The sequence below is a fragment of the Myodes glareolus genome, chromosome 3 (genome assembly GCF_982192425.1).
Source record: "Myodes glareolus chromosome 3, mMyoGla1.1, whole genome shotgun sequence".
Taxonomy (NCBI): domain Eukaryota; kingdom Metazoa; phylum Chordata; class Mammalia; order Rodentia; family Cricetidae; genus Myodes; species Myodes glareolus.
In genome coordinates this window covers 117,133,763-117,277,941 of record NC_142028.1, presented here as the reverse complement: position 1 = coordinate 117,277,941, position 144,179 = coordinate 117,133,763, and the positions used below count along the sequence as shown (strand labels likewise).

At 38.2% G+C, this 144,179-nt stretch overlaps 1 protein-coding gene across 2 annotated transcripts; it reads right to left on the bottom strand.

Moving 5' to 3' along the window:
- Nucleotides 1-29,965: 29,965 nt before the first annotated feature.
- On the bottom strand, nt 29,966-105,459 carry Rasef (RAS and EF-hand domain containing). Of its 2 annotated transcripts, XM_048452968.3 has the most exons (17): nt 104,973-105,459; nt 86,785-86,931; nt 85,792-85,882; nt 79,581-79,676; nt 75,577-75,654; nt 71,991-72,106; nt 70,650-70,718; nt 69,057-69,141; nt 68,108-68,196; nt 65,250-65,484; nt 64,844-64,981; nt 64,609-64,753; nt 43,277-43,358; nt 41,938-42,052; nt 38,818-38,937; nt 35,602-35,678; nt 29,966-33,357 (listed from the first exon to the last, which is right to left on the bottom strand). In XM_048452968.3, exons 1-17 carry the CDS (start codon nt 105,311-105,313, stop codon nt 33,252-33,254), a joined length of 2,130 nt encoding a protein of 709 aa, XP_048308925.3. In that variant the 5' UTR covers nt 105,314-105,459; the 3' UTR covers nt 29,966-33,251. The 2 variants fall into 2 exon arrangements, with proteins under 2 accessions (XP_048308925.3, XP_085542262.2); XM_085686136.2 differs by lacking the exon at nt 70,650-70,718 and having other exon boundaries at nt 104,973-105,394.
- Nucleotides 105,460-144,179: the final 38,720 nt, after the last annotated feature.

Sequence of the window (144,179 nt, the reverse complement as noted above, 5' to 3'; positions counted from 1 at the left end):
GGTGAGTAGCTTTGTGTTCTTGTGTGACCTCCTAACATCAATAGTGTGTGTTCGTGGTGGTATCTATGACTCTTTTGCCTGAGATTAGAATCCTTTTCCTCCTTCTGGGTTACCTCATCCACCCTTGATATGAGGGTTTGTGATTAGTCTTACTGCAAATTGTTATGCTATGCTTGGTTGATATTCCTGTATGGTCTGCTCTTTTTATTTATTTATTTTTATTTTTAGGGATGTGGAGCAGGAGTGGATCTAGGGCAGAAGAAAGCTCCGGGTAGGAGTTACGTAAGAGAAATTATAGTAATGTATATAAAGAATAAAAATAAAAAATAATATAAAAAAGTTTGTAAATGTTGGTGATTGTATATTTCTCTTTAATAATAAACCAATATACATAAATGCATATGCTATTGAATAAATTAATATAGTACAACACACCTCATAGTCAGACCAATGATAACACATAGAATACAAAGTCATGTTAGGCTAAACTTTGCTCTCTGCCTCAAAATGATAACATCACTTTTTAAATGTCTGCTCTTTTGTGTGCTATAAATATTCATTTAAAAACATAAAGTATACTAAGCAGCACTTTGCCTGCATTCCATTAAGCAAATTCACTGATGTGTGAGGGCTGTATAAACAGTGGAGAGAAGGCCACTATGACATGGATAAACACTCCAGAGTCACCAAAGCATGACAAAAGCAGTCATAAGAACATGGATTTCAGAATGCACTGCAGCATATGTGGTGGGTTAGGGAAAAAAGTGGGTTGTTCACAACTGGGAAAACCAGATATTATGGCATTTCAGAAATTCATTTTAATATTTGGGGGTTATCCCTATAAATGGAGAGTTATTATGTTCTTTACCTTTAAAGTATTTTAAAACTATCAGAAAGCCATTTAATGTGCATGTGTAACTGAACCTTTTATAGGGTGGTTTCCTTTTTATTGCACAAATATTTAATGGTGTAGTTTGTCCGCTATATTAATAAAATTTAAATAGCTTTTGTTACAGGTGAAAGTGAAGTCTTTTGTCCTAAAAACAATTCTTCTGTGACATGCATAATCACTTTGAAGTCTCAAGTGGCAATTTGTAATTACTGCTTCTGTCAGGACAACAAATAAGGAATCAGATAAGGAATCAGATACGGACATGACAGGAATTGGGAGGAAGAGTGGGTAAAAGCATTTTCCAAATCATAACCAATATCAAATTTTCTTTCATGTCTCTGTCTTGTGAAGGCTTGTCTGGATAGTTTAGATTCCTATATCCTCTTGGATATATATGACACCTTGTGACTACATCCTCAACTGCTACAGAGTCCTGAATTGCCATGAAAAAGAGACCTCAAGTCACCACCCAGCAGTTGAAGGATGCTTGGTAGATCCCATTCTTGCCCTTCAAGTTCTCAGTCTGTGACCTTTGATCTATAATGTGATTATGGAGTTTTCTTCCAATTTAAACCTCTGAGCTACTTCAAAGTTTCTACTTGACCTTTAGTGATGGCCCTCACCTGAAATGCTGACATGAGTTTTCATTTCTTTCTATTATCCAGTGTTATTCATAGGTTCTAGGTCTCAAGGCACTTAGCACACAATTAAATTGATTAATCATACTCAAACACATGTACAAACAAAAACACATACATATCTGTTGTCTGAGTTTTCTATCCTGCCTTGGTCCCATAGTCATTAAGTCCCAAAGAAATCACACAAAGGTCTACATTAACTATAAACTGGTTGGCCCATTAGTTCAGGCTTCTTATTAACTCTTATAATTTATTATTACCCATTATTCTTATCTGTCTTAGCCATGTGGCTCAGTACCTTATTTGGTGGGGCAGTCACATCTTGCTTCTTCTGTGGCCTGGCCAGGACTACAGAGGAATGGGCTTCCTCCTTCTCAGAACTCTCCTGCTCTCCTTGAACTGCCTCTACTTCTTATCTGATTGTCTTGCCTATACTTCCTGCCTAGCTACTGGGCAATCTGCATTTATTTAAAATAAAATTGACAGAATACAGACCATTCTCCCATACTATTTTCCCCTCTTAAAAAAAAAGGAAAATATCCATAGTCTATTTTGGGGGGAATGTGGGCATAGTTTTCCAGGCTACTTCCTGCTGGTTGGGGCACTGATAATCTTATGGAGACCTAAGGAAAAGTTAAAATTATGATCAAGTCCTGACTAGAGTATCCTGTGAGACTTGATCATCTCAGGCATCAGTCTTGAATCTGTTCTGGATGTTGAACTCAGACATCTGGGCCATCTGTTCCTACTGGATATTCCTCAGGTGGTATTCCTGGATCAAACCTGATTTTTCTTAATTCAGAATGAATTTACAGTCTCAAAATTTCATATGAAAACAAAAGCAAATCTTCTTCTCCAAAGTAACATACTTTTTTTTTTAAAATATTTATTTATTTATTATGTATACAATATTCTGTCTGTGTGTACGCCTGCATGCCAGAAGAGGGCACCAGACCCCATTACAGATGGTTGTGAGCCACCATGTGGTTGCTGGGAATTGAACTCAGGACCTTTGGAAGAGCAGGCAATGCTCTTAACCTCTGAGCCATCTCTCCAGCCCCAAAGTAACATACATTTTGATATCAATTTTGAAGTCAAGGTATTTTCAAAATACCTATCTTGGATTAATTCAGCAGCATTTATAAAGAAATATCTTTGATGAGCTGTTGCTTTTTCCTCAGCATTCAAACAATTCAAAGAGAACATAATAACATACATTATCCAGACACTCTGTGTATTTTTCATCTTTACGTGGATTTATTTTAACCTCTATTTCTTTTATTTTTACTTTTAATTTTTGGCTTTTTGAGACAGATTCTCTGTGTATCTTTGGCTGCTCTCTTGGAACTCCACCTGTAAGCCAGGCTGTCCTTGAATTTACAGATCTTCCTGCCTCTGCCTCCCAAGTGCTGTGATTAAAGGTATGTGCCACCACACCTTGAATTCACAGAGGTCTGCCTGACTCTTTCTCCCAAGTGTTGGGATTAAAAGTGTATACCACCATACCAACTATTCTTTTTCTTTTTTATTTTAAGAACTTTAACCTTTTTCTTTACTCTCCCAAGCCTGCACATATTTTAACACACTGTAAAACATTTAGAGGTTTTCTTCATTTTTGAATCTCTCTTTACTGAATATCTCTCTTTTTCTGACCACGTGAGTCTTTAATTTGCTAAGCAATATGGAGAGGATTAAAGCTGTGGCTTTTATGGCTAGATCCAGCCCATTTTTTAGCTTTCTGAGATTCCAGCCTCGTGGTGGAGCTACCAACTGTAGCTACATTTATTGTCACAACTCTATGTCATTTCAAGGTCCCTGCCACCACCAGAAAGCATGCAGTCAGCTTTTCATCAACATCATTCAAGTGTTTTGTGGCAGGACTTCTTAAATCAGCTGAAAGGTTTTGCAGCTAGAGCCTCTTAAAAGGGCTGCAAAGTTTTTGCAGCTAAAGCTGAATCAGGAAGCCTCTCTTAAATGAGAGCACTTATGTCTAGCAAGAAGAACATAGCTGAGAAAATGCCGTTATTAATAAACTGTACCCTTAAACTCAAAGACGTTTCTCCAGATCTATGTTTGCATCTATCTGTCTGTTTGTCTGTCTGTCTATCTATCTATCTATCTATCTATCTATATATATATATATATATATATATCTTTATTTTATTTTTTTCAAGATTAGATTATTCTGCTTAGCAGCCTGTCTGTCCCGGAATACACTTTGTGGAACAAACTGACGCCAAACCCAGAGACCCACCTGACTTTGCCTCTGGAATGTTGGGATAAAGGTATGCATCACCATACCCAGCTCCCATATTTTTATTTTAAATTATGTTTTCCTTGTAAAAAAAATCTTCCAATGAGGATTTATGGCACTGCAGGATATCAGTTCACATAAACAACTCTTCAAAGATGAATGAAAGAAGATCTCAAGAATTTGGGAAATGATATGGACCCCAGGCATATAATGTGACCATAGTTGTGTGGATGCTATTGAATTAGGACCATGAGTTCATGATCAGTCTGGGCTATATAAGGAAACACTGTTTAAAAATAAAATTGAAACAATGGCAAAAAAAAATAGAAAGTTATTTGATTCCTGTTCAAAACAACCCTCCTCTAACTGCCTTACAGAATTACTATAGGAATCAAAAGTCACAAGGTGCTAAGTATCTGATATATGCCAAAAATTTTCTTTTACTTTTATATCATTATTGGTTTAGAGTTCAGGATACAACCCAATATATATATATATTTATATATATATAAATATATTATTTATATCAGTGTTTTTAAATATCAACTTTTCTATCCATTTATTATTTTACTCTATATGTACTCTCAGTGGCAGCAGGGTCAGAAACAGTTTTGTGGTTTCACTAACATAACCTAGATAATTTTCTCTCTTCTTAGAAAGCTCCACTCAGGAAAAAACAGGACTTTTGTTGCCTCAGAAAATAGAGTCATTACCAGAAGAGATAAAATAGAATTCAAACTCATTAAAAGACATTTTAAACACAGATCTTAATCATGGGACTTAAGATGCTTAATAAGAGAATAAGACACATCCAAGTGTGACTGTGGGCTTCTTAAAAAGGGAGCTGCCCTTTGCTGCCTTTACAATAGGCATATATAGGATTTTCCTGGGTCTCTAGATACATCTCTAATGGTTGCTAAGAGCTGCTTGCCCTTTTTCACAATGTTCAAACAGTGTACTTTACAAGGGTAAAGTGTTCTGAAGAGCTTGTCAAAACTGACAAGGAAAGAGAAGGGTCAAAATGGGTGGTTGCAAGTTATTCTGGGACTAGGCCAATAGAGATGGCTTTAGGAATCTAAGTGAAGAGCTATAAGTCAATATTTCTTATTTTTATGGCCCCAAGTGGACACAGATGGCTTTAGGAGGCAGTACATAGTCTCTGTAGGCAATTTTCCCTATCAGTCATTTTCCATGTTTACCGGTTCTGTGACTGTCTGAAGAAAAATTTGACTGCTAAGCCAAATATTCCCATTGTTTCCTCAGTTTTCTTTTTATATATTCTGCCTCACATACTGTTTTGGACTTCATCAAAAAACTCAAAGATGGATAAAAACAAGCTTGTTCTGTATGAAAGTAAGTAAAAAAGCAACAAATCTCTGATTCACACAAAACTGCCAATGTGAGAAGAGTTCATCCAAAGTAGAGATGAGGATCAACTTTAACCATAATAAAAGAGAAATGATTCAAAGGAAAAAATATACAAGGTTCTGTTTTGATGGGGGTCTGGCAGTCATAAAACTGCCTGATCGATTTAATCCCTGAGGAGTTAATATGAATTTGATGCTATCAGTGAGGTCATTCAAAAGGAAAAAAGATTGCATTCATCTCCAACCACAGAATGTTATAATGCAGAGCAATAGCTTGAGAGGTTGTGATGTCTGCCTTCAGTCCTCCCACATCTTTGCAAAGAACAACATGGTGATGAACAAGGTTGGCAGGTGGGAGTGATTGTGTGAGGTGAGAAGGAGCAAAATTAATAACTCAGTTAGGCTATTTCTTCTAGATTTTCCAGTTTGATGGGGTATAAGATGTTAAAATAAGTCCTTTTGATTCTCTGTATTTTCTTCCTACCTGTTGTTATGTCTCCTGTTTTGTTTCTGATTTTGCTAATTTGAACATGATCACTCCATATTTTAGTTAGTTTGAATAAAGGTTTGTCTATGTTGTTGATTGTCTCAAAGGACTAACTCCTTTTGTTTCACTGATTTTTTTAAATATTGTTCTCTGTTTCTATTTTATTGCTTTTAGGCCTTGGTTTGATTACTTTTTTGCTGACTTTGTTTTCCCAGGATGGTGTGGAAATCTAGTGTAGTGGAAACTTACTGGAATCTATGAAAGTGATTCTAATGAGGACTTATATTGAAGGGGGAGGCAGAGTTTCAACTGGCCATCTCTTGTTGCCAAGCAGGTCTTCCTGTGAAGGAACTGGGTTGTATTTAATTGAGCTGTTGGTCAAGTACGTTCCATGAAAATCTACAAACTACTAAGACAAAGGGTGGCTTGTGTAAAACTGACAGTGGAGGTCCCACTGCTGTGGACAATATTCATACAATTCATTGAACAAGGAGAAGCTGAGTTAGTGTCTACATGGAGCCTTCACCTCCACATTCTAATCTCTTTGGCACTGGGAAGTACTGGGAAGGCTTCTGAAAATGAAATGTGGACAGCAGCCCAGCCACAAAATGTTTGGCCTATGTCTCCAGTTTTGGCACGGAACTTGTGGGGTTAGCCAACCACTATCTGATTTGACTTAAGGCCCACTTCACAAGAAGAAATCCATTACTAACAGTGTTTGCATAACCAAGAACTAGAAACTGGTAAAACCAAACATGACTGATCTAAATAAATAAATAAACAAATAGATTCCTAATGATATTTAGCTATAATAGTAGACCAGTGACCACTCGTTATCAGAGATGCTTCCTCGACCAGCAGATGCAGTGGCCCACAGTCAGATGTTATGGGGAAAGAGTCTAAATTGAAGGTCTCCATAAAATCTCTCCCCTCAGAGCTCAGGGAATCTCATGGTAGGGGAGGAAGAAAGATTGTCAGAGACAGAGGATATGGAGTACACAAGGAAAACATAGCCCTCTGAATCAACTAAGTAAAGGGCATATGAGTTCACAAAGACTTAAGCAGCAAGCACAAGTCCTATGTGGTTCTTCAACAGTTCCTCTGCACATGTAATCATTAGTTTAGTATTTTTATGAGACTATGAAACTGACTATGAGAACAAGTGGATCTCTGACTCTACTGCTTTCTACTGTGACTCTTTTCCTCCTGGTAAGTTGCCACGTCAAATTTCAATATGAAAATTTTTCATTCATTGTTATATATATATATATATATATATATATATATATATATATATATAATATATTAGTCAAGTTTGGTTGTCATTTCTTATTTAGAAGCCCATTCTTTTCTAATGAGAGACAGAAAGGGATTGGATTCAGAAGGTAATGGAAGAAAGGTGTAACTGGGAGGAGTAGAGGGAGGAGAAATTATAATCAGTATAATCAGAATATACTGTATGAGGAAAGAAAATATTTTTTTCAATTTTTAAAAAAAAGAAGAAGATGTGGTCAATTAAGTTGCAGTTTGTCACTCGGTCATAGTGCATTTCAGTATGACAAAAATAGTTATAAATCAACTGGAACAAAACAAATCCATCTTTCTTTACATGCTACATCAAAGATACCCTAAATCTAAAATCAAATTTAGTAGGTAAAAAGCAGACTATAAAGCTGAATTTTTAACCTCTAGCAAATGTTTGCAGCCTAACAGCAAACTCTGCCCAATCAACATTTAAGGGGAAATTTATATATTTCTAACTAAAGCAGTTCCAGTGCACCACTATAATAACCTTCTTCTTTTTATTGCATTTATTTTTAATGATTATCTTTTCCATGCCAATCTAGCCTCTCCTGCAGTGAGAGGAATGGGAAACCAATAGTCTCAAGGAACATCATCTTTATGCTGTACTGCCACCTAGCGATGCTAGTGAAAACCTTGCGTGGTGCTTTCATAGGAGATGTAGCCTTGAGTTACATGAAATGAAAGCAGGACCTTCCACCTAGAAAGAACATTTTCATTCACTCTTTACTTTCTCACAAACGTAAAGGATTTGAGTAAACTCAGGAAATTTTAGTAAACACTAGTAACATGCATTTTATGATAAATTCTTCTTTTTAGAGCTGTTAATACAATGAATATTGGTCTGGGAAAGATCATTTGGGCAGTATTTGAGAAGACAATTATTAACTATATCTGAAACAAGAAATGGAAAAAATTGTGAGACAAATTTTTAAGATGACTAAAGTGTAGAAACCTTGTCACATTATAAGTCATTAATGATGGACTCCTGTTTGAATCTGGGAGCACATATAGACAAAGTGTATGACTGACAAACATGGAGTTTCCTTAGTTTGAACTGTTTTTTTTTCTTTAGAAATTAAAAAAATATGGAAATAATAACAGAAAAGGCTAAGTTACTCAATATTATGGAAAACAAAAATCTTACTTCACAAACAATTACAGAAATCAAAATTAAGCAAGTTAACAGTCATATTCCTGGGAAATGTGGACCCTTGAGGATGAGCAAAACTTCACCACCACTTCAGACTTATAATATTCACTATACTTCTAGGTTATTCAAGGGTTTGACACAGTTTTAACCTATCTCATGTGATGGATACTGTTATGTCACCACTTTACAGATGGGATTGTGAGGCACAGAGGAACACAGTCTAGGTTCAGATCTAGAGTATCTGTCTCTTATAAATTCCAAGTTTAACTGAGCCTGAGAAAAGAATACTTTTCATGGAACAGTACAAGTAACAAATAATTTATTTAGTGCCCTGTTTAATATGGCATCACTACCATCACCACCTGCCCTTTCTTTACCTTCTGAATTATCAGTCAAATTAGATTGCATAGCTTTTGATGATGGTCATAAACCATAATTACTGTTCTGGGGCCCAGAAGCTTTCTCTCCTTGATTGTTCTTTATCTGGAACTGACTATCAGCCAAATCTGTCACTTCAAAAGATATTTCCTTTTCTCTTCATCTTTAAATGCTCTTCTCTTTGCCATGCATTAGACAAAAGTAAGTTTTTTTAAGTCAATTAGTATCTCATGTCTCAGGTATATATTCAATAAATATTTGAATAGAATAATTGAAAGCATTTCTGAGACATAATTAGAAAACAAGTCTTTTTATATTGATGCGGTTCTCTATAGAATTTGAGAGAAGGGTTGAGACACAGTTTCTCTGTGTAACAGCCCTAGCTGTCCTGGAACAAGCTCTATAGACCAGAATGGTCTAGAACTCAAAGAGTTCTACTTCAGGACAGAATTTATTACCTCACCCAAGGTATCTAGTGTGAGTTAATGATGGACTCTCTCTTTTATTCCATAAGATATCTTCTGAGAAGATAAGAAGTCTGAAATACTTCAATAATGAGAATCTTACTGATAAAATAGAAAAACCCCACAGCCAGGGGAAGCAAAGGTCATCCTCAATGGTTATTAAGCTAGGTATCTAGTGTGGGAGAATTATCTGTATTCTGTCAATCGTGTATTTTAATAAAATGCTGATTGGCTAGGCAGGAAGCATAGGTGGGTCAACCAGACAGGAAGTAGAGGTGGGGCAAAGAGAACAGGAATATTATGGGAAGCAGAAAGCTCCCTCTGCCACTCCTGCCCAGATCACTGAGGAAGCAACATGTGAGCTGTCACACTGAGAAAGATACTGAGCCGTATGGCTAACATAAATAATGATAATGGGTTAAGATAAGTCATAAGAACTAATAAGTAGCCTGACCTAATGGGCCAATCATCTTTATGACTTATAGAGATCTCTATGTGATTGATTCTCTGGAACTTGCCAGCTGTGGGGTACTGGGCGGGACAGAAACCCCAACAAGCTGGCCGTCATGTTACATATGGCGCCCAGACATGGATAACTGAATCCACAGAAAGTTTGAAAAAGCTTGGGAAAGAATAGAGTAAATCATGTTTTCTTGGTAGCAGCAATTTATCAGGTCTATTTTGTTTGCTAGAGGCAAGCAAGGCTCTCATCTAAGAGAGGCTTCCTGACTCAGCTTTAGCTGCAAAACCCTGCAGCTCTTAAAGAGGTCCTGCCACAAAACACTTAAACGGTGTTGATGAAAAGCTGAATGCATGCTTTTCGGGTTTTCAGCTGTAGCAGGAGAAAAGCTGTGCTGTTTTAAAATGCCGACTTTCTGGGCTGTCCTGCCAGGACAAACTCTGACTCTTGCAGGCAGGCAGTCCAACTGTGTGTGGTCTGTGAGCAGAATGCTGCAACTTGCTTGCTGGCAGGGACCTTGAAACGTAGAGTTGTGACATGGCTCTGGCGGTACCGCTGCCATGAGGCTGGAAAGCTAAGGAATGGGCTGGATCCAGCCGTCAAAGCCACAGTTTTAGACTCATGTGGTCAGAAAAAGAGAGACATACAGTAAAGAGAGATTCAAAGACAAAGAAAACCTTTTAATGGTTTACAGTGTGTTAAAAATATATTCAGGATAAAAGTTAAAGTTCTTAAAGTAAAGAGAAAGAAAGAGAGTAGTTAGTTGGGTGTGGTAGTACACACCTTTAATCCCATTGCCTGGGAGGCAGAGGTAGATTGACCTCTGTGACTTCAAGGTGTGGTGGTACATGCCTTTAATCCCAGCACTGGGGAGGCAGAGAGAGAAGGATCTCTGTGAGTTCAAGGACAGCCTGGTCTACAGAGTTATTCCAGGACAAAGATATACAGAGAACCTGTCTCAAAAAGTAAAAGTAAAAATAAAAGAAATAGAGGTTAAAATAAAGATGGAAAATACACAGAGAATCTTGATACTGTATGCTATTATGCTCTCTTTAAATTGTTTGAATGCTGAGCAAGGAGCAACACCTGCTAAAAGACTTTTGTTTATAAATGCTGCTGAATTAATCCAAGATAGGTATTTTGAAAATACCTTGGCTTTAAAACTGAAGTCAAAATGTATGTTACTTTGGAGAAGAGATTTTTGCTTTTGTTTCCACAGAAAATGAGAGGCTGTGGATTCATTCTGAGTTAAGAAAAATCCAGTTTGACCAAGGGAGACCACCTGAGAAATCTCCAGAAGGAACAGATGGCCCAAATGTCTGAGCTCTACATCCAGAACAAGTTCAAGACTGCTGCCTGAGATGATCAAGACTCACAGGATACTCCAGTCAGAACTTGATTATAACTCTAAATTTTTTTAGGCCCCCATAACATCATCAGCGCCCCCAACCAGCAGGAAGTAGCCTGGAATACTATGCCCACATTCTCAAAAAGATGGACTATGGATATTTTCCTTTGTTTTTTTTTTTTTTTAAAAGAAGGGGAAGTGGTGTGGGAGAATTATCTGTATTCTGTCAATTATGTATTTTAATAAAATGCTGATTGGCCAGGCAGGAAGTATAGGTGGGTCAACCAGACAGGAAGGAGAGGTGGGGCAATGAGAACAGGAATATTCTGGGAAGCAGAAAGCTCCCTCTGCCACTCCTGCCCAGATCACCGAGGAAGCAACATGTGAGCTGTCACACTGAGAAAGATACTGAGCCGTATGGCTAACATAAATAATGATAATGGGCTAAGATAAGTCATAAGAACTAATAAGTAGCCTGACTTAATGGGCCAATCAGCTTTATAACTTATAGAGATCTCTTTGTGATTGATTCTCTGGGACTTGCCGGTTGTGGGGTACAGGGTGGGACAGAAACCCCAACAAGCCGGCTATTGTGTTACAGGTATCTGTTTGTTGTACCTGGCAAATGTTCTCGAAGGTGAATATGAAGAAGAAATCACTGTAAACCGTGGCCAAAACTGTCACAGTTTATGCTACATATTTACCTGGAAATATTAATTATTAAACCTCAGGCTATTCAGATATAACAATAAGCTAAACTATCTAGAAACATGGAAAAAGGGAAGAAATATGAAACTTCTAGGTCTATTCTTATTACTAAAGTCTATTAAATTATAGGGTTTGTTTCTCTTGTTCAGATGAATTGAAAATTGAACCAAAGAATCAAGAAATCACTGAATGAAGAAAAAGAATCTATTAAGAAAACAAGTCCTCCAAAGCCAACAAAAGTAAAAAGCTGCTACTGACATTCCTGTTTATGTACTATGCTATAAGAAAATAGGTATAACATTCTTCCTGATATCCAGGTAGTTTCTGAAGCTGTGAGGTACATGATTATGTTAACCTGACAGGCCTGGCCACAAGATAGAGGACTCTAGACAGCTAAGGTGCTAAGTAAGAGATGGGCAGTCACTCATAGCATTACCTCAAGCAACGGATTTTGGAAGAGCAAATTTCAAAAGAGTTCTAAGACAACAGAGAACTAATGATTAATAGAGGGAGAACTCCAGGTTCAGGACCAACAAGGACTCACATGAGCTAATGATAAGCCAAGTAAACTGGAGTAGACAGGCAGGAGTAAAGTCAGGCAGGCTTAGAGACCAATGTGCTTTATTTGACTGGGCTTTATTTTGTCTTTGTCTTGATTGTTTACTTAATACTCATTCCCAGAGAAAATATTTAAGGGTTCAGAGAATATCTAAATACAGCAATATCTAAAAATGGCAAAAATGAAGTTGGTAGCAAGTCTGTGCTATACAAATAATCTCTGTCATAAATCCAGGATTTCCCAGTTCACTTCCTATATATAATATAAATTATCAGCAAGAGCTAAATGGACTCCAAGGGGCAAAACATCTTTGTGGGGAGGTGGAAGAGGACAGGGAGTCTATTTTAATGTAGAAGGCACAGATGTATCCATTATGTAAAGGACGTGAAATATAACTGTGGCATTAAAATCCTAAGGGAGTAGAATGATTAGAAAATTATGCTTTAAAAAATCCCTAGTGGAATAGTGAAGGGGGCTCCCAAAACACAAATGCAGATACCCCTGATAGGGGTGCCTTCTGCTGTGTTACCTTTACTTCTTCCTATTCACTTCTCTCTGACATAGAAACATCTTTAAAATTAAGAGTTTATTGTTAACACGTTGTTAATTTTCGATCATCCCAATATGTAAGAGCTTTCTAAAGCTCAGGTTGAAATTCATTCAATTAACGGTTTATTGAGATATAATCTGATCTCCAACTATCCCCTTCCCTGATTAAAGCAAGGTAATCCCCATTTGATTATGGCCAAGCATCTCACTATTATCTCCCTGTTGCTCTTTACTGATTTTGCATTCTTTAGTTCATCTTTCAAAGATGATATAAAGGAATGAAGATTATTTCCCATAGCAATCAATTCAGATAGAACTTACTTACCTTATTCTCTTTGATTTCTTCAAGCCTAATCATCTTGGACAAAGATTCCAATAAAAGTCAAAGCACAACACTAAATAATACTATCATGCTTTTGGTAATTCAGATGTTGACCTTTAGTTTTCTGAGAGCAAGTTCAATTACTATTTGAGTTTAAAGATTAATAATGTCTTTGGGTACATCAGTATGTCATTCGGAGTCATTTTATTGCTATGCTCTTTTAACATAATAATAGTCTTATTTTTTGCCTAATTCATTGTACTATCTATCCTCAGGTTGTTGGACACTTCAGCAATGTAAAGCCTAGGTTCCATCTCATGGAGTCAGTCTTAAATTTAATTAGAAAGTGGTTGGTTACACCTATAACATTATTGCACCTGTATATCTTGCAGGCTGGTCACTGGGCATGGGGTTCATAGCTGGGAGATATTGATGATTATCCTTCAGTAAGGTGCAGTACCTTTCAATACAATGAACACTAATCAGTAGGAATGAAGTTTCTAGTTAGGCACTAGCTTGATTTCTCCATGTTCTATAACATATATGTTGTCTCCACCAGTAGATTTGTGGCTTGCTCAATCCTGATCAGAGAACCTTCTTGCAGTAAGTGAGATCTGACTCACAGACCCAGAAACCAGGGAACAAGTAGAAGAAGAAGAAGAAGAAGAAGAAGAAGAAGAAGAAGAAGAAGAAGAAGAAGAAGAAGAAGAAGAAGAAGAAGAAGAAGAAGAAGAAGAAGAAGGGAGGGAGAAGGGGGGAGGAGGAAGAGGAGGAAGAGACATAGAGAAAGAGAGAGAGGGAGAGAAAGAGAGAGAGAGAGAGAGAGAGAGAGAGAGAGAGAGAGAGAGAGAGAGATTTTGGAACACTCAGTCCTAAGTAGGATTTCTTTACCAAACCTCTCCCCCTCAAGCTTAGTGAACTGGATAGAATAGGATATAGAAAAGTTGTAAAATCAAAGGTAATGGATGGTTCCAAGGAAACAAATGCTTTTCAGTTGCCATAGGGCTGATACACATATGAACTCACAGAGACACTGGCAGTATGTACAAGGCCTGAACAGGTTCAATTCAGATGAGGTCACAACACTGAGAAGTGGAAGAAGGCATGCATAGAGTCCCACTCTTACCTGGGAGTTACTTGAAACTGTTATCTATTGGCAAAGAAAAAAAATCAGCTTCCTGAAATGGACCCTCATTGGATATATTAACCAAACTTCAAGGAAGGCCTTGTGTCCAGGAGCAGTTTGTTAACATAAAACTAATTGTTTTCCATGACTGTGATAAAACATAACTGAACGTGGAGTCAGAAACTGATGCAAAGCTTATAGTGTAATGCTGCTAACTGGCTTGTTGTACATTGTTTGCTCACCCTGTTTTGTTACAGCACCCAGGGCCAATAGCCCATGGGTGTCACCACCAATAATAGCCTAGTTCCTCCCATATCAATCTTCAGGCGTGAAGGCAGTGCTCCCCAGGCTTGCCCATAGGCCAATCTAGTAGAGGTATTTTCTCAATTTAGATTATTGCTTTACAAATAATTCTAGTTTAAGCCATTAGCATAAAATTAATCAGCATGAAGAGTAGGTTATGTATCAGTCTATGACCTGTGGGTGGTGATAGACAGATTATGCTGTTTAAATGTCCACCAAGGTGCAACTTCATTCTCCATCCTCAAAATGAAGTCAACTATTGCTTGTAAAATGGTGTCTCTCGTGGCAAGGAACAATGTAAAAATGTTTTACACAATATGGAGTAACTTATGACCAGTCAATATGACAGCAATTTCTCATGTCTACTGGTGATTGATATTTAAGTCCTTCCTGTTTTTACTGCTGAGGGAGGTATGCTGGCTATAACATGATTATCGCTGCTTCAATGTCCAGAATATGTCTTAGAGGTAGGTATTTCATCTAAGCAAAGACTTTCTCTGGGAGTTTTTATTCTCTCTGGAAAGCACGGTGACTGCAGGTATAAAGCAATGGAAATGTAACTTTCCTGGCAGACGTTTTACAGAGACATTTTGTTCTCTTCCCTGGCTATCAGATTAATGAATCAATGAACCTCCATAACCTGGAATTTAGCCCATCTTGTTCTCTATGTAAAAATTTTAGAGTCAGAGTATTCCTCGGGTCTCCATCTGTATTGTAGAATAAGTCATATTAGAGAGCTATTGATTACCACCAACATATGTGTCTTAGATGCTGTACTATTACTGTGAAGAGTCAGCAATTCAAGAAGATGGAAGATTAACACCCTAAAGATCTGTCTTCCACCTTATCTTCATTCAGAAAATAATCTTGGGAACAGAGATAAGGCATTCAAGCACTGCAGAGTATGGTCCTTTCGTCTAGCTATGTAATCAGTCTGGTCTTAGATTCATGGTGATGATGCTTCCCTCTTATATATAGTTCTATCGACTTTTCAGTGGACCTGTGAGGATATTGTCTGCTAGACCTGCGATCTGAAAGAAGGAGACAGACTACAGTCTAATGCTATAAACAACCTCACTCCAGTGTCCGTGTACTTTTACACATGAATGAAACAAAGGAAATAATGATTTGAGGAATATTGCTTGAGTTCAGAACAACCTGGTCAGAAAAGCATATAAATAATTGTCAATAAGCATATACTAAATATTAACAAAATGTCCCTTTCCCAGGACTTTCTCAAGACAGACCAAGTTAGACACAATTTCCTGGTGTGTGCTATAGATTGTATCTGGGAAAGAATGAAAACTAGGCAGAAGATCATATCCATATTCAGGGTACACTGTCCAGATTGGAGCCCATGGCTGTGTTTTGAAATCCAAAATAAATAAACAAACATATCCCATAAATTAAATGTGAATGTCACAGGAGGTGTGGAATCACATGCAAGAGAAATTCAGGGAATAAAACACCTGAGATAAAAGACCCTCTGCCTTTCCCTGGAGCCTCTCCCACACTTCACCAAGGCATTGCTCACCATGTATCACTGTTTTGACCATGTTCCAACACACTGCTTGTCATTTTCTTCATTACTGTTTCTCTCTTTGTAGCAGAAACTTCACATAACTAAGGCCATGGTTGGTAAGACTTGCATTCTTCTTCACTTGTTAAAACTTAACTCTGAACGGGCTCATCATTAGCAACATGTAGGTTCCTTTCTACAACATGAAGTGCAAATGGGGTGTTATAAAACAGAAAGTGCCCTTCATCTGTCCTTCTTGTTCTCACCAATGTTACTAATGAACTGTCATAGAAATCACAAGCTACTAGATTTTTACCTAAATTCTTTTGCTATAGAAAATTATGAGATAAATTCATAAAAGGACACATAAATGGAAAACTGCAAAAATATAAAAAAATGCTATTCATAGAAATTTGCTCTTGAAAGATTTTTTAACCTTATAATTGCAATTATTTTGTTACACCCTTTTTTAAATTTTCAGATGTGAAAATATAGCTTAAAATTAAAATCTGAAAAAAATTATTACAAACTTTGTAAATGATATACTTCTTTGGGGACTTTACTCCTTTGTGAATTTTTGTCTACTTGATGTAGTATAAACATAACGGTTATACCACTGACTCTGGAGAGCCAGCTCCTAGACTGTATCTAGGTATGGAAGACATCCATAGAGTTGGCCTAAAGCTAGAGCTTTTCTGTCTAAGGGGGGTTAGGGAAAAGAAAAGCACTCCCACACTTTCCTGATGGTCTCTCTCTTTAATCTCTCAGGTTGAATTCTACTACCATTCACAGCTTTTAAAGACTCACAAAATTTTTCAGGCATTATATTTAAATGTCAAATTACATTTTTTAAAAAAAATTTACTAAGGGAGTGTGTAAGGCCTGGGCCTTCCCTTGCTCCCTGGAATGCAAATCAAGGACTGTTTTGGCAACCAGCTAAAGCTTCCTGCTAAGTTCCTTGCTTATTCTGCTCTCGCCTGGTATAATAGCCTAGGGCTCTATATCACTTTAAAATGGTAATTTCTCAACCTGCCTGAAAGAGCCCAGGCGCCAAGGTACCTCCAACCTGTCTGACACTGCCCTGCACCCCTCGCCCACCTGCCTGCGGAGAAGCTCACTCGGTACCAGCTTCCCCATCCCCCTCTAGCTGGGAGGGCGTTCTCCACTTCTGGGGCCAAAATATTTAACCCTGGATTAAGTTTGAATAAATGGGCATTCTCCTCTTGAGAATGACTCGAACTCTCTATTTGTGTTGTGTGTCTTGTGTTTAACCCCTAGGACTTTATCCAGCTCATATAACATATGGAGTTGTGGTCCATACCAGGTGGGTGGTGATGCAGACTCGGGTGTGGAATGATTGCCACAGGAGTGAAAATCCCCTTAATTGTTTTTATTGATTTTTATTGAGCTCTACATTTTTCTCTGCTCCCCTCCCTGTCTCTTCCCTCCCCTTTAACCCTCCCCCAACATTCCCATGCTTCCAGTTTACTCAGGAGATCTTGTCATTTTCTACTTCCCATGTAGACGAGATCGATGTATGTCTCTCTTAGTGTCCTAATTGTTGTCTAAATTCTCTGGGATTGTGATTTGTAGGCTGGTTTTCTTGGCTTTATGATTTAAAACTACCTGTGAGTGAGTACATGTGCTAATTGTCTTTCTGTGTCTGGGTTACCTCACTCAAAATGATGTTTTCTAGCTCCATCCATTTTACAGCATAATTCAAGATGCCATTTTTTCTGCTGTGTAGTATTCCATTGTATTACATTTTCCTTATCAATTCTTCAGTCGAGGGACATTTAGGTTGTTTCCAAGTTCTGTCTATGACAAACAAAGCTGCTATGAACATAGTTGAGCACATGTCCTTGTAGCACGATTGAGCAACATTTAGATATAGACCCAAAAGTAGTATTACTGGGTCTTGAGGAAAGTTGCTTCCTAATTTTCTGAGAAATCACCACACTGACATCAAATGGGGCTCTAACAGCTTGCATTCCCGCCAGCAATGCAGAAGTATTCCCTTTACCCTACAACCTCTCCAGCATAAGTTGTCATCAGTGCTTTTAATCTTGACTGTTCTTATAGGTGTAAGATGGAATCTCAGAGTTGCTTTGATTTGCATTTCTCTGATGACTAAGGATGTTGAACATTTCCTTAAGTGTCTTTCAGTCATTTTAGATTCTTCTGTTGAGAGTTCTCTGTTTAGGTCTGTACTTCATTTTTTTTATTGGATTATGTGTTCTTTTGATGATCAATTCCTTGAGTTCTTTGTATTTTTTGGAGATTAGAACTCTGATATGCGGTTAGTGAAGATCTTTTCCCATTCTGTAGGCTGTTGTTTTGTCTTGTTGACCATGTCTTTTGCTTTACAGAAGCTTTTCAGTTTCAGGAGGTCCCATTTACTAATTGTTTCTCTCAGTGTCTGTGCTGCTAAGGTTATATTTAGGAAGTGGTCTCCTGTGCCAATGCGTTCAAGTGTACTTCCCACTTTCTCTTCTATAAGGTTCAGTGAGGCTGACATTATGTTGAGGTCTTTGATCCATTTGGACTTGAATTTTGTGCATGGTGAGAGATATGATGTTTTCATTCTTCTACATGTTGATATCTGGTTATGCCAACACCATTTGTTAATATGCTTTCTTTTTTCCATTTGATATCTTTTGCTTCTTTGTCAAAAATCAGGTATTCAAAGGTGTATGGATTAATATACAGGTCTTTGATTTGGTTCCACTGGTCCTCTTTTCTGTTATTGTGCCAAAACAGACTGTTTTCAGTACTGTTACTCTGTAATAAAGTTTGAAGTCAGGGATTGTGATGCCTCCAGAAGTTCTTTTATTATACAGGATTGTTTTGACTATCCTGGGTTTTTTGCTTTTCCATATGTAGGTGAGTACCATTCCTTTGAGGTCTATGAATAATTTTACTGGTATTAGATGGGAATTGTATTAAATCTGTAGATTGCTTTTGGTAATATTGCCACTTTTACTATGTCAATTTTGCCTACCCAAGAGCATGGGAGATCTTTCCACTTTCTGGTGTCTTCTTCAATTTCTTTTTTCAAAGATTTAAAGTTCTTGTTCTACAAGTCTTCCACTTGTTTGGTTAGAGTTACTTCACAATATTTATGCTATTTGTGGCTATTGTGAAGAGTGTTGTTTCTCTGATTTCTTTCCCAGCCCTTTTATCATCTTTGTACAGAAGGACTACTGATTATTTTGAGTTAATCTTGTATCCTGCTACATTACTGAAAGGGGTTGTGAGTTGTAGAAGTTCCTTGGTGGAATTTTTGGGATAGTTTATGTAAACTACCATGTCATCAGCAAACAGTGAGAGTGACTTCTTTTCTGATTTGCATCCCCTTGATCTCCTTTTAGTGTCTTATTTTCTACCTAGGACCTCAAGAACTATATTGAATAGATATGGAGAGAGTCGAAAACCTTGTCTTGTTCCTGATTTCAGTGGAATCGTTGAGAGTTTAGTTTCCATTTAGTTTGATGTTGGCTGTTGGCTTGCTGTATATTGCCTTTATTAGGCTTCGATATGTTCCTTGTATCTCTGAACTCTCCATCACCTTTATCATGAAGGGTTGTTGTATTTTGTTAAAAGCTTCTTCGACATTTAATGAAATGATCATGTGGTTTTTATATTTCAGTTTGTTTACATGGTGGATTACTTTGACAGATTTTCCTATGTTGAATCATCCCTGCATCTCTGGGATGAAGCTGATTTGATCATGGTGGATGATGGTTCTTGGATTTGATTTTCCAGTATTTTATTTAATATTTTTGCATCAGTATTCATAAGTGAGATTGGTCTGTAAGTCTCTTACTGAGTAATATCTTTCTGTGATCTGGGTATCAGGATAAATGTAACCTTATAAAAAGAGTTTGGCAATGTTCTTTCTTTTATATTGTGTGGAATAATTTGAGGAGTATTGGTATTAGTTCTTTGAAAGTCTTATAGAGGCCTGCCATCCCAGCTTCCATTCAGGTACACCTTCCTATATTTCTGTCTTCCCCCTGGGGCCATAAAATTTCCCCAGCTCAGCTGCCTTGCGCGCTGGGCCTGGGCTGTAGGCACATCCCTGCAGGAGGCAGTTCCTGTGTTTTAAAAGCCTGCCTGAGGACAGGTGGGCCCTGTGTCAGCTCAGCGACATTTCTGACCAGCAAGGGGCACTGACTTCTAGCAGACCGTCATTGGAAGGGTAAGTTTGCTTCTGGCCGATGGCAGGAGCCAGCCGAGGAAGAGTTCAGACTTTCCCCGAGCCCCTTGACTCCCAGGTCACCCTGCAGTGGTGGCTCCACCCTGCTAAGCTCTCCCGCCTGCCATCCCAGCTTCCATCCAGGTACACCTTCCTATATTTCTCCCTTCCCCCTGGGGCCATAAAATTTCCCCAGCTCAGCTGCCTTGCACACTGGGCCTGGGCAGTAGGCACAACCCGGAAGGAGGGAGTGCCTGTGTTTCAATAGCCTACCTGAGGAAAGGTAGGCCTTCTGTCAGTGAAGTCCCTGCCCAACAAAGGAACCTGACCCAGTACCAGAAGATCCAACAGAGAGCATTTGAAGGAAGAGATGGGCAGACGCCAAGGCAAGACCTCATCCAACAATCTGAAAAACAACATGAAAACACCAGATCCCAACGACCCTACAATAGAAGGACTTGAACACCTTAATCCAGAAGAAGTGGAAAAAAGTGCCATTATGAAAGCAATAGAGTCCCTTAAACAGGATATGAATAACTCCCTTAAAGAATTGGATGAGAAGTATAACAAAAAGTTTGAAGAAATGAGTATAGAAATGGATGAGAAGTATAACAAAAAATTTGAAGAAATAAGTAAATCCATGAATGATACCCTAAGAAACCAAGAAAAAACAATCAAACAAGTAAAGGAAACAGTCCAAGAATTGAAAACTGAAATGGAGGCAATGAAGAAAACACAAACCGAGAAACCGGCTGGATATGGAAAACCTAGGTAAATGAACGGAGACTACAGAAACAAGCATAACCAATAGAAAACAAGAGATAGAAGAACGAATCTCAGATTCTGAAGATACCATAGAGAAAATAAACGCTCTGGTCAAAGAAAACGGCAAATCAAAAATTCTCTTTACAAAACATTCAAGAAATCTGGGACACAATAAAAAAACCAAATCTAAGAATAATAGGGATTGAAGAAGGAGAAGAACTGCAGATCAAAGGTCCAGAAAATATATTCAACAAAATTATAGAAGAAAACTTTCCCAATCTAAAGAACGATATTACTATGAATGTTCAAGAAGTATACAGAACACCAAATAGACTGGATCAAAAAAAAAATCCCCTCGCCATATAATAATCAAAACACAAAACATACAGATTAAAGAAAGGATATTAAGAGCTGCAAAGGAAAAAGGTCAAGGTTCTTATAAAAGTAAACCTATCAGACTTACACCAGACTTCTCTATGGAAACCATGAAAGCCAGATGATCCTGGATAGAGGTACTGCAGAAACTAAGAGACCATGGATGCAAACCCAGACTACTATACCCAGCCAAGCTATCATTCACTATCAATGGAGAAAACAAAATATTCTAGGATAAAAATAAATTTAAACAATTCGTAGCCACAAATGCAGCCTTACAGAAAGTAATAGAAGGAAAATCGCAACCCAAGGAATCCAACATTGCCATCACTGCCTACAATAACCCAGATATCTAGCAACCCTTCACAACCACAACTTGAAGAGAAACACACAAACTCTACTACACACAAAAAAATAATAACCGAAATCAACAACCACTGGTCATTAATATCACTTAATATTAATGGACTCAACTCACCTATAAAAAGGCACAGACTAAGAGATTGGATACGAAAACAGGATCCAACATTCTGCTGTTTACAAGAAACACACCTCAACCACAAAGATAGACATCTACTCAGAGTAAAGGGTTGGGGAAAGGTTTTCCAAGCAAACGGACCTAAGAAACAAGCGAGTGTGGCCATTCTATTATCTAACAAAATTGACTTCAAACTAAAATTAATCAGAAGAGATGGAGATGGACATTTCATACTCATAACAGGAACAATTCATCAGAAGGAAGTCTCAATCCTGAATATCTATGCCCCTAATGTAAAAGCACCCACTTATGTAAAAGAAAAACTTTTAGAACTCAAGGCAGTCATCAAACCACACACACTAATAGTAGGAGACTTCAACACACCTCTCTCACCAATGGACAGGTCAATCAAACAGAAACTCAACAGAGAAATAAGAGAATTACTAGAGGTAATGAATCAAATGGACTTAACAGATATCTATAGAACATTCTACCCCAATAGGAAAGAATATACCTTCTTCTCTGCAGCTCATGGAACCTTCTCGAAAATTGACCACATACTCAGTAACAAAGCAAACTTCCACAGATACGAAAAAATATTAGTAACCACCTGTGTCTTCTCAGATCACCACAGAATAAAGTTAGAATTCAATAACAATTCTAACACCAGAAAGCCTACAAACGTGTGGAAGTTGAGCAGTCAACTATTGAATCATCCCTGGGTCAAGGAAGAAATAAAAAAAGAAATTAAAGTTTTCCTTGAATTTAGTGAAAATAAAGACACAACATACTCAAACCTATGGGACACTATGAAAGCAGTGTAAGAGGAAAGTTCATAGCACTAAGTGCCCAATTAAAGAAAATAAAGAAAGCACATATTGGAGACTTAACAGCACACCTGAACTCTCTGGAAAAAAAAAGAAGCAGACTCTCCCAGGAGGAGTAGAAGACTGGAAATAATCAAACTGAGGGCTGAAATCAATAAAATAGAAACACAGAAAACAATCCAAAAAATCAACGAAACAAAAAGTTGGTTCTTGGAGAAAATCAACAAGATTGACAAACCCGTAGCCAAACTAATCAAATGGCAGAGAGAGAACACGCGAATTAATAAGATCAGAAATGAAAAGGGGGACATAACAACAGACACAGAGGAAATTCAGAGAATCATTAGATCTTACAAAGAAAGTTTATATGAAACAAAGTTGGAAAATGTACAAGAAATCGATTGGTTTTTTGATAAATACCATTTACCAAAGTTAAATCAAGACCAGGTGAACAATCTAAATAGACCTGTTAGTCGCTAAGAATTAGAAGCTGTTATCAAAAACCTCCCGACCAAAAAAAGCCCAGGACAAGATGGTTTCAATGCAGAATTCTACCAGAACTTCCAAGAAGAGCTGATACCTATACTCCTTAAGGTATTTCACAATATAGAAACAGAAGAGTCATTGCCAAACCCTTTTTATGAAGTTACAGTTACCCTGATACCAAAACCACAGAAAGACACAACCAAGAAAGAGAATTACAGGCCAATCTCACTCATGAACATTGACGCAAAAATTCTCAACAAAATCCTGGCAAACCGATTCCAAGAGCACATTAGAAAAATTATCCATTATGATCAAGTAGGCTTCATTCCAGAGATGCAGGGCTGGTTCAACATTCGCAAATCTATCAATGTAATCCATCATATAAATAAACTGAAAGAAAAAACCATATGATCATTTCTTTAGATGCTGAAAAAGCATTTTACAAAATTCAACATCCCTTTATGATAAAGGTGTTGAAGAGATTGGGGATACAAGGATCATACCTAAATGTAATAAAAGCAATATACAGCAAGACGACAGCTAACATCAAACTGAATGAAGAGAAACTCAAAGCCATTCCATTGAAATCAGGAACATGACAAGGCTGTCCACTCTCCCCATACCTCTTCAATATAGTGCTTGAAGTTCGAGCAATAGCAATATGACAACATAAGGGAATCAAAGGGATTCGAATTGGAAAGGAAGAAGTTAAACTCTCGTTATTTGCAGACGATACGATAGTATACATGAGGTACCCCAAAAACTCTACCAAAGAACTCCTACAGCTGATAAACACCTTTAGTAATGTGGCAGGATACAAGATCAACTCCAAAAAATTAGTTGCCCTCCTATACACTAAGGATAAAGAAGCAGGGAGGGACATCAGAGAAACTTCACCTTTCACGATAGCCACAAATAGCATAAAATATCTTGGGATAAATCTAACCAAGGAAGTGAAAGACCTATTTGACAAGAACTTTAAGTCTTTGAAGAAAGAAATTGAGGAGGATACCAGAAAATGGAGAGATCTCCCCTGCTCTTGGATAGGGAGGATCCACACAGTAAAAATGGCAATTCTATCAAAAGCAATCTATAGATTCAATGCAATCCCCATCATAATACCATCAAACTTCTTCACAGACCTTGAGAGAATAATAATCAATTTTATATGGAAAAACAAAAAACCCAGGACAGCCAAAACAATCTTATATAATAAAGGAACTTCTGGAGGTATAACCATCCCTGACTTCAAACTCTATTACACAGCTACAGTATTGAAAACAGCTTGGTACTGGCATAGGAACAGAGAAGTCGACCTATGGAATCGAATAGAAGACCCAGATATTAACCCACAAACCTATGAACACTTGATTTTCGACAAGGGAGCTAAAGGTATCCAATGGAAGAAGGAAAGCATCTTTAACAAATGGTGCTGGCATAACTGGATGTCAACCTGTAGAAGAATGAAAGTAGATCCATATCTATCACCATGCACAAAAATCAAGTCCAAATAGATTAAAGACATCAACATTAATCTGACCACTTTGAACCAGATAGAAGAGAAAGTGGGAAGTAGTCTACAAGACATAGGCACAGGAGACCACTTCCTAGGTAGAACCCCAGTAGCACAGACAATAAGAGCAACAATTGAATAAATGGGACCTACTGAAACTGAGAAGCTTCTGTAAAGCAAAGGACACCGTCAGTATGACAAAAAGGCCACCTTCGGACTGGGAGAAGATCTTCACCAACCCCTCATCAGACAAAGGCCGGATCTCCAAAATATACAAAGAACTCAAGAAACTAGACACTAAAACTCTAATTAACCCAATTCAAAAATGGGGTACTGATCTGAACAGAGAAATCTCAACAGAAGAACTTCGAATGGCCAAAAGATACTTAAGGTCATGCTCAACATCCTTAGCGATCAGGGAAATGCAAATCAAAACAACTATGAGATACCATTTTACACAGGTCAGATTAGCTAAAGTCAAAAACACCAATGATAGCCTATGCTGGAGAGGATGTGGAGAGAGGGGAACTCTCATCCATTGTTGGTGGGAATGCAAACTTGTGCAGCCACTGTGGAAATCAGTGTGGCGTTTTCTCAGCAAACTGGGAGTCAACCTCCCTCAGGGCCCAGCAATTCCACTCTTGGGAATATACCCAAGATATGCCCTATCATACCACAAAAGCATTTGTTCAACTATGTTCATAGCAGCGCTATTTGTAATAGCCAGAATCTGGAAACAATCTAGGTGCCCCTCAATAGAAGAATGGTTAAAGAAGATGTGGAACATATATACATTAGAGTTTTACTCAGCGGTAAAAAACAACGACATCTTGAATTTTGCATGCAAATGGATGGACATAGAAAACGCTTTACTGAGTGAGGTAAGCCAGACCCAAAAAGAGGAACACGCTATGTATTCACTCATAAGTGGATTCTAGCCATAATTAAAGGTCTTTGAGCCTATTATTCATGATCCTAGAGAAGCTAAATAAGAAGGTGAATCTGAAGAAAATCATGTAGCTATCCACATGGAGATTGGAAGTAGACAAGAGTGCCAGGTAACCTCGGGTGCATGTGGGGTGGTGGCTTGTTGGAAGGGGAGAGGGTTAGAGAGAAGGGAGTAGGGGAGGAATGGGGAAAGCTCGGGGGATTGGGATGGGGGGGCGGGAGGAAGGATGGATATGGGATCAGGGAAGTATATCTCTCAACTAAGAGAGTCATTTTAGGGTTTACAAGAGACTTGATTATAAAGGGGATCCCAGGTCCAAGGAGAGATCCCCAGATTGTTCTCTGGACTGAGGAGAGGGTGCCTTAACCGGCCTTGGCCCATAACCATACTGATGAATATATTGCATATCACCATAGAACCTTCATCTGGCGATGGATGGAGATAGAGACAGAGACCCACATTGGAAAACTGGACTTAACTCCCTAGGTCCAAACGAGAAGCAGAAGGAAAGAGAACATGAGCAAAGAAGGCAAGACCAGAGGGAACCTTCACCCATTGAAGGATGGAGATTGAGACAGAGATCCACACTGGAGCACTGGACTGAGCCCCCAAGGTCTAAATGAGGAGCAGAAGGAGGGAGAACATGAACAAGAAAGGCAGGACCGTGAGGAGTGCATTCACCCACTGATACAAGGGAACTGATCTAATGAGAGTTTACCAAGGCCAATTGGACTGGAACGGAACGAGCACGTGATTCAACCAGATTCTCTGAATGTGACTGGCACGGGGTCTTTCTGAAAAGCCATTGACAATGACACTGGGACTTATTTCCTCTGCATATACTGGATTTTTGGGATCCAGTCTGTTTGGATGCTCACCTTCCTGGACCTGGAGGAAGAGGGGAGGAACTTGAACTTCCTACAAGGCAGGAAACCCTGACTGCTCTTAGAGATGGAGAGGGAGGAGAAGAGGGAGTGGGGGCAGTGGGAGGGTGTTGGGAGGAGGGGCGGAAATGGAAACTTTTATATATTAATAAACTTAAAAAAAAAGAAAACCAGTTCAGTGTAACAAATCCATACTGAGTTTCTGGTATGCCCTGGAAACTCAGAAGTTAATAAAGCACACACTTTGGCCTATGTAATATAATTTCTTGTGTGGAAATCTAAAAAAAAAAAAAAAAGAAAGAAAGAAAGAAAGAAAGTCTAATAGAATTCTGAGCTGAAACCATCCAGTTCTCGGTTGTTTTTTGTTTCCGGGGTGGGGGAGACTTTTGATGAATGTTTCTATTTCTTCAGTAGTTATAGCTCTGTTTATTATGCGTATCTGGTCTTGTTTTAATTTTGGTAAGTGATATTTATCCAGAAAGTTGTGCATTTCCTTTAAGTTTTCCAATTTTGTGGAGTACAGATTTTCAAAATAAGTCACATTACATTTTGAAGTGTAGATAAAGAGCAGAGTCCTCTTGACAGCTCTTAAACAATAATATAGATGACTAGTTACAGAGCAAGGAAGGAGCACTTTCACTCAGTCAACTCCCTAATAGGTGCACTGCAACATGAAGCTGCAAAAGAAGTCTTTTTGCTGTCTTATTTATAGAGGTAGCCTTATAGAGCTAAACTACTAAGGACTGTAAGAGAAATAAGAAAATTGTGTCCTACATTTGATACTTCCTACATGTATAAACATTTTCAACATTTTATAGTTAGTGGTTGTAAAAGCCTGACTTTCTCAGACTGGTGACTGCCTGTTTACAAAAAGCAGTGTGTCCTCAGGGAGAGTGCAGTGCTGAGCCAATGGCAAGGTTTAGAGGCTCCTAGCAGCAAGTTGCAGAGCAAAATGGTACATAAGCAAAGATGAGCTTATACAGCACTCTCCAGGGCACACTGATATTAAAAACATTTTAAATCTTAAAATATACTACAGTGTGAATTCTGATAAGTCTTAATAATAAAATCCCTATTCAGATATTAGGGGGTGAAAACTGAAACCTTAGAGAAACAGAACAGCCAGACACTAGTTCTTACCTCTATAAAATCCTCAGACTGAATGGGGTATCTTATCTCTACAAGTCATCAGACTGAATGCATAAGGATCATGTCTCCTTCTGCCCTATATTCCTCTCTCCACCTAGCCATATCATTTCCTGTCTCCACCTCCCTAGTGCTGAGATTAAAGGCATGTGATGCCCAAGCACTGGGATTAAAGGTGTAAGACATCACTCCATGGCTCTTTTTCTCTTTTAGATTGCATCAATCTCACATAGCGAAGGGTGGCCTTGAACTCACAGAGATCAATTTGCTCTGCACCCCAAGTTCTGGGATTAAAAGTTTCTGCCACCACTGCTTAAATTCTATGGTCAACTAATAGCTAGCTACCTCTGTACTCTGATCTTCAGGCAAGCTTTATTTGTTATATCACAAGCAAATTTTCACCACAATATATTTTTCTGTCCTGCATGTAACTTTTGGTCATAAAAGGGGAAACCTGCAACTTTTTCTTGGTGCTGTGAAGGTAGCTTGTTTTTTGTACCTCTGGGAATAAGAAGATTTTTTCTTGTGGTTTGTCTGAATAATGATCAGAAAACTGAGGTTAACAATCTGTGCAGAGAGTTAATCATTGTCCTCAGTAATCAGCCAGATCTGTCACAGAAATTAAGCTGCTTCACACTTTTTATCTTGGCTCAACAAACCAGACAGCTGGCTATATGTGCCGTTCTGGTGAATCTATGTAGACCTAGCCTATTCACACAAAAAAATAACTTCAAAATCAAGTCTAAATAACACACTCTGGACTTCAGTCCAGTCGTGTGCATTTCCTGAATGTTGTAGAATACTTAACTACGTAAAGATGTGCTACATAGCTCATGCTGCGGAATACTATTTTAAGCATGTAAAGGTATGTTACATTTGTTTCTGCTGCACTTTTTTAAATGATGTAAGGATGTGTTACATTTATTTCACCTTGGCTGCCTAAGGCCTCTGGTTGATCTAATAAAAAGTTGAATAGCCAATAACTAGACAGGAGAGGGATAGGTGGGGTTGGAAGGCAGAGAGAGTAAATAGAAGGACATATCTGAACTGAAGAAGAATGAGAGAATTGAATAAAATAAGAAAAGAGAATGAGGGAGAGAGAGAGAGATGCCCATGGCCAGCCAGCTGTCAGACAGATAGACATGAGAAACTAAAAGTAAAATAGACAGAAGGAAAGAAAAAAATAAAAATCCCAGAGGCAAAGGTAAATAAAGAGAAACAGCCTAATTTAAGTTAAAAGAGCTAGCCAGAAAGAAGCCTAAGGGAGGCTGAGCATTTATAAGTAGCACAAAATCTCTGTGTCATGTGGCCCAAAAGAAAAATCCCGGTACACTTGGATGTTAGCCCTCCTGAACCCTCGCCAGTCCTTCGACATAGCTTGACTTATACACACTATATACTATCCTGGTTTTATGAATTTCTCTTGCCTCATTCTTAACCTCCATGGTCTTTCCCATTTGTTCTGTATTCTAGTAGAGACGATTAAGTTCACCCAACCCTAGCTTCCATGTGACATTTGTAAACTCTAAGTTTAACCAAAGTTATACAAATGTGCACTGTCCTAGCCCAGTGAACACTGTGGAGCTAACCTGCCTGCATTTTTTCCAAATCCCAGGCTTGGTCTTAGTCACATATCTGGTACACCAGCCTAGTTTGCACAGTCAATCAGAATGTGGCCCATGTGCACTATATCCCACATCCAAGCTTAGTTACATAGATGAAAAGCAGGACACAAAACGTAAATATTGATGGAGTCCACACAATGATGCAGTAGATTAGAGCTGATATTTAGAAGAAATACACACATCTGTTGGAGGAAACTCATGTGGCACAACCGATGAGAAGTATTGTCTTTTGAAAAGCTGACTGTCTCTAACTGCAATTCTCTTGTGTGATAACATGCTACCTCTCTACTTCAGCTTTGGGACTTGTTTCACAACCTTATCAGTGTATTCTTCATTTGTCAGATACAATTGTTCCTGTGTAGTAATAGTAGAATGACAAGGCCCCACCCACAGATTAAAATTTATAAACAATAACTCCTGGAATTGGGAGATTCCGTCGTCTTAAGCATTGTTCACCCCTAAAAATGTGTATACAGACAAGAAACACTGCACAAACTCAGCAGGAGTGTATGTGTGTAAAAATAAAGTAAAAGAATCCATGAAAGTGGCCACGAAGTGTAGAGGACATGGTGGGATGGAGCAGAGGGAAGAGATGTGGACTAGAACTGCAAATACAGTGTAAATCTATGAAATTTTCTAACTTATGTTTTTTAAAAAAAGAGAGAATAGATATATCTCATCCAGTAACACTATTCCCAAAGTCCAGCTAGTCTTCTTATGTCCTCAGTGACCTCCCTGTTGCCCTCTACTGAGCTACCAACTGCTACATATTTATTCATTTTGTTTCTTCCACTGTAGGAATGGTATTGTTCAAAAGAGAAGGACTGTCTCCTACAGACACTGTGGAATCAGCCTCTTTAGAATACCCACAAAAAGCTCAGGAAACTGTCCAAGGACCAAAATAAGTACACTTTATTGCATTTACACGGCATGACTTTTATAACTCCTTAGATATTTGCATAGGTATGCAATTATACTTTGTGGTATCATTATTGATGGTTTGAAAAGATATAAACAGTTTAAATGAAGCACAACTCAAACTATGAAAAAATGTAAACCATATACATTAAAATCATATAACAGTGACTCATTTCTCAGTTGCTTACCTGCCATATACATACATTATTTCTTACATGAATAAACAGCAAAAACCTAAAAAACTAATATTCTGAGGCTAATCCCTATATAAATATGAAAATAAATCCTTAACCTCAACTTTATCTTCAGAAGAGGGAGGACAGTCTGTATTTATTCAAATTACAGTTAGTATTAAATAATCAAATATTATACAATATTGAATAGAACAGCAAGTAGAAAAATAAATTCTGAAAATGAATAGGCCTAGAAGGTAACAGTGAAAATATACCTACTTTTCCAACATTATTTTCCATAATAAGATTAAAATATTATCTAGTATGATAAAGTGCATTTAAACGTGGATATAGCATCACTGTGATTTTAAAAGTTGTCTAAGGAAAAATGGATGCAAAATAAGACACTTGAAAAAATGTGTGAATATATTAAAGTAAGCTTAAATTGAAAGCATTATTTTGTCCTTAAATATACTTTAAACTTGGGAAGACTTTCGAGAAATCAAAATACAGTCTCCCAGAAAGTCACCTAAAAAGAGTTCTGAATTTCCTTTCCTTAAACAAGTTTGTTAAGCAGAGATAGAAACCTCTACTTTGAATATTTTAAATTCGGATCACTGAAGATGTTGACTTGTTCAAGTTACCTAGACAACTTTCTAGTCAACATAGCTGTTCTGAATCCACAACTACAGGCAAAACCCCACACAGAACTTCTGCATTAACAATCTCTCTCTCTCTCTCTCTCTCTTTTTGCAAAGTATGGAAGAAAAAAAGCAACATATGAGGTAAACAACATGAGAATAAAGAGAACATGGTAACATGCATGCGACCAGAGTGTGTTCAGCCAGTGGCACACATGTACCATCTATTAATACATAAGATTCACCCTTGTCTAGGAACCTCACTCTGTAAGGGAAACAACTATGTTACAAAATAACAAAAATAATGTTACAAAAATAATCACTATTCTCACCTGACATTGGTATCAATTGCTCACCAAATATTATTTTTTTGTCAGAAATGTAACCTGTTAACTGGGGTTCCAAACCATGAAACATAGAATAGCCATTTGTGTGTAGTTACTGAACATTCAAAAGATGTGGCTTTTGTGTATAATGGTACCTAATCAATTCCCCATTAGGAAAAAGAAACGAAGTTGAAAGTATTTAAAGTTCGATAACAAAAATCAAAAGCACAAAAGTGTTTGCCAAAATGGAATGTTATTTAAAAATCATTATTTATTGCTCTATGTGTGCGCATGTATCATTTGGCCACTATGATGGCACACATTTGTAAACGTCAGAAAACAATTTCAGAAATTCATTCTCCCCTTCCATTGTGAGTTCAGGCACAAATTTTGGGTTGGCAAGCTTGGGCAACAAGTACTTTTACTTCCTGAGACACATTGCTAACCCAGTGATTTTTTTAAGTTCATTGAAAAGAAATGTTTGAACATACATAATGCAATTCACATAAGTAACCAGTATTATTTATGTTCTGGGTAACCTATTCAAAGCCTAGTCCTGTATGAACCAAAATATCTCTCGTTAAGAATTATTTAACTGGTTCTGACTACTGGTAATGCTATTTTACCTTGCCCATTCTGGGTATCTGACCAAAGATATTTGGGTCAGAAGGAGTGGGACGTACTCCAAGTTCCAGACGAAAGCAAGACTAACCATGTCCTGGGTGATAAACAGTCACAAGTCACATTATTCAAAGGACAGACTAACATTTAAATGTAATTCTCTTTTCAATATGGTACTTTCCAAAGTCATGCCTAATAACAATCTCCCATTGTTCATTAAAAAGAAAGGAAATGCTTGAAGATAGGGGCTGAGGAAATGTCATTATGCTACAGATAAAGTTCTAGATCACAGGTCAATGTAAAATAGCAACAATATATTCATTTGGTAAAATGTTGATACTTTAGGTACCACTGTATTTGTCTATAAAACACATTTACATTCATAAAACTTATCCTTTCCAAATACAAAGTTTGGTAATTTTCTTAGCATATTCCAATTTATGCCACTACTACTACCTAATTTCAGAAGACTGTGGCCATCCTCCTAAGAAGGCACATGCCCATTGGCCATTAGTGCCAACTACCCTCAGCATCTAGCAGTCAGTAGGTAAAATACATTTCTGTAGCATTTTTCTTTAGGTAGGATGTGTTATAAATATCTTCACTAAAATTTTCACATACAATTTAAGGCTTATACTTCACAAGTACTCTTGAAATTGCATTTTTATTACATACATTTTTAAACATTTTTTTCTTTTTTCACCAAAAAAATCCAGTATTTTTATTTACATTGATGTCTAAAATATTTCCAATTTCTCAAATAAATTCTTTCTTACTTCAGAAATTTGAAAAATCAATACCTCTATATCAAAATGTATGCTTCACAGGGTCATTAGTAACTGTGAACCATGTGTGCTTCTCGCTTCTTAAAATACTAGAGAATCCAAGATACACTGGTGACTAAGATACACTGGTGACTAACTTCCTTATTTTACAGAGTGGAAGATGTCTAATGTGGCCTGGACATGCCCAGTATTATAAGACTAGGTAACAGCAAAACTGATTGGCCAAATGAAAATATTCATGCTATCTTATAGCAACCATGGTTTAAAGCAATAATATACAATAGCCTGCCAGTTTCCTTGTTCTTTGTATTCAACACTGAATTCCATAAAACAAAGTATTAAGCTCTTGTGTCCAAATTTTTAACCAAACACTGTCACAGGTTAACTACAAAGTCAATTTTCTTATGAAGAAATTTTATCAGTAGGTTCTTAATAGTTTTGATCTGAGAATGTAATTTTATTTTACCATATTATATTAAAATCATTAACACATTTTCTCTTAGTGATCTACAGGTGTCAGGCAACCCAAGGAGCTCACTGAGATAGAACAAAGAAAGCCTGAGGTTCCTGATAACAGACAAGAATGGCTCAATTTGTCAGGTTGAAATTCTTCATTGGCCGGTGTTGTATGACGCACCACTCCATTGGGAAACAGGGTCCCATGATCAGTATTTTGGGATCAAGGACTTTATGAACTGAAGATAGCTGCGATTTAGCCATTGCAACAGTTCTTCATCTGCAGTGACTTTCTGGAAGTGGATCCAACTAGACTCGTAATGGATTTGCTGTCATCATCCTCTGTCCTTTTCTTCACTTCTCTGTGAGAAGGGAGAAAGGGATTACAACAAAAGTGAGATATGTGCTTACTTACCTGTGAAGATTAATTACAGGAAAAGAAAATTAGCACAGTTTGCAAATACAAAGCCTTGATAATTCCACCATTAAACAAATGTCTCATCTATTTCAAATTACAGGCCGTTAGCTACAAAACTCAGAGGGCGCAACAGATATCTAGATAAATAATTTCAGGGTCACCAGTTTCTACTTAAACCACCTGGGTACACCTGGGTAGTGTCTTATAGGGACCATGGTGCTTCTAGAAGATGCCGGCATTGGAATTGATTGAATCGTGGTTGTTTAAATTAAATGTCGCCCACATTCTCAAGCACGTGAATACTTGATCTTCAGATGGTAGTGCTGCTTAGGTAGGTTTAAGAGGTGTGACCTTACTGAAGACTTTGAGGTTTCAAAACCTGGGTGCTATTCATGTTTGCTCTCTGATTTCTGTTTAGATTTGACATGACAACCCTCAGCTCTGTTTCTTTCTCCAGTCACTATGCCTTTCTACTGCCAACCATCCCTGCTGTGATGATGGTAATGAATTCTAAAGCCTCAGTAACCATAAGCTCCCTAAAAGTCTTCCTTCGACAAGTTGCCTTTATCATGGTGCTTTCTCAAAGCAATAGAAAATTAAGACAGCCTCTTAAAAGAACAGAGAGATCCCTCTTTCAGAAGCCACAATTGCCTATAGCATTTCATTAGAGGTGGGACAAGCTCCATGATAGGTTATCCAACCCCAAGTCATTGATCCCAAATATATCTACATATAATCAACATTAAAAGGGCTCAGTAGTGATGTGTGTGTGTGTGTGTGTGTGTATGTATGTATGTGTGTGTGTGTGTGTGTGTGTGTGTGTAGAAAAACTAAAGACATGAATTTGAGAGGGAGTCAGGAGGACAATGAAGGAGTGGGAGCAGGGAGAAGGAATCGTAGAAATAAGATAAAACAGTATTCAAGTATAAAATTCTCTAAAAATATTAAATATTCAGTCCTCTTTCTCATTGTACAGATTAGAGATGTCTACAATGAAGCAGAGATATGTGGATGACTTGAGTTAAATAAACCTCCATTTAAGAATGGACTTGAGAACTAGTGAGATAACTCAGGAGTACAGCACCTTCCATACCAGCCTGAGAACTTAAGTTTGATCCCCAGAGCCCATGTAAAGGTGGTGTCAATATTAACTTCTTGGTAGAAATTTCTATCTTAGTTAGGACTACTATTACTGTGACAAATCAGCATGGTTAGAAGGAACCTGGGGAGGAATGACTTTTCTTGAGCTTCCAGTTCCACACCACAGACCACAGAAGACAGGAGAGTGACCTGGAGGCAGGAACTGAAGCAGATACCATGAAGAAATGTTGCTTAATGGTTTTCCCCTCATGCCTTGCTCAGCTTGTTTCCTTATATAATCCAGTACCACACAGCCAGAGGACCAAATGTCTAGGGGTGGTAGTATGCAGAGTGGTATCAAATCAATCGTTAATAAAGAAAATGCCCTAGACATTTTCCCATAGACCAATATGGTGGGAATACTGTCTAAGTTGAGACTTCTCCTTTACAAATGTCAATAGCTTGTGCCAAGTTGACAAAAACCTAACTAAAAAACACACCAAACAGAAAATATAAATCAGGGAGAGAGTACTGTTATGTCTTGCAATACTTGAAGAACTGCCATGCACATTTTTATGCAAGTCTTCTAATGATAAGTTTTGTTATAATCCACATGCAAAATGTTAATGATTTTCCACAACACTGCTTTCCTTTAGTAATTATAAACTGAGAAATTCGGACAGTGATTCCAACTGTTATGATATGCAATTTCCTTTTTTGTTCTATATATCCCATTTGATTAGCGAAATTTTATAAGAGATATACTAATAACATATATTGTGTTACTACAACATATGGTTGTGTTTAAGTTTTGGTTTCAGGAGATGATTCTATAAGTCAATTGTTATCATTCCTGGTGATATTTTACAAATTCTTCAAAAATACTGCAGCTACATCTCTTGTTAAGTAGTAAAAATATCTAGTCAATGTTGACAATGAACATGAATTACTAGATTTTATAATAAATACATGTAGTGTTTTTCTTACCATGAAAGACAGAACTATGTTCTACAGCAGATATTTTAACTGAAAGCTATAATGAAGAAATTCATCATATCCATTAGGTAAGTGAAAAATTTGATTTTTCTAAACACAAGGCTAACTTTACCGAGCAAGATGTAGAACAGCTTCAACGACATTGGATCCGTCTTTGGCACTTGTTTCACAGAATAATGCCCCATACGTCTGTAGAAAGGAAGTATACACAGTTCAATGAAGGCTTTGATTAGATTTCCTGAAATTTAAATTATTGAATTAAAAACATTTCTTCCTAGCCAAGTATGATAGCACACACCTTTAATCCCATCACTTTGGAGTCAGAAGCAGACTGATCTCAAAGTTTGAGGGCAGCTTGGTATTCTGAATGAATTCTAGGGCAGTCAGTACTACAAAGAGAAACACTGCCTAGTAAAACAACTATACATGTATATGTATATAGAGAATGCTGAGTAATAACTACGAAAAGTAAAATCAGAGTCTCAGGACTTATAAACAACAACAACAACAACAAAATAGATTTGATTGTCCCGGTGTAGTGGAGTGTTCCTGGAATATCAGCACGAAACAGGTGTAAGCAAACTTTCAAATCCAGCCTGTTACATGAGACCTTGCGCCAAACAAGCAAACAAAACAAACCAGTCTAAACAGTAATACTAGAAATAGTTCTTAATCAGAAGTCTTTTATATTATATTTTTTAAAAATTCAAAATTGCCTTTCAATAATCAAGTACATAATTCTGCATATTCTCTTCAAAGAATTTGAGGCAGATAAAAATGACAGCGTAAGGTAGCTAGCTAGGAATTATACCTCTATCAAAAGGATGTTTGCAGTATCAGGTCAGTTGTAAGTACTAGATAGCCTAGACTAGATAGTAAGACCCTGTCTCCATGAAGGGAAAAGAACATGTTTGCCTGGTCCAATGGCTAATGCTTCCTCCATCTTACTCTCAGCTTCTCCCATCAGCACACAGAGCTCCTGTATTGCAGAAGTAAAATGTTCTAGTCCATAGACAACTCCACTGGTTGCCCTTGCATAGTTCCTTGTATTGCTCCTCTATTTCTAACCTTTAAATGACTCTCATCCTTTCTGAGATAATGTTCAAATGCTTTTTCACAGCCAACCATAACCTGCTTAATGTCAAGTTGAGGTAATCTTCCAGTTTTACCTTACATTACATCTTTACCCCATAAATCCCCAGATACCTGACTCTTCTCTGTATTTCCCCGGTTACCTAAATTCCAACTAGTCTCAGGATGTCTAGGCTTGTTCTTCGTAAGAACTAGATTGCCTGTCTAACTCCAAATTCTATTTCTGTTTTGGATGCTTTGGTAATTTAGAAACATTAAGTTGTTTCTAATTCTGAAAAGTATCCATCAGGTCTTCCTGTAATAATACCTCAGAGTTTTTTGTTTGTTTGTTTTTCTTTTTCGTTGTTTGTTTGTTTGTTTGTACTTACCAAAAATCTAACAGTTATGCTTGCATGTCATTGTAAAATAAGGTGGAGACAGATTCTTTTAATAAAAGACCATTACAGATGCATAAGCCTTGGGTGAGGATTAGCTATTACCATATCGTTTAAGCGAAGAATTTGATGGCTACTAGGTAGCACTGAGAGAATAAAGATTCCACGAGGTTTACATAAGCAAACTGACAAAAAGAAATCTATACAATTCACAAATACACATGTGTAGTAGAATCAGTACACTTGATGATTATTTATGACAGAAATGACAGGAAGAAGTAAAGTAAATCTTGAGGATTTCAAGAGTAAGTCAAAAGATGTTTGAGGGAGCAACTTGAGAACTCAGATTGGTGCTAAGAGATGCCAGGTCTAGATTCTAGGTATGAAAGAGGTTAAGTGAAAAACTCCTGGCATTTGAATGAAAAAGATAAGTATTGTATTGGAGATGAAAACGAGTAAGCTGTGTAGACGAAAGGCTGTGCTCCTGAGAGCAAAGTATACAGGCAAAAGATTGTCTCCAACAAGAAGTGCACTGTTCCTAAGTTAGAAAAAAGGTGTAACTACTGTGCTAACAAAGTGAATGATACAAAAGAAAAAGAATGACCCTGCCTCCTGAAGAATAAACTGCACGTGAGTGAAGATTGTTTCCAACAGAGGCAAAACCACACATGGTGAAGACTCTTCCCAACACAGCCAGACATAGGAGTTATGACTTACAATTCAGTAAACTATGCAGGCATGAGGACTGTCTCCAACACAAAGAAGACTGTCCTAGAAACAGTCAACTACACAGGATGAAGACAGTGTCCAGCACTATCAACCACATGTTCAGATGTCTTTTACACAGTGTATTATACAGTGGTGAGGAATACAACATAGCAAACTACAAGGGGTAAGGTAAGAAATAGACAGGTATGAATTGTCCCTGAAACAGCCAACCACACAATATAAAGACTATGTGAAACACAGGAAACTACTCAAGGTGAAAACCATCTCTAACAAAGTGTAAGAAAAAGGATAAGACATTGGGTCCAACACAATGTGTTGGACAGTCTTCCACTACTGTATATTAGTACATAGGATGAGGGCCATATCTAACACAGCCTGTTATAAAAAGTAAGGACTAGTTCAACACAAGGTGAGTATAGTTTATAACACGGTCCTCTATACAGGATGAGGACTGCATTCAACACACCGAAATAAATAGGGGTGAAGATTGTCTTCAACACAGAACAACACAAGTTGAAGAAGGTCTACATCACAGTCACCTACGCAGAAATGTGAATTGTGTCTAGCATGGTGAACTACACAGCATGCGTGAGGACTGTTTCCAACAGGTGCAATATATAGGGTGAGAAATGTCTCCAATATAGTGAACTACATAGTGATAAGATCTGTGTCTAAAATTGGTAACAACACAGGATTAAAAGCATCCCCAACACAATGAACTCCACAGCGGGAAATTACTTTCTCAAACAAAAGGAACTAGGGGAAAGAATGACTCTCTCAACTCAGTGAAGTCAACAGATATGAACTGTCCCTAAAGCAGTCAACAACATGAGGACTGTGTGTAATACAGTGTACTATTAAAGGTGATAATTATCTAAAAAAGTATAAGACAAAGAGGTGAAGATTGTGTCCAGCACAGTAAAGAATACAGGAGTAAGGGTTGTGTCCAAAACAATAAACTGCACAGGCAGGATGACTATCTCCAGCACAGTGTACAATATAAGATGAGGTACAGCACATGATAAGGACCATCTCAGCACAGTGAACCACACAGGGTAACAACTGCCTCCAATTCTGAGAACAATGACCTATCATGATGTTGTCTCATTTTGGATGCCACCGCATACACTTACCATGGCCAGTTTTTCTCCAAGGTACGCTGAGATACATTTTTGTTTCTCTGCACTAGCAGAATCACGAAGATCAGCCTTGTTTCCTACTAACATGATAGGAACACTTCTTTGGGCTCCATCCTATGAAGAAGGAAAAGAAGTGGACATACATCAAACACTGAAACAAATATAGAGCTGTGACCATGGTACTAATAGCTGTCATTGTCCAGTTTTCTAAAGGTGCCAATTTAGTATTCATAATCATTTACAGTTGTAGGACAGAATACAAAACTATTTTCATTGTCTCTGTCAACTAATTGCAATAATTAAATTGCTTACATTTAAGATAAAGTTTTTGAAACTCAACATGCCTTGAAGCACACTTACGCTTCTTCCTCTTTTGCCAGTGAGAACACTGAAATTCAGAGAAATGAAATAAGAATATGTAAAACTGAAAGTTGAAACCCAAAGTGACTGCACTGCCCCACTTAGGTAATGTTCCACTCTTTGATAATAAAAAAGTAAAGGGTATGAGACTAGTTATACACAGAGTGCATAGTGCACTACAATCATGACAGAATCTAGTGACCATGACCACAGAATTCTATTCAGTTGGAATATCCACAGGATGCTAGGTAACACCTTCTCCTTAAAACATTGTTCATTCTACATCAACTGTTTTATCCCAGGTGCAAAGTATGAATCATTCTTCATCTATCCTAGTACAAAAGTTGGGTGAAAAGCTTACACTCACTACTCTAGTTTACAACAAAAGAAAATAGTCAAGGTCTAAATATCAATCTTATATCATAGATTTCAAAACCACCCAAACAGTGTGCACAGATTTCCACAGAATCTCACACCTAGTAAGGCAAGCAGTCCATGTCTGGTGGTAAGGGTATATTTCACCTTGTAAGACTGTGATGTAAATAAAAGATGTGATAATCCTGACAAAACAGAAACATAGGTTTCTCGTCTCTAGATAGGATAAGCAGCCATCCCACACCAAACACTTGGAAATTAAACTTTGAAGTGCTTAAATGGCATGCTCATCCACTTTGGTATGTTCCTCATATAGGATCAAGACATAAGGACAAAGACTAGATTTGACACTTGTCTTTGATTTGAGGCATAAAAGTGCATTTAATGTGGAGAATAATGTGCATTTAAAGGGAAGCATGGAGCACATGGCCCTCCTCCATGCTTGCTTTACCACATATTCAGATGCTCATAAACTATGTTCTTTGGAGATCTCTTCAGGATACATAATGAATACAAAAAAGCAATTACTCACACTAGCCAAGGAGCTGAGTGTCTAAATAATTTCCTAAAGTCTTATAAATAGAGTGTAGCATCTCTTCCAGTACAGACTTAAACATTACTTTCTCTGAGATGGCCCTTTGCTCCTACTGCCTCATCCGGCCTGGGCTCCATCTACTTTACTCTTCTGAAATAACTGACCCTTCTGGTAATACAATTTCCTTTAGCCAGCTGTCTTCTCCATGTCTGCAATTAGCAATGGTGTCACTCTTTTTAAGTCCATTAGTAGGGACTGTATAATTTTAGTTCCTCATGTTAGAAAAAGACATGGGAAAGTCTCTTTCTGGCCATTCTTTTTCTATAGTGAAATTCAAATGCAAAGTGACACCTACCTTCTCTAATGTAAGAACTCCAAGAATTCATCTTGAATACAATTTTCTTCCTTTTCTGATCTCAAGGGAAAGTGGCAAGGGTGGCTGAAGAGCTCACTTGTAATATGAATCTGCAGTGCCTCACTTAATGTAAGGACATTTTCCTCTTAGATTGACCTTGCCTTTTGAATTGCCATTTTCTGAGCATTTTCTTCAACATATACAAGCAAGAAAATGGAGGGCTAAGCCCCAAATATTAATGATAAGATGTCTGGCACAGGACTCAGTGTATAGCCCACTGAGATCGATTACACAGTAGAAGGCACTCTTGAAGAGACAAGCTCCTTTGGGTTTCTTTAGTTTCAAGGCAACTGCTATTTATTTGTAGCTAACTCTTGTACTTTGCCAAAGTAATGACCAATATTGATCAAAAGGTTATGCCTCCGTTCCATTCCTACATACTAGTATTATGAACTCAAACAAATGCCATATATTTTCTATGCCTCAGTGCTCTCACAATATGTAAAAAATTGCTTGTTTCTTTCTTATTTTTTCAGATGTTAGAGAAATAAATGCAATATATGGATAATTTTATCAAGTAAAATTTTACAGAAATGTAAATAATTTTAAATAATTTTAATTGCATTTATAGTAAATTTAAGATATGGTGTTTTGGTGAAACAAGGCAAATTTATATTTCATCATCAAAGAATTATTCCAATCACACAGTATCTTTTCCATAAATTCTGTAGTCAGGAAGCAAACATTAATCCACAGGCACACCTGAGATCAGAAAACACTGGATTTCAGCCATGTCTGTATCTTAGTATGTTTAAAAAACAAAAGATATTATTTACTTGGGAAGTTGTATTTACCTGTAGTTCACAATTTCTAGAGAGTACCCTATTATTTTTATGCTTGTTAGTAACACCTGGCAGTAAACTAGTACTTTTACCAATTTTGACTGTAAAACCAAATGATATGAAAGGTCCTTAAGTGGAGACAGTCACTTTGATATAGATTTCACGCATGCTACATGTTAAAATGCCAATTCATAGTTCCATGGCATCTTGGTATATATAAATGCTCCCACATCACAACTAGAATAAGCTTAACTTTGGATCTTAGTTCTACTAGCTTCCCAGTGGTGTCTCAGCTTTTTCTAAAATTTCTGCCACACTGTACATCCAGTACAACTACTTTCATGTTTGTAAAAAGTTGCTTTCTGGCTACCCGTGTTTCCACTCCATTACACAGGGTTCCTATATTATATTGAAGAATAAAGATGTTCCCAGAATCTACTTGCAGAAGTTTCTTCCATTTGAGAAATGATCCTGGGAAGAGACAAGTCTGTCAGTTGCCACTGGAAAATGTCAGTCTTCCTGACGGCACAGACCAGTTGATCCTAATCCTGTTTACTCCAGCAAAAGCAAACAAAAAGCAATGGTATTTCTTAAGACGGTCCATGACTCCCCTGTATAATTTTCTATTTCTTCCATATAATCCTTACCTCAACCATATCCACCCATTCTCGTACGTTAAGAAAGCTTTTTTCACAAGTAACATCATAGAGCAATAAGACGCCGTCTGCTTTTCTGAAATAAGACTTGGCAATACTTCTGAACCTGGTGAAGATAAAGCAAAAGCTCATCAGCAACCTGTCATCTGGTCCTTGTCTTGTACTTCATCTCTATTATGCCACTTAGTTCTTACTTTCTATAACCAATTCCAACAAATAAAAGCCTTAATAATAAATACTAGTGATAAACTTCTTTAGCAGAGGCCTAGTAATCACTGAGAAAGCCCATTCTTTCCTCCAGCAGATAATTCCAAGAATGTTACCTAATCATAAACTTTAGCCTCAACAATAGTGAAAGCAGAATAAAACAAACAGTTCAACCCCAGGAACCAGCAAATGGACAGAAGGGAAACCAAATACCTGTCTCAAAAACAAGGTATTTGTAATTGTAATTTGTATTTGTAATTGTAATGAGGGACAGAAAAGATATTCAATATTGATGTATGCCCTCCACATGCACACGTGTATTTTTACATATACATACATGCAAAGTCACAAATGGTGAGACTGCAAGTCTGCTCAGGAACTATGTTCTGAAAAAAGGCAGGCGTAGATTTTTATGTCTGTTTTGTTCTTTAAGTGAAAGGAGACAATATAATAAGGAGCAGGTACAGAGGAACCTGGATGTATTATGTTTTTTTGCCTGCGGCCTAATCTCCAAGAGGCCAAAAAGGGGAAAGCAGTGAGGTAAGATCTGCAGTGACCATGGGCATATTGTGTCTCCATGGTCATCACTGAATCTTTGCACAAAGAATAGTAGAGATGCAGGCCCTCAAACATACTCATTGCACAAATGAGTAAAATTTGACCCGCAGAGAGTTAGATAAAATTAGAATTTATGCTTCATACTTCTGGTCATTGTCAAGAAATCGAAGATATGGAATCACCAGAAGTGTATCTGTCACTTATCGCTTGCTGTTGCCCTTCAAACAAGAATAGTCGATAGGGTCTCTTTGCCCATCATGCATTGCTTCAAAACTAAGAACCCCTAACAGTGACACTGCATTCAGCAATGTTGCCTCCTCTCCACAGAACAGCATGCTGCCACAACCAAACATCAGTTCAAAAGGGGCTCAGAGACCCTCTTCTCATACAAATGATACAAACATATGGGAGGAAATGGTGGAAAAATGATCTTTATTGGTATTTCATGAATGTTACAATTACAAATGCAATATCTTAAAGCACAGTCATATATTATAAATATAAATAGTATACTCAACCCTATGAGTCTTGTATTTGTATTCTTTAATCCAAAGAAAGCACTTGCCTCTCTTGCCCAGCTGTATCCCAGAGCTGAAGAACTGTTCGTTCACCATCTACAATTAAAGTTTTCATCTGGAAATCAACTCCTGAAATAGAAATACCACAGGAAATTCTGTAAGTTTTGGCTAAATCCAAAGCTAAATAGAAGGAAATGCACTTGACTTTCAATGAGAAAATTTCAAATAAGTCAGTTCACACATGTATATATGGATTCACTGTCTGCAGCCTGCAGGTACAACTGAATCTCTGGATTAGAGAAAGCTCAGTTCTTTTTCCTGTGTGATTGAACTTAGACCTATATGTATGCTAGCAAAACTGTAAGAATGTATGTGTATGTGCATTCATATATGTTATGTGCATGCCCTTTATATAAGTATATGCATGCATATAACATTATACATATATAAATGGATGCTCACATATAAAATTTGCGCCTACATACACATGTTTTTCACACACATAGATACACAAACACACATATATATGTATGTCATGGTCTCTAGCAACCAGACTACTACTTCAGTTATTTCATGAAATAAATTGATGTTTACTTTCAGTTTTATTTTTAGAAGTGTTTATCAGAGAACTATAAATTCACAGATTTGCTCAATGTGGTGAAAGCAACCAATTTGCTTTATCATTTCTTACTATCTAAATAACTCTTTAGATGAAGAAGAAAAGTAAATGATAATTACTGTTTCAGAACCCTTCACTAATTATTATGTAAATTCAAAAACCATGACACTAAATTTTTATCTATTTTTGTTTATTCCTTGTGTATTTTTGTTATCAGGTTAACAGTGGTAAGAAGAATTATGAAATGTTCCCTCAGTTTCTATTTTGTGGAATAATTTAAGGAGTATTGCTGTTAGTTTTATTTCTTTTTAAGATTTGGTAGAATTCTATACAGAATCCACCTGATCCTGGACTCTTCGTGATTGGGAGATTGTAATTACTGTTACTATTTCACTAAGGATACTAAACTTCTTTAAATTGTTTAATTCATTGTGCTTTAACTTTGGTAGTTTGTATATATGAATATGTTCATCCATTTCTTTTAGGTTTTCCAATTGGATGGAATAAAGATTTTTTTTTAATTTAATGATACTTATATTTTATTATTTTGTTTGCATGTTATGTGGTCATGTGTGTGAACATCTACAGAAGTCAAGAAGCAATGTAGGATACCCTGGAGCAGGAGTTAACAAGGAAATGTGAGCTGCCTTGTTAGGATGTGGGTGTTAGGAAAAGAACTTGAGCCCTCTGCAAGAGCAGTACATGCTTCTAAACAATGAAACATCTCCCCAGTCCTGGAATACAGATTTTTAAGTTTTATGATTCCCTGAATTATCTTTGTGTCTAATGTAATGTCTGCCTTTTTCTCTCTTATTTTAATTTTGATCATCTCATCTTTCATCTTTGGTTGATTTGGCTATGTCAGTCTTCATGATTTTCTCAAAGAATCATCTCTTCATTCACAGAATTTATATTTGTTACTGTTGCTTCTACTTCATTGATTTCAGCCCTGAATTCAATTATTTTCTCCCCTATAATATTTTGGATATTCTTTATCGTTGTCCTTGTATAGTTTTCAGGTCTGCTGTTAAGTTACAATTCTGAGATCTCTCCTACTATATAATGTAGGCACTTAGTGCTGTGAAATTGCCTCCTAGAACTGCCTTCACTGTATTCAGAGATTTAGGTATGTTGTGTTTTTATTTTCATTCAATTCTGAAATGTGTTTCTTTCTTGATTTACCCAATTTCATTCAGTATGGATTTGTCTAGTTTCCCTAAGATTGTATATGTTCTGCTGTTACTCTTGTCAGTATCCTTAAGCCATGATAGTTACAGAAGATGCAAGACACTATTTCAATTTTCCTGTATCTATTGATAATTGTTTTGTGTCCCAACCACGATTTGACAAATTGTTCAGGGATCATTTATTCAGTTTGTGTATAGTTAGTCTCTCTAGCCTGAAATACTACAATATCTATTATGAAGCTAAATGTGAAACTTCTCAAGAAAATGCTTGCAGACTGAATTCAAGAACACATAACAAAGATTAACTATCCATCCATAACAAGCTGGCTTCATCTCAAAGATTCTAGATGATTCACAAATATATAAATCAGTCGGGCAGTGTTGGTGCATGTCTTTAATCTCAGCACCCAGGAAGCTGAGGTAGGCAGATCTCTGTGAGTTCAAGGCCAGCCTGGTCTACAAGAGCTAGTTCCAGGATAGGCTTGAAAACTACAGTGAAATCCTGTGTCAAAAGATGTGTGTGTGTGTGTGTGTGTGTGTGTGTGTGTGTATAAACATAATCTACTACATGATTACCTCATTTGGTGCAGAAAAAGACCTTTGATATAAGACCTACAATAAATGTCTTGGAAAGGTTAGGAATACAAGGGACTTTTAACAACATAATAAAAGAAATTTACATCAAATCCTCATCCTCAATAGTGAAAAACCCAAAGCATTTCCACTGAAATCAAGAACAAGACAAGGATGTCCAGTCTTTTTATACATATTTAATATAGGACTTGAAATCTTACCTGGAACAAAAAGAAAACCTAAGGAGATCAAGGGGATTCAAATAACAAAAATGTCAAAGTACATTTATTTGCAACTGTTCTGATAGTGTATGTAAGTTACCCTAAAAATTTCACTAGGAAACTCATACAGCTAAGAAGCAAAGAAGCAAGACACAAAATTAACATATGCATGCATGCACACACACACACACACAATCAGCAGCCTATACCCAAATGAAAAACAGACTAGGAGAGAAATCAGGGAAACAGTACCTTTTATCATAACCTTAAAAAAAGAATCTTAGGATAACTTTAAGTTAAAAAAGTGAAAGACAATAAATCTTTTAAGTATTAAATAAAGTGCAATAAATCTTTAAGCATTGAAGAAACAAATTGAAAAAGATATCAGAAAATAAAAATACCTTTGACATTTATGTATGGTTGAGAGTAATATTGTGAGAAATGTCATTCTACCAAAAGCAGTCTACAGATGAAATGTAATCCCTAACAATATTTCCACACAGTTCTTCACAGAAATTAAATATAATCTTCAACTTCATTAAAACACAAAAACACAGGATATCTAAGATAATTATGAATAATAAAAGAACTGCTGAAGGTAACACAATCCCCAATCTCAAACAGTGCTAGAGCTACAGAATTGAAAAATAGCATCTCTACACAGAGAAACAAACTAACAACAACAACAAGGAAAAATAACATGCTATCAGCATAAAAAAATAGATCAGTGGAATTGAAGGCCAAGACATAAATCCACAAACCTATGGATATCTGATTTTTGATAAAGAAACCAAAAAAATACACACTAGGGAACAGACAAAATCTTCAACAAATGATGGTAGTCAAACTGAAAAACTATATGTAGAAGAATGAAAATAGATCCATACTATCACCTTGTACAAAATGCACTCCAAATAGATTACAGAGCTTAGCATAAGATCAACAGTTCAAATTCATAGAAGAGTAGATGCAGAATAGACATGAACTCAATGGCACAGGAAAGGACGTTCTGAACAAGTTATCAGTAACATTGTCATTAAGATGAACAATTAATAATTAGGATATCATGAAAAGGTTCTGTACTATAAGATCACTCCCATTTTCCCACATAATGAGAAAAAAAATCCTTAACAATTACATATTACAGACATTAATATTTATAATACATAAAGAAGTAAAAAATCTGTTTATCAAGAAAACAACTAAATTAAACTATGGGATACAGAATGAAGCAGAGAGTTTTCAAAAGGCAAAACACAAATGGCTGGGAAACATTTAAGGACAGGTTCAAGCCCTTTGTTCCAAAAGCCGGCCTGCAGCAAGCCAAGACTGCAGGCAGGGGCACCTCGTTTCTGATCCTGTGGAGGGGTAAGTGTATTGTTCCTGACCGCCACACAAGGCCGGTTAGGGAACACACAATACTCCCGCCACCCTTATCTCCCTGACTACTCCAAAGGGGCAGCTTCCCCAGCTAATCCCTCTCTCCTGCATAGCCATCCCAGCTTTCTGCCTGGAACCCATACCCTCCCCTCTCCTTTTTTCGGGGCTTAAATTCCTCCATCTCAGCCGGGGTGGGCACCGCGGGCCAGGTTAGGCGGTGAGTGCAAAGGGACTGGAGCCCCTTTGTTCCAAAAGCCGGCCTGCAGCAAGCCAAGACTGCAGGCAGGGGCACCTCGTTTCTGATCCTGTGGAGGGGTAAGTGTATTGTTCCTGACCGCCACACAAGGCCGGTTAGGGAACACACAATACTCCCGCCACCCTTATCTCCCTGACTACTCCAAAGCGGCAGCTTCCCCAGCTATTCCCTCTCTCCTGCATAGCCATCCCAGCTTTCTGCCTGGAACCCATACCCTCCCCTCTCCTTTTTTCGGGGCTTAAACTCCTCCATCTCAGCCGGGGTGGGCACCGCGGGCCAGGATAGGCGGTGAGTGCAAAGGGACTGGAGTCCCTTTGTTCCAAAAGCCGGCCTGCAGCAAGCCAAGACTGCAGGCAGGGGCACCTCTGACCAGCGAGGGGCTCTGATCCTGTGGAGGGGTAAGTGTATTGTTCCTGACCACCACACAAGGCCGGTTAGGGAACACACAATACTCCCGCCACCCTTATCTCCATGACTACTCCAAAGGGGCAGCTTCCCCAGCTAATCCCTCTCTCCTGCAACGCCATCCCAGCTTTCTGCCTGGAACCCATACCCTCCCCTCTCCTTTTTTCGGGGCTTAAATTCCTCCATCTCAGCCGGGGTGGGTACCGCGGGACGTACACGCAGTGAGTGCAAAGGGACGGAAATCCCTTTGTTCTAATTGCCTGCCTGCAGCAACCTAAGGCTGCAGGCAAAGTGATTCCTGGATAGCAAGGGGCATTAATCCAGTAGCAAAAGACCCAGCGGAGGGAAGAGCCATTGGAGAGCATCTGAAGGAAGAGATGGGCAGGCGCCAAGGCAAGAATTCCTCCAACAATCTGAAAAACAACACGAAAACACCAGATCCCAGCGATCTTATGACAGAAGGACTTGAACACCCTATACCGGAAGAAGTGGAAAACAGTGTCATTATAAAAGCAATAGAGTCTCTTAAACAGGGTATGAATAACTCACTTAAAGAAATAGAAGAGAAATATAACAAAAAGATGGAAGAAATGAGTAAAGAAATGGAAGACAAATATAACAAAAAGTTTGAAGAAATAAGTAAATTCGTAAATGATACCCTGGGAAACCAAGAAAAAACAATCAAACAGGTAATGGAATCAGATCAAGAATTGAAAACTGAAATTGAGGCAGTGAAGAAAACACAAACCGAGGACCGGCTGGATATGGAAAATCTAGGTAAACAAACAGAGACTTCAGGAACAAGCATAACCAATAGAATACAAGAGATAGAAGAACGAAACTCAGATTATGAAGACACCATAGAGAAAATAAATGCCCTGACCAAAGAAAACAGCAAATCCAACAAATTCTCATCACAAAACATTCAGGAAATATGGAACATAATAAAAAAACCAAATCTAAGAATAATAGGAGTAGAAGAAGGAGAAGAATTGCAGACCAAAGGTCCAGAAAATATATTCAACAAAATTATAGAAGAAAACTTTCCCATCCTAAAGAGTGATATTCCTATGAAGGTGCAAGAAGCATACAGAACACCGAATAGACTGGATCAGAAAAAAACATCCCCTCGCCATATAATAATCAAAACACAAAGCATTCAGATTAAAGAAAGGATATTAAGAGCTGCAAAGGAAAAAGGTCAAGTAACCTATAAAGGTAAACCTATCAGACTTACACCAGACTTCTCTATAGAAACCATGAAAGCCAGAAGGTCCTGGATAGAGGTACTGCAGAAACTAAGGGACCATGAATGCAAGCCCAGATTAATATACCCAGCCAAGCTTTCATTCACTATCAACGGAGAAAACAAAATATTCCAGGATAAGAACAAATTTAAACAATACGTAACTACTAATCCAGCCTTACAGAGAATATTAGAAGGAAAATTACATCCCAAGGAATCCAACATTGCCAACACTGCCTACAATAACTCAGACATCTAGCGACCCTTCACTAGCACAACCCAAAGAAGGAAAACACATACACTCTACTACCCAAAAAAAAAAAAAATGACTCGAGTCAACAAACACTGGTCATTAATATCTCTTAATATCAATGGACTCAATTCACCTATAAAGAGGCACAGACTTAGAGATTGGATACGAAAACAGGATCCAACATTCTGCTGTTTACAAGAAACACACCTCAACCACAAAGACAGACACCTACTCAGAGTAAAGGGTTGGGAAAAGGTCTTCCAAGCAAATGGACCTAAGAAACAAGCGGGTGTGGCCATTCTAATATCTAACAAAATCGACTTCAAACTAAAATCAATCAGAAGAGATGGAGATGGACATTTCATACTCATAACAGGAACAACTCATCAGGAAGAAGTCTCAATCCTGAATATCTATGCCCCTAATATAAAGGCACCCACTTATGTAAAAGAAACTCTTCTAGAACTCAAGGCAGTCATCAAACCACACACGCTAATAGTAGGAGACTTCAACACTCCTCTCTCACCAATGGACAGGTCAATCAGACAGAAACCAAACAGAGAATTAAGAGATTTATTGGAGGTATTGAATCAAATGAACTTAACAGACATCTATAGAACACTCCACCCAAATAGGAAAGAATATACCTTCTTCTCTGCAGTTCATGGAACCTTCTCGAAGATTGACCACATACTCGGTAACAACGCAAACTTCCACAGATACAAAAAAATATTAGTAACCACCTGTGTCTTGTCAGATCACCATGGATTAAAATTAGAATTCAACAACAATGCTAACCCCAGGAAGTCAACAAACTCATGGAAGTTGAACAGTCAACTACTAAATCACCCCTGGGTCAAGGACGAAATTAAGAAAGAAATTAAAGACTTCCTTGAATTTAATGAAAACAAAGACACAACATACTCAAACCTATGGGACACTATGAAAGCAGTGCTAAGAGGAAAGTTCATAGCAATAGGCGCCCAAATAAAGAAAACGGAGAAAGCACACATTGGAGACCTAACAGCACACTTGAAAGCTCTAGAAAGAAAAGAAGCTGATTCACCCAGGAGGAGTAGAAGACTGGAAATAATCAAACTGAGGGCTGAAATCAACAAAATAGAAACAGAGAAAACAATCCAAAGAATCAATGAATCAAAAAGCTGGTTCTTGGAGAAAATCAACAAGATTGACAAACCCCTATCCAAACTAATCAAACGGCAGAGAGAGAACGTGCAAATTAATAGGATCAGAAATGAAAAGGGGGACATAACCACAGACACAGAGGAAATTCAGAGAATCATTAGATCTTACTACGAAAGTTTATATGCCACAAAGTTGGAAAATGTAAAAGAAATGGACATTTTTTTAGATAAGTACCATATGCCAAAGTTGAACCAAGAACAGGTGAACAATCTAAATAGACCTGTTAGTCGCGAAGAATTAGAAGCTGCTATCAAAAATCTCCCTACCAAAAAAAGTCCAGGACCAGATGGTTTCAATGCAGAATTCTACCAGAACTTCCAGGAAGAGCTAATACCTATACTCCTTAACGTATTCCACAATATAGAAACAGAAGAGTCATTGCCTAACTCCTTTTATGAAGCTACAGTTACCCTAATACCAAAACCACACAAAGACACAACCAAGAAAGAGAATTACAGGCCAATCTCACTCATGAACATTGACGCGAAAATACTCAATAAAATACTGGCAAACCGTATCCAAGAGCACATTAGAAAAATTATCCATTATGATCAAGTCGGCTTCATTCCAGAGATGCAGGGCTGGTTCAACATTCGCAAATCTATCAATGTAATCCATCATATAAATAAACTGAAAGAAAAAAACCATATGATCATCTCACTAGATGCTGAAAAAGCATTTGACAAAATTCAACACCCATTTATGATAAAGGTGTTGGAGAGACTGGGGATACAAGGATCATACCTAAATATAATAAAAGCAATATACAGCAAGCCGACAGCTAACATCAAACTGAATGGAGAGAAACTCAAAGCCTTTCCACTAAAATCAGGAACGCGACAAGGCTGTCCACTCTCTCCATACCTCTTCAATATAGTGCTTGAAGTTCTAGCAATAGCAATAAGACAACATAAGGAGATCAAGGGGATTCGTATTGGAAAGGATGAAGTCAAACTTTCGTTATTTGCTGACGATATGATAGTGTACATAAGTGACCCCAAAAACTCTACCAAATGTTGTGGGAGTAACTTCCGCTGCCTCAACCAATAATCACTGAAGCAGGAGCCCACAGTGCAGCGGGGAGCGACTTCCGCTCCGTCAGCCAATAGCTGCTGAAATACCAGCCCACTGGGGCGTGGTATATTTTTCTCTTAAAAAGAGAAGCAGTTCCGGATAAGGCCCTCTTGGTTCCGGCTCTTGGTTCCGGTGCTCGGTCTCAGCTGCTGCTCCCGGCTCCTGCTCCAGCGACTAGGCTCCCTTCCTGACGGTTTATGGTGTATGTAAGTTTTACCCCCCGCCAAATAAATAACCCCTTAAAACATAACTGGTGTGGGATTGATTCGTTAATAACCAAAGAACTCCTACAGCTGATAAACACCTTTAGTAACGTGGCAGGATACAAGATCAACTCCAAAAAATCAGTGGCCTTCCTATACACAAAGGATAAAGAAGCAGAGAGGGAAATCAGAGAAACATCACCTTTCATGATAGCCACAAATAGCATAAAATATCTTGGGGTTACTCTAACCAAGGAAGTGAAAGACCTATTTGACAAAAACTTTAAGTCTTTGAAGAAAGAAATTGAGGAGGATACCAGAAAATGGAAAGACCTCCCCTGCTCTTGGATTGGGAGAATCAACATAGTAAAAATGGCAATTCTACCAAAAGCAATCTATAGATTCAATGCAATCCCTATCAAAATCCCATCAAACTTCTTAACAGACCTTGAGAGAACAATAATCAAGTTTATATGGCAAAACAAAAAACCCAGGATAGCCAAAACAATCTTATACAATAAAGGAACTTCAGGAGGCATTACCATCCCTGACTTCAAACTCTATTATAGAGCTACAGTATTGAAAACAGCTTGGTATTGGCATAAGAACAGAGAAATCGACCTTTGGAATCGAATAGAAGACCCGGATATTAACCCACAAACCTATGAGCACCTAATTTTTGACAAGGGAGCTAAAGGTATACAATGGAAGAAGGAAAGCATCTTTAACAAATGGTGCTGGCATAACTGGATGTCATCCTGTAAAAAAATGAAAGTAGATCCATATCTATCACCATGCACAAAAATCAAGTCCAAATGGATTAAAGACATCAACATTAATCCGTCCACTTTGAACCTGATAGAAGAGAAAGTGGGAAGTAGTCTACAAGATATAGGCACAGGAGCCCTCTTCCTAAGTAGGACCCCAGCAGCACAGACAATAAGAGAAACAATGAATAAATGGGATCTACTGAAACTGAGAAGCTTCTGTAAAGCAAAGGACACTGTCAGTAAGACAAAAAGGCTGCCTTCTGACTGGGAGAAGATCTTCACCAACCCCTCATCAGACAAAGGTCTGATCTCCAGAATATACAAAGAACTCAAGAAACTAGACACTAAAACTCTAATTAACCCAATTAAAAAATGGGGGTACTGATCTGAACAGAGAATTCACAACAGATGAACTTCGAATGGCCAGAAGACACTTAAGGTCATGCTCAACCTCCTTAGCGATCAGGGAAATGCAAATCAAAACCACTTTGAGATACCATCTTACACCTGTCACAATAGCTAAAGTTAAAAACACCAATGATAGCCTATGCTGGAGGGGATGTGGAATGAGGGGAACACTCATCCATTGTTGGTGGGAATGCAAACTTGTGCAGCCACTTTGGAAATCAGTGTGGCAGTTTCTCAGGAAACTGGGAGTCAACCTCCCTCAGGACCCAGCAATTCCTCTCTTGGGAATATACCCTAGAGATGCCCAAACATACTACAAAAGCGTTTGTTCAACTATGTTCATAGCAGCAATATTTGTAATAGCCAGAACCTGGAAACAGCCTAGGTGCCCCTCAATAGAAGAATGGTTAAAAAAGGTGTGGAACATATACACATTAGAGTTTTACTCAGCGGTAAAAAATAATGACATCTTGAATTTTGCATGCAAATGGATGGACATAGAAAACGCTTTACTGAGTGAGGTAAGCCAGACCCAAAAGGAGGAACACGGTATGTATTCACTCATAAGTGGATTCTAACCATAATTAAAGGTCTTTGAGCCTATTATTCGTGATCCTAGAGAAGCTAAATAAGAAGACGAACCTGATGAAGATTATTTACCTATCCGCCAGGAGGTAGGAAATAGTCAAGAGTCCCAGGTAACCTTGGGTGCATGGGGGGGGGTGGGAGGGTTGTTGGAAGGGGAGAGGGTTAGAGAGAAGGGAGTAGGGGAGGAATGGAGAAAGCTCGGTTGACCGGGATGGGGGGAAGGGAGGAAGGATGAATGTGGGATCAGGGAAGAATATATTTCAACTAAGGGAGTCATATTAGAGTTTACAGGAAACTTGATTATATATGGGATCCCAGGTCCAAGAAGAGATCCCCAGATTGTTCTCTGGTCAGAGGAGGGGGTGCCTGAACCGGCCTTGGCCCGTGACCATACTGATGAATATTTTGCTTATCACCATAGATCCTTCATCTGGCGTTGGATGACGAAACAGATGGAGGCCCGCGTTGGAGCACCGAACTGAGCCCCCCAAGATCCAAACGAGGAGCAAAAGGAGGAAGAAAATGACGAAGGACTGCGAGGGATACTATCACCCACTGATACAAGGGGTCGGATCTAATGAGAGTTTACCAAGGCCAGATGGACCGTGACTGAACGAGCATGTGATCCAACCAGATTCTCTGAATGTGGCTGGTTTTTCTGAATGTGGCTGGCCTGCAGTCTTTCCGAGAAGCCATTGACAATGACACTGGGACTTGTTTCCTCTGCATGTACTGGATTTTTGGGATCCAGTCTGTTTGGATGCTCACCTTCCTGGACCTGGAGTGAGGGGGGAGGAACTTGGACTTCCCACAGGGCAGGAGACCCTGACTTCCCTTGGGGACAAAGAGGGAGGAGGAGAGGGAGGGGGGGAGTGGGAGGGTGTTGGGAGGAGGGGCGTAAATGGAAACTTTTTATAATTTAATAAAATTTAAAAAAAAAAAAAAAAGGACAGGTTCAATATCATGATCCATCTGGAAATAGTAAATGAGAGCTACTTTGAGACTTATCTTACCCACTCAGAATGGTTAAGACAAATAAAATAAATATCAGTTGATATTGGTGAGGATACAGGGAAAGGGGAACACTTCTTCAATGCTCTTGGGAATGGAAATCAGTATAATGGTTCTTCAAGAAGTTGGGAATAGATCGACCTCAAGACAGAACTATACCATTATCAGGTGTATAACCAAAGAGCTCTACATGCCATAAATAGATACTTAGTCACCCATATTCTTTCTATTCTAATCACAATAGTTAGATATTGGAAACAGGCCTGCTGTCTTTCAACTGAGGTATAGGTAATTAAAATGTCATATATTTATATAAAGGAATATTATTTAGCTGTTATGAAAATTGAACTTACTAAATTTATAGACAAAAGGTTTGTCCAAGAAAAAGATCATCCTGAGTGACATAAAACAGGCTCCTCTGAAACAAATTATGTATTTTCTCTTCTATGTGATTGTTTGCTTTTACACTTTTAATATGCTAAAATAACATAGCAATAAAATAACTCCTGTGGACATATTGGTATACCTACAGATAATTGTCTTGTTCAACCCACATCAGAGAATCTTCTTGTTGCAGTTAATGCAAATTAACACAAAGACCCACAACTGGACAAGGCACAGACAGTGAGAGATTTTAAAGTACTGGGTCCTAAATGAGATCAAAGCTCATTAATCTGTGTAAAAGAGGAAGCAATTTAAATTTTTTTTCACACAAGTCCTAATGTTTTATTAAAAGAGGTTGATTTCTTTTTTTTTTATTTGTTTGTTTATAAAAATTTCCACTTCCTCCCCTCCTCCCCATACCCTCCCATTACCCCCACTCCCTCTCCTCCCTCTCCCCACTTCCTCTCCCCCCCCCCCACTCCCTCTCCTCCTCCCTCTCCAGTCCAAAGAGCAGTCAGGGTTTCCTGCCCTGTGGGAAGTTCAAGTTCCTTCCCCCTCCCTCCAGGCCTAGGGAGGTGAGCATCCAAACAGACTAGGATCCCAAACAGCCAGTACATGCAGATGAAACAAGACCCAGTGCCATTGTCAATGGCTTCTCAGTCAGCCCCCATGTCAGCCACATTCATTTGTTCAACTATGTTCATAGCTGCGCTATTTGTAATAGCCAGAACATGGAAACAACCTAGGTGCCCCTCAATAGAAGAATGGTTAAAGAAGGTGTGGAACATATACACATTAGAGTTTTACTCAGCGGTAAAAAACAATGACATCTTGAATTTCACATGCAAATGGATGGAAATAGAAAACGCTTTACTGAGTGAGGTAACCCAGACCCAAAAAGAGGAATATGGAATGTACTCACTCATAAGTGGATTCTAGCCATAGTTAAAGGTCTTTGAGCCTATAATTCGTGATCCTAGAAAAGCTAAATAAGACGGTGAACCTGAAGAAAATCATATAGTTATCCTCCTGGATATAGGAAGTAGTCAAGATTGCAAGGCAAACTTGGGTGCACGGGGGGGTGGGGGCGTGGAAGTAAGGGAAGCAATTTAAATTTTAAGAGCCAGATTGAATGGATGACTCCATGGGACTAGTCATTCGAAGATAGATATTTGCAATTCGTATCTATTGGTAAAGGGAAAATCAGTTTTCTACAACGGAGTGTTACTGTGTATATCTTATACACAAACCATGGGAGGCCCCATACGCAGGAGTTAAACTCAGCACAATAGAACTCCATGGGATTTTATGGAGGGTTTTTTTTTTGCCTTAATTTTTATGTGGATTTTGTTTTTGAAAAACAGAGAGAAAGGGTGAAAATGAAGTTGGGTGGGTAAGGTGGTATGGGTATCCGGGAGGAGTTGAGGGATGAAAAAACATGATTAAAACATATTTAAAAAATTTAACCAAAAAATAGCTGTGGTTTGAAAGAAAATTGCCCCCAAAGGGAGTAGCATTATTAGGAGGTTTGGCCTTGTTGGAGGAGGTGTGTCTCTGTTGGAGCAGACTGTAAGATCTATTCTGCTCAAGTTTCCCTCAGTGTGACAGTCGGTTGACTTCCTGTTCCCTATAAGCCAAGATGTAGCCAGTATGACATCTGCCTGCATACTGCCATGCTCTAAACCATGATGATAATGGATTGAGCCTCTAGGCCCCTCAATTATGTATTTTCCTTATAAGAGTTGCTGTGGTCATGGTGTCTCTTACCAGTAATAAAAACCTTAACTAAGACAATAATATTTTTTTAAAAAAAAAGACTAAGAAAGGCCAAAAGACCGCGGGCCGGGGCAGGCGGTGAGAGCAAAGGGGCGGGAGTCCCTTTGTTCTGATAGCTGGCCTGCAGCAGCTAAGACCGCAGGCAGGGACTCTTCTGACCAGCGAGGGGCTCTGATCCTGTGCAGGGGTAAGTGTGTGGACCAGTGAGAGGACACACAATATTCCCGCCATCCTTATCTCCCTAGCTACTCCAAAGGGGCAGCTTCCCCCAGCTAATCCCTCTCTCCTGCTACGCCATCCCAGCTTTTGGCCTCGAACCCCTCCCCTCCCCTCTCCCTTCTTCGGGGCTTAAATTCCTCCATCTCAGTCGGGGCGGGCACCGCGGGCCGGGGCAGACGGTGAGAGCAAAGGGGCGGGAGTCCCTTTGTTCTGATAGCTGGCCTGCAGCAGCTAAGACCACAGGCAGGGACTCTTCTGACCAGCGAGGGGTTCTGATCCTGTGCAGGGGTAAGTGTGTGGACCGGTGAGGGGACACACAATATTCCCGCCATCCTTATCTCCCTGGCTACTCCAAAGGGGCAGCTTCCCCCAGCTAATCCCTCTCTCCTGCTACGCCATCCCAGCTTTTGGCCTCGAACCCCTCCCCTCCCCTCTCCCTTTTTCAGGGCTTAAATTCCTCTATCTCAGCCAGGGTGGGCACCACGGGGCTGGATAGGTGGTGAGTGCAAAGGGAAGGAAGTCCCTTTGTTCTAATAGCCTGCCTGCAGCTAGCTAAGACTGCAGGCAAAGTGATTCCTGGATAGCAAGGGTCACTAATCCAGTAGAAGAAGACCCAGCGGAGGGAAGAGCCATTGGAGAGCATCTGAAGGAAGAGATGGGCAGGCGCCAAGGCAAGAATTCCTCCAACAATCTGAAAAACAACATGAAATCACCAGATCCCAGCGATCTTACGACAGAAGGACTCGAACGCCCTATTCCGGAAGAAGTGGAAAACAGTGTCATTATGAAAGCAATAGAGTCTCTAAAACAGGGTATGAATAACTCACTTAAAGAAATAGAAGAGAAATATAACAAAAAAATAATAGAAATGAGTAAAGAAATGGAAGACAAATATAACAAAAAGTTTGAAGAAATGAGTAAATTCGTAAATGATACCCTGGGAAACCAAGAAAAAGCAATCAAACAGGTAATGGAATCAGTGCAAGAATTGAAAACTGAAATGGAGGCAGTGAAGAAAACACAATCCGAGGGCCGGCTGGATATGGAAAATCTAGGTAAACGAACGGAGACTACAGAATCAAGCTTAACCAATAGAATACAAGAGATAGAAGAACGAATCTCAGATTATGAAGACACCATAGAGAAAATAAATGCCCTGACCAAAGAAAACAGCAAATCCAACAAATTCTCATCACAAAACATTCAGGAAATATGGGACATAATAAAAAAACCAAATCTAAGAATAATAGGAGTAGAAGAAGGAGAAGAATTGCAGATCAAAGGTCCAGAAGATATATTCAACAAAATTATAGAAGAAAACTTTCCCAACCTAAAGAGGGATATTCCTATGAAGGTGCAAGAAGCATACAGAACACCGAATAGACTGGATCAGAAAAAAACGTCCCCTCGCCATATAATAATCAAAACACAAAGCAGTCAGATTAAAGAAAGGATATTAAGAGCTGCAAAGGAAAAAGGTCAAGTAACCTACAAAGGTAAACCTATCAGACTTACACCAGACTTCTCTATAGAAACCATGAAAGCCAGAAGGTCCTGGATAGAGGTACTGCAGAAATTAAGGGACCATGGATGCAAGCCCAGACTACTTTACCCAGCCAAGCTTTCGTTCACTATCAACGGAGAAAACAAAATATTCCAGGATAAAAACAAATTTAAACAATATGTAACTACTAATCCAGCCTTACAGAGAATACTAGAAGGAAAATTACATCCCATGGAATCCAACATTGCCAACACTGACTACAATAATTCAGACATCTAGCGACCCTTCACTAGCACAATTCAAAGAAGGAAAACACATACACTCTATTACCACCAAAAAAATGACTGGAGTCAACAACCAATGGTCATTAATATCTCTTAATATCAATGGACTCAATTCACCTATAAAGAGGCACAGACTTAGAGATTGGATACGAAAACAGGATCCAACATTCTGCTGTTTACAAGAAACACACCTCAACCACAAAGACAGACACCTACTCAGAGTAAAGGGTTGGGAAAAGGTCTTCCAAGCAAATGGACCTAAGAAACAAGCGGGTGTGGCCATTCTAATATCTAACAAAATCGACTTCAAACAAAAATCAATCAGAAGAGATGGAGATGGACATTTCATACTCATAACAGGAACAACTCATCAGGAAGAAGTCTCAATCCTGAATATCTATGCCCCTGATGTAAAGGCACCCACATATGTAAAAGAAACTCTTCTAGAACTCAAGGCAGTCATCAAACCACACACGCTAATAGTAGGAGACTTCAACACTCCTCTCTCACCAATGGACAGGTCAATCAGACAGAAACCAAACAGAGAATTAAGAGATTTATTGGAGGTATTGAGTCAAATGGACTTATCAGACATCTATAGAACACTCCACCCAAATAGGAAAGAATATACCTTCTTCTCTGCAGTTCATGGAACCTTCTCGAAGATTGACCACATACTCGGCAACAAAGCAAACTCCCACAGATACAAAAAAATATTAGTAACCACCTGTGTCTTGTCAGATCACCATGGATTAAAATTAGAATTCAACAACAATGCTACCCCCAGGAAGTCAACAAACTCATGGAAGTTGAACAGTCAACTACTAAATCACCCCTGGGTCAAGGACGAAATTAAGAAAGAAATTAAAGTCTTCCTTGAATTTAATGAAAACAAAGACACAACATACTCAAACCTATGGGACACTATGAAAGCAGTGCTAAGAGGAAAGTTCATAACAATAGGTGCCCAAATAAAGAAAACGGAGAAAGCACACATTGGAGACCTAACAGCACACTTGAAAGCTCTAGAAAGAAAAGAAGCTGATTCACCAAGGAGGAGTAGAAGACTGGAAATAATCAAACTGAGGGCTGAAATCAACAAAATAGAAACAGAGAAAACAATCCAAAGAATCAATGAATCAAAAAGCTGGTTCTTGGAGAAAATCAACAAGATTGACAAACCCCTATCCAAACTAATCAAACGGCAGAGAGAGCACATGCAAATTAATAGGATCAGAAATGAAAAGGGGAATATAACCACAGACTCAGAGGAAATTCAGAGAATCATTAGATCTTACTACGAAAGTTTATATGCCACAAAGTTGGAAAATGTAAAAGAAATGGACATTTTTTTAGATAAGTACCATATACCAAAGTTGAACCAAGAACAGGTGAACAATCTAAATAGACCTGTTAGTCGTGAAGAACTAGAAGCTGTTATCTGAAATCTCCCTACCAAAAAAAGTCCAGGACCAGATGGTTTCAATGCAGAATTCTACCAGAACTTCCAGGAAAAGCTAATACCTATACTCCTTAACGTATTCCATAATATAGAAACAGAAGAGTCATTGCCAAACTCCTTTTATGAAGCTACAGTTACCTTAATACCAAAACCACACAAAGACACAACCAAGAAAGAGAATTACAGGCCAATCTCACTCATGAACATCGACGCAAAAATTCTCAATAAAATCCTGGCAAACCAAATCCAGGAACACATTAGAAAAATTATCCATTATGATCAAGTAGGCTTCATCCCAGAGATGCAGGGCTGGTTCAATATACGCAAATCTATCAATGTAATCCATCATATAAATAAACTGAAAGAAAAAAATCATATGATCATTTCATTGGATGCTGAAAAAGCATTTGACAAAATTCAACACCCATTTATGATAAAGGTGTTGGAGAGACTGGGGATACAAGGATCATACCTAAATATAATAAAAGCAATATACAGCAAGCCGACAGCTAACATCAAAATGAATGGAGAGAAACTCAAAGCCTTTCCACTAAAATCAGGAACACGACAAGGCTGTCCACTCTCTCCATACCTCTTCAATATAGTGCTTGAAGTTCTAGCAATAGCAATAAGACAACATAAGATCAAGGGGATTCGAATTGGAAAGGATAAAGTTAAACTTTCGTTATTTGCTGACGATATGATAGTGTACATAAGTGACCCCAAAAACTCTACCAAAGAACTCCTACAGCTGATAAACACCTTTAGTAACATGGGAGGATACAAGATCAACTCCAAAAAATCAGTGGCCCTCCTATACATGAAGGATAAAGAAGCTGAGAGGGAAATGAGAGAAACATCACCTTTCACGATAGCCACAAATAGCATAAAATATCTTGGGGTTACTCTAACCAAGGAAGTGAAAGACCTATTTGACAAGAACTTTAAGTCTTTGAAGAAAGAAATTGAGGAAGATACCAGAAAATGGAAAGATCTCCCTTGTTCTTGGATTGGGAGGATCAACATAGTAAAAATGGCAATTCTACCAAAAGCAATCTATAGATTCAATGCAATCCCCATCAAAATCCCATCAAACTTCTTCACAGACCTTGAGAAAACAATAATCAAGTTTATTTGGAAAAACAAAAAACCCAGGATAGCCAAAACAATCTTATACAATAAAGGAACTTCAGGAGGCATTACCATCCCTGACTTCAAACTCTATTACAGAGCTACAGTATTGAAAACAGCTTGGTATTGGCATAAGAACAGAGAAGTCGACCTATGGAATCGAATAGAAGACCCGGATATTAACCCACAAACCTATGAGCACCTAATTTTTGACAAGGGAGCTAAAGGTATACAATGGAAGAAGGAAAGCATCTTTAACAAATGGTGCTGGCATAACTGGATGTCAACCTGTAGAAGGATGAAAGTAGATCCATATCTATCACCATGCACAAAACTCAGGTCCAAATGGATTAAAGACATCAACATTAATCTGCCCACTTTGAACCTGATAGAAGAGAAAGTGGGAAGTTGTCTACAAGATATAGGCACAGGAGGCCTCTTCCTAAGTAGGACCCCAGCAGCACAGACACTAAGAGAAACAATGAATAAATGGGATCTACTGAAACTGAGAAGCTTCTGTAAAGCAAAGGACACTGTCAGTAAGACAAAAAGGCTGCCTTCTGACTGGGAGAAGATCTTCACCAACCCCTCATCAGACAAAGGTCTGATCTCCAAAATATACAAAGAACTCAAGAAACTAGGCACTAAATCTCTAAATAACCCAATTAAAAAATGGGGTACTGAACTGAACAGAGAATTCACAACAGATGAACTTCGAATGGCCAGAAGACACTTAAGGTCATGCTCAACCTCCTTAGTGATCAGGGAAATGCAAATCAAAACCACTTTGAGATACCATCTTACACCTGTCAGAATAGCTAAAGTCAAAAACACCAATGATAGCCTATGCTGGAGAGGATGTGGAATGAGGGGAACACTCATCCATTGTTGGTGGGAATGCAAACTTGTGCAGCCACTTTGGAAATCAGTGTGGTGGTTTCTCAGGAAACTGGGAGTCAACATCCCTCAGGACCCAGCAATTCCACTCTTGGGAATTTACCCTAGAGATTCCCTAGCATACAACAAAAGCATTTGTTCAACTATGTTCATAGCAGCACTATTTGTAATAGCCAGAACCTGGAAACAGCCGAGGTGCCCCTCAATAGAAGAATGGTTAAAAAAGGTGTGGAACATATACACGTTAGAGTTTTACTCAGCGGTAAAAAATAATGACATCTTGAATTTTGCATGCAAATGGATGGACATAGAAAACGCTTTACTGAGTGAGGTAAGCCAGACCCAAAAAGAGGAACACGGTATGTATTCACTCATAAGTGGATTCTAACCATAATTTAAAGGTCTTTGAGCCTATTTTTTCGTGATCCTAGAGAAGCTAAATAAGAAGACGATCCTGATGAAGATTATTTAGCTATCCGCCAGGAGGTAGGAAATAGTCAAGAGTCCCAGGTAACCTTGGGTGCATGGGGGGGGTGGGAGGGTTGTTGGAAGGGGAGAGGGTTAGAGAGAAGGGAGTAGGGGAGGAATGGAGAAAGCTCGGTTGACCGGGATGGGGGGAAGGGAGGAAGGATGAATAAGAGATCAGGGAAGAATATATTTCAACTAAGGGAGTCATCTTAGGGTTTATAGGAAACTTGATTATATATGGGATCCCAGGTCCAAGGAGAGATCCCCAGATTGTTCTCTGGACAGAGGAGAGGGTGCCTGAACCGGCCTTTGCCCACAACCATACTGATGAATATTTTGCATGTCACCATAGAACCCTCATCTGGCGATGGATGGAGATGGAGGCGGAGAACCACGTTGGAACACTGGACCTAGCTCCCTAGGTCCAAATGAGAGGCAGAAGGAAAGAGATCGTGAGCAATGAAGGCAAGGGCACAGGAAACCTTCATCCGACGTTGGATGGCGATACAGATGGAGACCCATATTGGAACACCGAACTGAGCACTCCACAGTCCAAATGAGGAACAGAATGATGAAGAAAATAAAAAAAGTAATCAGGACTGCGAGGGATGCGAGCACCCACTGATACAAGGGGACTGATATAAGGGGAGTTCACCAAGGCCTGTTGGACTGGGACTGAACGAGGACATGATCCAGCCAGATTCTCTGAATGTGGCTGGCCCCGAGCCTTTTTGAAAAGCCGTTGACAATGACACTGGGACTTGCTTCCTCTGCATGTACTGGATTTTGGCGCTCCAGTCTGTTTGGACTCTCACCTTCCCTGGACCTGGAGGGAGGGGGGAGGAACTCGGGCTTCCCACAGGGCAGGAAACCCTGACTGCTCTGGGGGATGGAGAGGGAGGGGGAGAGGGAGTGGGGGGAGTGGGAGGGTGGTGGGAGGAGGGGCTGAAATGGAAACTTTTATAATTTAATAATAATAAAAAAAAATAAAAATAAAAAAAAGAAAGGCCAAAAAAAAAGAAAGAAAAAGGAAAAATAAAGAGAAAATTATTGTCACATAAACTAATTTTTTAATGGGCATATGGAAAGGGACACAAATACAGATTTGAATTAGAGTTTAATCTCAAATTTTCCATGTTCATTGAGAAGTTCTTAACATAAAATGAAGTCTATCCTTACCCACCAGTGGAATATGCACTTCTTTCCACATCTCATTTTTATTTTTTTGTGTGTTTGGGTTTTTTTTGTTGTTGCTTTTTTTGTTTTGTTTTGTTTTGTTTTTTGAGACAGAGTTTCTCTGTAGCTTTGGAACCTTTCCTGGAACTTGTTCTGAAGACCAGGCTAACCTTGAACTCACAAAGATTTGCCTACCACCACCTCCTGAGTGTTGGGATTAAAGGCATGCACCTCTATTGCCTGGCTCCATATCTCATTTTTAAAATTTATTTTGGTCCACTTATTTCCCCTGGGGTGAAACTTTCTTAAAGATTGGGATTCAATCAGCTCTTCACTATGTACCCTCAGCATTACAACCGTACCAGGCGCTCAAAAAAAAAAAAAAGGCTTGAAAAATACGTGCATAATAAAAGAACCTTCTATGTCTAAGCTGGGTTTGTTTGATTTTACTATTTACAAAAATTCTCATTGCCTGTTCTTTTTTTAAAATTATATTTTAGTAAAAATAAAGGATAATTCTACCACAGGGGCATATACATACACAAACACAGAATGTCTGAATACATGGATAAATACATAGATTTCTTAACCTGTGAATCTGTGTATATAATCGTGGAGGAGAAGAAATCAAGCTATAGAAGGTATTTCTTTTGTTATCAATGGAAATAAGAGTCCTACCTAGAGTTGCACTTGTATTCCCTTGAAATTCATTCTTGCAGAGTCTCATGAGGAAGCTGGACTTCCCCACGGCAGCATCTCCAGCAAGCACAATCTTGTATGCCTTCTGAGACGTCGGTTTACAGTTATTATCCGCCATGTCTGCCTAGAGGGAAATAGCCACATAGGTGATGACAGGAGTCAGTGTTCGTCTAAGTAACATGCCATGAAGAGAGTGGTCTCAGTAGCTACGTACTTGAGGTGAAAGAGCTGAGATGGGTTTTCTGGAGGAGCTAACAGTGCTGCCTTCACCAACAGATCCTTGTGGCTTCCAGTGTAACACAGAGGCCACGCTTTCAGAATCAAAAGCTTCTTCATCTCTTATATCAGGAACCTATCAAAAAATCAATAATGAAAAACCATGTCTCTCATATATACATCACAGACCAAGGAAACATAAAACTGCCGCTGAGTCTTCTTGACGTCCTCTTCAAGACAAAACTTTGGGAATTCCTCCTTAGTTTCATACGGGAAAAAGATCCATTCTAATGACTAAACTTCCTGTCCATGACCTTAACAACACAGGTTATATGCTGTTACTAAAACATATTAGAAAATTTTCATCAAAGGAAGTCATCAGAGTGTTATGGTTTCTGGCTTACATCTGTATCGGATGCATCACCCTCAAGGCTCTCCTGTGTTTCATGCAAACTCTGGAATCCTCTCTGGTGCTTGTAGTCTGCCTCAGAGTCACACTCATTGGAGTCTCTCAGAGTAGACAAACCACTGTCAAAACAACTCTCAGACAGGCTGTCAACTTCATAATTCATCTTCTGCAGAGGATCACAGAGAGCCAAAGAGTCACAATCCTCATCTGCATATGAAGAATGGAATGACCTTGTGACAAAAAAGGAGACAGCTTTACCAAGGAGTTCAAGATGTACAGAGCACAAAGGGACAGACTGACAACATTTTCCCTTGCCAGGAGATACAGGGTGTTCCCTTAGCATTGAAGAGGAAGTACAAAGAGCAGTCAGTTCATTCTGTGCAATACTCTATGAGGACAAAATCCTTCATATATACTTAAAATACACAAAAATTCTTTTAAATTAGCTGATTTATTTCCTGATACAAAGAATGAGTACCCTAGATACAAATACTATCTTATACTATTTTAATAAAATATCCCTAGAATACAAGAGTTTTTTTATTTTTACTATAATTCAGTTAAGCCATAATTGGAAAAGTTTATCTACTTCTAGACATTTCTTATAATTCTTTTCTATTTGTTAGTCCCTTTGTTTGTTTGTTTGTTTTGTTTGTTTTCAAAATGGAGTGTTAGGTAATTTTTCCTTTGGGGTAATTAGGCAAGGCCTATTCTCATTCAAAATTCCAATGACAAAACAAATTTCAATCTCACCTAAGTTCACTCTGGAAAACCAATGAGTTTATTGTGTTTAGTTAATGAGCATGGATGAGGCTTAACTGGCAGGAGTGTGAGTGAGCCCTGGAAAGTCTCACTCAATGTGGAGGATGACTTCTCCACAGTTGCACAAATAAAGCCCCCTTTCTTAGTCATTCCCATTCTATATGTACTCTAACCCCTCCCTCAAGACTTTAAGGTTGTGTGCAATTAGGCCAAAACACATACAACTGATTGGGGGACAATGACAGAATACTCAGGTGAAGGTCCTGTGACCCTCCTTCTATTTTGGCCCCTTCCTTCTATGATGAAAAGTCAACAGTCAAAATCCCAAGCCTAAAGATTTTTTTCACACGCAGAGCTTTATATTAGCATAAAAAGGAAAAGCACCCTGTTAACTTTGTATATCACTAACCCCCAGGAAGGAAGATCTGCACAGGCCACAGTGGTTTCTAGTTGTGTTCAGAATGAGAAGTAGATGAAGCTTTTCTTGCCTCTCTGAAGTCCTGATGATATGATGAAGACACTGTCTCTTAGAACAAACTGAAAAGGACCTCTTACTCCATTATCAGAGCCTCATTTGTGGCATCGTTCATTCAAGAATGAATTATGAGATTTCTGAAGAGTTTATCTTTTATGCTTTCCTCTAAATCTTACTGAGAACTATAAAATGCTCTTAACTATTAGTCCAGAAAAAGTGGCATCAAATCTGCACATTTTAAAAATATGTATTATTAGTAAGAGCAAATGTCAGCTACTTATACATGAATAAGCCACATTTTATAAATTTAATGAATCAGCAAATAAAAATCAGTGCCAAAGCTGGACGGTAATGGCACCTGCCTTTAATCCCAGCGTTTGGAAGGCAGAAACAGGTGTATCTCTGTGAGTTCGAGGTCAGCAAGTTCTACAGAGGGACAGGTACCAAAACAACAGAGAAAACTTGCCTCAAGCCAAAAAAAAAAAAAAAAAAATCAGGACCATAGGACCATGTTTTTACACAGATAGTCATCTGTAGTGAGAGACTTTCCCACTGGAGGGAAGAGCATCCTCTACCACCAGGTGTAGTAGAGCAGTGAGGAACGTTCCCAGAGGCAGCAAGAGCATCAGCTACCACCAGGTGTGGGGGGAGCACTACCACCAGGTGTGGGGGAGCACTACTGGTCATCACCAACCTAAAATTTGAGCAGCTATTGCTTGGCTGTCACAATATTGGGTCTGATGACAATCCACACAGGAAGAGAGAATGGAGAGCATCATTAAAGGAGGGAGTAGATCATCAACTGTGCTTTGATTGGATTTTCAAGTGACACAGTTGTTTGAGATACCTCCTATTCCTGTAAGTAAGCCTTATAAACTCACTGGCTTATCAAACTGGACTAGTATAGAACTGTATCTTTAGTCTTTCCTTAATGTCCACATATCCCCAAGAAAAAGCCAAACAATATCAAGATAGTAAGAACAGACTTATTTATACTGGAAGTACTCCCCCCACATACAAAAGGGGATAAACCTGAGTTAGAAATCTTCAAACACATAGGAAAATGTAATATACTCTTTTTCTTTTGTTTTTTTAAACACTTTGATATACCACAAACTTAACTTTCTTTTAGTTAGCAATGTTGGACATGTGCACCCATGTACACACAAGCACACACATATCTTATCACTGCTTATTATTTGACCTTTTAACAGTCAAGTTAAATTCTAATTTTTAGGATATTTCAGCAGATCTGTTAATATTTAGTAACTCATAAATCTAGATGCATGTTTTCCTTTTTACTTGTTTTCAATAATAAACATTGACAGATCATGACAAAAGGCTCACAGCAAACACTACCCATAATGCAATTGAGTTAGGCAATGGTGTGTATGCATACAATAGCTCAAAACATCTTGAGAAAATAACTTCTGTCTATGAAATATGTTTACTTACTGTTTCACCTCTTTGACATTTGTGAACGCAAATATAAGATCATAATAAATACAAAACATTGCTTAAATATATTTCTCTATTTTAATTCAGCTCTAAGATAATTTTTCTTAGTTTCAACACAATCTACAACTCAGATAATAAAAAAATCAGGTGCTACATACCTATCATAGGCCAGTGGTTGAGAAGAATGGTGATTAAATTTGGGACTGCTTCTAGAAATTGTATTTCCTGGTGATATGTTGTTCATACGCTGCAATAACAAGTGGTTGTGTAGTATGTAGACATTTTCTATACCACAGACACATGCGTTTATGCAAATCCACACAATTTAACTCCCAATACAAATAAAATTTATGACTGAACATGAGCAAATATAAACATGAAAAAATCATTTGGAAAGTTTCATCAAAGATAACACACATGGTTTCTCTTTCTCATCAATTTTAGTTTTTACACAGCTCTGCTGCACTTTCCACAAGACTCTGATAGCTACTCAGATACATGAGGATCCCATAACATCAGCTTTCCCAGATTTGTCTTTTTTGGAAGCATCATCTTGTTGAGTAATTGTTCTGCATTCTAATATGACACTAGATCCTTCTGCCTAAAGCTGAGTCACAAAAGTTGGATAAGAGGCTTCATTGCAAATGTAATCTAGAGAAACTTGTTTCTGACTGGAAGGTTTAAAATCCAGAACCTAAAGCCATCATTCTCTCTAGAGTCTGCCATGGGGAACATACGTGAGCAAGTCAGAGGCATAGCTGCCCCTTTTGACTGGAAACATTTTTTTTCTTATGTCTACACGATTTCTCACTTTTTCTTATACTTTGCTGTCCTTCTAATTAGTTCTTATATTATTTAACCCTACACGGCTAAAATTACATATTCAGCATCTTTCTCTAGCTTCTTAGCATGTATAAGAGTTTGGTAAACAACATTGCATTTATTTCTACCTTTGGGTAGAACGTATTTTTAATTTAGAAAACTTATCTTTTTACTTCATGTCAAGGGGGTCTCATATGTAGTTATTCCAAAATATCATGTGGTTTTCTTCCACAAAACACTTATCAAGAGAAAGAACTGAATATCTTGTGAGATGCTATCACATACCAAAGATCTGTTGAGCTTGCTGTAAGTGTTTTCCAGTGCACTCCTGAGGCCATCATTACTGTCATGCAGCTTCCGGTTAGCTGTTCTATACAGGAAAGAAGTCAACAAACAAAAACAGGAAGCACTGGGGATCAATGTTCCCACTCAGTTTGAGGCAGTGACATTCAGAATGCACAGACAATGCTGTGCTTTTTGTTAGCTTCTGTTTCCCTTTGAGCCCCAGAAACAGAGTCAGAGACAGACACAAATTGCAATGATTGAATTGATTAGTTCTCTTTCCTGAAGATCTGGGAGAATTTTAAGAATAAATTTGCTGGACTGTGGCACTCACTTTAGATAATTTCACTCCTTTAGATAATTTCTGTGTCTACAGGATTAACGTAGGTCTCTGCTCTCCAGTCCACACAGCTCAGCCGCAGGAACTGATGCAGCATGCTATATCCTACATCATATCCTCTTTACACCCTGATGGGATTTCTGTATCAATCATATACTTGGTTATTGACCTCAGATGTATTGTGGAGTAAATACGAACTTAAGTAATTCCTTCACGGGATATCATGAAAGTTATTTGACATCTGCTTCCCTAGGCTAAAAACTAAGGACCACAGAGTCCCTGTCCCATAGAGTATCTAATTTTCCTGTTCATAGCCACTTCATCCTTCATTTCTCAGCTCTGTAATCACTTCCACCAAAAGTTCTTTAATGACCTTCCATAGTTCTCCATGGGGAGCATGTACTTTTCCTTTTTTATACTTCTCTCATTTGTTGATATATATCATAGTCGTTTCTATGAGTAATCAACTTCTGTCTTCCTCTTCTTTACTAGACTCATAAGGAGAGAGGTTTTTTTTCCTGCTACTCACTAATCTTTCCTCAGTTCCAGGAGTATCTCACCCATGAAAGCTGTTAACTGAGAAATCTACTGAATGAGCTAACAAGTGAATGAATTAATAAGACTATATAAAAAGTGACTTCTAAAGTTTCCACAACAGAGAGATAAGAACATTAAAAACTGTAAATATTTGTCCAGGCCCACATATTATTTCATTTAGTTAACTGAAAATCAAAGAATACACTGCATAAGTGAAACAAATTGGGGAATATCAAGGTTTCTTGAAAAAGATCCTCAGAAGATATAATTACTACAACTTAGTTGTGAAGTTGATAGATTAGGATAGAATTTATTTGGAAATGGATTTTTAATAAATAAAAAATAATAAAACATATATCTGTAGTAAGTAAATTGAAAGACTAAACACTATCCTATGGCCCCGTTCATGTGAGGACCTGAGAGAGCTCTCGAGATATGAAGTAGAGAACCATGAGGGTGAAGGCTGCATTCCTCACAAAGGAATAAGACAGATGTATGACACACTTTCCCAGCCTGGAGGGACCTTGACAACTAGACTGCACTGGAGTGATTTAGTTAGAGGCAAGTGAATCAGAAATTGAAGTGGACATGCCAAATGTACTGCAGTGAGAAGAAACAGTGACCTGAACACTGGACATGTCAATTCATGTGACAAATGGCACATGTTTTATTAACAAACAATAGCTAAAATGCAATGAGCATTTTATATGAGAACTTACTGGAGGATTTCAATTTGCCTCTCAAGACTACTCCGATCTTCTGTGTACTCTCGGATTATTTCCAGATCCCTGTAAAATTGTATGTAATGTTTCGTGAGGAGAGAACAGACAGCATGTGTGAGAATATGGCACAACCTCATCACTAGCTTCCTATGTTTATGAGCTACCAAGCCTCATCTGGAGAAACCTGTCGTTCACTGTCAAGCAAGCATATAGGAATCAAAGTTTTTTAGCCAAAATTTCTGGGCCCTTTCGGAATTTCTATAAAGTAACTTATTCACTTTTAGTGTGTTTTAAAAGGTTGTTTGCTATTCAAAGAATTTTTTTTCTAACGGTCTGATCATTTTTCCCCACGCCAGTCTTCCTTCTCTATTACGTTGTTTCTCTAATTTTCCCTTAATTACAACATTTACAAAACTTTCTTTCTCCCATCAGTTAACTGAAGATAATAAAGATTCCTAAAAGATAGGGTAGCCTGTGGATGAAGGCATAAACATTAATAAGGTGCCAACAATACTCTTGGTAGATGGCAAAGCTACTTCCTTCAGTGATACTGCTTTTACTGGGTCCTATTCAATGGCCCAACACAAGCTGATCTTTCCTCCTATAATCACTGCCTGATTTTCCTTAACACAGGCGGAAACAGGGCAGTTACCCAGCCCTCATGTTGCTAATGGTATTATTGCTGGTCCTCAGTGCACGCTGCTGAAATTTTGGTCTTGGCTTTCCTAACTGAACTTGAAATTTTTAAACGGTGGTGGCATATGTCTCCTTTATTTTATTTATGCTGAACTCACAGCTCATTATTTCTAAGGATCTAGACAGAATATATCCAATAAAAGTTATACCATTTAATACTACAACACGTTAATTCTGAGTGAAGTTTGAAAATAGATAAAATGTTCCCCCCAAATGCCCAAATTTATTCTCTGCATATGCACACAACTGTACCTCTCATGTAAGAATGCCTGACTTTAATTATGTGAGGTTCTAAGTTATTAATACCGATTCCTCAAATCCAATGTCCTGAATAATTAATAATCTCATTCTTATGTGTTAGGCCATCATTCCTATCTGACAGTAGTTTTAACAGAAAATTGTTTTTACATAGTATTTTCTTCCCACAACCAATGAAACCAAACATTTTAAAACCCTACACTGTCCTAAGATGCAAATAAATCAAATGGGAACTCTTTTAAAAATATTAAGCACACACACGTACACACAGAGAGAGATACACACATGAGAAAATCTGTCAGTAAAGGTACTATCTATAGAAATATATATGTATAATTTTTACCAGTGTTAATGAATAACCCTCTATTATGAATAGTTTCATACCGTTCAGAATTCAGACTCTGGTCAACATAATCGCTTTTCAAAGCATCTAATTCACTCTGAAGAAAGGCTACATTCGTCTGTGCTTCCAAAAGATCTTTCTTGAGTTTCTGATTTTCCTAAAGAAAATGAACCACAACGGGCATTAGTCTCAGGGTTTCTTGCTCCTAGAAACACAAAGCAGTTCATACCATAACTCCACAAAAATAAATCTCCTACCTCCCCTATGTTCTTCACATCTTCCTGTTCAAAGAACCAATTATATACTCAAATATTGTACATTAGCAAAGTTTAAGGTTGTTTTTCATTTTGTACTTGACATCTGCCCAAAACTATAATAAACAAGGACTGATAATCATGTTATTGGAAAATTAAACAAGACAAAATATCTGAACACCTTTCTAAAATTAGTTACACTGGTTGCTTTTAATAATAAAAACTTTCATCTAATTTGTTAAAATGTAATTAACAACAGACATGCATAGCTATAAATCTTTACATTTCCCTTTAAAAAAGAAATCACTGGACACTTGCAGTTCAAATAGCTGATTGTGCACATAGATAGTCTATTTTTCCATTCCAGAAAAAAACCATGAATATGAAATTACAAAGGAAACAAACCATTTACAGTTAAAGGTATAGATGAGGGGAATCATATATAGTCAAGTGACTTAAACATATTACTAGGAATTGAAAACTAGATGATGCCCCCCCTCCCAAAGAAGTGAGTCTGGAAAGAGAGTTGGTAATATCTGGGGTATAATTTAAGAGTTTATCCTCCACCATAGAGCTTTTTCTCCCAGTTTCCAGGTTTAGAAGTGGCATGAAACCATTTAAGAAGAAGCCAAGTAGGTGTTCCTTAGGTCAGTTAGAGTGCTGTCCTTGGAAGTGATCTTTCAAAGTCAGTTGCTGTTTCCTGTTTACCCTTCTGGATCATATTCCAGCATTCTACCAAGAAGTCCACAGCAAAGCTAAGCTCTTGAATCCCTACAACTGTGAGATAAATAAAGCCCTTTATAAAAGTTAACCTGCCTCCATATTTAATTATGCCACTAAAATGCACCAAGGCAACATTCTAAAAACAAATGCCTAGGAGATCCTGCAGTAGAAACCAAAAATGCCAAGTGGCCCAGTCACACACCTGAAAGCAGAATGAGAAGTGGAGCTAGGGGGTTGGAAAGGTGGCTCAGGAATAAAGGATGCTTGTTGCTCTTTCAGAGAACCTAAGCACACCAGCAGGCAGAATGAGAAGTGGAGCTAGGGGCCTGGAAAGGTGGTTCAGGAATAAAAGATACTTGCTGCTCTTCCATGGGATCTGGGTTCTAGTCCCATAACCCACATAATGACTTACAGCCATAAGTAACTCCAGTTCCAGGGGATCAGAATCCCTCTTTTGCCCTTTATGGATAACAGGCACATATATGGTACTGAGCCTGGTACATCCAAACAAAGCACCCATATACATAAAGTAAAAATAAATAAATAGTTTAAAAAAGGGGGGCAGGCAAAATAAATTAAAACAAACTGGCAATGGTAGCAATTTTCTCTAATCCCAACACTGAGGAGGTGGAGACAACTGAATCTCTGTGTCATTTAGACAAACTTTCAAGGAAGTGTGTATATACATGTCTGTGTCTGTCTGTCCACCAGTCTGTCTGCCTCCAATAAACAAAGGCATAGTGACCAACTCTTGTTTATAATAATTTGGTAACAAATGCCATATATAAAGGTAGGAATGATTTTAAGAATTTAATTTTTTAAAACGTAAATAATAAACAATAGTTGAATCAATAATTGATTCTTTGAAAAAGAAGGCTTGAGGAACAGGGAAAGATAAGAGTGTGAGAGTTATGTTATGTACTACTTCATTTTCCCCAGAAACAAGAAGTACTGAGTCTAATGACATTCAAGGTTCACTTATTCAAGAAAATATTAGTTATAATGAAGAAAAAATCATCTATATATGTGTGTGTACAGAAAGATTAAAACAATCCCATAAAATGTGTCATTTCATAACCTCCAAAATTAATACTTTCAAGAAAAATAATTTTACAGTAGTCATGACATCACAAAGATGGCTGAGTATTTTTGTACTGCCTAGTTTTCCAACAACTTTACACAAGCCAGAGTTAATGGATTTGGCTCTAGGCAAGCCTGTCAGACATTTTCTTAATTGGTATGAAACAGCAGAGCCCATTGTGGGTAGACTTACTCTTGTCTCTCCATATATATATATATATATATATATATATATATATATATATATATATATATATATACATACATATAAATATGTGTGTGTGTGTGTGTATATGTATAGAAAAATAAAGAAAGAAAAAAGAAAAAAATTCAGACTGAAAAACACAGAGGCAGCAATCCAGTAAGCAGTACTCCCCTTTGACCTCTGCATCAGATTCTGCCTCCAGGTGTCTGGCCTGCTTGAGTTCCTACCCTCAATGCTTTTGATAAGCTGTTATATAGAGCAGTTGTGAAATAAACCATTCCCATGTCACTTTTTGTCATGGTATTTCATTACAGCAATAATAATCCTAAGAGGTCTTTTAAAACAAGAAACCAAGAACAGAATCAGAAAATCCAAGAAAGCAGGCAATTCTTCATGAAAGTCAATCCCAACATGAAGGCAACGACGATGCAGCAATCAAGATAAGCTGAGACTGTGAGGATAGGAAAATTCCCTCCTAAGTGGGATAAAGAGAACTGACAAGATGGAAAGCTATGAAATCCCAGTTCAAGAGACAGAGTAAGTAAAATGCTTTTAATATTTGAAAGTAATCTAAAATAAAACCAAAGCAGAGGTAATTGTTACTGATTTTTGGAACGGAGAAAGCAAATAGAAATGGGAACATATAGAAGAGACCAGAAAGACAAACTGAAGGCAAGAGAAATCACACATGCAAAAGCAGGGATGCTTCTAAAAGTATGGGGTTAATCACGATAAGATAGCACTCAGCACCTTGCGTGCATTACATTAAATACATAAATTTAAAAAAAAACAAAACTAGTCATAAGAGGTATTTGATTGCACCCCCTCATAATATAGTTACTCAAATATATTTCAAAGATTTCCTGTAATTATAGTATCAGTTTCTCATTAAGCTTTTATTCCAGAATCACAGAAAAAATAAATACCATGAATATGTGCATGTTGTCTGTGTTGGTTCATTTTGTGTCAACTTTATAAAAGTTAGAGTCATTAGGAAAGAGGAAATCTCAACTGAGGAAACACCTCCACAAGACCAAACTATAGGCAAATCTGTTGGGCATTTTCTTGATTAATGATTGATGTGGATGGGACCTGTGCGTGGTAACATCCCTGGGCAGGTGGTCCTAAGTTTTATAAGAAAGTAAGCCATGGGCATAAACCGGTAAACAGTGTTCTTGCTTGGCTTTTGTTTTTCTTCTTCCATTGGCTTTTCCTGGTGATGGACTGTTATTTGACAGTTATAAGATAGAATACACTTCCTCTTCAAGTAGTTTTTGGGTGTGGTTCTTCATCTTTCTTTCAGAAAAGCAACTAAGACAGTATCTAACAGGAAATAAATTTAATTCAGTGAAGAATGATTCTTACCATTGTTAAATCATAAATTTGTTTCTTTAATGCTGTGACATCTTGCTTTTGACTTATGTGTCTCGATTGTTCTTCAAGCTGAAAGAGTAAACAAAACTTAGGAATTTTTGAAAAGTCATTTAGAACAATTTTGGTGAAGACTAGAGATATTCCTGGATATGAACATGGGAATTCTAGCAGTTTTCAATCTTTAACATTTTATGACTACAGATCAATAAATGATACAACATCTATATCATTTAAACATTTGTTTTAAATAATGCAAACAATTGCAGAGGAACTTTTATTATTAAATGCATTTTTTAAAAACACTTTTAAATGTAAAATGTTTTTTTTAAACACTTCTAAAATGTAAAAGTCAGTTTTGAAACAACTCCATAAGAAAACACCCAATCCTTGCTTTCCTTATTTACTAAAAGAATGTGGGCATTCTCTTTCATCCTGTATGAGTAAAACTTTCTGTTTCACTTTGTAACAGTCTTACCTTCTGTTAGAGTGTATGAATTATTTTATTATGTTTTGAGATAATCTCATATTACCCAAGATGACCTCAATTTTGATTAGTTGCTGAGGCTACTTTTAAACTCTTGACAATTCTACCTCCCAGTTTCTAGAAATACAGATGAATGCTAGAAACAATGTTCACTACCATAATCAGCTAGAAATAAAAACAATAAGAGGAATGTTAATGTCAGACTCTTGTGTTTTATTAATAGTGAACTGAAGAAATATTTACAAAAATTATTGATATCACTGACGTCTAAGCACATAAACCTGATGTGAAGATAAATATGCACAGAAAGAAAATGAACTATACATGTGCATACATGAAGTCTGCTTCCTGTTTGATACATTCATATCAGAGATTAAAAATATCTAATAAAAACTTTCCCCTGAGTCAGCTGTGGTGGTATATAATTGAAGCTAGAAGGAAAAGACAAGAAGATCATAATTCTAGGGTTACACAATAAATTCAAGGTCAACCTAAAAAATAGATCAAGACTATGTCTCAAAAAGAAATGTCAAAAAAAGGCTCAAAGTACAATATTTTCTTAGCATGTGTAAGACCTTATGTTCAAACTCTAGTAGTGCAAATCAAAACAAAAAGGCCTGATCATGAAGAAGTAACATCCCAGGTCTGTGAAGGTTTGTTTGCAAGTGTCCCTAAACAGAGGGATTCTGCACTAGCCAAAATATTTCCCAGATTCCATCATGCTCATGCACTTTAACTACGAGCATTCTCCATCTTGCCAGAAGCCATCATGAGACAGGACTTCCATGTGACTGTGACAATGAATATTAACTAGGTTTCTTGTCTGGTGAAGACTGTCTGCTCTTCTAGGCATTGCTTTCTGCCGAATTGCTTTCTTTTCATAAACCCTTTTGAGCTGATTCTATTACAGGACAGAAGGTAGATATGGTTTCAGCCTTCTACATGTGGATATCCAGATATACTTAGCACCACTTGCTAAGAAAGGTTGTTGATTCTCCAATTATGAGAGTCAGGTGGTTGTTGCTTTGTGGATCTATGTTTAGGTACTTTAGTCCACTGATCTGTGTGTTCAATATGCCACTTTTGTGTTGTTTTTTATTATTATGCTTGTATAATATAACTTGAACTTAAAATTGGTTATAATGATAGGTCTATTAAAAGGAGAGATGCATTATGACTTCACAGAAGAAAATTCTGAAGGAAAATACCTAAGACTCTCAGAATCTGTTGTTCAAAAATAATGGTATTATAATAATCTTTAAAGTATATTTTTTAATTTTTTTAGAGCCTTTAATATTTTCGCCTATAAATATTTTTACTGTTTTATACAGCAAACATATTTGATGGGCATGAAGTCTAGAACAGACAAGAAAGAAAGACTCCATTGCTCACTGGCTCTATAATTTTGAGTAGGTCATTCTCCCTCCCTGAAACTTAGTCCTCATTTAATATGGTCATCAAAAATGAGTTCATATTTAGCATTTTCAAATTATGGGAATGATCTTAGTAAATTAGAGTCAATAAAATACCAATTACTATGGTTAAACATGATTAAAAACATGCTTTAAATGAGAAATCAAGGACTGAAAATATTAGAAAGATACATCTACACGCTATAAGGAAAAATTGATATAATTTCAATGAGGACTGAGGCCTCATCATTCTCACTTATGATATCTCACTGTTCAAACCTCATCACATGTTATATCAGGTCATATTTTTGACATCCATCCTTGCAATGTAAAGACCAGGGAACTTATAGAAATAAATAAAAGTAATGACTAAAAGACTCAGTGGTAAGCTGATTCATCATTCTGGAATCTATTCATAGTATAATCGTCTAGTTATTATTTTAAAATACATATAAGATAATAATGACTTGATGGCATTATAGAACACTCCTATATGATTCTCAGTCACTTCAGAGATTGACATGATCGTAGGTGACAATGACAAACTTAAATGTAACATAACTTTACTGAACTGCTAGTGATGTTTATGTTATGGGCAGTCTCACCTGGGGTGCCACATGTTACTAGGAAAGTTGGGCTCCCTTCTTGAGAGTCTTAGTCTCAAAATCAAATAAATTTAATGAGAGACTCAAAAGAAAACAAAAGGACAAATTTACTAAAATTTAAAAGGAAAACCTTAGCCAGGCAAGCTTTAATCTTTGTAGCTATCCATGGGAGGAAGATGTTGAAAAAGAAGACATGCCCTTTAAGTTTAGACTGGCATATTCAGCAATGTAGGTCAGCCACAATGCAGACAAGTGTCACATGAGGAAAAAGTGCTGGGGAGGAATTGAGACTACATTGGGAAAAGCATGCCTTGAACAGAAATGGAAAAAAAAAGTTACATTTTTCTGAATAATTAAAAAAAGCTGACAGAAAAAAAGGAAGCTCCATAAATGTCACTGGATAAGCAACTGCATAGAATGTAGAGTTCCTGGGAAGGTTGACTCCAGTATCTTACTAAATGACTAATTATTCCTCCGACCTCTTTATCATGGCTTTGGGTGAATCTACTTTTCTTAAGTGTGATCCCTTAAAACAGGAGACTATCTGGTTCAATTGGATTAACTCTTTTGTTTTGGGTAGCCTCAAAAGTTAGGTTTCTACACAGATTAAATAGATTGTGTGCTCTTGACCAGAAGAAAATGACTTTCCCTTAATGGCCTCCAATACTACTGAAATATTTAATTTTCACATCTGTTTACTTAAGTTATTTCGACTACTATGAAAACAACCACATGTAAGATGTGAACTTAATTTTGACATAGAACCATCTTATAATGACAGGTCAGTGTTTATTTCTGTTCATGGATATGTAAATCTGATAGCATGATGTCAATAACACTACAAGTATCTGCACCCCAGAAGCCGGTAAGTGTTACAAAACTCCCCTGTTCCACTGCCGCACTCCAGTCACTTATTAACAAGTGCAAGCAAATCTTAGAGTACAAACAACCTGTTCATTGGAACCAAGAGAGGGAATACCAGTACTCAAAGACACTTTTGCTCATGTTTCCACAAATTTTTCTTACTTTTCAATAATCAGGTTATTATTAGACCAAAAACTTTCTACTTAAAAAAAATTATTTCACTTAATATTTACTAAGTATCTGCTATGCACCTTGAAGTAAGCTAAGAACAAGAACACAGAAACACCTGACATAGGCTATTCTCTTTCAATTAGGAAAACTCTTTTCTCTGGATACAGGGAACTCACTCATAGCACTTAGTGAATGAAAATGAAAGAAATGTGTTTGATGAACTGTTTAAGGATAAGACATTTTATTATTCCATGTTATAAGTCAAATGACCCAATAACTAGAAGAAATAGAGGACCTTTAAAAATAAGAGTCTCTCAAGGAGTTGAACTGACTCAGCAAAGTCACTATTTCTTCTGCTTCAAATCTAAATGTTTTTCATTTTCAATTGGATTAACTCTTTTGTTTTGGGTAGCAAGATATCAAAGATGTTTCTAGAATGTCTCTATGCCATATACATACCTTTTTTAACTTTTTAATGGTCACCTGTAGGTCTCCAACTTCTGTTTCATACTGACGTCTGAGGTCACTGAGGGCTTCCTCTGCTTTGCGTTTTTCCTACAGGAGAAATGAAAGACATCATTTAGATAATTTCTGTCTCTTAAACACTCTTCAAACAACCAACGATATGAAGCATTTCATATTGAGCTAACCTGACAAAAATGCTCTGAAATTGTAAGGGTGAGAATAGATGAGAGAAGGACATCAGGACATTTTAGGTGTGCAGGAGTGTTGGATTTGAAACCTACAGAAATGGAAGAACTGCAGAATGTCAAAAGTTGCACATCATCCTGAAGTGCAGTCTCTAAGACTATGAAACTGTGATAATACCACAACACAGCAGTGAATCAGTCAACCATTTCTGTCAGAAGCTATAACACAGCTATGGGATCTAGTGAACACATACATCCTATGACGGCTCAGGACTCAGGAAGGCATAACCAGTGACCAGTTGTCCTATCATTTTCATTTTACCGAATTCAAATCATCATTATAAATGTCTATGCAGACTGTGATAAGCTGGGAGGTTTCCTTAACAGGGGTACACTCTGAAAAATGTTATTAGGTGATTTTGTCCTTGAGTCAACATGATGAAATGCACTTACACCAGGTAAGGTGGCTACAACATCCTCAGGCATTGATGATGGGCCCACTGTAATACATGAAGTGGAGACATGTACTCAGCACATGACTGTGTGTTGCACACTCTGATGTGTTCCCATTAAATTCTCTGTAGAAACAGTGACTAAAAGGCACACCAAGAGGGCGCAGGCACTGCTATGCAAGACATCTCTACTAAGGTAGAAGAAGGAATGGGCTTAGGGAAGAGAGTCTCAGATTAATTTAGAAAAGAAGATGCTAGTATAAGACTGGAAACTTTCCAGACTGCAGGCTACATGCTAGAAAACATAGTGTATGAAAAAGTTGATTAAGATATAAGGGATCTATAAAAGGCAACAACAATCTCCCCCTTAGGAACAGGACTTTTACACTACAGATCCATTAGCTGCCTTTCTCTGCTCTCAAAAGCAGTCTGAGTCCCCTTGCTGTCTGTCCTTTATGACAAAGAACTGACAGGTAAGCACCTGAAGGAACAGAAGAAATGTAACCTTGTCATTCACATTTTCCCACTCAGAGTGTACTTGCAAGACAAAGCTGACCTTGCACTTCCTCCCCTTGAGGCTGCAAGACAAGTTTATGGTCTTTGGCCAACAGGTCAGACTAGATTACAAATTGTTGGGAATAAAATAAGAAATTCAAGACTCTAATGACAACAAAGCAGTTTTCAATAATATACAATTCTGGAGAAAGAGAAATAACATAGAAAAAGACAAAAAATAGCAGTTGTGCTGATTTGGCTCACCAAATCAGTATAGTGATTTTTTAAAGTCCCCAGATGATGAGAAATTCATGTCCTCTTCTCACATAAGCCATGACTTACCTCCTTACCAAATTCACCATCTTAAATAGTTTAAGGCACAAAGCTTACTCTGAAGAAGAATTTGGAGCTTGAGACTGTCCTTTTATGATCTTAGACTCAGTCCCTTAAAAGACTATGTGTAACTTTGCAACTCTTAGAGTTTTGTTATGAACAAGTGCAACTGGACAGCTAAGGGTAAGAGGACTCATGTCTTCCCACTAATCAAAACTCTGTTCAACTCTAAGTGTACCCCATACTTAAAATGGACTAAACAATTTATTTCTTTCAAGTTCTTCTTTTTTTCTCTTTTACTATTATTGGTCCTCTTTTCATATTGTTTTAATTATTTTATTGGTGTCATTAATTCATTGGCAAGAGAGGTTAATCCTTGAAGGTGTTGGTGATTGTCTTACCAGGAGCTGTACTGTTGCTAATCAAGGCATAACCTCTTCCACAAAGTATTACACAAATATCTCCTTCTCTGTTCATGTATTAAGTATGAGTCTATTCTCCAAAACCATTTAGTTGAAGATATTCCTTTAAGGTCAGCCCTGGCATACTCAATAAATCCTTGTTAATTATAACAAATCGCCATTTCTGTACACATTCTTGTCTACTGCTTAGCATTAGACTATAGCCAATTTAAATTCAGTAGATACTTTGTTGCTAGCATTAATTTGGATCTATCCTGCTAGCTGTTATATAGTCAACATAGGTAATCCAGATATTGGGGCTGGAGAGATGGCTCAGAAGTTAAGAACACTGGCTGCTTTTGCAGAGGACCTGAGTTTGGTTCCTACTAACCACGCAAGAGCTTACAACCATTTGTACTTCCAGTTCCAGGGGATTTCATGCTCTCCTCTGACCACCATGAATATAAGGCATGCACACAGTGCATAGAAATACATGCAAGCAAGACATTTACACACATAAAATAAAACTAAATAAAACTTTTTAAACATCTTTGCACAGGAATTAGCTTCCCAAAGCAAAAGCGAATTGAAGTTAAGAGTAAAGGACTACTGAACCAATATGAAGATCCTAAAGAAGTCAAAGTCAAGTGGTGTCTTGAGTAAAAGTTCACTTGTCTAGAATGCAACTAAAAATCAGCTCAGTAGACAATGAGGGCCCCTTGGTTACTTCAGACACCCAGGTTAATGGTATAGACTCAAAAAACAAAGAGTCAAAAGAAGACACATTCAAAAACTGAAAAACATATATATATATATATATACCTAAGAAAGTATTTTTAAAATGTTCAATATCCTTAAAAATCAGGAAAATGTGGTTTAGAACAACTTCTGAGATTTTATTAGACCCCAGTTATAATGGGTAGGAAAAGGAAACAACCTAAATGTGCTTCAGTTGAGGAATGGATAGTGAATATGTGGTTCATATACATGATGGAATACTAGTCAACTGTAATAAAAAGTGAAATTATGAAATGTGTAGGCAAGTGGTTGGAAGTAGAGAAGATTAAATTGAGAGAGGTAGCCCAGACATAAAATGAGAAATGTGAATGCTCTTTCATCTGTGGTTCTGACATCCAAATCTTCAGGTGTGAATATTTAACCTGAAATAATCATAAAAACTAGGAAAGTAAAAATGTACCAAGAGGGCAGGAGTTGACATTAGAGAGGGGAATAGCAGTCTACAAGTGACTCAAATAAGAAAATGGGGAAAAAAAGTGGTAAAAAGTTTAATTGAAGAATATAAAGAAAGTCAATACAGTATGGAACAGGGGCAAAATAACACTACATCTTTTGAGGGGAAAACATAAGGAAACATTTTTTATTTATCAATATTCTTTATCAAAAGTACATATAATATAAATGTACACACACATACATATATATATATACATATATATATATATACACACACACTTAAGTCTTCAATATGTCACTTGGACTGACAATGCACTCCTCAAGAGCCATAGATTAACAAAATTACCAATACCAGAAATGAAAAACCCTCTTTTAAGTCAAAGGAGTCCAAGAGACTTCAAAAACAATATTGACTATTTTGTTGCCCTTGGTTGACTCCCAAAATTTTTTATCAGTCCCTGTTGCTAAAGATGTCATACTCTTTTCACAGAGCACTAACCAAAAAAAAAAAATCAGCTTTCATAGGTCTAGGAAAGACTATAGAAGCTGACAAGGGGGAAAAGTAACAAAAAGCCCTATTCAGTTGAATGCTTACCATACCACAACAATGACCAGCATGGCATGAAGTCTCTAAGAGTGGCTCACATATATTGGTGATAACCAAAGGTTGTATAATTGTATATGAGGGCTACTCAACAGTAGGAAAGTTATGTTTTGTACTCAAGACTTCTCATACTACCCTAGACTAGTGAGGTCATGGACCTTAGAGGAGAATCTACTCCTACCACTTTACTAAACCAGAATAATAAGTAACTGTATTCTAAATACTCATCCTCATAGCCAAAAATAAGTAAGTGTAGCTACTACTTCCCCCCACACCCTAAGCCTATACACACATATCAAAGAAGCATCTCTTGGAAGCTGAAGACCAGTAACGAAAGCTACAACTGATCAAAATACTGAGAACAATTGGTTGTGGGGTGCCTGGTCACAATGGATACTCATAAAACACAACTCATGAATGTACAGCTCAGGGATCATCACAAAAAAGGGAGAAAAAATATTGTAAAACGAGAAGACTAGTAAATCTGCCGAGAAAGTGTATATCCCAGAGAGACAGGTAAGCTACATCCATTGATATCTCAACACCATCATGACCTAAACAATACTGCACAAGGGAGACAAAACAAAACAAAACAAAACAAAACAAAACAAAACTGCTAAGGAATAATGAAATGATGAAGAAGAGAATTAGAGTCCTCAGGAATGAGACCATGATAACTTTAAATGTTTATCTAATACAAAGTGGTCAGCCCACAATGGATTTGGTCAGTACAAATGAGAGTTGGTTATAGTGTAGCATGTGCATATGAGAACAACATGATCAATGAATGGAAGAACAGATTAAACCATGATAGAAGGTTTTAAAGGAATGTTAAAAATGGATTTTTTTGTTTCTAAACACAAGAGGATTGTGTCATAAAAAGGAAAAAAAATCATTTGCACCAACCCTGGGCCATGTACCCTGAACCAGCTATCAGTTAAATATGACATCCATAGGGTTCTTACACTTGTTATTAAGAGACAGGACAAACAAACCTGCTACTGTAGACTCTTCCATACATATATTTCATCTTTTAAAAGTTTAAATGGAGTCACCCTATAAAGGGTAACAAAGTGACAATGCCCCTATAAGCCAGCACATACTAGTAAATAGAAACCCCAGTTTCAAGAATGAATCGCCTCTTTTGAGTTCCTGGCCAGTGGAGTCCACTAGACCCCATGAATGTTACATACTATTACCACTGCTCTCGGTTACACCCCAGAATTTGATGGTAAGACCTTGCTGCTAAAGACAGTGCATATTTGAGCTATGAAACAGACAAATCAAATAAGTACTGACCCAGGAACTTCAACTCTATCAGCTCTCTTTCACAGTATGCAAGGTTCTAACAGAGCCAAAAAGTAATCATCAGTTCACCCAGATGGGAACCCTGTGAGCTACAATAACAATTGGCCCAGCAAGTATTTGGGTAGCTTAAACTGGACAAACACAGGATTAAAAGAAAACAGGGTAATATCACGTAGTTGGGTGGGTAGAGAAAGGCCAGTAGATCTGGGAGGAGCTGAGGAGTTGTGCATTTAATCAAAAGCAAGTGTATGAAATTCTCTAAGAATTAATAAAAATATTTTTTAAAGATAACAAAGATGCCCAAATGGAACTTTGTGTGTGATAAAGACAAGTAAGATAAATTATCTGAAAGGAAACAAAGAAGGCACAGAAAAGGATAGTAACAGCCATGGTAGGACCTACCAAAGGCCACACTTCTCAGTACTTTACATACGTCATCATGATTAATCCTCCTTGAGGCTGGCAGGTGGCAGGGCAAAGACTCACAGGAGAGATTACTTTACGAGTGCCATCTGGCCATGGTAAGAGCCAAGTCAGGACATAGACTTTTATCTGCTTGATGCCAGCACTGGGACTTGCACTTTAATTGCCTCTCAGCACCAAAATAGAATTTTATATCCTAATATCATCCACACAAAGAAAATGTGTATATTTTCTGCTTTCAGCAAACATCAACAGAACAAAAAATTTTATACTGCAAAACAAACCTCCCCCCAAGGAAATGACTAAAGATATATAATTTTAACTTAAGAATCCCAATGATAATGAGATTTCATCACAAAATACCACAGCTAGGAGACAGGATTTTAAATTAACTTGAAATAGAGATTTAAAGTTGAGCAGTGAGAACAATATACAGGGAGATATTCAGCCATCTTCTCGCCAAGCCTGACTCCAGTCCTCCAATCCACGTCAAGCATTTCCAAGAGGCCTCTGACCTCCTACGCATGCCGCCACCTCTCCCACACACATGAGTCTTATGCTATACATACCAGTCATGGAGAGCTATATCCTCAGCTTACAATCTCTCTATCTCTTCAACTTTCTATTATAAAATACTTCTGGTTATAAAAATCATTTATGTGCCTCAAATTTAGAAGTTTGATATTTTGATATAGAATACTAAGTAGTAAAGTCTACTCTCCCCAAACTTTGACACCAAACAGAGCTCCACAATAAAAGGTGCTCCCTAAAGATCTGCCAAATGAATGAATGGTCAATCCACAAACTCACATCTTTCCGGGTCTCACTTTCCACTGCATGAATCCTCTGATCCATTTCCTCTTCCAACTCACTCAGCTGAATGGCTGCCTTGTCTTGGGCTCTGAAATTCAAAAAAAATTCATTGTGTACTTGGACTGAAAAATGTGAAGTGAAACCCCAAACTCATCAACTTTAGGCTTCACATTATACAGATGAGGTAATACTCTACACGATATTTTCCAATCCTCCTATATGACAAACTAAGTTTGCCAACATGACTAGTTAGGTATAAATGACATTAAACAACTGAAATAGAATAAATATTAGCCTGAGACAAACAATAGCTAAAGACAACAAATGTGACTGTCAGCAAATGTGCACTTCTTACTGTCACAACTGAATACAAACCTAAAAAAAGGATAATAGATGGTTAGCCATAATTTTAAATTCTATTACATAAACATAATCACATAGTTAAAGGCAGAAGAATTGATTTCAGCAATTGTTTCTAATCAGTCTCCTACAGTTCCAGAGATAAAAGTATCTGTTAGAAAAAGTATTTTGCTCTACCTAAGATATCATGTACTGGGACTCATGCCCCAAAGAGTGCATCTTCATTACTCTTTTGAAGACACAGGTCTGAGACATGGAAAAAATAGAAAGTCTGCTCTCAAGGTCTTTATCTGGCTTGGCTTCAGAGTCTGCCTGTCTCTCTAGAAGTTTCCTTCTTTGGTAAAATGGCTGAGGAGAAGACATGTTCTGGATTTCTCTGAATGGAATCATTAGATTTTAGCAGTTGACAACATAGGAAGGGAATGACCAACCAACAGACTGCTGTTTGACCCTGCAATTACTACCTGACATAACTTACCCTGTGTGGAATATTCTAGAAGATTCTGGACTGCAAAAGTTCAGGAAGTCCACTTGTATCATAGCATGCCTTCCAGTCCCTATGCCCCCACCCCCAGTCACAGAACAAGTACAAGAACCCGATGTGCCCTCAGAAAGGAAGCAGATTGATACCTCTTCACTGCAATAGCCAAGTTTTCCATTTCGGTGCTCTGGAGTTTGATCTCACGGAGAAAGTTTCTTATCACATGTTCATATGGCTGAATTAGTCTTGGCTCCACAAGATTGATGTTCTGGTACAGGGTACTAACTTGTTCTTTTCTGCCAAAAATATTAAAATTAAATGGTATCAGTTTGAAAGTAGAACAGAAAATATATAGGGATGAGAAAGGCAACTTAATAAAAAAACAAGAAGGGTTTTTAAATCTATGGGTTGATCTGGAATAGAGATAGCAGAGAAAGCAAAGAGCCTGTTGTGTTCTCCATGTCAGAAGACAGCAATCGGGAAAGCCAGTGCACGAGCAAGGAAAGGGACTTATAATGAAGGATTTTTCATTTTACTAGCTAAATCCTGAATAGTAAAAAACTTTACAGAAAAGTAAATTAGCTACCAAATTCTGTCTTTCTCCAATCCCTAACAACACGTGTTTTCATCTTTGAACTGAGAAGAGTAGAAATACCTATTATTTTGTGGTCTGTCAAAAGTACTTCAGGCAAACTCACATTTGTGGATACATTAACACATTTTCTTCTCCCAGTTCTTCGAACACTAAAAGTTTGGAGTTTTCTCATACCAAACAATTTTCTGTTTTCCAAACACAATTTAAATGTTCATTTTCTTATATTCAATTAATAATTACCAAAGGCACAAGCTCCCAGACTAAGGGTTCTAATCTACAATGTTGCCCCACTTTAGACACCAGGCAGCAGACCAAGTGATGCCTATCTTTCTAACTAATCAACTACAAAGCAACAAATCCCATGACTCACTCTCAGGCTTGATGGTATCTTAAAATGGCAAAATGGCTCATGAAACTCAGGAAAATATTTTACCTTCTTTTAAGAATTTATTTTAAAGAATAGCAAAACCGGAAGGGTATAAAGGGACCGCAGAATTTTCATACCTTGTCTGTGTCACTCATGCTGCCTACACTTGGATGTGCTCACAAATCCAGAAACTCCATAAGCACACTCGTATAACCATCGTCCAAGCTCAACTTTCATCTTTTTTAATTCCCAAGTCAGCAAGGAGGCCCAAGTTCCAACCCTCCAATAATACTTGCATATTTGTTTGTTTGTTTGACACTCAGCCTCCAGTCCAAAGAAATCTATGGTCTAGAGTTACCATCTATTTCATTACCTAATAGAAGAAAATAGATGTTTGGACAGTTAGTGGCATTCCAGTCTCAGAAAGCATCAGCTGATGACCTAAGTGGAACGGAGTGTAGCTTTCAAGTAAATCCCCCTTTATATCTTTCTAGAAACACATACTGTGCTGGTTAGTTTTATATCAAGATGATACCAGCTAGAGTCACTAGAGAGCAGGAGCCCTCAACTGAGAAAATGATTGGGTAAGATCAGACTGTAGGAAAACCTGTAGAGCCCTTTTTAGTGATTTGTGTGTGAGGGGGAGGGCCCAGCCCATTGAGGACTTAGCCTGGGAGATTTTGTCAACTTTCATGTGGGCCTGGGTTCTGTAAGAAAGCAGGCTGAGCAAGTCATAAAGAGCAAGCCAGTAAGCATCACCTCTCCATAACCTCTACATCAGCTCCCCCTCCACATTCCAACCCTGCTTGAGTTCCTGTCCTCACTGCTTTTGATGATAAATTGTTATATGGAACTGTTAGTGAAATAAACCCTTTCTTCCCTGAGTTGCCTTTGGTCATATTTAATCACAGCAATAGTAACCCTAACAAAAACACAATCTCTGTGTGGATTTAATAATCACTCGACTTTCTACCAGCACCAACATTTTTCTCAAAACATGGACTGTGTGCTGGTGTCCTTTGACATGGGTCATCCAGGACAATGAAATCTATACTTCCTTCTTATTGCACTACAGAGCAAGGTGTGTTGTAATTTTACATGATCTGTGGCTGTGAACGCAGATGAAAGTAGCAGGGATTTTTTTTTTTTAAAGGAAAGCTGAAAGATACACCAGGGATTTGAAAAATAGATTTCTTAGGTCTAAATAACTTACCACAACACCAGCATGAAAGAATTCTCAGTTTTCATCAGACTTAAAAATGCTATGGATAGACAGTATTCAAAAAACAAAAAAGCTATATCCTTTCATACACATTGCATTATGGAATAATCAACAGCAGAACTTGGTAATTTCTTATACTTGGTGGTCTTCCACTGTGATTTAGTAGTCACTTCCTCAACAGTGTGAAAGATCCACTGTTTCCAGACCCTATTATGGAGAGATTACTCTTGATGTGCACGTCTTGCACTGGAAATGCTACTGGGCAGGACAAACAACCAGGAAGCTCACAATCTTTCCACAGCCATACACAGCACCTATGTATGGACAACAGTGTGATGACCACAGATCATTCAAACACCCTGAACATAGATCACACCATCTTTTTCATTCATTTTGCCTAGAGTTTCTCAAGAACAGTCTGTTTTCATGGGGGTTTTTTTGATGTAATTATTTATTATTTTATGTATATGAGTGTTTTGCTCTGATGCATGTCTATGCACCTCATGCATGCCTGGTGCTCACAGGAGAAGAATTTTGTAAGTTAATGCAGGATGATCATGAGTTCAGTCAACGTCATTCTAGCTAAATTATAAATTATTATTATTATTATTATTATTATTATTATTATTACTTTAGTTAAAATTAAATAAAAGAAGGACAAGGATCAAAGGTTGATGGGAGATGGGCAGGAAGGGTGTGTCAGGTTACAGGCTCCCTCTCTAGACAGGTTTGAAAAGAAGGTTCAGTGACCTTACAGGTCTCATAGAGTTCACTTTTTCCTCAGGCAGCTGCAGACCATCTGCTCCAAGACCAAAGGCAAGCTTGCATTATTACTTTACTTTATCAGTGTCTTGTGACTTTTACATCTAGGCTGGGTTAAATGGTATGGAACTTAGTCACCTCCCCCACCTGCCCTTGAAATCCTGTGAGAGCAAGAAATCCCCTTTTGTTCTTTAGACCTGAAGATCTACCTTTCCCTTCAAGATCCCATTGCACTATCATTCTTCTTGTCTTTCAGAACCTAGGAGAAAATAAGGCTCTGTCCTTTCAGGATCCCATCAACACAATTTTGACAAGTGTCTCTCATAATGAAGCTCTTATCTGGACCTGAATGCTTGTCCATCCACTATAGACTGTAATTCCTCTAATAAAGCTTATCTATGGAGTAATTAATCTCAGCTTTCTTTCTACAAAGCCACCATTATCTACAACAAGCAGTAATACAGCAAGGTAGGAAGGCAAGCAGGAAGAATTAGAATAATTGTTCTTTGCTTTGAAAAAAAGTGGGGGGACTCTGCTACTGTACCACACAACCACATATTGTGATAATAGAAGAAGCAGAAAGTCTGGCTCTCCAATGGTGCCAGAAAGGAAGCAAAACTGCATCATATCTAATGAGTGATGTTAACGGCTGCAACCCATCAATCAAGAGAAGCTTCAGTTATGGTGTAGAAGAAGTGGTTCTCTTTATGCCTACTCACCATAACACAATTTATTGTGACTGAACTTGTGTACATCATCTATTGGAATGTTCACAACAACCTCAGAAGTATTTCTATTAACTCATTTTACAAATCAGATAGAGATAAATGTTTGTTATAAGAAAAATCATGGTCCCAATGCTCCAAATTCATGTATTGAAACTCTACCACCAGGAACTCAGACTCTAGCTAATTATGCTTGAGTCTTTAAAGAAGGAATTAAGTTACAAGGAAATCATTATGGTGAGTTCTAATCCATTTTTACTAGTAATATTACAGAATGAGGATATTTAAACAGTGGCATATATAAAGAAAGGAGCAGGTGAATATTTAAGAGAAGATGACAACTACAAGCCCAGGAAAAAGGCCCAGGACAAAACTAACCCTACTGTTTCCCTAGTGTCAGATTTCTAGAATCTATAATCATGAGAATTTCCTGCTGTTTAAACTAAATATGGTGCTTCATACTGCAAATGCCTGGACATCCCATAGAACCCAAGGACACAGAGAATAACGGCAAAATTGATATGCTATTTTGTTTTAGAGACCTCAAAATTAACCAACAATAGCTTACCCATTAGAGATCAGGACAAACACTGGTTGCAAAGACAATTCACATTATTAGAGAATAGTAAATCAACAACAAAAATCTTTTCTCTGAGGTCCTCCCAAGGAATTTCAAAGTGCAAGAGGACAATTCATGTCTTTACTTGTATCATTTACACTATTAAGGTACAAAATCTAAAAGTATACTTTGTGGTAGAAATCTGTCAGAGAAATCATTCCCCACAGTCCTTAAGAGTCCTTAAGTCCAGCTAAGTGCACAACAGTGAAGCATTCAGTTGCAGAAGTTTCAAGGGGTCGTTCCCTTTCTGTAAATGTCTAAAATGGGAACAAATTATAGTGATACGAATTCTCTTAGGTTGTTTTCTGATTCATGCTTTATATAAAGTTCTGAGAATAATTTATAGTGAAATATATACATAATTATTAAAAAATATATACCACTTGTAGGAAATGTGTATGCTACAAAATCAACTATTATATCAAAATGGCTTAAATCTTCATCTACCCTACTTTTTTATGTCAGGGACTTGTGAAAGGTGTACAAAGTCATGCATGGGTTCAATCCTCAGCACCATATAAACTGGATGTGGTAGCACACACCAACAATCCCAGCACTCAGGAGGTGAAAATAGGAAGATCAGAAAGTCAAGGCATCTTGGGCTCTATAACTAATTGGGAGTCAGACTGGATTATATATGCTCAAAAATAAAGCAAAAAAAAATAGTTTCCAACTTGGTCTTTCTGGCTCTAGAGGGTTACTCTCCAAACAGGACCTAGGTCTTTACATCACAGCAAGAAAAGAAAAATACCTCATCCCTCTAGGTAAAAGTAGGAGGCCAATGTTTCAGCAAGACAGTGTCAGGACAGGGGAGATGTCAATCCATCAGCATCAAATAAGGGATGGAGAAGATAGAAGGACCCAATGCACATGGGCCAGAATGATCTTCATAAAAAGGGATGGAGGATAGCTCTAGAGGTACCAGAAGCCACTTAAAGAAACAATGGGAGAGATTGCATGATAAGAATGGTCTTTTAACTACTTCATTGTCTTAGTTAGGTGTTTTATTGCTTGGGGAAAAAAAAAACATGACCAAAAAGCAAGTTGGGGAGAAAAGGCCTACACTTCCACATTGCTGTTCATCACTGAAGAAAGTCAGGACAGGACTCAAACAGGAGACAGGAGCTGTTGCAAAGGCTATGGATGGGTGCTGTCTACTGACTCGTTTCCCACGGCTTGTTTAGCCCAAATTCTTATAGAACCCAGGACCAGCAGCCCAGGAATGATACCATCCACCATGGACGAGGCCTGTCCCTGTTGATCACTAAATGAGAAAATGCCTCACAGCTGAATCTCATGGAGGCAGTTCTTCAATGGCTCCTTCCTTTGATAACAATAGCTTGTTTCAAGTTGACACACAAAATCAGCCAGTATGCCATCTTCATGTAATCCTAGTTGAAGCAGAAATAAATATAAGTCTAAAAAGGATTAACGCCCAACAAGATGAGTCCTTCCAGGAATTTTGACTTCCCTGGCTCTTTTTCATTGCTATATGAGCCAATGAAGTTCTCACCTAAGCATTAAACCATGTCTTATCCAAGACCCCCTGCCCAATTACATCTCTGGCATTTAAAACTCCAGATGTGTTGCAACACCTCTTAAATACCTAAGTATTTATCTGGCTGTCATTCTGTTAAATGCTTTAATATGCAAAGTTACTAGAAGATGAGAAAATTTACTAGATTGACTCAAATAGAAAGAATTCAAATTGTAAATGACTTTCTATTCAAACCACTGACATTTAGTATTGGGTTTACTGCCAATGAAAACAGTAAAGTAGAAAGAACAGAAGGGAATATGACACAGGTTTAACAGAGGCACTGGTGACTTCTGACATCATAGATTAACCGTACCTAGCATATGCAATAGAGCTCAGCCAGACTTGAATGCGTCTTCCACCACCAAAGCTTTACACAAACTTCACTCTTCACACACAATAACAGGATCAAAATGTGACCCTTTTAGTCACTTTACTGACCTTTGTTTGGAAGCTAAATAAACCAGTAAACAAGCTCAGATAGCATCTATTTTTGTAAAGTCTCCTAAACTGTATTACATTTCTTCCAAAATTACTTGGAAAGCATTGATCAATTTTAAAAGCTCAAGCAAATTGTAAAGAAATGGACAGTAAGGAATTAAGCATACTGATGAGAAAAGATGGTTGATGCAATTTAATTCTGAAATTCAGTCATTAAAATTAAATACACTTCAACCAATGTTTTGATGGGCCTCCTATTTTTTCTTGATTTGATTTATATTCAATGATATTCCATAATAGAATAGGATGAACCTAAAACAAGGCAACAATTTAGAAGAACCTAAGTAGGATAAAGTGGAAGAACAATAAATGAAGACATTTTCTTAAACCAGTCTTGTCTTACAGAAGTTAAAATGAATAAAAAACATTTACTTAAAAAGGACTTTGAAGGGAAGCAAAGATTTTTGCATTGGCAAACATGAGTTCCTATGATAAAGAAATGATGGGGGGTAGATTATTATGATAAAAGGAGTAGATTATTGAGTCTACTTTTATTTAAAAAAACTGTTAATCCAAAATAGTTTACATTGGTATGGATTTTAGTTTATTGATACAAATTTACAATCTATTCTGTTACGCTTTATGTATATTTCTACTCTTGTTTAAGGTATTTTTGTTTATGTAGCTCATTTAAAAATGTGATACATAATTAAAAATACAGATTAATAGTTAGTTATTTATAATAATCAAACTTCTAGCCATATTAATTACATCTTCTCAGCATACAAAGATATATTTTAGTTAGGTAGGTAATATTCAAGCACTTCAAAGAATATGGCATTTAAAATGTTTTAAGAATTCACACTTTTCTCAAAAGAGACATGTCTGCTCCTGGAAGCACCAATAACTTCAAAGAAAATAATGGACATTGAAAAAACTCCATATAGAGTTTCTTCCAATGTGACAAGGTTAGCCCATTTGGGCAAGAAACTGCTCCTGCCTGGACTTCTTGACAGTATGCTGTATACACTGGACATGCAGGACCTACAGAAAAATGACTTCTAAACTTTGCCAAAACAAGGCTGGATCCTTCAGGTTCCTATTTCACAGACATTCTGCAGGACACAAAGCAAAGCTATTCACAATCTTTGTGAATATAGGTTGGACAGTCCTTCAAATTTCCTGCTTCATTAAAAAGTCTGCCAGAAACTATGGGCCTGTAGGCTGAAAAGGAATGCCCCAATGTTACGGAAGAACTTTAGGTGACTGTCCAGGCAGCCAGATGTCTCTCTCATTTCTAGAGTTTTGGAAGTTGCTTTCAATGTACTTCCTGTTTACTCACCTAATACTATATCCTTCTGGAGTCTTTGATTGTGTTGAAGGTGAGACAGTTATAATTATAGTTTTCCTTAATTATGATAAAAGATAAATTAGATATGAAACTTTAGACTCACAAAGATAGGATAAGTGACAGCATTTCTTTAATTTTGACAAATACAGATTAAATATTGTAACTGATTCTTACTTCGTAACTATTTTGTTGTATATAATTTTATGAAGTTAGAGTTAAAACCTTCCTTTTTATTAAACAGAAAGGGGGAAATGCTGTTGGATGTGTTTCTGTACACTGTGAATATACATGTTTCTCTCACTGTTTGATAAACAAAGCTGCTTTAGCTCATGGCAAGGCAAGACAGAGTCAGGGGAGAAATTCTAAAGCAGGCTGGAATCAAGAGAACACCTGCAGCCACCCAAGGAACAAGATGCAAGAGCACTACCAGTAAGTCACAGGCCATGTGGTGATACACAGATTAATAGAAATAGATTAATTTAAATGTAAGAGCTAGCAAATAAGATAATAATCAACCAAGCATTTATAAGTAATATTAGGCTCTGAGTGGTCAAATGGGAAGTAGCAGGAGGGAGAGAAATTTACAATTACATCCCTATGCATGTACACATTACCAATGGTTTTCAGACCAAAAGAGGAAAAAAAGCTAAAAGCATTCTCAGTCCTTCTTTAATTAGACTTCAACAGGAATGTTCTCTTAGCCAAACACTGTCCTATCTAGAGAGAGCCATCTACTGTTAATATCTTCAAATATTAATTTAATAACCATAGTAAAATAATGATTTTAAATATGTAGCTATCAACACAGCCAGCAATACTATCAAAAAAGCACAGCAGAACAGGATCACACTCAAGAAGGCACTCCTCTTCAACAGAGAATGAGACACAAACATGGGGAAGGATGTCCAGAGTCCACATGGCTAAAATGCCTCAGTCTTGAGCAGCTGGGACTAGATACACGTACACTACCTTGGATATCTTTATATGTGTCAGGAATAACATTCTTCTAAGAAACATTTTGAAGAGAACCATTTTATAAAACTACCTATAATAAGAAAAGCAATTTGTCAGATTAGAAAAAATATTCTAATAAAATCATATAATTTAAGATATATTAGCTATCCTAATAATTAAGATATATCAGTATCTTGCCACAGGGACTGCAAGTAAACATTATTTCTGCACCGCATGAGCAGGAGGCTTTAGATAAACCAGATTCTGTCCCAGTGGTGGGGAGGTGGACCTCAACGAGGCAGTCAAAGCTTTGAACGCATAACACTGACCTCCAGATAAAACAAAATCACACTGTTGATCTTCACTCCTACCAGAGTCTCCTTCTGGGTCTTCAGATTTCCACCTAGACTCAACCAGTTTGGACTTGCCTCCATAACAAGTAAATTCTTTAAAATCAGCCAGACTCCTCACTAAGCCAAAACAGGATTTGTAGACAAGTGTATATTTACTCATGCATAGGTTCTGCTTCTCCTTAAAGACTCCAATATTGTACATCACTGCATGTTGTCTGAGGCTTAACTATACAGAAACAAATTCACTAGCTTCTCGGGGCATGGTGACATTAAGTACAGGAACAGGAATCAAACCTCAGTTTTTGTTGAATGTGATTCAATAGATTGTCACCTCTAAGGCTCCTATTTTAATTTTAGCCACTATATCAACCTGGGTAACAGGTCTGCAACTTTTAACCTCACTTTACTCTTGTAGGAGAGAGGTGATGCATTGTTCTATTACATTAACATAAATCCCTCACATTTTCACTCAGAATCAGTCAAATGCTCTGTCTGTAAGTCTAACTTCAAGCCTCAGATGAGTCTGTAACAAATTTTCAAGAGCACTCTGATGTAATGCATGCATGCTCCTGTGACATCAGTCAACTCTTTCCTGAACTGGGCACCACACACACACACACACACACACACACACAGAGAGAGAGAGAGAGAGAGAGAGAGAGAGAGAGAGAGAGACTCCTGACATCATAGAGGTCTTATGCCTGGGGTGGTATTCACAGAAAGCAGGCCACATATGTAGTAGTATATGGGTGAAGGCCACACTGGATGACACCTCTTGAGCCATGGTTTTCTGCTTGCCATGACTAAGCAGCCAAAGCCCAACACCTCCTTCCTCCAATCTATCTTCACCTTAAAGAAAGAAAAAAAGAAAATAGGCAGCAAAATCTTATATTTTCATTGTTATTCAAACATCTACAGGTTTTTAGAATACAGTGTTTTGAATTTTAAGTAACTAGCATGATTTCTTATTGTGTAGACTTCTTTTAGATTGTCACTGTTTGAGTATTATGGTTACAGAAGTGTACAGACACAGCCTTCGGCTGCTGTAGAACAGAAAAACGCGGAAAATATTGAGACATAGGAAGGAAAAGGAGAGCTCTTCATCTTGGAGTCTGGTTTAAGTCTCTCATTTCCCAAGAATCAGAAAGTCCAATGCAGGTTCTTCTATCCACCACCTGACCTGAGTCAGCATTTCATGGAGCTGGATCACGAACTTCAGAATCAACCATAAAATTTGATAAGCCCCACACAAATTTTTGAAGATATTTAGAAAAATGTTCTAAATCCATAGACTTAATCCTGAGCTAAGATTTTGTACCTGTCACTAATCATTCTGAGACCACTTCTGACACCCAATTCTTGCACCAATACACAGTGGCCAGAAGAATGAACAACAAGCTCAATTTTGTTGGACCACAAATTAACAATATGGAGTAACAGGAAAGAAGTGCTCAACAAATGTAAGACAAGATGTCTTCTTCTTACAATCAATAGGCATTAACACACAGAACCACAACAAGCTCAGGTACAGAGTGAGCAACTTTGAAATATGCAGTCCTACATGAAATGGTTTCATCAAATCTCTCCCTTCAAGGTCTAAGTAGCTATAAAGTATAGGAGGCAGGAAGATAGTAAGAGTCAGAAGTGTGAGCCAAGCAAACAGTGTCATCTGGACACGATAGGACCAATGCACATATGAACTCAGAGACTGTGGCAGCATGCACAAGACCTGCACAAGGGTCAGTGTAGACAGGGTCCCAGTCATACTGAAAGTAAGTAAGGGTTCAATTCCTAACAAAGAAGCTATCAACCACTGATAACCCACTGGCAGAAGGAAAATTAGTATTCTCCAATGGTGACTCACTGAATATATTAGCCACACTTTGGAAAAGCCCCATGTCCATGAGTAGTTAGCCAAGACAAAAAATCTCGGTGGTATTTTTGTGGACATTTTGTTTTATTTTGCTTTGTTTTCAAATTTTTTTGTTTTATGGGTCTTTTTGCTAATTTTAATATTTATTTTGTGGGTTATTTATGTCTTTTTGGTTATTTTCATGTGGTTTTGTCTCTTTTCTGTTTTTGAATATGAAATAAAATTGAGTAGGTAGGGAGGTGAGGAAGATCTGGGAGAAATAAGAGAGAGGACCTGATCAAAATATATTGCATGAAAATTCTTTTTCAATAAAATAATTAAAAGAAGAGAATGGCAAAAATAATGTACAATAATATGAAAGAAGATATGAACAGATACCTAAATAAGGACTTGAAAAGAGTTGAAGGAAATAATACAAACAATTCAAGAACAAAGGCACACCAAACTGTCTGAAGATGACCTATAGTTTATTAAGTGGTAAAATGCACACCCCTCCATAGAGATGTATGATGCTAATGAGATATGATATGCCAGGGTTCACTCAAATTTTAGAGATTATGGCCATTGCTGCTAGTTACTTGTAATTGGGTGATCCTATTGCTGAAGACACCACATGTTTGGATGTAGAATACAGAGAAACTATGCTAGAACTGACCTGGAAGTTTCCTCAGTGCTATACAGACTTCAAAGTGTAGGAAGTCACTATTCTGGCATCTGGGGGAGAAAAGTCAGCAACATTATTTCCCAAATCTATCCCCTGTGTTCTAGAATAACAACTTGCTTGTAAGAGATGCTTACTCGTGAAACAATGGCACAACTATTTGAAGGGAATCACCAACTGATTTCTGATTTGACCTGAGGCCCATCCCTAACAAAAGAATTAATGCCCTAAACCTACCGAAAGAACACCACCAGCTGGGGATCAAGTATTCAAACAGCTGTGTACATGGTCAAAGGCCTATGGCTGATGAGGTTATAGACACTAGGGGTGAACCACTTCTGTTGTTCTGTGTAGTGGTTTGAATGATAAGGATCATCTATTTGAATGATTGATCCACAGTTGGTAGTAGAGTTTGAGAAGGTTTAAGAGATGTGATCTTGTTGGAGAAAGTATGTTACTGAGGACCAGCTTTGCAGTTTCAGATCTACCCACCATCCCAAGTTGTCTTTTATCTGGTTGGTTCAAGACATGAGATCTCAGTTTTTTCTCTAGCTACCATGTCTATTGCTTTCTGTCATGCTTTGCAGCCATGACAGACTCTTATCCCTCCAGAACCAAATAATCCCTTCTGCTGGGAGTCAGACTGATCCAAGACTTTCTCAGAGGCCTTGATAAGAATAAAGAGAACACTAGTTTTGTTCCCTTGCCTAGGTGCAGACTTGGAAAGGTCTAGAACAGGGCTGGAGCCAGGGACTCAAAGCAGTTAAGGTTTTGGTTCCTAGGAACCTGAATTTTCCCCTGAAAGAGGATAAAGTTATCAGTTACAAAGTCATTGTGCTCCTGATTTGGTGACGCACTTGAGATTCTGTGTTCCTTTTGTGAAGCATTGCTTGATTAGCTTCTGTGAGTCTGTTTCATATTTTTCCCCTTTAAACTGTAAAGAAGATGGTGTATTTCATTTTTCTTTTTATATTATTGATTTTATTGAGCTATACATTTTTCTCTGCTCTCCTCTCTGCCTCTCCCTTCCCCTTTAACCCTCTCCCATGGTCCCCAATTTACTCAGGAAATCTTGTCTTTCACTACTTTCCATGTAGATTAGATCCATGTATCTCTCTCTTAGGGTCCTCATTGTTTTCTAGGACCTCTGGGATTGTGATTTATAGGCTGGTTTTCTTTTCTTTATTTCTTAATAAACTAGATTGGTATAAGTCACCATGTTATGCAAGATCTCCTGTCACAACTTTCCTATCTTCTTTATTCTCTCATTCCCAGCCCTCTGCCTTAGCAACTTGTCACTGAAGAATAACCTGCTGGTCCAGGTTACACTTTCTTCTGTAAGTTGCCTCAGTCACAGTGCTTTATCTTTGTAATAGAAAAGTAACAAATACAGATATCTTCCTCCTTCTCTTCCTAAGTATTGCCCTCCTCCTTTCCCAAATAAAGTCCTGACTCATTCCTGTTACTTTTCTATTGCTGTAATAGAACATCATGACCAAGGAATTTAACAGATGGAAGAGTTTATTTGTACATGTGGTTTCATGAGGTTAGAGTTCATGATGTCAGAGCAAAGGATGCGGGCAAGGCAGCTCTAACAACCTGCTAAAAATCTCACATCGTAAAACCCAAGCAGGAAGCCTCCATAGTAAACTCAAAATAGGATAACCTACAAACTCTCAAAACTTGCCTCCAATGACACATCTTCTCCAACCAAACCATACTTCCATAACCTCTGAACTGTCACCACCAACTGCGAAACAAGTACTTAGATGCCAAGATAACCGTGGACATCTTAATCAAACCACCAAAGTTATAAATACATTTTGCTAAATGGACATATTGTCAAACTTTCTCTCAAATATTTATTTTTATAGCCATAGATTAATGTTGTCCTCAGCCTTGATTAAAGAAACTTCTCTGTGTGATAACTAGTTTTTCTTGTAAATTCATGCTTGGAAAATGTTAAGAAAAATGAGCATTGAGAACTCAACATTAAACAAGATACCAACATTTCTCCTTGCCAAGTTCAGTTCACATCACTTAAAGGAACACAAAAGAATATAAGAGTTTAACCATAGGAAAATGGACCATAGAGTAAGTGGTGTTTTGTGACATGACATGGTTGTGGCACTCAAATTGACAGCAGTTGAGGCTGTCTGCATAGTTCATATATGTGCACAGGGTCTCACAGGGGCTTATTAACTTCACTCTGACCAGGGGAGCCAATGGCATTTAAGCGTTATGGGGAGGGAGGCGAGAAAGGGGAGACAAGACATTATTGTACTCAGTGATATAGTCACTGGTGAGTTATTCATGCATGGGTGGAAAGCTGTCATCGTAGGTGATTTTTTTGCCTTTTTTTTGGTTTGGGGTAGTTATCATTTGCTTGTTTGGTTGGTTGGTAAGTTGATTTTTGTATTTGTCAACTTGACACAATCTAGAGCTAACCAAGGAGAAGGAATCACAGAAGAAAATGCTTCCATAGGCAGGGAAGTAAATATCTTAATTAAGGTAGCCATTTTAGGGTTTGCAAGAGACTTGATTCTAGAGGGGTTCCCAGGTCCAAGGAGAGGTCTCCAGATTGTCCCTTGGGCAGTAGAGGAGAGGGTGCCTGAACTGGCCTTGTCCCATAGCCACACTGATGAATCTCTTGCATATCACCATAGAACCTTCATCTGGCGATGGATGGAGATAGAGACAGAGACCCACATTGGAGCACTGGACTTAGCTCCCAAGGTCCAAATGAGGAGCAGAAGGAGGGAGAACATGAGCTAGCAAGTCAGGATCACGAGGGGTGCGTCCACCCACTGAGACGGTGGGACTGATCTAATGGGAGCTCACCAAGGCCAGCTGGACTGGGAGTGATGGAGCATGTGATCAAACTGGACACTCTGAATGTGGCTGTCAATGAAGGCTGACTGAGAAGCCAAGGACAATGGCACTGGGTTTTGATTCTACTGCATGGACTGACTTTGTGGGAGCCTGGTTTGTTTGTATGCTCACCTTTATAGACCTGGATGGAGGGGGAAGGACCTTGGACTTCCCACGGGGCAGGGAACCCTGACTGCTCTTAGAACTAGAGAGGGAGAAGGAGGTGAGGAGGGGGAGGGAAAAGGGAAGCAGGGAGGAGGTGGAAATTTTTAATAAATAAATAAATATTTTTTTAAAAAAAAAAGAAAATACTTTCATAGTCTGGCTTATAAACAGGTGGGGGGGAATTTTCTTAACTGGTAATTGATGTGGGAAGAGCCAGCCCACTGTGGAAGGTGATACCCCTAGGGTCTGAGATATATACAAAAGAAGGCTGAACAAGCCAGTAGAGTAAAGCAACAAGCAGCACTCTTACATGTCTTCTGCTTCAGCTTCTGCCTCCAGCCTCCTGCCTCCACCTCCTTCTCTGACTTGCCTCAGTTATGGACTGTAACCTAAGAAGTATATGACAAAATGAACTCTTTCCTACCCAAGTTACTTTTGGATTTTTATCACAGCAAACCAAAACTTAACAAAGGCCATAGCTTCACATGTATTCTCACAAGCAACCCTGGTTAAACTGAGTAGATCACAAAGCAAGAATAAATACCTAAAAGTTACGTGTGGAGACTCGTTAGAATGGAAAGATGATGGTGGTGGTAGGACAAGAGAGATCAGAGAGAATTGTGGGACTAGAGAGTATTATATAAATGTATGGGTTTGACAAGGAATCAGTCAACTTAAAGAAAAAGGACATGTAACACAGCATGAACAAGAAAGTCTAACCTGGGCTAATGATTCCCAAAGCCCGGATAATCTAAAACAAAAGGTTCAATTCTTTACATAACGATCATTGAGCTTTTAATCTTTTTTTTTCTGTTCTGCCTTACTTCCTGCTTTGGAAGTGTATCTTTGTCTAATGAACTGTTTCCGTGTCTGCTACTATCTACCTATCTCTGGTCAGTTCCTTTTTCTGGGAGACAGGAACCCAGAATCTTCCTGAGGTGTCTATTTCATTCAGTATTGACCAATATTACCAAGAACTTCTAAAGGTAGTGGTGGAATCTACTCAAAGAATGTTGAAAACCAGTCTGGGATGACTGGTCTTTACAAATGTAAGAGCTAAAAAACTCAGCCAACAAAACTCCTTTCACCGATATAGTGACCCAGGCTCTAGGAATTTTCTAGGCTACATCGTAAGTCTGCTCTATACCCAGACATCACATTCCAGCCATTTCTCTACCTATCTCTAGAACTTTCCTTGACCTAGCACCACTTTCTTTACTGAATTCTATTTCATAACTGCTTGCTTCACTTCGCTTCCTATTCTGGTTTCACTGCTTTTCTATCTTTATGTTTGCCAGGCTGCGGGTCGCAAACTTCCAGCATGTAAGGGAAACGGACCCTCAGTTTCCTAAGGGAAAACAATTTAATACATGTATTAACATTTATCACAACGGCCATTTATATTTCTTTATAGGACTGTTTAATTTCTTTTCTAACATCAAAATTATTGTGGATTGTGAAGTTTAAATCTATAATCATTTAATATTTTGCTTAAATGAAAAACATTTGTATATGTAAAATCATTAAATATCTGCTCAAATGTAAAAGTAGTCAGTACTACTATGTTTTACCTCTACAGGAAGGACATTCTTGTATCTAGTATATTTTCTTTTTCAGACAGGCATGGGCCCTTGACCATCAAATAAGATAGAGCATCAATCAGTTTGGGAACAAGCTTGAAAGCCACATCTTCCTTCCTTTGGGAATGTTAATTATTTCTGCAGAAGAAAACTATTTTCTATCAAATTTACCCCAATATATCTCATAGTAAGATGAACAAATACCATTTTTCTTAAAGGTTAGAAAATTCAAGACCTTGGGGCTGGAGAGATGGCTCAACAGTTAAGAGCACTGGCTATTCTTCCAAAGCAACGGAGTTTGACTCCCAGCACCCACATCAGGCAGCTCACAACTATATGTAACACACCTGAAGTCTCTGAGGGCATCTGCATGCATGTGCACATACCCATAGATACAAATAATTAAAAATAAAATGAATCCTTTTTAAAACAAAATCCTAAAGACAACAAAGAACATTCTCATTTATAGCAGTTAACAATTTGTGATTTCCTGCAAATAGCCCACAGTCTTTAAAAATTATTTAAAGAAATAGCTAAGAAATAGTATTAGCACCCTATATAAGCTTGTTGACCTTCTTTTCCTTTTTCCCTGGGGGTTTGGAACCATGCCTAAGATAGTATTTGGCATTGGTGAGGTGTTCAAAAACGTTTGCATGATAAATTTGCCAGTATTAGTGTAGCAGAATATCAATAACAAAAAGTTGGGGGGGGGTTGTTTTGTTGTGTTTTTTTAATCAAGTACACATGGAAGAAATTTTTTTTAAAAAAAGTGAGTAACTGTTTGAGGAAGTAGAGGGCCAGCGCTCCAAGAACTTACCAAAACAGTTTATTGCCGCCATGGCAACAATCAGGTGACTCAACTCAGCTTGGTTCTTTTTCAGTTGAACGACACAGAAAGGCAAACATTGTACTTGTTAACCTTCCATAAGAAGGGCTTAGCACAGACGTCTATCAGGTGATACTGATACATTTAATAACGTTTGGCAGCCTTTGGAAAGATACGGTGGTAATCATCCACTAGTTATGTTAAGTCCTAGTTTGTCAATTGATTCTAGAAAAGTCAATATAATCATTGAGAGGTTAAGTGTCAAACACCTGCTGCTGAAATTATTAAGGAAAAAGGGAGCATTATCATACTCATATACAGTATCTCTCTTCACTTCATTCTTAAGTCGTTAATTTAAAAAAATAACAGATGAGCAGGAAATATGGCTCAAAGCAAAGTTGTAGCCTACAGCAACAGGGTTTAAGTTTTTCTCCTTCCCTGACTGACACATTGCTGGGGGTTTGTTTTTCCCCCACGTGGATCCGAGAGATTAGCCCTCACACCCAGTTTCTCAACATAATGTCTCAGTGAGTCACTCAAAACTGGAGGGAGACTCTAGGATGACAAAGCATGTGCTGGGTGGCAATTTAAAGCAGCCTGACGCCTCCCAGGATTGTTTGCTTTCTCTGAGACCTATCTTAGATAGAGAAGCTGCCACCTAAAATGAAGCCTTTCCGATTTTAATAACAACAGCCACTGCTCAATGAAACTGCAGCTAAACTACAAACACAAAGCAGAAAAAAAACCCCAGTGAAAGGCAGAAATTCAGCGAGAGAATGGAAGCCTGATCCTAAAATCGCCCTGTACCCCTCCCTCCATTGAGAATAAAATTAATAACTTGACAATAACTTATTCTTTAGCTATCTGTAAAGTCAGAGGATATATGGTGTGACTGCGCCATTTTACTTATCGAATACAAACAACTTTTGAGCATAGAAGACCTCGGACCAGTTTTCTGTCTTTAATTAACTAGGCAAAGCTCTTGAGGCCTTATTTTTTAAATTTCTAGGATTCTTTCTCGTTCAATCAGAAACAGACAAACCTACTTTCCAAGGTAGTGACGGAGTGCCCATAAATGAGTACGTGTATCAAGTAGCAAACAACAAATTCACAACTATTATGAAGGATGCCAAGCTAGCAAAGTGCCTAGGCTAGGCGCTCAGAGGAAGCAACAGTGAGTGACCGCTTCAGACCACGGTGAGCCTCCAGAAGTGTGCTAGCCTTGACTTCTCTGGAGAGAGGCTACAGGTGTCAGTCGCTACAGTCCTTGCAGGAAGGGCGCTAACCTCACTCCGCATAGTCCTTCCCTACCAGTAACTGCAGATCTCTTTTCCTTACCGGAAAAGTCATCGCGTTGTTGAAGAGAAAAAGCAGCTCACAGATTGGGTATCCCGGTTGACCAGCGCCCACCTCCAGTGCTCGTCGGACCACTCACCTGGGAATGAGTTGGGCCTCGTCTCCGAGGCGCGCATGGAAGTCCCGCCACGCCGGGCCCGGGATCTCTGGCTCGGCAGCGTCCCAGGCTCCCTGGGCCTCTGCACTGTCCCGGCCGAATGCTCCGCGGAAGCCGCGCGCGAACTCCGGGAAGGTGATGGCACCATCGCAGTCGGTGTCGAGCCCCAGGAACACCGCCTCCGCTTCGGCCTCAGCCACGTGCAGCTCCGCGCACAGCGCGCCGAACTCCGCTCGCTCCAGGCGCCCCGAGCCCCTCGTGTCGTAGGCGGCAAAGACCGAGCGCAGTCGCGCCAGCTCCTCGGGGTCCGCGTACCCCTCCATGGCGCCGCTGGCCACCGCCAGGCTCTTAGCTCCAGGGCTCGGCCAGTGGAGCAGGTCCGGCCGGTTCTGCCACCTGCCCACCTGCCGCGGGCGGGGATGTCCGGATGAGGCGGGGCGCCGGCAGAGAAAGGCGCTTGCCTCCAGCTGCAACCGCCCGACTGGTGCCCTGAGCCACCGAGTGCCACTTGGCACCTCCCAGCCGGTCTGCTCCACCCTACGGTGGAGCAAAGACGCAGCTTAGCTCCCAGGCTTTCATCTGCAGCAGCTGGACGGTCCTTCTGTTCGACTTTGGGAGATACAGCAGGAACTAAGGGCAGTCTGTCCCGCTCATAAAGGCCTGTTACTTAAACTCTCCTTTTCTGCACCGTAGATATGGATGGTGTCTGATTGCATATGGAATGCTAACTCACAAAGGGGGAAAAGGCAGGTATAAGATTCCAAATTGGCTAAACTTAATGGCACTGTATTCTCTCTTAATTCCAGACACGTGGTAACTTTGCCTACATATAGCTTTACTTTTTAAAAATCAAAGAAAAAAAAAAATACCAGAAGACTTTTCTCTAATTTTATGTAAGTTGATCTCCCATATGCCTAAATTGAAACAAGTGTTGTCACTTGATGACTCCTTGGCTTTAGAAAAAAAAAAAGTAGTACCAAAAATCACCTAGAGATAGCATTCTTTTTTTTTTTTTTCTTCTGGTTTTTCTAGGTTTCTCTATAAACAGTCCTGGGTGTTCTGAAACTCGTTCTGTAGACCAAGTGGCCTCGAACTCAAAGATCTGCCTTCCTCTGCTTCCTGCGTGCTGGGATTAAAGGCATGTATCACCACGCCCAACTTCTTTTTAATTTTTCATTGGAAAAAAAGTATGTACTTTTGATCATGTTTTCCCCTGCCCCAACATCTCCCCTATTCCCCCCCTCTCCCTCCCTCCGCAGCCAACCTTATGCTCTCTCTCTTGTGCTTTGTGCGTGCTCTCTCACTCTCTCAAAAAAACAAAACAACCAAACAGAACATCCAAACAAAGGAACAAAAAATAGTAAGGCAAACAAAACAAACAAAAAACTAAAATACAACAGACTAAAAGTACCTGGAGCAGGCCAGGGGACGTGGGAGTTTGTTTTGGGCTGGCTAAGTACTCCTGGGCATGTGACCTGCCCTGGAGCGCGGTTGATACCCCCAGTGACACTCCATTGGGGCAAACTGAGTTTCCATCTGCCCCCAGGTAGCAGTTGCACATGGTTTCTTGATTAGGGGTAGAAGTTTGCATCCACCTCCCCTTTTCAGTGTTGTGATTTTGTCTGGTGTGAGCATGTACAGGCATTGTGTGTGCTGCCACAGCTTTTTAGCCTATTTGTCATTCAGTCTTATTGTTACTCGAACACATATTGCCTTGCAGTCATCCACTACTCCTGGCTGTTAAAGTCTTTTTGCCGCCTCGTGCACATAGATTCCCCAGAAACCTTGAAAAAAGAGATTTAGTAATGGCATCTCTTTTAGGACTGAGTGTTAAAGAGAATCACTTTCTGTCCATTTTTCAGTTGTGGGTCCCTGTGTTATCAACATATACTGTAAGAAGAAGCTGCTCCGAGAATTGAGCAAGGGACTGATCTATGAGTACAGCAATATATTTTTGGGAATTGTTGTATTGCTATGTCCGTTAGCGGAATAATAGTAGTGGGTTTTCCCACCAAGCCCATGATCTATCTTTAGGTTCTAGACACGTATGATCAGAAGTCTAATACATGGGCTTTATAATTACTGCAATGGGCTTTATCATAATCACTGATTTCAGAACTTCCCAGGTTTTTTTCTAATGATTGCTTTTTCCATGTAATGTAAAAACTGACATGCTTGGTAATGCCTTTGAAGTTCTACATCTCTGCTAATTTAACTGAATCTTTGTAACTCAACCTCATGCAGTTAGACAGTAGTTGATATGTTTTCAAGACAAATGAATTGTTTTTGCACTGCTTAACTTTAAGTGTTTTCTTAAAGATTGTTCAGACAATTTTATTCATGATTAGCTCCCAGTATTCCTGTCTTCTTTGACCTGTTCTTTCCTCCCCCAGTCTTTTCATTAAAAAGTCATTAAGAAATTCATATATTACAAATATCATGTAAATATCTTCTATCCATTGCTCCAGACTAGTGAGATGTTTTTTTTATACCATTTCTAGTAGCATAGTCAATACAGAGTCATTGTAAACAGTAACCATTTATTTGTGCGTTGATGCTTTGTTACCCTTTCGGGCAGGGTTCAGCAAGGTGGTTTTAGTGTTTGTTGTCTCTGGTTATTTACCAAGCTCTGTAAGGTGGAGTGAGGTATTGGGTGGAGGTTGTTCCATGCCTTTGGAGTGCTGGCACTGGCTGTTTCACATGGTGACAGTATTCCAAGACAGTTAACTCCCTATTCACAAGTGCCTTTTAAATTTCAACATATATCATAGTTGGTGCTGTTCTATAAATCAGAACAAGTCATGTAAGACATGCCTAAGTCAATGTAAAATAGAACCACAGAAAGTCATGGATATTGAGATACATCTTACTCAGTGGACCATTATTGGACAACAACTCAAATCAAGGACACAGTGGCAACCACTTATATATACCCTCCATCTTATCTAGCTGGCTTTTAGGGCATTGCACTACTGTAACTGAACAGGCATTTTTAAATACGTCGTACTATTATTCACCAGTTAATGGTTCCCAATCATGTGGCAGTGTACTGCCTCCTGGCACATTTGGCACTACCTGGAAACAGTTTGACCTTTTTCTTAATTTGGGAAGAGAAAAATGGTACCTATCTAGTAGATAGGCTAGAGGATCTGAGTATTCTGTAATGCTCAGATTAACCTGAGCCCATCATAAAATTATCTGGTGAAAATATCAATAGTAAAAAGGTTTAAAAGGTACCTAGCTCAAAAGTCATTCCATTGTGTTCTAATTAGAGAGAACCAAGGGAATACTTCAGATGGTCTTTCCAAGTCCTCGGCAATCTAGTCCTATTGTGTAAGTCCAAATCTTTATCCATTTAGCCATATTTATCATGTAGCTAAATTATTGTCCCTTTTATGAGGAAAAATATAAGCATAAATCTGGCTTCTTCTCTCTCACACCTAATTACACCATTTATTAGTGTCAGTGGAATACGATCCTGTTCCCACAATCTGTCTCTTACACGTCCAAGGTTTATCATCCTTTTCTTATATCATGTAACAGACTGCAAGAACCCTTGCAACATTAATAGCAGTGTTCTGTGAGGAGAGCCAAGAAAGAGAGAGAAATTCTATTACTATATTACAAACTAAAACAGTGAGTTGGGAATTGGGGCTAACACAGGACCCTTGGACAGCCAAGGTCACCACCGTGGTTTCTAGAGATAGCCTTCTCCCTGGTTGTTGGAGAAATTTCCAAATCAGAGACAAACGTGGAGCAAGTTTCTTAAAGATTCCCTTGGGAAAGAAAAGGTTTGAGGTTGGATATTCTGCAAACACAAAGAAATTTGGAAAACGGTTCAAATGAATCCTTTTTGGAATGAAATAAAACTAATAATATCTCATAATTATATTTGATTACCAAAACCTTTGGTGGGTTTGATTTGGTCTTTATTTAAATAAATTCCTATAGAAAAAATTCTTCAAAATGTATTTTGTGAAGCTTCATGTTAGTTTAAGAAAGAAGTCACAATAAATAATTCATTGTGGTGCATTAGCCCATTTACCCATAACAGAAGTGAACACTACTCTGGAAACCTGCTTTATACCTGATAAGTGGGAAAAGCTTTTAATGGAAATGCATTGTAATCTACAGTGTAAGGTTTCCATCAGGCACAAGAACCTTCCTCACACAGTGACTTAATTCTGCATTTACTTTGCTCTACAAAGATCCGATATGCAAATTAAGATGGAACTAAATATCCCACAAGTGCTACATCATGGAGGGGCTATTCAGTAAGTTCGGGAATGCTCAGAAATGCTTGAATCGCTGTATGCATTTTATTTCTCAAAAATATATACTCATGACTTAACATTCTCAACAAATGAAGTGGAAAATGTTGAGGATATATAAATAAGAATACATACTTAAATATATATGTTTAAAAGCATAAAATATAATTTGATACTAATATATCTGCTATTGAGAATTATCAGATCTGAACATTATATGACATTTGCTTCTGGTCTACTCTTCAAATAAAACTATACTATAGACCTCATTCAATGGCATTGCGTTTCTGTAATTAATATATAACATTGTGAGTGTCTTAGCAATTACAAAACTTTAATGAACCTCGTAGTATTATAGAAACATAGATAGTGAGGTAGTGAAATGGCTCAGCAGGTAAAAACTCCTGTTGCGCAAACCTGACAATCCACATTTGCTCCCCAGATCCAACAATGGAAGGAAAACCTCAGCTAATCACTGAACGTTGTCTTCTGACCCCACATGTGTACTGCGGTCTGTAGGTTTGTAAATACACAATAATAGTAAGTTGAATAAAAATTTTTGATGATGGATATTTTTAGAATGTTTCAAATAGTATCAAATAACATTTTGCATCTCAACCACATGACGCTCATCACTAGAACTGAAGGAGCAGTGGTAGGTTCAAACTTCTGATGCCATTTGTGATGATAAAGCAAAGTTAAAATGTAATTTTTCCAAGTTACCAAAGGTGTATCTTGGGTATATTGTCTTTCTCAGTTGAGCCAGAGATTGTATTTTACATTATGAACTATGGAAGAGAACAAAAGAGGGGAAACCAAATACAGTGGAAAGTACATGGACCTCATTTCACTTCTGTGATTTCACTAGATTATGGAAAATTCATTTTCCATGTTGCCTTAGCCAAAAGGAGCTACGGTGTGAGAAGAAAGGCGTGCAACTCAGACCAGTGAATGACATTTGGTAACAGAAGACCAAGACTGGTGGTCAAAAGTGCATTTTTGCTACCGCAGCTGCAGCACATCAGCAAACTAAGAGGATCTGGATGCAGTAAGAGAATGAAGTGCACACTGAGAATAATGAGGTTTTGAATATTCCTGGCCCTGGGTATTTTCATTTAATTTTTGAGGTATTTTTTGCTGATTCATATGAAACACATAGTGTTGGTATTGTTTATTATTCTGAATAGTATAGATTTCCTGGGGGGGTGGGATTGACATTCTACTCAGAATTTTGTCAATCAGTGAGAAGGATGTTCCATTTTGTTCATTATTTCCCTTTAACAGTTCTCTGTAGGTTATGACTGATTTGGATCTACGTGCTTTGTTAAATGTATCTCTATTCTATATCTAGTATTTAATACTATTATATAGGGACATTAAACATTTAATATAAACTTTATTTTCTGCTGTAAGTGTACAAAAAATTCAATTGCTTATTTTATGACCCACATATCCTTACAAAAAAAATCAGTAGAATTAGAAATTTTTTCTTTGTATGTTCATGTATTCTAAAGACAAAATAAAGAGCTTTTGTTTTCAGTCTGCATGCCTTTATTTATTGTATTTTGTCCTTTGCACTGATGATTTGAAAGAGAATGGCCCTCGTATAAGCTTATATATTTGTGTGCTTAGTTCCCAGTTGATAAACTGTTGGGCAAGATTAGGAGTTGCGGTCTTATTGAAGAAGGGGTGTCACTGAGGGTGGGATATGAAGTCTCAAACAACCATTTTAGGCTCGCGCGCTCTCTCTCTCTTTTCCTCCTTCCCCCTTTCTTCCTCCCCCACCCTCTCTCTCTCTTCCTGTGTTTGTAATTGAAGACCTTAAGTTCTCAGTTCCTGCTCCAACACCATGTTTGACTGCTTTCTACCATTACGATAAAGGAATAAAGCTCTGAAACTGTAAGCAAGTCCCCAACTGAATACTATTTTTTATGAGTAGCCATGGTCATTGTGTCTCCCCATAGCAATAGAATAGTAACTAAAACACACGGCAAAGCTTCTCTGCCACTTACTCTCTATGTTCGCTCTCTACTCAATCAATTATTTCCTTTGCTAAACAGAAGCTTTTAACTTCCATGAGGTCCCATTTGTCTGTTGACCCTTAATTCCATATCTTAACTCCCTACATCTCCAATACCTTCAACTTCATTTCTCCTTTTTCTAACTTATATAACTTCCCAACTCTAATTTATGCTGCAGTATATGCATATACTCCTTTCTTCTGAATATGGAGCCATCCACTGTGGTGTGACCATCATATCACATATAACAATTTTAAAGAAAATTGATTTATGCTTTTTTTAATTTTTATCAGTTGCCATTAGCTCCTCAGCTGAGGGAGCATATTGTAATCTTCTTTTCCATACTGGGATACTGCTGCCTTTTTAACCTGAGATGTGATACCTGATTCAAATGGAAAAGAAAACAGGGACACTTTAGAACTCAACAATAACTCTGGTGCCTGAACATGTATGTCTCTGCTTTCATTGCTGTTCTCTCCAAGCCCTCTGTGTGTCTTTTACACTCTCTGAACTTTTCTACACTCCATTGTTTCAGCTACACTCCGGTTCTTGTCCTATATAAGCCTCTGTGTACTGCAGGAATAAGGATTGCCCAGCCCTCTGTACCTACCAGCTGCCATGCCGCTGCCCTGCACTGCTTGGAATCACAACCTGCAAAATCCCACCCTGCTCACTCTTTTCTACTATCCATTCACCCTGGCCATTCTGCATGGCCAAGTCTTGTTTGATCTGGTGGGAAGGAGTTAATGCTCATAGATCCAATTTGACTTCTCCAACATTGCTTAACAATGGGTAACCTAAACAGGCCCATGTCTTCTCTCCCCTCATCCTAGAAAATATAACTTCTTTTGGCCCATAAATGGGTTGCAGCAACCCTTCCCTTATTACCTCCTCCGAGAGCTGCTGCTAAGTCCAGTATTTCCCTTGGATCCTCTGTAATGTCCCTCCAGTCTCTTACTCCTGGAAGCCCTGCAGCTTTCTTAGGCCCCTGTTGGGGTTACTGTGATCGTTACCCACGCACTCTGTTGCCATGGCTCCCAGAGGTCATACCAACCGCACTGTGCCAATAGCCCTGCCTCCTCCTCCCCATTGTTGGTGCTCCAAAATGTCCCTCTTTTCAAACCACTGACACCCCTCCCTTCCTGACACCAACCTCCCTCCCACATTTGCCATCTGGGTCATGGTATATCAACCCAGCCTCCACTGTTACAGTTACAGCAGCAGCCAGGAGCTGCTTCTGCCTCCTCCTTCCGGAAGACAAATTCTCTAGTTTTCATTACCAAGTGAGCTACTTGATTATGGCCGTCAACATCAACCATGCTTCTCAAAAGTAAAACAAACTTTGCAGACTCCTTGAATAAGTATGAAGAAGTCTTTTGGGTAAGTTTTACTAGAAGGCTTAACGCTCCTTACAGAAAAGGCTTCCTGTTCTCATTTTTCATAGTCTATTGGGATATTTGTCTTTCTGTAGTTAGGTCATTCATAGTTAAAGTATTTAAAGAAAACAGTATATATTATATGTGTCTTCTGGGTCTGGGTTGCCTCACTCAGTATGTTTTTTTCTAGATTCATCCATTTGCCTGCAAATTTCAAGATGTCATTATTTTTTTACCATTGAGTAGTACACCATTGTGTAAATGGACCACATTTTCTTTACCTATTCTTCAGTTGAGGGGCACCTAGGTTTTTTCCAGATACTGGCTATGACAAGCAATGCTATGAACATAACTGAACACATGTCCTAAAATAAAACTTCATACAAAATAAAAATAATTAGTATACACTAATTATATAATTCTTCATTGTTGCTTTCTTTATTGCCATGCACAAGAGATAGCATTTTATAAAAAGTTTATTAGTGATTAATTTGAAATTTGTAAAAATTAAAAACAATGCAATGTGACAACCAAAAATAATCATTTCTACAATGAAAAGACTTCAGAACAATTTATAACAGATCTGTGTTTTTCTTCCCAGATGAAACACTGTAAATTCCTAATGAAATGAGATTTAATGTTTTTGTGCTTTATGGTAAAATAGATTTATGGCTTCTTCAATAAACTAAATCTCTTCAGTTCCAAGAAATGAACTTCCAATGTCAGCCACACGGTGGTGTTCCCTGCACCATATTCTTGCCCATTGTGTATAACAGAATTATCAAAAACTTTGTTATGAATCCACAAATCCCTGATCATAGTGAACTCATCAACCATCTCATAAGAATTTCTTTATTTGGATAATTATATTTTAAAAGAAAATTTTGTGATTCAAATTCCTGTTGGCATTGGTTTTTAGCAGTTGGCATTATTAAAGTTTCATCATGCATATACTTATGCAAAGAGGACAACTAGTTTGGAAAGATATTGACTATCAAAACGACCATATTTCAGAGCCATCAAAGTAATGAAGGCAGATACAAATTCCCATGGGGACAACATTCCTTCATAGCTCTTACGACTCCTGGACTTTTGGTTTAAAGTCAAGCACTTAATTTGCTCCTCCAGCAGACTACCAATAACACACACCAAAGCATACTCTGCTCCAATTATTGAATGGCTAGCATCACATATAGACTGGGAATAGGTGCTCACCAATTCTGCCCCATACTAACACTGCAATCTTTTGAAATGGCGATTTGTGTGGTTTAACACCTTGATTTAGATTGAAAGTAGTGTAATAATTCTCATTTTTTATTTTGAGAGTGTCAGAGACTATAACTTTGTGTTTATTCAAAAAAGGGAAGAGTTCAACAATCCATGTTCAAAGATACAATAAAGCATGCTTAAACCCAATGGGAAATGATCACAAAATTGTTTGTCTTCTCTTTCCTAATTATTCACAATTACATTGGTTCTCATTTAGTTTTATGAATTAATTTAAAATCTACTTAGTTTGAAAAAATCCTTAGTCAGGAGTTTCTTTGAGCATAATTATTTGTTGTTAGTGCTTAAGAAATAAGAAAATAAAGCAAAACTTTGCCAAGAAGACATATATTTACTTTGTCTTCTAGGTGTTTCCAACAGAACATCAAACATGAATTGAATTTTTAAAAAACTCTTAAGACTGGTATATATACTTAGTTGGTACAAGGTTTTCCAAGCACACACAAATTTGGCGTAGGTTAGATCTGACATTGGGAGTGAGCACTGAATTGCAGTTAGCAAAGCCACATGACGCAGAGCAAATACCAGTCAGGGGCAGTGAATGTTGACCTTTGGATAACAATTGCTACATCTGACAGTAGTTGATTCTCCAGAGAAGAGTAGAGAGATGGTGCACAAACTCAAATAATATCCATGGGGAAGGATATTATGACTTTATCTTTTGTACATTGAAAATGCCTTCATAAAGAGAAAGAAGAACTGAACAAGAAGAAAAGGAAAACAGGGAAAAAAGGAATGGGGGACAGAAGGAAGAAAGGAAGGGAAGAAGTAAGAAGACAGATTCAACCAAAAACCTAACTACAGTCAAGTCCCAGCACAGAAATGAAAATATGAAGCAAAACGTCTCTTCCAATATCTAACAATCACAAAATAATGGTGCCAATGAAAGCAGCTTGAAACTTTTTGACAAAAAGTTCAAAAGATTGCTCAAAATTACATTGCAACACCTCAAAGAGGATAGCCATTAAGTTCTAAGATAATAGAAACAAACAACTGAATTGACTAAGGGAGGCAATCCAAAATATAAAACTAGAGTTCCATCGAAAGCTAAATTGTGGAAGTCAAACTAAAATGTCCCATTGGTCTGGGACATCAAAGGGAATATGCAGGAATCTAAAACCTCTGCTGGTCTGAGCATGAGTCTGGGACTTCTGAGGGAGTAAGCCTGAGACAGGTCCTCTGCAGGTTTGGGTGGACCTGAGCCTGGAAACTCCAAGGCAGTAGAACGGATCCAGAGACCTTTACAGGACCAACTGCAAACCAGGGACCTCTGCAGGAGTGGATCCAGACCAAGATATACAGGAACAGGTTAAAGCTAGTAGCCTAGGCCAAAGTAGGCATGAGGCAACAAACTCCACCTTGGGCTGGAACAGAATTGAGGCAACAAATTCCACAGGAGTGGGACTGAACCAGCTACCTAGGCCAGAGTGGGCCTGAGAAAGCAAGTTCCATGGGAGCAGGAGCCGGGAACCAATCCAGCCTCAGGACACTGGTGGGCCAGAATTGAGCCAGTGATCTAGTCCAGAGCAGACCAAAGACAGCAAACTCCACAAAGAACAGGAACAGAGGAGTTACCTGCTGAATGACTGAGCCAAAGCCATGAATCTGGATCCTTCAAGGGAGTAGGCCAAAGCCAGGACCCCTATGGGTCTGGACGTGAGACTAAGACCTCTGAGGAACTAGGCCTGGGCCAGGACCTCTGCCAGTCTGGGTGTGAATCTGGGACCTTAGAGGGAGTAGGCAGGAACCAGAAATCTGTGCAAGTCCAGGTGTGAATCTGGGACCTCAGAGGGAGTAGGCCTGAGCCAGGATCTCTGTTGGTACTGGTGTTGGTCTGGTACATCAAAGAAATAGGCAGGAACTAGAAACCACTGCAAGTCAGATCCTGGAGGGAGTAAGCTTGAGCTGGGTTCTCTGTGGGTCTGGGTGTATTCGAGCCTGGGAACTCGGAGGAAGTTAACCAGAGCCAGGGACCTTTGCATGACTAACTCCAAGCCAGGGACTTCTGCAGGAGGGGATCCAGACCAGGATTTACAAAAACAAGTCAAAGCTGGTAGCCTAGGTCAAAGTTGGGCTGAGACAGCAAATTCCAAGGGAGCAGAGCAAAGCCCAGGAGCACTGAGGTATCTCCAGTAAGACAAGTAACCAACAGGGTAACTAGAACTGTGGCACTGACTGTACCAGGAGAACAACCATCTGAGCTTTGCATTCACTGGCACCTAGAAGATTAATTAACAAAATCTCAGACAGCACCAACCACACCTATTAAGGAAAAGATGAATAGAAAAGGTAGGAACACATGCAACATCACAAAAAGCAACATGACACCAGTAAAACTTAAAGACCCTATAGCAGCAAGATTTGAATAACAAAAATAAAAGATGAAACAGAAAAAAATGACCTAAAAATAACTTCATGAGAATGTTTGAACCTCTTAAAGAGAAAATAAGAGAACCTCAAGCGCTGAAGATACAATAGAGGAAATAGACTCATCAGTTAAAAAAAAACATTAAATCTAACGAAAGCGTAAGCCAAAATATCCAGGAAATATGACACAGCATGAAAAGGCCAAATATAAGTATAATAGGTATAGAAGAAGGAGAAGAAAGTTCAATTCAAAAGCACAGAAAACATATTTAACAAAATCAAAGAAGAAAACTTTCCCAACCTAAAGAATGATAAGCCTATGAAGATACAAGATGACAGAATACCAAATAGACTAGATCCAAAAAATGTCACTTTGTCATGTAATAATCAAAACACTAAACATACAGAGTAAAGAAATAAAATTAAGAGCTGCAAAAGAAAAAAGGCAAAGTAACATATAAAAGTAGACCTATCAGAATTATACCTGACTTCTTATTGGAGACAATGAAAGCCAGAAGGTTGTGGTCAAGCATTACACAGACATGGAGAGACATCAGATGCCAGCCCAGACTACTATATCCAGCAGAACTTTCAATCACCATAGAAAAACAAAACAAGATATTCCATGGCAAAACCAGATTTAACCAATATCGAGCCACAAACCCAGCCCTACAAAAAATACTAGAAGGAAAACTCAAACCCAAGAAAGTTGGCTACATCAACAAAAAACCAGACAATTGAAGGTCTCATAGCAGCAAATCTCAAAGAAGGGGAAAAAACACAAATAAAGATCACCAACAATAAAATTTAAATTAACAGGAGATAGCAATCACTGGTCATTCATATCCCTTTATATAAATGGACTCAACTCACCTATAAAAAAACACAGGCTAACAGATTGGATACAAAAACAGAATCCACTCTTCTTCTGCATACAAGAAACACATCTCAACCTCAAAGATAGACATCATCTCAGAGTAAAGGGTTGGGAAAAATATTCCAACCAAATGAACCTAAGAAACAAGCAGGTGTAGCTATCCTAATATCTAACAAAATAGACTTAGAGCTAAAATAAATTAAAAGAGACAAAGAAGGTCATTACATATTAGTAACAGAAAAAATCCATCAAGAGGAAATCTCAATAATGAACATCTATGCCTTTAATACAAGGGCACTCTCATATGTAAAAGAAACACTTCTAAAGCTTAAATCATACATTAAACCCCACACACTAAGAGTGGGAGACTTCAACACCCCCCTCTCACCACTGGACAGGTCAGTCAGACAAAAAATGAACAGAGAAATAAGGGAACTAACAGATATTATGACTCAAATGAACTTAACAGACACCTATAGAATATTCCATCCAAACAGAAAAAAATATACCTTCTTCTCAGTACCTCATGGAACCTTCTCAAAAACTGACCACATACTCGGTAACAAAACAAACCTCAACAAATACAAAAAATTGGAATAACCCCATGTATCTTATCAGATCACCATGGTTTAAAACTAGAAGTCAACAGCAATAATGTCTACACAACATACCAAAATTTATGAGACACCATAAAAGCAGTGTTAAAAGAAAAGTTCATTGCACTAAATGCCTACATAAAGAAACTGAAAAAAATCCCACACTAGTGAATTAACAGAACATTTGAAAATTTTAGATCAAAAAGAAGCAAACTCATCCAAGAGAACTAGATGGCAGGAAATAATGAAATTGAGAGCTGAAATCAACAAAATAGAAACAAAGGAAACAATATAAAGAATCAATGAGTAAAAGAGTAGGTTCTTCGAGAAAATCAGCAAAATAGACAAACCTTGATCCAAACCAAACAAAAGACAGAGAAAGAATATCCAAATTAAAAAACTCAGAAAAGCAAAGGGGGACATAACAACAGACATGGAGGAGATACAGAGAATCATCACGTCATATTTTATAAACCTATACTCCACAAAATTGGAAAAACATAAAGGAAGTGGACAACTTTCTGGATAAATAAGACTTACCAAAATTAAATCAAGACCAGATAAGCCAATTAAACTGACCTATAATTTCTGAAGAAATAGAAACAGTCATCAAAAGTCTCCCAACCAAAAAAAAACAAAAAACAACAACAAAAAAAAAACAACAAAAAAAAACACAGGACCAGATGGTTTCAGCTCAGAATTCTACAAGACTTTCAAAAAAGAATTAATACCAATACTCCTCAAATTTTTCCACACAATAGAAAAAGAAGGAACATTTCCAAAATCTTTTTTATGAATCTACAATTACCCTGACACCCAAACCACAGAAAAACATTACTAAGAAAAAGAATTACAGACCAATATCACTCATGAACATTGATACAAAAATAGTAAATATAAATACTGACAAATGAATCCAAGGACCTATCAGAACCATCATTCACCAAGATCAAGTCAGCTTCATCCTAGAGATGCAGGGATGCTTCAACATACAAAACTCTGTCAATGTACTCTACCACTTAAACAACCAGAAAAATTAGAGCTACTTGATCTTCTCATTCGATGCCAAAAAAGCTTTTGACAAAATACAACATCCCTCCATGATAAAGGTCTTGGAGAGAGCAGGGATACAAGGAACATACAGAAACATAATAAAGGCAATATACAGCAAGCCAACAGTCAACATCAAAATAAATGGTGAGAAACTCCCAGTGATTCTACTGAAATCAGGAACAAGACAAGGTTGGCCATTCTTTCCATATCTATTTAATATAGTTCTTGAGGTCCTAACTAGAGTAATAAGATATATTCAACATCCTTAGTCATCAGAGAAATGCGAATCAAAACAACTCTGAGATTCCATCTTATACCTGTAAGAATGGCCAAGATCAAAAACACTGATGACAACGTATGCTGGAGAAGTTGTGGGGTAAAGGGAATATTTCTGCATTGCTGGTGGAAATGTAAGCTGGTAGAGCCCCTTTGGATGGCAGTGTGGTGATTTTTCAGAAAATTAGGAAACAGCCTTCCTCAAGACCCAATAATACCACTTTGGGTATATATCCAAAAAGATGTTCAATCATGCCTCAAGGACATGTGCTCAACTATGTTTATAGCAGCCTTGTTTGTCATAGCTAGAACCAGGAAACAAACTAATTGGCCCTTGACCAAAGAATGGATAAGGAAAATGTGGTACATTTACACAGTGGAGTACTACCCAACAGATAAAAATAATGACATCTTGAATTTTGCTGTAAAATGGATGGAGCTAGAAAACATCATTTTGAGTGAGGTAACCTAGACACAGAAAGACAATTATCACATGTACTAACTCATAAAGTGGTTTTTAAACATAAAGCAAAGAGAATCAGCCTACAAATCACAATCCCAGAGAACCTAGACAACAATATGGACACTAAGAGAGATATACATGTATCGAATCTACATGCAAAGTAGAAAAAGACAAGATCTCCTGAGTAAATTGGGAGCAAGGGGACATTGCAAAAGGGTTGATGGGGAGGTAAGAGACAAGGAGGTGAGCAGAGAAAAATGTAGAACTCCATAAAAATCAATAAAAAAAGATATAGTCATTTCTCTTTGATCAATTGAAAATTGACTGAAACTATGGAAATGAAGACTTTCTTTGAAACTGAAAATATCATATTGAGAAGTTTAAAAGAATCTTTCACACAAAATGATCTATTGGTCTTTGAAAATTAAGGAATGCTGACAATATGTATGTGAATAGAAAATCCCCAGGAAGGTAGTAATAGGGTGGAAATCTTAGGAAATCGAAGAAACCAACTTCAAATGTTTTTCCTCCAGTATATGTTATCTCTGGCCTAGAGCCCCTTTACAGAAACTGTAGGGGAAAGTGGAGTAAGTCTATTTTAAGTATTTTAAATTAACCACATGTCAGAAGAGATAAAAGATAATTTCATGTTCAATAATGAAATAACCTATTAAATGGATATTGCAATTCTAAACAATCACTCATCTAACAAAGCTGCACCACGTTACATAAAATATCTATAGATCACAGATTTCATTGATTGATAATTAACAAAATTATTAGTCTTTCTGATATTAACAAAATTATCAAGCTGTTCTTTCTGAGGATTGTAAGAATCTCTTTACTCAATTTTTCCTGTCTATAAATTATTTGTATCCTATAAATTCTCTCCCACATTCTCTTCTTTCCCTCTTTCCCTCCCTCTTTTCCACCCTCCCCACTGAGTGTGTGTGTGTGTGTGTGTGTGTGTGTGTGTGTGTGTGTGTGTCTATAACCTATACTTTCCTTTTATAAGAACACTACAGCACTCTGTCAATTGGGGGGTACCCTATCCAGAAGGAAAGAAGTCTAATAAGTTACATTTGCAATGAACCTCTTTCCAAATAAAGTTACAGGCAAGCTGAGGCACTGGGGTTTAGGGCTTCAACACACAAATTTTTTGAAAATCACAATTCAACCCATAATATATTTGGGTGGAATTCCAGTTGGAGTCCACTATTCATTTATACTAGCTACTCACTGTGTGCTGTATACACCACCAGGCCATTCTACATGATAATTTTGATTTGTTTTTGTTTTTGCCTACTATTCTATGCGGATCTACGATGGACGGTGGAAGATTGTATGTCGTTCTGCAGGCCGGCGGGGGGCGCTGACAGATGGTACGGAACTACTTGCACTGGGCGGGAATCGAAATCCGATCCTCGGGCGGAGCGGTTGGGCGCTCTATCCCCTGAGTCGTCTCTCCAGTTTCTACATGATATTTTTAATTAAGTAAAGAATTTATTGTTCTAATTTTCTAAAAAACAAATTGAATTTAAATATAATTACGTTTTCCTTTATTTTTCTCCCTCTAACCGCTCTCATGAAGCTTCTTCCTCTTTCTTGCTTCCTCTTTTTCTTTGTTTTAGATAGATAGATAGAAAAATATATAAATAGATAAATAGGTGATATAGATGTATATGTACATAGATATAGATCTGGATGTGAATCAGTCTGTATAATGGTAGGTGTATGTATGTGATTTCAGGGAAAATGACTTTGGATCTTTTAATGTTCATTTCATAAATACAAATATTTATAAAAGATATTCAAATACAAATTTGAAAAAGATATTAAAAATACAAATATTTTTTAAAAGATATTCATTTTATAAATACAAATCCACTTTATAAATATCTGAATATGAACAAATAATTTAATGCTGAGTTATATATAAACTCAAAGTAATTTTTATAGAATTTTATTTAAGAAAGTGTACTCTTGCTATAGGGCACAAAATGACCTCAACCTCGTGATACTTCTGCCTTGGACCTGGAGCACTGAAATTGAAAGCATTCACCAAATTATATTGGATTTTTACCAAAAGATGTTAATGCTTTTAGGAATTCATGTCGTAACAGGTATGTGTGTGTGTCTCTGTGTGTGTGTGTGTATGTGTACATGCATGTGTGCATATGTGTGTGTGTATTTACAATATTGCCAAGACAGCATGCCTCAACACTAATCAGTTGGAGACTCTGTCAACTTCTACTGCTATAAAGGTTGTCTGAAATTTAATTTTAATTTTATGCCATAATAGTTATTTTTAAAATTGAATAACTACAATTTTAAAATAGTCTAAGCCAGGTTACATATATATATATATATACACATATATATTTCTTTTTAATAATCAAAAATATATGTGCATGAGTGCTTCAAGTATGCATAAAGTTACCCATTTTCGCCTTTAGGAGACACTGCTTGATCATCCTCAAAAATGCTCTGATAATGCTGAGTAAGTTATGTCTCTCATAGCTCACTTTTATGGTTATCACCCAGTTGCCCAGGGGCCTGATTGCTTTCTTAAATGTATTCCCTCTCTCAAAAACTTGGTGTTTAGGAATCTTCAAGTGAGTGGTTATAATTGTGTAAAATATTTGTAGAGATTTAAATACAATCAGTTTAAAACAGTGGCATATTAAATTCTTTATCTGGCTTATAAACTTATATACACATTAAGTAGAAACTTTTCCTTTATGTCTGGCATTTGGGATCGGAAGAGATTTGAATATTTAATAAGAATATCCAACATCATTGGGATTCACAGACAGACAATTTACAAGAACAGGGGTTACCTGTTTTCTGTTGACTTTCATGGGTCAAGAGGTATGCAAATATTGAATTCTTGCCTACTCAATATGAGGCAAGTGGAAACAACCCTACTTTTCAGAAGAAAAAAGTTATAAAATACTCAAGATTGTGTGTGTGTGTATGTGCGCATGCACAATTTTTTATCCTGAAAAATATTGTACAAACAGCAAGCAAAACCCTAAATCTAATGACGAATGTTTTTATGGATCTGGAAAGGTATTAGTGATTCTACTATATCCTGCTTGCTTGTCTATTTCCTTCCTAAATGATAAGACTTTGGCACCTAGAGGATCACTGAATTTAATTACTTGGATTAATTTGAAGAAACTAAGTGAAAGCTATCTTCTTGTATTTGTAGTCAGATTTCCTTGAGAACTTATCGAGTAAGCCACTATGTGGTTCCTCAACGATGGTCATTTCCAAGGCCTATATACTTCTACTTCTCATAGAAACTTCATCTAACTGCTTCAAATATAATGTTTCCTTTTATTAAGAATGAAAAAAATAGAATATATTCTCAAAAACCTCAGATATTTGTAATTCATCTACATTGCTTTTTCTTTCTCTTTGATGTTAGAAAACCTGAACTCAAATTTGTGAAATTAATAATTTTCATAGGATGTGCGATATATCCAAACTAAGCAAGTTTTGTCCTTATTTCACTTTTCATTTATGTCCTTTTCTTCATTCTTTTTGCATTATTGTATTTTTAGTATTTTTTGTTATAAGAAATCCTTTCCAATAAAATGTTTAATAATTTTCTTTTGATGAATTATTCATTGAATATAATATTATCTATGTACTAGACACAAAACATAGAAAGTGTAATGAGATACACTGAAATGATAAATTGTGATTAGACATATTTATATAAAATATTTAGCAATGTTTCCCTTGATACAATATTCATTGAATGTAACATTAGCTAAGAACTAGACACAAGACTTAGAAATTGTAGTGAGGCATACTGAAATCATAGTTCGCAATTAGTCATAGCTATGTATCTAATACTGAAACAAATTGCAAGCCTCAACAGAAAGAAAGACTATGAAATATAGCATTTTCCTGTGTCCAGTGGTCTCCAAAAACAAATGTAGAATTTGTATTTAATACATATTAGGAAATATAAAATATCCTAACCATCTATGATATCAGAGACCAATAAGCATAGTAACTCTAGAAACTAAAGCACAAAGATCACAATTTGAAAGCAATCCTAGGCTATAGAGTGAGTCCAAAACTAGTCTGAGCAACTTAGTGAGATCTGTGTTAAAACATAGAGTAAAAATATAGGGAAGGGATGCATCTCAATGGTAGAACTTGTTTACCATGAACATTACCTCGTGAGATCCACAAGGATACTCAGTTGATCAGCTGACATTTCAGAAGGCCAACCCGAAAGATTTAGACATCTTATGGAGGTTAAATTCACATAGGAATTCAAAAAGTACTGCTTTTTGAATAACTGGCTCTCTCTAGCTGCAAACTCTTTTGTGTGATAACATTTTCCCCTTCTAACTCAACTTTGGGAATCCTAAGCAGTGTATTCCTCATATGTCAGGCACAATTTTCCTGTGTTCTGTTAATAGTATGACTTTCCCCCCAAACTATGTAATTCTGGCAAATAAAATAAGACAAACAAACCTTTTGTCCCACACTACAAAAAACAAAACAAAACAAAACAAAAAAACTTAGAAACCTGTTAACTATAATTAACTCTTGACAGTATGATTTAGCCAGACAGAATTCCTTGTGGGGTGATCACAGGAAGAACTTTCACAGATCACAGATGCTAGTGTCCAACCTAGCTAGATCTACATTCTTCAAAGATTTATGACAAATTAGGGCAGTACTAAAAGTGTCTTTCTTTGTTATAGCAAAGTTGTTCAAGAGCTTTCTTGTTCTAAGCTGTCTTCCAGCCTCTCCCTACAACGATTCAAAAGAACAATTAACACTTTGTATCAGTGTTTGATGCAGTAGCCTATTTTGTTTAGGTCCTGAGATACCAGTGATAAAAGGTGCTGTGTATTGACTAGTCAGATCCAGATATTATTAACCATACTTAAGAAATGTAAAGTAACGCATGTAATCTCTGCTTTTCTCTTAGATATCTCAATGATTTAGCTTTCTCCCTTTGTAACCTGTAGTGGCCAGCACTTCCCCACAGCTGCGGCTGCCCTTAGCTACAAGCTAGCTGATAAGTTTTGCTACATAACTTCAAAGAATGCTGTGGCCCTGAGAATTTTCCTAGTAGTATTTTATTACTAACAAGTTATTAATTAATGGATTCATATATGCTTGGGAATTTGTAACAGGAGAAGAATAAAGAGCATGACTCAAACAGCAGGTGTGTGAGTTATTCCAGTACCTCTCAGACTAGAAATTTACTAACTCCATTTTGCTACACTGAGGCAACTGATGTGAACCTTGGTAGGAAGTCAGTAGAGCTGGACTCTGCTGGCTTCCTAAAACTGGCCTAGGTTCAGTTCTCAACAACAATACTATCACTATCACTAGTAATAATAAAAATAAATACTGTCTTAAATTCAAATATTAGGCACACAATTAATTCAAAGTATTGTAAAGTAATACAATATCATTGATGTGAATTATATTTTTAGGTGTTAAGATAATGGCCTGATATAGCCCAGGTATAGTGTTTGGTTACAACCTCCTTTGAATTTTGCAGTCCTTGTTAATAATAAAATTAGAATATAGATTCTGTGTAGCAATATACTATGAGACATAACCGGCTACCTTGGAAGTAAACTCACTAAAGATACAGGGTGTTAGCATAGTGGTAGTGGCACATGCCTTTAATCCCAGCACTTGGGAGGTAGAAGCAGTTAAATTTCCGAGTTTGATGACTGCCTAATCTGCAAAGTGAACCCCTGTCTCAAAAAAAATTAAAGGAAAATACAGGTTGTTAAAGGTGAGGAGCAACAACTGGATGATGTAAGGGGAAGTGAACTATTTTATTCTGTAGGAAGATAAGGCCTACAAAAGCAAGAGGTTGAGCCAACCTGGAGTCGGCCTGAGGGCCTAGCAACAGTCACTGTAAGAAGTGCTGATTGTGTCTAGCCAATGGGAGCACATGATGCTGCCTGAGGACCTGGCAACAGCTGTTTTCAAAGCTCCTGGTCATGTCTAGTCAATGAGGGGTGACCATGCATTGTCAACAGACCAGAACTTAGTCTGCGTGTTGGGAGCAGAGTAAGCAAAGTAAGGCTCTCTGCGTTGCTGAATAAGTGAGTCTGCTGTAGGCCTTTTACATGACTCCCAGTGTCTACGACATTGACATTGCACCTTCTCACTCCCTATTCTGAGGAACCCATTAGGACCTAGCAACATCTGGTGCCTGAGCAGGACTTAGTCGTCTCCCTCGTGAATATAGGCCAAAATAAATTGAAAATAAGTTCCGAATATGCAACATTCCAATCTGTTTACTATCATTTATTTTCTAATCAATTAATCGATGGGATATATTGCATGAGAAAAAAATCTATTTTTAATAAAAATGAATAATAAGAAGTGGATACAAAGTAGTGAACATGTTTAATAAATAGCCATATTATACGAACATAGTAAGTTAAAAGAAGATCAGCAGAAAGCGAACCTTTTTTGTGTGGTGGGGGTGAGCTTCCATTCACAAGTTTAGTCACTGCTAACTATTTTTCAGTATGACAGAGTGACATTTTAGTAAGGTAAATTCCTCCAAATGATCAAAATAGATCATTAAGTCTGGCAAGAAGGCTACAGCAATCACCCTTCAAGACTACTAACCACTATTCAACTACTGGAACCCAATGGTAAAAGAAAATCTTCTCCTAAAATTTGTTTTTTTGAACTCCTTATGCTATACACATGCATAGTGCAATTACCCACAATCATTGCACACACAGACATACACACACTAGATAAGGAAAGATAGTAAAATAAAATGGATCAGTATCATTAATATAATTGAAGTTTAGTTTCTATTGCTATTTTGATTTCACTATCAATTTAGGGCTTTAAAATGGGAACATGGAAATGACTCAGTTTTCATATAAGTGTGAGAAAAGTCCACTTTCTACCCTGACTTATGTGAAAAGAAATATCCTGGTAAAGTGTGTGCTGGAGCTCTGATCTCAATTTTTAGTGTATAGCACTTGTATAGCACTTCCCAAAGGTGAGCAAATAGTCCAGTGAGCTTTCTAAGATGCATGTACTGGATTACTAACAAGTTCCCCAGTGATGGTGACACTGTTGTTAGGAGTAATGTGTTGAAAGGGTGTGTGCTAGCTCTATAAGCTGAAGTTCAGTGTGCTCTTATTTTGATTGTTATTGAGAAAATGTTAAAGTGGTAGCAAATTACACCACTGACGCTGTTAGGCTCCCTGGGAACCTTGTGTTTTGTGTGCTCTGCCCTCAATGCAGAAGCCGTGACACAGTGACTGTTCTGGCAATAATTGTGTGTCACTTCATATTCAAATACTTACGGCTTTTTTTCTGGGAGGATATTGTTAGAGCAAGGAGGTGGCAACCATAGATAATGATAATGTTACAGTTAAAACAAATGTTAGGGTCAAAACAGGAAGGTCAGGAACACTGAAGAAAATAAAAAAGAAGGCTTCCAGCTGGGTGCAAGATAACCAAATTGACCAGATGATAGGAAAGAGAAAGCATTGGTGTGTGGGGCTGAACAATAAAGTTGCTCTCAACAAGTTCCAGCAGGTACTGATATTTAATATATCATTGCCCCTTTCTGTAGTAAATTCTCAACTTTTTTGGACAGTTACATTTTTACACATATGATTATATCTAATTGTAGCAGACTATATTGTAAATAAGGACAGCTTCCATGAAATGGTAGGTCATTCTGGACTGCTCTAGAAGATAAATGGAGCAGACACTAGGGACAAGTCATACCATTGCTGCTCAGTTCCATCCATTCACCACTCTGGAGACTGTACTTTGCTTTTTATTACTTTCTAATAAAAATGAACCTTAGCAATCTGCTTGTTCTTCCCGTGTCCTGGTGTGAATTTTTTCCTTCAGGAAAACAAGAAGTGAAGCTGCTGCCCAGCTCGAGATCTGGTGGAAGAAAAGAAGTGCCTTCTCAGCCATTTCAATAACACTTTCATCTCAGAACACAATCATGCATGGGTAATAAGTGAGAAATGATTTGAGAGTGACCATGAATCTGAGAAAGAGCATGGACAAATATATGGGAAAATTTTGAGAGAAGAAAGAGAAAGGGGAAATGATTCAATTACATTGTTATCTGAAAACTAAAAAGAAAAAAGTTTAAAAGTAGTCAAGTACGTGTTTGGAACAGAAGAAATAAACAGTGGCTTTCTCTGCTTGTGAAAGATTGCTGATGTTATAAAATATGACCCAAGAAGTAATGCAAGAGATTTAATTGTACTCTTTCATTGCTGATTTTGGCATTTTAATATTATCAGAATCAAATCAGAGTTAATTTTTAGAATAAGTCTGCTTTTTATCAATTATTCCTATCTATGCTAATGATTTTCTAACCTCTGTCCAGTAAGTACCTTAATTGTTTTTGGTCTCCAAAATTGTCATCATTATTGAGAATTCCAGTTTGTAAGTTATGTTGAACTAAAGGGTTACAAAGCATTTAGCTGGATATAACAAAAAAGTAAGTTGCAGCCCCAAATCAAAGAAAGACTGCCTGGGTTTGTGAGGTTGGGGAACTTGATGTAAAGTCTGTTTACCTGAGTTTGATCCTCAGAGCCTGTATGACATAAAGAGAACATTGACTTCCACAAGTTGTCTTCTGATCTGCAAATGTTCACGCACACACACACACACACACACACACACACACACACACACACGTAAAAATTTCAAATATAAATATAAACATAAAATAAGGATAAGTTTCTAGCATTGTTTGTACACTATATTCAGGTAGAAGAAATTCATGCCTTGGAAGCATGATGAACTTGGCATTTGTGGATTTGTCCTGTAACTTTCTGTTACTTCCTCCCTCCCCTCCTCTTTGCCAGTCTGGCCTCCACCTTACCAACCTTAGCCTGAGAATTATGTGGCTTCTTTGTCTATTAGTCACAGAGCATTGCCAATTCATACTGTGACCCCAGGCTCTGCCACTGAAGGACTATATGTAGAATTTACTGAGCCCTTCACAGACTTAAAAAAAGCAAAGCAAAACCAAACAACAACAACAACAACAAAAAGACCTGTAGTGAGAATCTTCTATCCCTATAAAAGTTTTATTCCTAGATTCAGAAGTTGACCCATCTTTAACTAAGCTGGGACTACTACTTACACCCAAGTTTTGAATCAACACAGAATAGCCTATAACTGAACCCAACACATCATTCTGATGGTCTATAATCTGACAATTTGACATAACGACAAACAATTGATCAAAACACCCATTCAATAAAGGTGAGACCAAATACTCATACCAAGAAACATCATCAACGACCTAACTCTAGATGTTTATGTTCCATTGCAAAATACTGATGGAGGAGGGTTATCTGTCTATTGTGTTATTTTCATTGGTCAATAAAGAGACTGCCTTGGCCCTTTGATAGGACAGAAAATTAGGTAGGCGGAGTAAACAGAACAGAATGCTGGGAAGAGGGCTGTGAGGCGGACGCCATGGAGCCAGCCACCAGGTCAGACATGCTGAATCTTTTCCAGTAAGCCACTACCTCGTGGTGCTACCACGAGATTATTAGAAATGGGTTAATATCAAGATATGAGAGTTAGTCAGTAACTAACTCTCTAGAGATAATGGGCCAGGCAGTATTTAAATGAATACAACTTATGTGTTATTATTTCTGGGGCTAAGCTAGCCGTGCAGGAGCCGGGTGAGGTGAAAAGCAGGCCTGCCCGCAGCCCCTCACTACAGATGGCGCCCACGTGGATAACTGCATCCACAGAAAGCCTGAGAAAGTTTGGAAAAGAATAGAGTAAAGCATGAATACATACATGAATAACCAACATATCATCTCTTCTCCAGAAATTAATACCGACACTGTAATGTTTCCTGTAAAAAGGAACTTATCTAGTAAACAAGATCATGATTTTGAAATAGTGATTGCAAATATGTTCAAGAAACCCAAATAAGATTTGAATGAACCATAAAAATATGCAAACACAGTTGAACAAAATAATAAAAACAATTCAATATATAACAATAGAATTTAATGAAAATATAGAATTGCTAAAACAAAATATGTGCCCCTGCCACACAAAAACAAATAAAAATCTCAGAGGAAAGCCTCACCAATAGACTAAGTCAAGTTGCATAGAGAATATCAGGTCCAAAAATAAGGTTGGAGAATTGGATCACTTAGTCAAAGAGAAAAGTTAAAACTAAAGAGAACCCAAGGACAGAGCAAGCAATAATTGAGATTGTTTTGAGAGACCAAACCTACTATTAATAGCTACAAACTAAGGGAAGAAAAATAAGCTTGGATTCAATTTGCTAGTATTTTACTGAGTATTTTTGCATCAATATTCATGAGAGAAATTGGTCTGTAATTCTCTTTCTTTGTTTCATCTTTGTTTGGTTTGTGTATCAGGGAAATGGTGGCCTCATAAGAGGAATTTGACAATATTTCTTTTGTTTCTGTTGTGTGTAACAATTTGAGCAGTATTGGTATTAGCTCTTCTTTAAAATTCTGATCGAATTCTGTATTGAAACCATCTGGCCCTGAGCTTTTTTTTGTTGAGAATTTTAATGACTGTGTCTGTTTATCTGGACTTGATTTTAGTATGTGATACTTACCAAGAAAGGTGCCTATCTCCTTTAGACTTTCCAATTTTGTGGAGTACAAGTTTTTGAAATATGACCTGATGGTTTTTTGGATTTACTCAGTCTGTTGTTATGACCTCCTTTTTGTTTCTGATTTTATTAATTTGTATATTCTTTCTCTGCCTTTTGGTTAGTTTGGATAAGGGTTTGTCTGTCTTGTTGATTTTCTCAAAGAATAGACTCTTCGTTTCATTAATTCTTTGTTCATTTTGTTTCAATTTTATTGATTTCAACCTTGATTTTGATTATTTCCTATAATCTGCCCTCCCTGGGTGAGTTTGTTTCTTTTCTTCTAGAGTTTTCAGGTGTGCTGTTAAATCCCTTGTGTGGATTTTTCGGAAGTCTTAATGTAGGCACTTAGTGCTGTGAACTTTCCTCTTCTCCCTATAGTTGTGTCCTATAAGTTTAGGCACCTTGTGGATTCATTTTCATTGAATTCTAGGAAGTCTTTAATTTCTTTCTTTATTTCTTCCTGGACCCAGTGGTGGTTTCATTCACTCAATTAACATTCCTACCCTCCTGATTACTCTATTTGTGTGTCAAGCTGGCATAAGGCTGGGCAGCACAACCTTGTCACCTTGACACAAATACATGAGCATTATGTCTCGCGTTTCCTTCCTTCCTCATCTCCAAGATCTCACATTAAAACATAAATAACTTTACATATCCCACAGTTTTTACAAATTCAAACACATAAAAACTTTAGTCTCTTTAAAATAACCAAATCTCTAAAAATGTCAAATTTATTTGAAAACTTTAAAGTCCTTAAACTGTGGGGTCCTTCAAAATCAACTTAAATATCTTCTTTTTTTTATTTATTTTTTTTATTAAATTATAAAAGTTTCCATTTCAGCCCCTCCTCCCAACACCCTTCCACTCCCCTCACTCCCTCTCCTCCTCCCTCTCCATCCCCTAGAGCAGTCAGGGTTTCCTGCCCTGTGGGAAGTTCAAGTTCCTCCCCCCTCCCTCCAGGTCCAGGAAAGGTGGGAGTCCAAACAGACTGGAGCGCCAAAATCCAGTATATGCAGAGGGAGCAAGTCCCAGTGTCATTGTCAATGGCTTTTCAAAAAGGCTCCAGGCCAGTCACATTCAGAGAATCTGGTTGAATCACGATCACGTTCAGTCCCAGTCCAACTGGCCTTGGTGAACTCTCATTATATCAGTTCCCTTGTATCAGTGGGTGATAGCATCCCTCGCAGTCCTGATTACTTTTTTTATTTTCTTCATCTTTCTGTTCCTCATGTGGACCGTGGAGTGCTCAGTTCGGTGTTCCAATATGGGTCTCCATCTGTATCGCCATCCAACGTCGGATGAAGGTTTCCTCTGCCTTTGCCTTCTTTGCTCACGTTCTCTTTCCTTCTGCCTCTTATTTGGACCTAGGGAGCTAGGTCCAGTGTTCCAACGTGGTTCTCCGCCTCCATCTCCATCCATCGCCAGATGAGGGTTCTATGGTGACATGCAAAATATTCATCAGTATGGTTGTGGGCCAAGGCCGGTTCAAGCACCCTCTCCTCTGTCCAGAGAACCATCTGGGGATCTCTCCTTGGACCGGGGATCCCTTTTATAATCAAGTCTCTTGTAAACCCTAAAATGATTCCCTTAGTTGAGGTATATACTTGCCTGATCCCATATCCATCCTTCCTCCCTCCCCCCCATCCCAGTCCCCCGATCTTTCCCCAATCCTCCCCTACTCCCTTCTCTCTAACCCTCTCCCTTTCTGACAACCCTCCCACTCCCCCATGCACCCGAGGTTACCTGGGACTCTTGTCTGTTTCCTACCTCCTGGCAGATAGCTAAATAATCTTCATCAGGTTCATCTTCTTATTTAGCTTCTCTAGGATCACGAATAATAGGCTCAAAGACCTTTAATTATGGTTAGAATCCACTTATGAGTGAATACATACCGTGTTCCTCTTTTTGGGTCTGGCTTACCTCACTCAGTAAAGCGTTTTCTATTTCCATTCATTTGCATGCAAAATTCAAGATGTCATTGTTTTTTACCGCTGAGTAAAACTCTAATGTGTATATGTTCCACACCTTTTTTAACCATTCTTCTATTGAGGGGCACCTCGGCTGTTTCCAGGTTCTGGCTATTACAAAATAGTGCTGCTATGAACATAGTAGAACAAATGCTTTTGTAGTATGTTAGGGAATCTCTAGGGTATATTCCCAAGAGTGGAATTGCTGGGTCCTGAGGGAGGTTGACTCCCAGTTTCCTGAGAAACCGCCACACTGCTTTCCACAGTGGCTGCACAAGTTTGCATTCCCACCAACAATGGATGAGTGTTCCCCACATTCCACATCCTCTCCAGCATAGGCTATCATTGGTGTTTTTGAGTTTGGCTATTCTGACAGGTGTAAGATGATATCTCAAAGTTGTTTTGATTTGCATTTCCCTGATCGCTAAGGAGGTTGAGCATGACCTTAAGTGCTTTTTAGCCATTCGAAGTTCATCTGTTGTGAATTCTCTGTTCAGTTCAGTACCCCATTTTTAAATTGGGTTAATTAGAGTTTTAGTGACTAGTTTCTTGAGTTCTTTGTATATTTTGGAAATCAGACCTTTATCTGTTGCAGGGTTTGTGAAGATCTTTTCCCAGTCAGAAGGTAGCCTTTTTGTCTTACTGACAGTGTCCTTTGCTTTACAGAAGCTTCTCAGTTTCAGTAGGTCCCATTTATTTATTGTTTCTCTTATTGTCTGCGCTCCTGGGGTTCTGCTTAGGAAGTGGTCTCCTGTGCCTATATCTTTTAGACTACTTCCCACTTTCTCTTCTATCAGGTTCAAAGTGGACGGATTAATGTTGATGTCTTTTATCCATTTGGACCTGAGTTTTGTGCATGGTGATAGATATGGATCTATTTTCATTCTTCTACAGGTTGACATCCAGTTATGCCAGCACCATTTGTTAAAGATGCTATCTTTCTTCCATTGTATAGCTTTAGCTCCCTTGTCAAAAATCAGGTGTTCATAAGTTTGTGGGTTAATACCCGGGTCTTCTATTCGATTCCATAGGTCGACTTCTCTGTTGTTATGCCAATACCAAGCTGTTTTCAATACTGTTGCTCTGTAATACAGTTTGAAGTCAGGGATGGTAATGCCTCCAGAGGTTCCTTTATTGTATAAGATTGTTTTGGCTATCCTGGGTTTTTTGTTTTTCCATATAAACTTGATTATTGTTCTCTCAAGGTCTGTAAAGAAGTTTGATGGGATTTTGATGGGAATTGCATTGAATCTATAGATTGCTTTTGGTAGAATTGCCATTTTTACTATGTTGATTCTCCCTATCCAAGAGCAGGGAAGGTCTTTCCATTTTCTGGTATCCTCCTCAATGTCTTTCTTCAAAGACTTAAAGTTCTTGTGAAATAGGTCTTTCACTTCCTTGGTTAGAGTTACCCCAAGATATTTTATGCTATTTGTGACTATCATGAAAGGTGATGTTTCTCTGATTTCCCTCTCTGCTTCTTTATCCTTTGTGTATTGGAGGGCTACCGATTTTTTGGAGTTGATCTTGTATCCTGCCACATTACTAAAGGTGTTTATCAACTGTAGGAGTTCTTTGGTAGAGTTTTTGGGGTCGCTGATGTACACTATCATATCGCCTGCAAATAACGAAAGTTTAACTTCATCTTTTCCAATTCGAATCCCCTTGATCCCCTTATGTTGTCTTATTGCTATTGCTAGAACTTCAAGCACTATATTGAAGAGGAATGGTGAGAGTGGACAGCCTTGTCGTGTTCCTGATTTTAGTGGAAAGGCTTTGAGTTTCTCTCCATTCAATTTGATGTTAGCTGACGGCTTGCTGTATATTGCTTTTATTATATTTAGGTATGATCCTTGTATCCCCAGTCTCTCCAACACCTTTATCATAAATGGGTGTTGAATTTTGTCAAATGCTTTTTCAGCATCCAATGAAATGATCATATGGTTTTTATCTTTCAGTTTATTTATATGATGGATTATATTGATAGATTTGCGTATGTTGAACCAGCCCTGCATCTCTGGGATGAAGCCCACTTGATCATAATGGATAATTTTTCTAATGTATTCTTGGATTCGGTTTGCCAGTATTTTATTGAGTATTTTTGCGTCAATGTTCATGAGTGATATTGGTCTGTAATTCTCTTTCCTGGTTGTGTCTTTGTGTGGTTTTGGTATCAGGGTAACTGTAGCTTCATAAAAAGAGTTTGGCAGTGATTCTTCTGTTTCTATATTGTGAAATACATTAAGGAATATAGGTATTAGCTCTTCCTGGAAGTTCCGGTAGAATTCTGCATTGAAACCATCTGGTCCTGGGCTTTTTTTGGTAGGGAGATTTTTAATAACAGCTTCTAATTCTTCACGACTGACAGGTCTATTTAGATTGTTCGCCTGTTCTTGGTTCAACTTTGGTATATGGTACTTATCTAAAAAAATGTCCATTTCTTTTACATTTTCCAACTTTGTGGCAAATAAATTTTCCTAGTAAGATCTAATGATTCTCTGAATTTCCTCTGTGTCTGTGGTTATGTCCCCCTTTTCATTTCTGATCTTATTAATTTGCATGTTCTCTCTCTGCTGTTTGATTAATTTGGATAGGGGTTTGTCGATCTTGTTGATTTTCTCCAAGAACCAGCTTTTTGATTCATTGATTCTTTGGATTGTTTTCTCTGTTTCTATTTTGTTGATTTCAGCCCTCAGTTTGATTATTTCCAGTCTTCTACTCCTCCTGGGTGAATCAGCTTCTTTTTTTTCGAGAGCTTTCAAGTGTGCTGTTAAGTCTCCAATGTGTGCTTTCTCCGTTTTCTTTAATTGGGCACTTAGTGCTATGAACTTTCCTCTTAGCACTGCTTTCATAGTGTCCCATAGGTTTGAGTATGTTGTGTCTTTATCTTCATTAAATTCAAGGAAGACTTTAATTTCTTTCTTTATTTCTTCCTTGACCCAGGGGTGATTCAGTAGTTGACTGTTCAGCTTCCATGAGTTTGTTGGCTTCCTGGGGGTACCATTGCTCTTGAATTCTAACTTTAATCCATGGTGGTCTGACAAGACACAGGTGGTTACTAATATTTTTTTGTATCTGTGGAAGTTTGCTTTGTTACCCAGTATGTGGTCAATTTTCGAGAAGGTTCCATGAGCTGCAGAGAAGAAGGTATATTCTTTCCTATTTGGGTGGAATGTTCTATAGATGTCTGTTAAGTTCATTTGATTCAATACCTCCAATAATTCTCTTAATTCTCTGTTAGGTTTCTGTCTGATTGACCTGTCCATTGGTGAGAGAGGAGTGTTGAAGTCTCCTACTATTAGTGTGTGTGGTTTGATGACTGCCTTGAGTTCTAGAAGTGTTTCTTTTACATAAGTAGGAGGCTTTATATTAGGGGCGTAGATATTCAGGATTGAGACTTCCTCCTGATGAATTGTTCCTGTTATGAGTATAAAATGTCCATCTCCATTTCTTCTGATTGATTTTAGTTTGAAGTCAATTTTGTTGGAGATTAGAATGGCCACGCCTGCTTGTTTCTTAGGTCCATTTGCTTGAAAAACCTTTTCCCAACCCTTTACTCTGAGTAAATGTCTGTCTTTGTGGTTGAGGTGTGTTTCTTGTAAACAGCAGAATGTTGGATCCTGTTTTCGTATCCAGTCTCTTAGTCTGTGCCTTTTTATAGGTGAATTGAGTCCATTAATATTAAGTGATATTAATGACCAGTGGTTGTTGACTCCGGTTATTATTATTTTTTGTTTGTTTGATTAATAGAGTATGTATGTGTCCCTTCTTTGAGTTAAGCTCGTGAAGGGTCGCTAGATGTCTGAGTTATTGTAAGCATTGCTGGCAATGTTGGACTCCTTTGGTTGCAATTTTCCTTCTATTACTTTCTGTAAGGCTGGGTTTGTGGCTGCGAATTGTTTAAATTTGTTCTTATCCTGGAATATTTTGTTTTCTCCATTGATAGTGAATGATAGCTTGGCTGGGTATATTAGTCTGGGCTTGCATCCATGGTCTCTTAGTTTCTGCAGTACCTCTATCCAGGACCTTCTGGCTTTCATGGTTTCCATAGAGAAGTCCGGTGTGAGTCTGATAGGTTTACCTTTATAAGTTACTTGCCCTTTTTCCTTTGCAGCTCTTAATATTCTTTCTTTAATCTGTATGTTTTGTGTTTTGATTATTATATGGCGAGGGGATGTTTTTTTTTGATCAAGCCTATTCGGTGTTCTGTATGCTTCTTGAACCTTCATAGGAATATCATTCTTTAGATTGGGAAAGTTTTCTTCTATAATTTTGTTGACTATATTTTCTGGTCCTTTGATCTGCAGTTCTTCTCCTTCTTCAATCCCTATTATTCTTAGATTTGGTTTTTTTTATTGTGTCCCAGATTTCTTGAATGTTTTGTGATGAGAATTTATTGGATTTGCTGTTTTCTTTGATCAGAGCATTTATTTTCTCTATGGTATCTTCAGACTCTGAGATTCGTTCTTCCATCTCTTGTATCCTATTGGTTATGCTTGATTCTGTAGTCTCTGTTCGTTTACCTAGATTTTCCATATCCAGCCGGCCCTCGTTTTGTGTTTTCTTCATTGCCTCCATTTCAGTTTTCAATTCTTGAACTGTTTCCATTACCTGTTTGATTGTTTTTTCTTGGTTTCCCAATATTTCATTCATGGATTTACTCATTTCTTCGATTTTTTTTTATATTTTTCATCCATTTCTTTACTCATTTCTTCAATCTTTTTGTTATACTTCTCATCCAGTTCTTTAAGGGAGTTATTCATATCCTGTTTAAGGGATTCTATTGCTTTCATAATGGCATTTTTTCCCGCTTCTTCTGAATTAAGAGGTTCAAGTCCTTCTATTGTAGGGTCATTGGGTTCTGGTGTTTTCATGTTGTTTTTTAGATTGTTGGAGGAGTTCTTGCCTTGGCGTCTGCCCATCTCTTCCTTCAAATACTCTCTACTGGATCTTCTAGTACCAGGTCAGGTTCCCTTGTTGGGCAGGGAATTCACTGACAGAAGGCCTACCTTTCCTCAGGCAGTCTATTGAAACACAGGCACTCCCTACTACCGGGTTGTACTCACAACCCAGGCCCAGCGAGCAAGGGAGTTGCTCTGGGGAGATCTTGTGGCCCCAGAGGGAAGGGGGGAAGAGAGGAAGGTGTACCTGGATAAAGGCTGGGACGGGATTCGGGAGAGCTCCGCAGGGAGGAGTTGCCTCTGCCTGGTGACCAGATTGTCGAGGGGTGCAGGGAAAGGCTAAATTCCTCCTAGCGGAAGCCCTCTGGCCAGGAGAAAACTCACCCCTCCTCCAATGGAAGTCTGCTAGAAGTTCACTCTCTCTTGCTGGCCAGGAATGTGATTGAGCTGAGACAGGGCTTGCCTTTCCTCAGGCAGGCTCTCAAAGCACCGGAGCTGCCCCTGCCGGACTGAGCCCACAGTCCAGGCCCAGCGTGCAAGGGAGCAGCTCTGGGGAGATCTTGTGTCTCCAGAGGGGAGCGGGGGAGAGAGAAAGGTGTACCTGGATAAAGGCTGGGACTGGAATCAGGAGAGCTCCACAGGGAGGAGTTGCCTCTGCCTGGTGACCAGATTGTCGAGGGGGGCGGGGAAAGGCTGAATTCCTCCTAGAGGAAGCCCTCTGGCCAGGGGAAAACTCACCCCTCCTCCAATGGAAGTCTGCTAGAAGTTCACTCTCTCTTGCTGGCCAGGAATGTGATTGAGCTGAGACAGGGCTTGCCTTTCCTCAGGCAGGCTCTCAAAGCACCGGAGCTGCCCCTGCCGGACTGAGCCCACAGTCCAGGCCCAGCGTGCAAGGGAGCAGCTCTGGGGAGATCTTGTGTCTCCAGAGGGGAGGGGGGAGAGAGAGCTTAAATACCTTCTTCAACTGGAAAAAAAGCAGGGCATAATCACAATCTTAACCAGACAAAATCAAATTCCCAGAGTATAAATAACTCAAATGTCCAATTACTGGGATGCAGTCATGATTTTCTGGGCTTCTCCGTGGAGCTTGTGTCACTTCTCTTGCTCTGCCATCTGCAGCACACACGGGTTGCCTTCCAGACTCTGGCTGGCTCCACTCCACTACTGCTGCTGTTTTTGATGGTCAACCCATGATACTGGTATCTCCAGTCCACTGGAGGTTTCTGCTGCAACTGGACTGCACTTTAACCAATAGCCTCCCTTTATGGTGCCGAGCTTCAATTTCTTTGGATGATCTCTATTTTTTATTTATTTTTATTTTTATTTTTCCATTCAATTATCTACACTTCCTTCCCTCCTCCCAATCCCCTCCCGCTCCCCCACACCCGCTCCTCCCTCCCCCACCTTACTTGAGAGAGGGCAGGGAACCCTGCCCTGTGGGAAGTCCAAGGCGCTCCCCCAATACATCCAGGCCTAGGGAGCTGTGCATCCATATAGACTAGGGTCCCAAAAAGCCAGAACATGCCGTAAAAAAAAGTCTCAGTGCCTTTATCTATGGCTTCTCAGTCAGGCCCCAATGTCAGCCACAATCAGAGTCCGGTTTGATCACATGCTCATTGAGACCCGGTCCAGCTGGATTTGGTGAGCTGCCTCAGTTGGTGACCAGCCCCTAGCGGTCCTGACTTCCTTGCTCGTCTTCGCTCTCCTTCTGCCTTTGAACTGGACCTTGGGAGCTCAGTCCGTTGCTCTGCTGAGAATCTCTGTCTCTGTCTCCATTGCCGGACAAAGATTCTATGGTGATATTCGAGATAATCATCAGCGTGATAGTGGGGCAAGGACAGTTTAGGCACCCTCTCCTCTGCTGTCCAAGGATCTAGCTGGGGACATCCTGTGGACACCCGGGATCTGCTCTAGAGCCAGCTCTCTTGCCAACCCTAAAATGGGCAGGTGTCTTCTTCCCTGCTCCTATATCCATCCTTCCTCCATCTCCACCCTCTCACTCCCCCAAGCTCTTGCCAGTCCTTCCCTTCTCCCTTCCCTTTCCCCTTCTCCCCTCCCCCCAAACTCATCCCCACTCTTTCTCCCACCCCCATGCTCTCAGCTTTTGCCCTGCAATCTTGTTTGCTTCTAATTTTCAGGAGGATTTATATATGGTTTTCTTGGGTTTACCTTGTTATTTGACTTCTCTGGGCTTGTGAACTATGGGCTTAATGACCTTGGTTTATGGCTAGAGTCCACAAATGAGTGAGTACATACCAAATTCATCTTTTTGGGTCTGGGTTATCTCACTTAGGATAGTGTTTTCTATTTCCTTCCATTTGCATGCAAAATTCAAGATGTCATTGTTTTTTACCGCTGAGTAGTACTCTAATGTGTATATATTCCACACTTTCTTTATCCATTCTTCCATTGAGGGGCATCTAGGCTGTTTCCAGGTGCTTGCTATTACAAATAATGCTGTTATGAACATAGTTAACTCAACCAGCTAGATAACTAAAGCAAATCGTGCCCACAGGTTAGTGTAGCTACCAAGACTCTGTTCCTAGCCAAAGGTGAACTTCACAGCCATGCCCCCTCTGAGACATAAGGCGCCTCCTTGCCAGACCCACCAGTTTCTTGTGACTCTGTGAAAATGCATGCTTGATACCATTGTTACTGACAATGGGATTGTTCACTTCCAAAATACTGGTCTCTTTTTAATCACCTCTAAATTCTCAGTTCCAGCCAACCAGCATAGTGTACACTAGCAAAGCAAAGGTCTCACTTTAGTAATTCTGGTATTTTGTTAATCACAGATGATTCTTCAGCTTCAGCTAACCATAAAGACAGAAGCTTATGTGAAATTAGAATATTGACCTGCTAGAATTTTAAACCTTTCCTCTGAAACTTCACAAGCCAGGCTTCCATCAGCACTGCTCTCAATGTTCTTATCTTCCAAGTTCCTACAGAACATACCACGATCTCTCAACACTCAGTGGCTCTTCTAGTCCAAAGTTCCAAAGTCATTCCACAATCTCCCCACCACATGATCTTGTTTATCACAGAAAAACCCTATTTCTGGCACCAACTTGTCTTACATAGGTGTTCTATTACTACTATGAAATGCCAGGAAACAAAAGAAAAGCAAGTCGGGAAAGAAAATGTTTATTTGACTTACACTTCCACATCACAGTTTATCATCAAAGGAAGTCAGGACAAAAACTCAAAAAGGGCAGAAATCTGGAGGTAGGAGCTGATGCAGTTGCCATGAAGGGATGTTGCTTACTGACTTGCTTCCATAGCTTGCTCAGTCTGCTTTCTTATAGGACCCCTGACTACCGACCCAGAGATGGATCCATCAAAAATGACCTGGGCCCTCCCCATCAAGAACTAATTAAGAAAATACCCTACAGCAGGATCATACGGAGAAATTTTCTGAAGTTTTCCTTCTTTCAGATAACTCTAGCTTGTGTGCCATGTTGACATAAGACTAGTCAACACATACCCTTAATAAACAGTCAGTATTTAAGAATGTTACAGAACTCTGTGGATTTTCAAATTTTATTTGCAGATAAATACAAATGGATTGGAAATAATTAAATATGTATTTGCACTCCATAAGACATGAAAATTATTAGTCATATGGATTTTTTTCAAGATATTCTTTAGATATTTCTCATCAATACTATAGTATAGCTAATATTTCAGAACATAGTTTTTATTTCTGTTCTAAGTATTACATACAATGTTTTCACTGTTCTAATATTACAGTTTGACTGCTCATAGAACATTCATGTATCAAATGATTGATCAAAAGCATGCCAAATCAAAACATTAAAGTTACTGCCATCTGTATATTATTTTATCTCAGCCCTTGGCAAAGGAACGTCCTTGACATCTGGTCTGATCACCTGGAGATGACTGAGGATGTCCAGACAATCTTGGAGAGGCCAATCCAGGTTCAGGTCTAGCAGCAAGGTGACAGGGTTCAAAGGCAGTGTTGTGGATATATTGGACACGAGGTGGGTTTAAGAGAAAATCCTGATAATGAGTCAGCCAAGCATCAGAGAGCCATCTATTAGGAAGGTGTTTAAGAACCCCCCTCAGTGGCATGGGGGTGGGCATTTTAAGAGTTTGCTCTAATGTTAGTTTGTTTGAATCTTTAACTACTAAAACTGTTGCTGCAATGAGGCCAAGGCAAGTAGACCAGCCAGTGGCTGATCTAGCTTTTTGGACAAGTAGACTAAGAGCCTTCTTCATGAACCCAGGGTTTGCATCAATAACTTTTTGGTCATTTTTTCTTCTTATCCACATATAGGTGGAAGGATTTGGTAGTGTCTGGTAGTACCAAAGCAGGTGTCTTCAGTAAAGCCTCCTTAATTTCTTTGAAGCTGAAGGTCATTTATATCTCTGGGGTCCATTCAAAGGGAATCTTCCCCCCTCCTCTCATGGCCTCAATCAGAGACTGAACCACTTCAGAAAACCCAGGAATCTAGAGCCTACAAAACCAGCAGACCCTGGGAACTCAATCACCTTTCAGCAGTTACTGGGTCTGGAAATCCTCAGGATGGTTTTTTTTTTCTTTTGACTGCTATCTTTTGCCCTGCTTGAGTATATACCCCAAGTTAGTTTCCTCATTCTGACAGAGTTGAGCCTTCTTTGCTGACACACAATACCCAAAGTTTCCCAAAGTTTTAAATAGCCCTCCTTTGGCAGCTTTACAAGTTTCCTAGGTGTCACTAGCTATCAGGAGGTCATCCATATAAATTGCCATTATGGTGGGCTTGTTAGTAATCACCCAAGTTCTCACAGAGTGCCTCATCAAAGATGGTAGTTGAGTTCTTGAACCCCAGGGGTAGTTGTGTCCAGGTCAGCAGTCCATTGAATCTGTCCTCTGAATCCGTTCATTTGTAAGCAAACATAGGTTGACTAGTGGGGGCCAGTTGCAGGCTGAAGAAGTCATACTTGAGGTCCAACACAGTGTAGATGACCGGTTCTAGAAACAAGACACTTAGAAGGGTGTGGTGGTTAGGAAAGGGTGAATGAATATCCTCAACCATCTTACCTTTGCTTTCATGTCCTGTCATTCAGAAAATTTATTTTTCAACTAACCCAACTTTCCATAGTAGGCAGATTGGTCAGGCCTTTCTCTGTATGTGGTAAATTTCCAATGTCCAATGTCTGTTTCTAACCTCTGGGACGCCTGATGCAGCTAGAAGGACTTGGTGATCCCCTGCATCTGTCATTTTAAAGCTTTCTTGAGCCCCTTAGTCTGTCTATCTTCTGGGGTCTATTATTGAACACTTTTTCAACAACCATAATGAGTCACATTTTGGGTCATATCACAGGAAAACCAACATTTATGAGGTCTACATTGGTGGTCGGACTTTCATCTGCACCTGGAACCAATTTCCAAGCCTCCATTTTGATACAGTCCCTCTCCTCCATAGTTAAGAAGACCTGACTCAGTTAAAAACAATCATCCCATGTTGGCTCTTGAGTGAAAAGGACATAAGCCAACAGGTCAGCAAGCCTTCCAGGCTTCTCCGAAAACTTAGGATTTTGTAATTTCCTAGTATACACACTGCTAGGGGCTAAGGGTCAGTGGATTAGCTGATGCCTGCCCTCAGCATTAGGTGTTTCCACAGAATTCAACAGAAGGGCCATGGAGTCAGCCCCATCTGACAGCTCCTCCACCTGAAAGTGTGCATATGAAGAGGGCTCCTCCATCCTTCCTCCTCTTCCCTCCCAGACCTCTCATCCTGGTGTGCCTGAGGTTAAGGTGGTGGAACAGAAAAGAACTCCTTCTCCAAGTCACCTGGAGAAGGAAGGACAGAGAGCATACTCTTTAAAGGAGGGAGTGACCTGTCCCCCTCTCTCCTTTAAAGAGTATGACCCCATTCCCAAATCAGACATTTTGCAATTAAAAATTGTCAGCTTCTTTTTTACGAAAAAAATCAACCAGTATTAACATGGTCAAATCTTACACCCCTCTGACCTTCTACAACTTACTATCCACTTTCAGGTGATATCTCTGGCCCTCTGGTTTATCCAGACATTTTTACTTTACACAATCTTCTCTTTTCTTTTTCTTTTCTTTATTATTTTAGTTTCTTGAATTTTTTTCTTATTTTCCAGACAACATAAAAATGTTTATCATAGTCCTTCTTGTGATTTCTTTCTGTATTCTAGAATATTGTATGGCTATAATATTTTAAACAAGAACAGAAACATACACATATCATAATAAAATAACTCTAAATTTTCATCAACACATAAAAACCTGTACAAATGTGAAACATCTGAGACTAGCAGTAGTTCTTCTTCTTCTTACCCTCTTACCTTTTTACAGGGATAATTTGTAACTAACCCCTCCAAATAATGACAAATATTTATAACCCACTGGATCTGAAAGAGAAAAAAGCCACATACTCTTTTATGGAAACAGAAACATAACTTTTCCTAGACAGTGTCAGTATAGGAAAAGGTTAAGACGAAGTAACTAACAGCAAGGACCTTGATCCCCAGTGAAAATTTGACTCAGAATGGAAGGGAGGGGAAAGACAGCAGCTACTCAGGAAGTTTGCAGGCATAGAGTACCTGCCAGGTAGTCAGTAACCTGTAAAAAAGGTTGTTAGCTTTACTAGTTTCCACAACAAGCAACCCCAGGTTCTCTGTCAGGCACCCAAAGTCCAGCCCCAATGCACAGTTCCTCGCAAACCATCTCAACCGGGCCTCTGAAGCTTAGCAACCACAGGCAAATTCTATCTGTCACACTCCCATGCCCTTATCAAGCACATTTCTGCCTGCCCCAGACAATGAGCCCCAAGTCACTGGCTTGGGTTTGAAAGTCCTTGGAATGGTCCAAAATAAGACTCAAGGAAGTTGAGTTTAATTGAGCCTTTCCTAAGAAATGTAATGAGGTAGCATTACAAACAGATAGGAAGACACTTAGATAACACTGACAGAAATGTACTGGTATGGTACACAAAAAGAAACCAGGAACCAGAAGAGGCTGAAGGCACGCCTCCCTGAGGGAATTATGTTTTGCAACAAGCATGACCTGTACTCCCCATTCAACCAAAAGGG

What these genes read in the sequence shown, in the direction of transcription:
- Rasef (XM_048452968.3), bottom strand. Translation starts at nt 105,313, where the DNA reads ATGGAGGGGTACGCGGACCCCGAGGAGCTGGCGCGACTGCGCTCGGTC. An exon ending in AGGCAAATTGAAATCCTCCA is followed by an intron (nt 69,142 to 70,649) that starts GTAAGTTCTCAT and finishes TTTCCTGTATAG; the next exon opens with AACAGCTAACCGGAAGCTGC. An exon ending in TCTCAGCTCTTTCACCTCAA is followed by an intron (nt 64,754 to 64,843) that starts GTACGTAGCTAC and finishes ATTTCCCTCTAG; the next exon opens with GCAGACATGGCGGATAATAA.